Source organism: Schistocerca cancellata, chromosome 3 (genome assembly GCF_023864275.1).
Source record: "Schistocerca cancellata isolate TAMUIC-IGC-003103 chromosome 3, iqSchCanc2.1, whole genome shotgun sequence".
NCBI classification, from domain to species: domain Eukaryota; kingdom Metazoa; phylum Arthropoda; class Insecta; order Orthoptera; family Acrididae; genus Schistocerca; species Schistocerca cancellata.
Window position 1 is genome coordinate 918,014,278 of NC_064628.1, and position 144,179 is coordinate 918,158,456.

General features: G+C 43.0%; 1 protein-coding gene across 1 annotated transcript; it reads left to right on the forward strand.

Annotated features, from left to right (window-relative positions):
* The first annotated feature begins 326 nt into the window (after positions 1-326).
* LOC126176649 (arylsulfatase I-like) lies at positions 327-79,514 on the forward strand. Its single transcript, XM_049923807.1, has 8 exons — positions 327-434; positions 10,879-11,038; positions 15,342-15,565; positions 34,504-34,753; positions 48,096-48,253; positions 55,366-55,501; positions 73,338-73,496; positions 79,051-79,514. The coding sequence occupies exons 1-8, from the start codon at positions 327-329 to the stop codon at positions 79,512-79,514; spliced, it is 1,659 nt and encodes a 552-aa protein (XP_049779764.1).
* The last annotated feature ends 64,665 nt before the right edge of the window (positions 79,515-144,179 follow it).

A 144,179-nucleotide genomic window follows, 5' to 3' on the forward strand; every position in this document is an offset into this window, starting at 1 on the left:
CTGTTTGGCGTTTGTGGAGATTACTGGCGAAAGTTGTCAGGAAACAGCCGGAGGGGGCGTATTCACTATTAGTTATCCGTACACATTTCCCTGCGCAGTTGCATTGTTACAGGGCATTACTTATTGACTTCTGACCACTCAATAGTTTAATCCTAACTTTCTGATAAAATCGACTTTGGTGTCCGTATTTCGTAAGTACTGCAGTGCAAAAATGTGATACAGATACACCAATAAATCTCTGCCGCCTAGGTTGCCGCTGCCAATGCTAAGTCTATTCGAACTCTGCGCTTCGTAATCAATTTGTGTTTGGCTGATTGCAGTAGAAAATGCGCCTGCTGCTCGCTGCCGTGTGGGTTTTGGTCGTTTTGGGATCCAAAGGCGCTGTAGCGGCGTCACAGCAGCCCAACATCATCTTCATCTTCGCTGATGACCTGGTAAGAGTTTCTATGTCTGAAGTTCTGCAAGCGGGCTGTCGTTTCATTCTCGTAACAAATCCCTATCAAGTTCAGTACAGCACAAAACGCTTTATGCAATTTGTTACCGAGTATTCTAGTGTATGTATAAAAATTACGTCACGCCAATTCTTTAATTAATGTAAGTCATTGTTATACAACAACTTCAAACGTCCTATTACTTTACAAATAAGTTAACGTGTGAAATAATTGCGCTCCAATATAAAAGAAGCGAGCTTTTCACGTATCTAAATGTTTGTGACGCCATTTCTCTCAAACTGTGTATCGTACATTGATAAAATTCTGCAGATTCATTCAGTGATATATGTGGTGCCTGTAGTGCATAATGTGGTGTCAACAGATGTAGCAGGAAAGAAGGGATAGCCGCGCAGTCTTAGGTGGTTTGCCACGGTTCGCACGGCCCCTCCCTCGGGTGGTTCGAGTCTTCCCCCGGGCATGGGTGCGTGTGTTAGCGTAAGTTAAGTTGGACAAACTAGTGTGTAGGGATCGATGGACTCAGCAGTTTGGTCCCATATGAACTTACCAGCGCCACAAGAAGAAGGGATCAATTTAATCATAACACCTGATGCTGAATTTTTAGTGAATGAACAGCAGAAATGTACAGAGTGATAAACTTCTTTCCTTTCATTATATTGCGGGGCTTTTCATCGAGAAAGTTTTTAAAGAAGATGTGCACTTATGTGTAAAATCTGTAAGTTGCAAATCACTATGTGCTCTCATTTTGGGTGAAATGCTGCATGGATTTAGTCTGGGTAATTCACACGCTATGAGGTTCACTGCCTCAATAGACATACAGTGTTTCTACCTTTAATACTTGACTTACCACGTTAACATTTCAACGTAAGATTATCTACCTCTTAATGAGTAGATTATGACAGCATTCAAATTTTTTAAATGTGCTCAATAGCTACGCGAAATATTGAGACCCAAATTTTTCTTTCCACTGGAAGTCCTACAGAGGTTGCTTGCAGCTAGAACGGATAATATACACTGACGGAAAAAAGTTCGGGATACCGAAAAATAAATCGAAAGTAATGAAATTTCAGGAATACATTTGTCTGGGAAATACATTTAAGTGATTAACATTGAAAGGCCACAGGTAAATGTAAGCGAGAGATAAACCATTCAAATTAAGAAATGCTGGTACACTAATAACCACTGTAACTGCCAGAATGTTGAATGCAAATGTGCACGCATTTTGTTGTACAGGTGGCTGACGTCAGTTAGTGGTATGAGCTTCCATGTCTGTTACTCTTGGTCGTTCAATTCAGGGGTCGCTAACGCTGTTTGTGGATGAAGTTGCAGTTGGCGTTCGATTATGTCCAACATGTTCTCGATTGGAGCCAGATCCGGTGATCGAGCGGGTCAAGTTAACATGTCGGTAGTCCAGTATTTTGGTTTACACTATTGGTATGTGGGCGAGTGTTACCCTATCCGAAAACGCCCTAACGAATGATGTTCATGAATGGCAGCACAACAGGTCAAATCATGAGACTACCGTACAATTTCTTAGTCAGGATGTGTGGAATAATCACGACAGTGCTGTTGCTATCATGCGGAATCGGACACCAAACCGTAACTCCAGTTGTAGATCCTTTGTGTCTAGCACGCAGGTAGGTTGGTTGCAAGCCGTAAGTAACACACTTTCATCACTGTCATCGAGGGAGAACCAGCTTTCATCAGAAAACATAACAGGCCTCCAACCGGCCCTCCAATAGTCTCTCGCTTGACACCACTGAACTCGCAAATGGCAGTGGTGTGGGGTCAAGAAACGCACGCTACAGGGTGTCTGGTTCGGAGCTGTTCTTGAAATAACAATTGTGTCACTGTGGTGCCAGCTATTGCTAAAATTGCTGCTGCAGATGCATTACGATGCGCTAGAGCCACACACCGAACACCATGGTCTTCGGTTGGCTCACCTGGCAGTCCGGAGTACTGTCTTCTTGGGGCCGTTCATCACCACCGTGCCAGCAGTCATTTACAGTGGCTGCATTCCTGCCAAGTGTTTCTGGAGTGTAGCGGAAGGAAAAGCCTGCTTCTCGTAGCCCTATTATACGATCTCGTCAAAACTCAGTGAGATGTTGATAATTGCGTCCTTGTTGCCTTAAAAGCATTTTTGACTAACGTCATCCCGACACGTTCAACCTTAAACGTAACTCAAGCTCACGATCCTCACATCGTATATTTAAAGCAAACATACTGGCACTACTGACGCTACTCTTATGCGACTGGCGTGAAATTTGAATAGACGTCATCTTTCACATTTGAGAACATGACTACCAACTTTTGTTCATGTCCCACTACTCCTTCTTCATGCTGCAACTTTTTGTTTCTTTCTTCTTTTTTTTACGTCAGTGTACGTTATCCTACTACTGACCAGATTAAAATAGTTATTGGTTTTATTAATTTTATTATTACCATTTGCCTATTTTAACATTCTAATTTACTCATTCTAGCTATTTAACTTTACCATTCTTCTACATGGGAGAACACAGTTGATGCACATTACGAATCAACAAAAATGTGCTGGACGTATGTAACACAGCATCCAATTTCATGCTTCAACAATAAGTAATTGCAAAAATTGGCTCTGAACACTATGGGACTTAACTTCTGAGGTCATCAGTCGCCTAGAACGTAGAACTACTTAAACCTAACTAACCTAAGGACAGAACACACATCCATGCCCGAGGCAGGACTCGAACCTGCAACCGTAGCGGTCGCGCGGTTCCAGACTGTAGCGCCTAGAACCGCTCGGCCACTCCGGCCGGCAAGTAATTGCACGGATAGCTTTTCACCACACACAACGACTCCTTCAAAATCCATTGCAGTCACGAAGGAGATCGTCGAAATCCCTTTGGGACAAAAAGTTTGTCTCATTTTGTTAACGGTGGCCTTGAAACATTGGGACGGCATCTATATCTACAACTTCACTGTCTTCTTCGTGTTCGTGACTTTGTCCGTCTCGCTCTCGGGAGGCACTGGTATCGGCGATTCCTGATTCTGAGATACGGGCGTTGTAGCAAGTCGTAAGGAAGGGTATTGCACAGTTTCTCACGTTCTGGGAACAGCAAAGAGTACGTTTCGTGATATTTTTAACCAGTCTGTCCCACGTGTGGCAGTTCCATGTAAATAACTCGTATTTTTCAGCCATTTAAACGCCTTAATGTTTCCGTTATATATAAATTATGCGACAAAAGAATAACCACTGTACTACGTTTTAAGATATTTCGGTGGATAGAGACTAGTGTGTCTAAAGGCAACTGAGCCCGATTGCCGAAAATTGATTTAATTTTCAAATTCAGCAGCTAAGACTTGACAATCAATTCGTTTACATTGATACTTCCTGGCAGTTTGAAACTGTGTGCCGGACCGAGACTCGAACTCGATCGGGCACACAGTTTTAATCTACCAGGAAGTTTCATATCAGCGCACACTCCGCTGCAGAATGAAAATCTCATTCTGGAATACGTTTACATTTTTTGTGGCTGCATAGTGTGTGTGCGTGTGTGTATTTTCGCTGCGTACGGGCGCTCAACGGCGAGCCCCATCAAAAATATTAAAAAAAAAAAAAAAGGATGGATGAGTGGCTAAATATGTTACTAGATAGTGAGGAGCAAAGGTACAAAATGACATTCAATAGCTCCTACCTCACTCGTGTTGGTGCACACAATCACTATACCTGACACACCTTAAGAAAATGGAGAAAGGGGGAAAGGTGCTATACTTGGGATTGAAACATAACTAAAACGGCAGGGGAGCTGAAAACAACGCCACAGGGAAATACGACTGGCTGACCACTTACAAAATCATGAGTGACCCAGTACCCTGTTGACCCATTAAGAACATCTACCTAAGATCGTAGGAAATAAGTTCGACGTATCACAAAACCCGATAACTCCCACCGCGTTCGTTTGCGCGTCACTATGTCACTATACGCATGTGCCTTTGCAGCCAGCAGAAAACCAAGACACCTCCTCCCTGTGCCTTTAAGATCGGAAGAGAGTGTCCTGGATATTCTGGGCTACATTATCGTCCGCGTGCAAGCGTTGTAGAGAGGAAGGACATTCAGGGAGTCGGAACAGACAAGGAATGTAGCACACGCAACACGTATCATCCGCTCCAGTACCCGCAATATGGCGTATAATTCCGCGTCGAATACAGTGAACTGTTAAGCCAAACGGAACTGGACGACACGATCAGGAAAAACATCAGAGCAGCAAACGGCGTTCTCCTGTTTAGAATCTTCCGTAAATCCAGCGACACAGTTGTGGTGCTCATTTAAAATGTCACAGAACAATGTACGAGGGCAGTTCAATAAGTAATGCAACACATTTTTTTTCTCGGCCAATTTTGGTTGAAAAAACCGGAAATTTCTTGTGGGATATTTTCAAACATTCCCGCTTCGTCTCGTATAGTTTCATTGACTTCCGACAGGTGGCGGCGCTGTACGGAGCTGTTAAAGTGGCGTTTGTAACGGATGTGCGTCGCAAACAACGGGCAGTGATCGAGTTTCTTTTGGCGGAAAACCAGGGCATCTCAGATATTCATAGGCGCTTGCAGAATGTCTACGGTGATCTGGCAGTGGACAAAAGCACGGTGAGTCGTTGGGCAAAGCGTGTGTCATCATCGCCGCAAGGTCAAGCAAGACTGTCTGATCTCCCGCGTGCGGGCCGGCCGTGCACAGCTGTGACTGCTGCAATGGCGGAGCGTGCGAACACACTCGTTCGAGATGATCGACGGATCACCATCAAACAACTCAGTGCTCAACTTGACATCTCTGTTGGTAGTGCTGTCACAATTGTTCACCAGTTGGGATATTCAAAGGTTTGTTCCCGCTGGGTCCCTCGTTGTCTAACCGAACACCATAAAGAGCAAAGGAGAACCATCTGTGCGGAATTGCTTGCTCGTCATGTGGCTGAGGGTGACAATTTCTTGTCAAAGATTGTTACAGGCGATGAAACATGGGTTCATCACTTCGAACCTGAAACAAAACGGCAATCAATGGAGTGGCGCCGCATCCACTCGCCTACCAAGAAAAAGTTTAAAGCCATACCCTCAGCCGGTAAAGTCATGGTTACAGTCTTCTGGGACGCTGAAGGGGTTATTCAGTTCGGTGTCCTTCCCCATGGTCAAACGATCAACTCTGAAGTGTATTGTGCTACTCTTCAGAAATTGAAGAACGACTTCAGCGTGTTCGTAGGCACAAAAATCTGAACGAACTTCTCCTTCTTCATGACAACGCAAGACCTCACACAAGTCTTCGCACCCGAGAGGAGCTCACAAAACTTCAGTGGACTGTTCTTCCTCATGCACCCTACAGCCCCGATCTCGCACCGTCGGATTTCCTTATGTTTGGCCCAATGAAGGACGCAATCCGTGGGAGGCACTACGCGGATGATGAAGAAGTTATTGATGCAGTACGACGTTGGCTCCGACATCGACCAGTGGAATGGTACCGTGCAGGCATACAGGCCCTCATTTCAAGGTGGCGTAAGGCCGTAGCATTGAATGGAGATTACGTTGAAAAATAGTGTTGTGTAGCTAAAAGATTGGGGAATAACCTGGTGTATTTCAATGCTGACTAAAACAACCCCTGTTTCAGAAAAAAATGTGTTGCATTACTTATTGAACTGCCCTCGTATTAGAAACATATCCAGGAGTGCAGACTCTCCTGTACTGCACTAAATCTAAAATTACTCTAGGTCTCTGCAGCAACCACGGTGGCAGGTGGTTAAAACTGTGGCTTGTAGTTGACCAGTGTAGTCATATCCGCGTATGAAGAACATCCACTTTCATGTTGAAATACTATAATAGAGTGCGAATAAAAATATACTGTATACCATGTACAGAATTCCTGTTGCTGGTTGTCTTTTGTATAATTTATATATGCACCTTATCTGGAGGTGAAAGCTTTCCTGTGCATTAGAGACGAAGAACTGCTATTCCCAACTCCCAAGAACCATTTACCTTTCCTTTAGCTGGCTGGCTTGCGTGGCCCAGCGATAAAAAAAGCCGTACCGTAGGTGCAACCAGACAAACGGGTAGCTCCTGAAAATGGGCATCAGCCTTTTCAGTAGCTGCAGGGGCAACAGTGTGGATGAATGACTGCTCTGGCCTTGTAACGTCAACCAAAACGGCCTTCCTGTGCTAGTAATGCTAACGGCTGAAAGCAAGGGGAAACTACAGTCATAATTTTTCCCGAGCACATGTATGTCTACTGTATGGTTAAATGATGATGGCGTCATCTTGGGTAAAATATTCCGGAGGTAAAATAGTCCCCCATTCGGATCTCCGAGCGGGGACTACTCAGGAGGTCGTCATCAGGAGAAACACAACTGATATTCTTCGGATCGAAGCATGGAATGTTGGATCCCTTAATCGGCCATGTAGGTTAGAAAATTTAAAGGGGTAAGTGGGTAGCTTGAAATTAGATACAGTGATAGTAAAGTTCGGTGATAGGAGAAAAACGAGTTCTGGTCAGGTGTAGACAGGCTTATAAATACAAAGACATGCAGGAGTGGATTTAATAATGAATAAGAAACCAGGAATGCGGATAATATATACAGCACATTGTCGTAACCAAGATACACAAAGACGAAGCCTGCCACATTAGCACAAGTTAAAATGCCACCTAGCTCCGCAGATGATGAAGAGATTGAAGAAGTGTTCGATGAGATAAAAGAAATTATTCAGCTGGTTAACGGATACGAAAATATAATTTCGATAGGGTGCTGGAATACGATAGTAGAAAAACGCAGAGAAGGAAAAACAGTAGATGAATAAGAACTGGTGGAAAGGAATGGAAGAGGAAGTCGCCAGGTAGAATTTGACACTGAGCATAATTTAATCGTAGCCGACCCTTAGTTTACGAATCATGAAAGAAGGTAGTAAACGTCAAAGAGACGTCGAGACACCGGAAGGTTTCAGACGGTTCATATGTTAGACAGAGATTTAGGAATCAGATTTTGAATTATAAGACATTTCCAGGGATATATGTGGACGCTGACCACAATTTATTGGTTAATAACTGTAGATTGAAACGGAAGAAACTACAAAAATGTAGGAATTGAAGGAGGTGGGACCTGAATAAACTGAAAGAACCAGAGATTGTAGAGAGTTTCAGAGAGAGCATTAGGGAACGATTGACAAGAACGGTGGAAAGAAATACAGTAGAAGAAGAATGGGTGACTTTGAGAGGTGAAATATTGAAGGCAGCAAAGGATCAAGTAGGTAAAAAGACGAGGTCTAGTAGAAATCCTTGGATGACACAAGAGATACTGAATTTCATTGATGAAAGTGTAAAATTTAAAAATACGGCAAAGGAAGCAGGCGGAAGTGAGTACAATAATTCTAAAAATGAGATTCACACGAAGTGCAAAATGGCTAAGAGGGATTTGTTTTAGGGCAAATGTAAGGATTTAGAAGCATATGTCACTAGGGGAAAGACAGATACCGGCTACTGGATGAATATCAAGAGCTCAGACGGAAAATCAGTCCTAAGCAAAGAAGGGAAAGCTGAAGGTGGAAGGAGTATACTGAGATTCTATACAAGGGATATGAACTTGAAAGCAATATTATAGGAAGGGAAATCGACGTTGATAAAGATGAGATGGGAGACATGAGACTGTGAGACGAATTTGACAGGTCAAAGCCTAAACATACCCTTGGAGTAGACGTTATTCTATCAGATCTACTGACAGCCTTGGGAGGGCCAGCCATGACAAAACTCTTGTATTTGATGTACAAGATGTATGAAACAGACGAAATACACTCTGACTTCAAGAAGAACGTAGTAATTCCAATTCCAAAGAAAGCACTTGCTGAGAGCAGTAAAAGTTAGCGAACTATCAGTTTATTAAATCTTGGTGGCGAAATACCAACACGAATTCTTTATAGAAAAATGGAAAAACAGGTGGAAATCGACATCGCAGAAGATCAGTTTGGACTGAGGAGAAATATGGGAACACCTCGACCTATCACATTCTAAAGGTGGCAGAGGTAAAATACAGGGAGCGAAAGGCTATTTACAATTTGTACAGGAACCTGATGGCAGTTATAAGAGTCGAGGGGCATGAAAGACAAGCAGTGGTTGGGAAGGGAGTGAGACAGAGTTGTAACCTCTCCCCAATGTTATTCAGTCTGTTTATTGAGCAAGCAGTAAAGGAAACAAAAGAAAAATTCGGAGTAGGTATTATAGTCCATGGAGAAGAAGTAAAATCTTTGAGGTTCGCCGATGACATTGTAATTCTGTCAGAGACAGCAAAGGACTTGGAAGGGCAGTTGAAGACAGGTAATGCTGAGGGAATTAGATTAGGAAATGAGACACTTAAAGTAGTAAAGGTGTTTTGCTATTTGGGGAGCAAAATAACTGATGATGGTCGAAGTAGAGAAGATATAAAATGTAGACTGGCAATGGCAAGGAAAGCGTTTCTGAAGAAGAGAAATTTGTTAACATCGAGTATAGATTTAAGTGTCAGGAAGTCGTTTCTGAAAGTATTTGTATGGAGTGTAGCCATGTATGGAAGTGAAACATGGACGGTAAATAGTTTGGACAAGAAGAGAATAGAAGCTTTTGAAATGTGGTGCTACAGAAGAATGCTGAAGATTAGATGGGTAGGTCACATAACTGATGAGGAGGTATTGAATGGAATTGGGGAGAAGAGGAATTTGTGGCACAACTTGACGAGAAGAGGGGACCGGTTGGTAGGACATGTTCTGAGGCATCAAGGGATCACAAATTTAGCATTGGACGGCAGTGTGGAGGGTAAAAATCGTAGAGGGAGACCAAGAGATGAATACACTAAGCAGATTCAGAAGGATGTAGGTTGCAGTAGGTACTGGGAGATGAAGAAACTTGCAGAGGATAGGGTAGCATGGAGAGCTGCATCAAACCAGTCTCAGGACTGAAGACCACAACAACAACAACAACAACAACACTCGACCTATCTTCGAATATAGATTAAGGAAAGGCATACCTAAATTTATAGCATTTGTAAACTTTGGCAATGATGACAGAATACCCCCTTTCAAATTCTGAAGGCTGCAGGGTAAAACAGATGGAGCGAAAGGATATTTAAAACTTATAGAGAAACGAGACAGCTGTTCTAATAGTGGAAAGACATGGAAGGGAAGCAGTGGTTGAGAAGGGTGTGAGACAGGATTGTAGCCAATCCCCGATGTTATTCAATATGTACATTGAACAAACAGTGAAAGAAACAAAGGAAAAATTTGGAGTAGGAGTTAAAGTTCAGGGAGAAGGCATTGTAACTCTGTCAGAGACAGCAAAGAACTTAGAAGAGCAATTAAACGGAATGGGCAATGTCTTGAAAGAAGGATATAAGATGAACATCAACAAAAGCAAAACCGGAGTAACGGAATGTATTTGAATTAATTCAGATAATGGTAAGGAAATGAGATAGGAAACGAGACAAAGTAGTGGCTGAATTTAGCTATTTAGCAGCAAAATAAATGATGATGGCCGAAACAAAGGGGATGTAAAATGTAGTCTGGCACACGCAAGAAAAATATTTCTGAACAAGAGACATTTGTTAAGATTGAATATAGATTTAACTTAATTTAGGAAGTCTTTTCTGAAGGTATTTGTCTGGAGTGTAACCATGTAAGAAAGTGAAATATGGACGATAAACAGTAGAGAAAAAAAGAGAATAGAAACTTTCTAAATGTGGTGTTACAGAAGAGTGTTGAATATTAGATGGGTCGGTCACGTAACTTATGAGAAAGTACTGATAGAATTTGGAGTACAAGAATTCTATGGCACAACTTGACTACAAGAAGGAAGTTGATAGGACATTTTCTGAGCTATCAAGGCGTCACCAGTTTAGTACTGGAGAGAAGTGTGGGGGAAATAATCGTAGAGCGATACCAAGAGATGAATACAGTAATCAAATTCTGAAGGATGTAAGTTGCAGTAGTTATTCGGAGATGAAGACGCTATCACAGAATAGAGTAGCATGGAAAGCTACATCAAAACTGTCTCCGGACTGAAGACCACAACAACAGAAACAAACTGCCATCAGGTGAATTGCAGAAGTAAATTGTCCATCATGAACAACTTTTCAGACAGCGCCGAGTATTCATGAAATGAACTATGTCTCGCTAAACGTGTTATAGCAGCTTCAACTGTTGATGATGTATCGTGTTCGTTGAACATAAAAATTGACCAGATCGTCAGAAATAAGGTTAACTAGTATGACGCTAAATGCAGTAGATGCTAAGGCCTACTTTTGTTTCTATCGGAACATGCTGAAGTACTTTTCAGCCTTATGTATTGAACACGGTTTACTACCTATTCTTGGGCTGTGTATCACGTTTGAAAGCGGTTAGAACGTTGCATTTCTTCTACCTACCTGAACATGTGGATATCAATAGAAATTGGTTGCAGGGATGGAACGACGTGAGCTTCCACGGGTCGGATCAGATCCCGACGCCAAATATCGACGCTCTGGCGTATCACGGTGTGATCCTCAACAGCCACTACGTACAACCAGTGTGTACTCCATCGAGAGCAGCTCTCATGACTGGGAAGTACCCCATTCGCACAGGTAAGAGTACCATACCTTCTTAAGTAGGAATGCCGCCCCCCCCCCCCTCCACATTCCCAGTCCACCACGCTCCCCATCCATATTACCAAGTCTTTAAGGAATGGAACTCTCATTCACAGAGTAAAACGTCAAACTTTATGATTATAGGCTCTATGAACTGCGCTCCCTTTTAAGAAAAGCAAGTTATTTACTCATCTAAATGTTTATGACGTGATATCTCCTGAATATAAGTGGCGTACAATGATAATGTTTTGCATGTACATTCAGTAGTGTATGTAGGTACTGTCTGAAGAATGTGGAGCGAATAAAGAAATAATAAATTGAAACATCTTGCCTGATGCTGAAGTTTTAATGCGTTATCAGCGAAAATATAGACAGCGATAAGACTTTTCCCTCCTCATTATGTTGTATGGGGTGCTAACGAGAAAAACCTTCGAAAACGGTTGAGAAAATATTTGGATTTTGTAGGAACTCACAAAAGGCTCTCATTCTGAAATACTGTGCGTATATAATTTGGGTAATTTGCGCGGCTTGGGTAATGATGCCTCGAGATAGATACGCACCTTCTAACTTTAATACGTCCTTATGGCCTTAAACTAGTAACGTAGCCGGCCGCGGTGGCCGAACGGTTCTAGGCACTTCCGTCCGGAACCGCGCGGCGGCTACGGTCGCAGATTCTAACCCTGCCTCGGGCATGGGTGCGTTTTATGTCCATAGTTTGTTTAAGTAGTTCTAAGTCTAGGGGACTGATGCCCTCAGGTGTTAAGTCCCATAGTGAATATAATTCTTTTGTTGCCCTAGAAGCCGTTAGAAAGACAACCTGCAACCGGAATTGAACGGATGACTATTTCAGTCGTTCATTAGTACAGTACTCTGCATTGATAATAAATGAAGGTTTACGAAAGATCTGTAATAAGACACTTTACAGCAGGACTTTTAATATCTGATGTCTTAGCTAAACCTTGTTGCCGGAAGAGAATGGTTTCTGTAGTGTTAAATGGATTGTGTCTTGTAAATTTCCCAACAAGGAAGTTATTCCAGAATTCTGATGTTTCTTCTACAGCTGTAATTTTAAAGGTTCCGTGCCTTATTCGGTAAAAGCGGAATCCTTATAAAATCACTTTCCTGTCTGTCTGTCTGTTAAAAAACTTTTTTGTCTGGAACGGATAGATGAAATCTGTGCTACATACTACAGTCCCTTGGCGGTGGAAAAATTGAAGCTTTCAAGTCAGTGCAATAAAAATTTACTGTCATTTAGGTGACATACTTCGATACTTGGAAATTCAGCATCAAAATCTCTATGACATTTCCCATTGGCCTGGAGTCATGAAATTTGTCAAGAAGGTTTCAGAGTACAAGGCAAAGAAAAAATTTGAATCTTGTTAATTTATAATTATATAAAACTAAAATGTTTCTTTTATCATTTCTTATCCAACTCCGAAATTAAAACTGCCCTTAAATTTTCGGGTCCGATATGTTGCCAGTATCAATGTCGACAACAGGCAAGGTCATCGACTTCCTTGATTCCCGGGATGGATGAACTGTTTCTAAACACAACTAACCCTAGACCACTCTCCGTCCGTACAGGTCTCGGAAAGCCCAACTGTGCGGACCGACCACCGAGTCATCCCCAGCCGATAAGCGTCAATGGATGCGGATATGGAGGGGATGTGGTCAGCACACCGCCCTCCGACCGTTGTAAGTTTTCGTGACCGGAGCCGGTACTTCTCAATCAAGCCGATCCTCAGTTGACCTCACAAGGGCTGAATGCACCCCGCTTGCCAATAGCGCTCGACAAATCCGGCTGGTGACCCATCCAAGTGCTAGCCAGGCGCAACAGAGCTTAACTTCAGTGGTCTGTCGTGAACCGGTGTTACCAGTGCAGCAAGGACGTTGGCCTAGATTACTAAAGCCTCATAAATTTACGATTGCAGTAAGGTATAAAACAGGACATTTCGTACTTCATTTGGTATGTGACATACGATTGGAGATCCAGTGAGTGGAATTAACTAATGCGTGACCTACATATGACTTCCTTTTAATGAAGTATTTAGTAAAATTTACGAGGGCTTAGCTGCATTTTGAGCTTTTTGTTCCTTTAGTGTTCTAGTGTTATGTTTGTACAGTACCATGAGAGCATGAGTCCTATTCCTACCTTGCAAATTTTTTATTAGAAAATCTATGGTTTAAGACCTAACACTTGTTACCTTCTTCTGATGCTGTTGCTGAAGGCTCGAATGCTTAATCTGAGGTGGCCGAGCGGTTCTAGGTGCTTCAATGGGGGTAATGGGTAATGTTTAACGTCCCGTCGACAACGAGGTCATTAGAGACGGAGCGCAAGCTCGGGTTAGGGAAGGATTGGGAAGGAAATCGACCGTGCCCTTTCAAAGGAACCATCCCGGCATTTGCCTGAAATGATTTAGGGAAATCACGGAAAACCTAAATCAGGATGGCTGGAGACGGGATTGAACCGTCGTCCTCCTGAATGCGAGTCCAGTGTGCTAACCACTGCGCCACCTCGCTCGGTAGGTGCTTCAGTCTGGAACTGCGCGAACGCTACAGTCGCAGGTTCGAATCCTGACTCGGGCATGGATGTGTGTGATGTCCTTAGGTTAGTTAAGTTTAAGTAGTTCTAAGTTCTAGGCGACTGATGACCACAGATGTTAAGTCTCATAGTACTCAGAGCCATTTGATTTTTATTAATTTGAGGACACCCGTAACAGCACCAGATATTCGAATACGATGCAGAAACACTATCTATCACCGTCGCTGTAAATAAATTATAGTAGCATGAAACCTAGGATTTATGTTCGCCGCGAACTATGTTTCTCGACCCGTTTTGATAACATTTTTATCTCTGCGGATTCGAGACTAGTTTCAAGTTAATTACAAAGTGAGCTCGATTCACTAAGAGAAACGGTTAACATACACTGATGAACCAGAACATTATGACCAGCTGCTTAGTAGCCTGTTTCTTCGTCTTCGGAAAGAAATACACCATTGATTTTGCGTCTCAGGAATCTGACAATTTGTGGGAAGGTTTGTGGAGGTACATGGCATTAAATGTCTACGCACAGTTAAATTAATTCGCGTAAATAACAGACTGCTGAATTGTGCACGCGATGATGGTGCCCGATAGCAACAATGATGGATTCAATATGATTTACATCAGGCTAATGTAGTCGCCAACAACGTGAGTTCACCACAATAATCCTCAAACCATTGAAGCAGTCTTCTGGCTCCGAGACACAGACGATTACACTGATGAAACATGATATCGCCGTAGTTGAAGACATCAGGCATGAAGGGATACAGGTAGTTCGTAGCTGTAGTCTTATCTTCCATTACTACCACATGTCCCACGACCGCAGGAGAATGTCTCCCATAGCATAATACCGCTACCACGAGCGTGTGGCCGTGTCGCGGTGCAGGTTTCGAGTGTCTGTTCACACAAATGACGGCGTTTGTGGAGACGACCAGTGACCTAGTGTAGGAAAAAAAAAACGTGATTCATCCGAAGAGCCAACATGTTTCCATTGACTGACGGTCGAATCCCGATGCTCCCGTGTTCATTGTAATCGTAACTGATGATGTCGTTGGGTCAACATGTGAACACATAGGGGTGGTCTGCTGCGGAGCTGCATGTTCAACCGTGTACTTAGGAACGGTGTGTTCCGGAAATACTTGTGTGTGCAGCAGCAGTGTGCTGTTTCGGTCTAGATGCCGTGGGCACCACCTATCCTACTATACAGAGCAGACAAGCCACCGGACCCACGTTCTGTGAAGAGTCGTTGGACGTCCAACCATTTAACGCCTAACGGTAGTTTCACTGTCCTTCTCCGTCTTCCCGTAGATTCTCAGTAGCATGTGAACATTCTACCAGCTTCACAGTTTTCAAGATACTCGTTCAGAGGCACCATAATAATAATCAGCCCTTTGTCAAAATCGCTTATCTCAATGGGTTTCCCATTTGCAGCCCACATCTGCGTTAGGGTGATCTCCTTCCTTGTCTGCTACGCTTACTAAGACAGCATCCAGTGCCGCGGTGGGTTGTGGTGATACCGTTTCGGCTATCACTGTATACTGATGTGATCAGCGTATTAGCAGCAGCATTATCAACGCAAAATTCCCGGCGCCAACCAGTTGTCCGTACTTTCCCTATGTAGGACTTTACGTTCATTTATGTCTGTCGCTCACATGCAACTAAATACGACAAGATGATTTTACAAAATGGAAATAGCACGCAAATATTTTGTGTCACCGCTGCTGTGTTACATGACGAATCTTGTTAACTTGTCGACAGGTATGCAGGCCCACGTGATAGGAGCCACTGACCTGAGCGCCCTGCCACCAGGCAAGATCCTGCCGCAGTACCTGCAGGACTTGGGCTACGTCACCAGGGCTATCGGCAAGTGGCACCTCGGCTACCACGCCAAGAACTACACTCCGGCATACCGCGGGTTCGACACACACTTCGGCTACTGGAACGGCATGGTCGGCTACTACGACTTCGTAATTCAGTCTGGCGTAAGATCCATCTTACTATTACCATTACTATTACAACTCTGCCACGAATGTTTATCATATACAGCTAAAAATCTATCGAGTACCGGTCCCGTCAAGTGGTTTCAGCTCTCGGTCGCTTGTTTTACAACTCTGCCCCATAATCTATTTGCCCATTTAACCCTTCGACTGCTGTTGACGAGATAACTCGTCATGCTGCGTGCCGCTCCCTGAGTGCTAATGACGAGTATAGTCGCGGCCGCCGGTTTTCCCCTGAGCGCTGTTGACGAGTTGAGGCGCACCCGCTTGCCGGCCCCTGGGCGCTGTTGATGAGTTGAGTCGCACCCACTTGCCGGCCCCTGAGCACTGTTGACGAGTTGAGTCGCACCCACTTGCTGGCCACTGAGCGCTGATGACGTGTTGAGTCGCACCCACTTGCCAGCCCCTGAGCGCTGTTGACGAGTTGAGTCGCACCCGCTTGCCGGCCCCTGAGTGCTGATGACGAGTTGAGTCGCACCCGCTTGCCGGCCCCTGAGCGCTGTTGACGAGTTTAGTTGCACCCGCTTGCCAGGCCCTGAGCGCTGATGACGAGTTGAGTCGCACCCACTCGTCGGCCCCTGAGCGCTGGTGACGAGTTGAGTCGCACCCGCTTGCCGGCCCCTGAGCGCTGTGGACGAGTTTAGTTGCACCCGCTTGCCGGCCCCTGAGCGCTGATGACAAGTTGAGTCGCACCCACTCGTCGGCCCCTGAGCGCTGGTGACGAGTTGAGTTGCACCCGCTTGCCGGCCCCTGAGCACTGTTGACGAGTTGAGTCGCACCCGCTTGCTGGCCCCTGAGCGCTGATGACGAGTTGAGTCGCACCCGCTTGCCGGCCCCTGAGCGCTGTTGACGAGTTGAGTCGCACCCGCTTGCCGGCCCCTGAGCACTGATGACGAGTTGAGTCGCACCCGCTTGCCAGCCCCTGAGCGCTGTTGATGAGTTGAGTCGCACCCGCTTGCCGGTCCCTGAGCGCTGTTGACGAGTTTAGTTGCACCCGCTTGCCAGGCCCTGAGCGCTGATGATGAGTTGAGTCGCACCCGCTTGCCGGCCCCTGAGCGCTAATGACGAGTTAAATCGCACCCGCTTACCGGCCCCTGAGCACTGTTGACAAGTTGATTCGCACCTGCTTGCCGGCCCCTGAGTGCTAATGATGAGTTATGTCGCACCCGCTTACCGGCCCCTGAGCACTGTTGACGAGTTGAGTCGCACTCACTTGCCAGGCCCTGAGCGCTGATGACGAGTTTAGTCACACCCACTCGCCGGTCCCTGAGCGCTGATGACGAGTTGAGTTGCACCCGCTTGCCGGCCCCTGAGCGCTGTTGACGAGTTGAGTTGCACCCGCTTGCCAGCCCCTGAGCACTGTTGACGAGTTGAGTCGCACCCGCTTGCTGGCCCCTGAGCGCTGATGATGAGTTGAGTCGCACCCGCTTGCTGGCCCCTGAGTGCTGTTGACGAGTTGAGTCGCACCAGCTTGCCGGCCCCTGAGCACTGATGACAAGTTGAGTCGCACCTGCTTGCCAGCCCCTGAGCGCTGTTGACGAGTTGAGTCGCACCCGCTTGCCGGCCCCTGAGTGCTGATGATGAGTTGAGTCGCACCCGCTTGCTGACCCCTGAGCGCTAATGACGAGTTAAGTCGCACCCGCTTACCGGCCCCTGAGCACTGTTGATGAGTTGAGTCGCACCCACTTGCCAGCCCCTGAGCACTGTTGACGAGTCTAGTCGCACCCGCTTGCCTGCCCCTGAGCGCTGATGACGAGTATAGGCGCGCCTGAGTGCTGATGATGAGATAACTCAGACAGCGGACTTTCCCGTTCCATGTCTCAATAGCCTTTCCCAGTTCTGGCAGCTAGCTTGGTCTGTTGTGAGCCTAGGCTTCGCACTACAGTTCACTGTTCATAGGAATTTTCATCAGTTTTCTTCGCACAGATGTTTCTTGGATTGTAATTCGCTGCCTGTTTTTAAATCATGTCCTGCGGCCGCTGATTGCTTAGGATACCGTCTGTGGTTTGCTGGTTGGTTGATTTGGGGAATGGGACCAAACAGCGAGGTCGCATTGGAGAAGGGAAGCATGGGGAAGGAAGTCGGCCGTGTCCTTGTGAAGGAAGCATCCCGGCATTTGCGTGAATTGATTTAGGGAAATCACTGAAAATGTAAATCAGGAAGTTTGGAACTGTGTTTCAACCTTCGTTCTCCCCAATGAGAGTCGTAGGTGGTAATATCTCCAGTACCCTATACGGCACTGTTGAATTGTGCGTGTAATTTGCTCGGCGTATGAGTCTCCACACCAGTGCGTGATTTTGTATGTACCTGCGTTCTGAGGCCTACGTGATCTTTCACAGGTCTCGTAAGTTCTTGTAGGAGACCTGAAACCGAATCGATTTTACTCCCATTTAGGGGTCGGCTAATCTTTCCGACTATTCACTCACAAACCGTAAACACGAAAGATTTCTTGAAGTCTTTGGTGAAATTGGTGGCGGGATTCACTGTAGGCGTTTTATATCACTCTTCGCAAATGGCTCAATCCTTTGACAGGTTTTCTGGCTCTGAAGTGGCTTCCGCACGATGCACCAAAGGTCTCATAACAGAACGATGCTGTGATGGGCGGTGGTATCCGGTAGCTCGCAATATCAGTCCGCGTGGGTGGCTTTCCAGACGGGCCCATACGGTTGAAAGGCTCTTTTCCGAGTGCACTGCAGAAGTTTTTGGATCCCTGAAGACAGCTAATGGAGGCCGTAAATTTGATTCGGGCGAAGAGATGCAAGCCTGGTTACAATCATGACTCCATAGTCAACCACAAACATTTTTCCGTGAAGACATTGACAGTGTTATTCTGGGATAAATTTATTGGCAGATATGGAAATTACTTTTATTCCGTCTGTCTCCTTTTCAGTTGACTACGCCTTATTTCTTATTATATTGTTTTAGTCCAACGCGTTTCGCAGCTCCAGCTTAATTTTCAAAAACTACATTGACATCACTTTATTTGAAGAGTTAAATACAAATGTGGAAATTTTTTCACCGACATTGATGATAACAACTTCATAGCTAAATGCAGATGATAAAGTGAAGGAGGTGTAACTACCAAAAACCGTCAACGTAATCTTTGTAAATAGAGTTATAGATTCAACTCTCGTTATAAAAAATGAAAAATATACAATATGGCGAGGGAAGATGACGTATAACTGACAAACATATTCCTAACGTAATTATTAATTACTTTTTGTTGGCAATGACATACTTGACCACAGTTTTTTTCTGTATTACACACAGTTTAATGGAATGCGCCCTCATTCTGAAATAGTAACTTAGTGAAGCAATAGAATGAAAAGTAATACAATTATTCAATAAGAATAAATGTTTTATGTCAGTATATACAGGGTGTTTAAAAAATGACCGGTATATTTGAAACGGCAATAAAAACTAAACGAGCAGCGATAGAAATTCACCGTTTGTTGGAATATGCTTGGGACAACAGTACATTTTCAGGCAGAAAACTTTCGAAATTACAGTAGTTACAATATTCAACAACAGATGGCGCTGCGGTCTGGGAAACTCTATAGTACGATATTTTCCACATATCCACCATGCGTAGCAATAATATGGCGTAGTCTCTGAATGAAATTACCCGAAACCTTCGACAACGTGTCTGGCGGAATGGCTTCACATGCAGATGAGATGTACTGCTTCAGCTGTTCAATTGTTTCTGGATTCTGGCGGTACACCTGGTCTTTCAAGTGTCCCCACAGAAAGAAGTCACAGGGGTTCATGTCTGGCGAATAGGGAGGCCAATCCACGCCGCCTCCTGTATGTTTCGGATAGCCCAAAGCAATCACATGATCATCGAAATATTCATTCAGGAAATTAAAGACGTCGGCCGTGCGATGTGGCCGGGCACCATCTTGCATAAACCACAAGGTGTTCGCAGTGTTGTCTAAGGCAGTTTGTACCGCCACAAATTCACGAAGAATGTCCAGATAGCGTGATGCAGTAATCGTTTCGGATTTGAAAAATGGGTCAATGATTCTTTGGAAGAAACGGCGGCCCAGACCAGTACTTTTTGAGGATGCAGGGACGATGGGACTGCAACATGGGGCTTTTCGGTTCCCCATATGCGCCAGTTCTGTTTATTGACGAAGCCGTCAAGGTAAAAATAAGCTTCGTCAGTAAACCAAATTCTGCCCACATGCATATCGCCGTCATCAATCCTGTGCACTATATTGTTAGCAAATGTCTCTCGTGCAGCAATGGTAGCGGCGCTAAGGGGTTGCCGTGTTTGAATTTTGTATGGATAGAGGTGTAAACTCTGGCGCATGAGACGGTACGTGGACGTTGGCGACGTTTGGACCGCAGCTGCAGCAAGGCGAACGGAAACCCGAGGCCGCTGTTGGATCACCTGCTGCACTAGCTGCGCGTTGCCCTCTGTGGTTGCCGTACGCGGTCGCCCTACCTTTCCAGCACGTTCACCCGTCACGTTCCCAGTCCGTTGAAATTTTTCAAACAGATCCTTTATTGTATCGCTTTTCGGTCCTTTGGTTACATTAAACCTCCGTTGAAAACTTCGTCTTGTTGCAACAACACTGTGTTCTAGGCGGTGGAATTCCAATACCAGAAAAATCCTCTGTTCTAAGGAATAAACCATGTTGTCTACAGCACACTTGCACGTTGTGAACAGCACACGCCTACAGCAGAAAGACGACGTACAGAATGGTGCACCCACAGACTGCGTTGTCTTCTATATCTTTCACATCACTTGCAGCGCCATCTGTTGTTGAAAATTGTAACTACTGTAATTTCGAAAGTTTGTCCGCCTGAAAATGTACTGTTGTCCCAAGCATATTGCAACAAACGGTGTATTTCTATCGCAGCTCGTTTAGTTTTTATTGCCGTTTCAAATATACCGGTCATTTTTTAAACACCCTGTACATTTAGATCAACATATCCGGAGACCCCCAGGTAATGCGCGGTTGACTACCGGAGGTCACAATAGATGGTTTCGACAGGAAATAAAACTGGGTGGGGGGGTGTTGCGCTGTTAGCAGAGCAGCAGTAACACGAGAATGTGTCGGTCAGGCCACGTCAGTGACCTCGAACGTGGGTTACTCATTGGAGGTAAGGTGAGTGACAAATCCTTCAGGGTCACTTCACCCTTGTAATAATTCTGGTTTAGTGAGCGATCGTATTAGGCTCCGACAAGCTGTTCCCAGAGCAGTGGAGGAGTATATAGATGACGAAATGTGGTGTGAGGTACCTGTGACAGATGTTAGATTCGACACCATTCCCGTGAGAAAGACCACCTGCATAATGCTACTGATCTGTGATTGGCTGCTGTGTTCGGAGCAAGGGCGCCAAAACGTTAATGTATAGTTATTATTATTAGTTAAACTACTCATTGGATGACTTCAGTTTTTAGTATAAATATCTCTCAATAGCTGACGAATTATTAAAATCAATGTAAGGCAAAAACAAAAGACTTTTATGGTATGGCGCGCGAAGTGTTTCGGGCTGTTCGTCACTCTGGATTAGGCAGTCGAGATGTACAGTCATGTTGTCTGAAGCAGGATGTGTTTGCCAGTATTCAATATTAAAAAATTGACTCCGGTAGTCATGAGGCACAGACACGTGCCGCAAATAGTGTAAAGATACATTTTCGTAAACATTGTATTTGATCGTGTACTTTGCTGTATCAGAAGGTGTTGTATTAAGATCATGTAGTCTTCTCGTGTTCCTATATTAAAATTTTCGAGTGGCATCCCATAGAAGTGATACATTACTTCAGAAGAGCACCTCGCTAGAAGTCAGTTTCAGCCTCAAGATACAGAACCTACGACCTGCGTGCTGTTTTCTGCGCTGGGGACATCAACTTGAAGGCAGCAGGTTAGTGAACTATAACAGAACCTTCGTATTCCACACAGTGCAGTGGAAAAAACTAGGCGCCTCACATGTACTGCATGCACAGAACAAATGTGCTCAGTGACACGTCATCTGCAGTAATGCAGAGGAGGTAAAGGAGGATGATCGTTATTAACACCAACAATCAATTAATTCTTCCTTTCTTGCCGTACCCTTCCTAAAGCTGCTCTGTTCGACTGTTGGCGGTGTGACTGTGAAGCGCAAACGCCAAAGAGCAGTCACAGTCAAACCAACAAGTCCAGGAAGGCTTGATGTACTTCTGGACAGCAACCGTCCATCATTGCGAAAGGAGGTTGCAAAAAGTTAAATCACCAGCGAAAATCACTCGTGAGTTCCAGATCGCCACCAGCAATCCAGCTAGCGCAATGACTGTGATCTGAGAGTTGAAAAGAATGTGGTACAATGGTTGAGTAGTTTATCACGAGGCACGCTTTTCTCCAGCCAGTGCTAAACAAAGCATGAAGTGATATAGAGACACCGCTGCACAGTTAATGACTAGACACGAGTGATCGGGTGATGACTCGCTCTGTACCCTGCAGCAATTCGACGAAGGGGTTTGGTTTTGGCTTTTGTGGATGCGTGAAGGACATTATCTGCCTTCATGTGTAATGTCAATAGTGACGCATGGAGGAAACGATGCTAAACTGCGGATGTGTTACAAGTGGCAGCATTGGTTCTCTTATTGTGCTTAAGTTAAATGAGGAAGGATATGAACAATTTTAGAAGACTGTGTGATGCGTAAAGTATAAGAAAAGTTTGGAGACGATGATCACTTGTATCGGTATCACAACACACTTTGTCATAAAGTTGTGTCTCTGAAACAATGTATTTTAGATAAGGAAGTTACTGAAATAGAATGGCCTGTCCAGAGTCCTGGCGTGAACCTAATCGAAAACATTTGCAGTGAGTTAGAACGCGGCTTCAGTCGAGAGCCCAGCATCCTACAGCACTACTTCCTCTGGCTTCGGCTCCTGAGGAAGGATGAGCTGCTATTGCCCCACAAACGTTCAGACACATAATTGGAAGTGCCCCCAGGATATTTCAAGCCACTATAAAGAGAAAGTGTGGTCACACCATATTAAAATTTGGGCTGCCGTGTGTATCAAATTGCAGGCTATGTGCATCAACTTGATATACACCTCATAGGGCCTATATATAAATCGTATAAACAGCTTGTAAGTAGGCTGTTTAGGTTTTTATGTTGGTAACGCCACGTAGCACTCTGTATGAAAATCACTGGCTGTGCTGTGTGCAGTCTGTGGTTGGTTGACATTGTTGGAATCATCGCTACTGTAGTGTTGGGCAGCTGGACGTGGACAGCGCGTAGCGTTGCGCAGTTGGAGGTGAGCCGCCAGCAGTGGGGAGTGAGATGGGGGAGTTTTGAGATCGGATAATCTGGACGTGTGCCCATCAGACAGAGTAAATTTGTACGACTGGATGTCATGAACTGATACATATATTATGACTTTTGAACACTATTAAGGTAAATACATTGTTTGTTCTGTAGCAAAATCTTTCATTTTCTAACTATGCCTATCAGTAGTTAGTGCCTTCAGTAGTTAGAATCTTTTATTTAGCTGGCAGTATTGGCGCTCGCTGTATTGCAGTAGCTCGAGTAACGAAAATTTTTGTGAGGTAAGTGATTCATGAAAGGTATAGGTTACTGTTAGTCAGGGCCATTCTTTTGTAGGGGTTATTGAAAGGCAGATTGCGTTGCGATAAAAATATTGTGTGTCAGTTTATTGATGATCAGGATAAGTAAAGAGCGAAATGTCTGAGTACGTTCAGTTCTGCTCAGCTGTTTGAAAATCAAATAACGTAAGGGGTATCCAAGCACAGAAATTCATAAATTTTTCTAAGGGGAGGTTTCAAGCTACAATGATCTCAAATGGATACATAGCTGCCCTGATCTCCTGAAGAGGCCGTGTACCTTTGGTTCCGAATTTCGTTGAAGTATAGCCTGACAGTCGACTCATGTAGTTAGCCCCGCAGTGATCTGTTCCTTTGCGTTTACAATCTCTGGGTACACTCACGACAGCTGGAGTGGCAACGTCGCTAGAGGTTATTTATGTTTGAAGTCGTGTTTTCCTGAAAATGTGAGCTCGGTTTCTTGTGAGTTTGTCACAATGTTGAACACGGAGTTAACTACGAGTAGGTTGGATGGGGAAAGCGAATTCGGTGACAGCGTGGCCAGTTTGTTTGCTGATGGTCGTCAGCACTATCTCGAGAGTGCCTATCGTCATTCTGACGATTCCTATCCAGAATAAAAAGAAAGAAGGAACCCTGTCGGGAATCAGCAACTGTTCCTCAAGGACACAAAAATAAATGTTCGCGGCGTCACAGTGCGGCAAAGATATCGTAGGGAGGTATGATTGCATTTACGCTGACAGAAAACTGAAAAACAAAACTATCGTGTACTAAGATGATACTTGTTGTTTCGGACATGTCCGAAAGAACAGATAGCATCTTAATATGTATATAGTTAAGGCTCACCGGCCACTTGACCATCTTCTTCTTCTGTGCGAATGCACAAACAGTGACCGAACTCTTACGGGAATCGGCAACGCCCCGCGAGTAATGAGTATAATGGGCGGGGCACTACGAATGTAGCGCGGGACAATACGTTGAGAATGTGAGGGGTGCCAGAGATCCCAGCAGTCGCAATATCCTCTGTGTCCTCGGTGGCTCAGATGGACGCCGGCACGGTAGCTCAGGTGTTCGGTCAGACAGCTGGTTGGCCTCTGTAATAAAAAAAACTGAGTGGAAGGATCAGCAAACGAACTTTAACGGATGCCACGTGAAGACCACAACAAAAAAAAATCGATAGAGCATCTCCCATGTAAGCAGGAGATCCCGGGTTCGGGTCCCGGTCGGGGCACACATTTTCATCTGTCCCCATTGACGTATGTCAACACCTGTAAGCTGCTAAGGGTTTTCATTTCATTGTAATTAAAAAACTATCAGTTTTATTCTATGTACCTCATTTCTTTTCACCGATCTCGCTGTCTGTCGCACTGTTGAGCTGGTGAGAGAAAGGCGTATATAATTGCGTTGTCTCAGTTTTGTGTTAAGGGAAAGTTATAAAGCCGCAAGTTTTCATTCTGCTAGCCAGCTTAATTTCCTTCTCCCGATGCAACGAGGACTTGAATTTTTAAATGCAGCTTTTCGGAAATGATGCACCCACGAAGAGAGAATAGCCGCCGCAGACACGCCCTCATTGTTGCACATGGTTGGGGAGACCAGGTGCGGCTAAACTTGCATTAGCATAATTACTTCAGACCTGAAATATCCACATTACCTCTCTCCCCAACTACTACACTCGATGTACCTGGAAATACGAATGATTTTGCCACAACCCGTAATAAGGGAAATGCTGATCATGTGAAGACGAAAAAGACTGGAAGATGCGATAAACTGGAGTTTTACCGATTGTTTTTTGATGTCCAGATTTTGTAAATGATTGTCACCGAGACGAATCGTTATGGCGAGCAACGAACTCTTGACAGTTGTCAACGAAAAGTTTACAGAACTTAGTAGACTACAGCAATAGATAGAAGACACGGAGAAATCCTGCGTTTTTTGGATTCGTTCTGTGGAGTGGTTTGCATCAAAAACCTATATTGCAGAGGTATTCGTCAAAGAATATGCTATAGAAAAATGAAGTGAATAAGGCTTTACCCTGTAAGAAGTTTCAAGCACTTTTGAGTATGTTACTTTTTTCGGACATATAATGGTACAAATAATGGCAAATTGTACAAAATTTCACCATTAATTGATCTACTAAACGATAAATTTCACGAATTGTGTGGTCATGGTAAGAAAGTGTGCATTAATGTAGCTATGGTGCCGTTTAGAGGAAGGCTGGGATTTCGCCAGTATATTCCTGGGAAACGTCAGAAATATGGTCGAAGCTATTGACACGTATATGCATGGAGGCTAGACCTGGAATCTTAAATTGATGATTGAAAGGAGATTGTCACACCAGCTCATGACATGTTCGCTAGTGTTGATGGATCCATTGTTGAAAGCCGGCCGCGTCCTGTACGTCGACAATTACTATGCAAGTAAGGGGAATTGTTATGGATGCAGTTATAGGAAAATGGAATGTATCTGACGACGAAAGACGTTCCAGAAATAATAATAACCACGTCAATAAAAGGAAGAACCACAAATACATCCCCAATTTTAGAATATCAACACGCAAAATCCTTCACAGACGGGTCAGATCAAATGGCATCTCATGTCTCCACTTTCCGCAGAGGTGCGAAGTAGTATAGCAGTATTGCATTCGAGCTCAGTCAGGCAGCAGCAGCAGCCGGCCGAGACAGACGCAGCAACAGTGAAGTAACCTATTTTGTGACATATTACAAGTTCTTAATCAGGGGCAAATTATTTAGTAGACAGCTGCAAAAGCTCGTAGGCAATGATGTGGAAAGCGTCTTCGTGGAGGAAAGTTAAAGGTTTTTTAAATTTCGTAACTTATGCACAGGTTGGCACAACTGTCCAAGCAGAGTGTTTTCACATGCAAAGTGACTAAGGCGAGTGATAGTCGGGGCATGTACGTGTAAGTAATTCATGACTTTGGAAACATGGCTTAAGACTTTACATTTATTCGGTATGTGTATGTTCACATAATGTAACGTCAACTTCCGTTGCCGGAAATCTCAGTAAAGTTTCTGCGTGGGCAGCCACTTTGTTGATAACCGGGACCCAGGAAAGACCTGTTCCAGAGCGATGCCGTGCTACAAGCTGTGGAATTGGTAACAACAATCTCAGTTATTTAGCACCCAGCCTGCCTCTCGTGTAAGAAGATGTTGATAGTACATTTACTCGCGACATGACCATCTATTCCTCGAAACCACATTGCGGCTACTTCACGACAAGCTCTTGGTCATATATCGCAGCACCAGTAAATTTTTCGCACCCATGCCTACTCCTTGTATTAACTAGCGATTGTAAATGAAGTCGTACTTAGGGCATTTTATGGTTGTGGTATTGCAATTAGTTGCCGCTCCTGAGTACAGTATTTGAATCACAACTTGTTTAGTAGTGGAGTAATAATTCTAACCATGTTCAGGTCCTCCGGGAAATCATTGCTTGTCGGGGTCTGTATTTATAACGTCATTCATTATCTCTGAGTGTGTTTTACCAGTTTTTTTTTAACAGTGATTAATGTGTATTTAGGTATTGCGTTCGTAGAAGTGTAGCTGTAAAGAATGTAACGGGTGTAAGTGCAGTTGTTTCTATTGGTATCTCAGGACGGTGCACTGAATAACATTACACCACTATTTACCTCATTTGTATACTAACAGTTATAGCCATTACAAGTCGTATGTTTTTAGTTTCCTTAGTATCTCCTAGTATACGTGCAAGAATAAGCAATTAATGCATATTTTCTCTTGGAAGCAGGTTAGGGGTTGAAGTGTGGATGCATGGACACCAAATGGTTAGCATATACTGACGGGTGTAGTCCAGTTGGTGACGCAGTACGACCGTGCAGAAAAAAATCAGTCGTAAAATTTTTCGCGTGTCTGTGGAAAATGCGATGTCGTCCAGCATCGAGAGCTGCGCAAGAATTATCGACCACCCTGGAGATACTGTACAGTAAAGCAGTATGACGAGGTGCCAATGAGGTACCAGGTAGAAGCCGTGCTTCCCGTAGTTCTGAGGGGCCACCGCCACGTCTCTGGCCTGAACAGCGTCCCCAGAGGCCAGGATGGCAGTTCTGTTCGAGATCGGATCCTGCCCACTTCCAGGATGTTCCTGTCGGCGTAACGTCGTTTTGCTGCCGACTTGCCGTAACACAGGTCGTGTCACCCACGTGAAGAGACTTCCGTCTCCTGTGAACTGCACCTACGCCCCAACGCCGTCAGAACAGTGTCAGAAAGCGTCTACGAAAATGAGGTTTCTAGCGCTGGAGTGAAGCCACAGTACCGTCATTCTGAAATTGTATAAATTCGCCGCTCAGTAATCGTGGCTGATTTAGTGTGTCCTAAATCGCAAGTCAACCTTTGCAGTTTCATAGCTACAGCCAAGCCTCGTGAGCAAAGACGCGTTTAACTGTGCTATTATTAACCACCTCAGTGTCCAAGAAGTCATGCATAACAGAAGAACTATTCGTTGCAGTGATCTAAGAACAGACACACTGATGTGTGAACATACTAAGGTAACATATATAAAAATATCTACACATAGACCCCTTACACAATCAGTATATATGCTGCAATTCGAATTCCCACTAACTTAGCTATTTTGGCTTCTATTATGATTGACGGACTGTTCAACGGTTTCTCCAAATCAAGCCAATAATTTTCGACATTTTTCCTACATCGGATTCCCAAGTTTGTAATTACACATGTTTGAAACCTCTGACGCTACACGCGCATCGAGCTGACATATAAATGGATTTTCTTTCAGAGTTCCAGCTGATTTCACCCCTGTGCTAGTCTACAAGATGTAAGACGCACAGAGCACCAACAATTCATTGCGCATAATGACAGTTTCGGCGGAAACGTTTTCTCTTTCAAGGCATAATACTGTCACAGAAAAGTCATATTAAAGTTAAATATTCTCACCAAGCAATATGCTCAATGCGTTCAGATAGTGTCTAGTTCAAGTCAGATTAGTTTCCATCTTTCAGTCATTTTCTTCATATTTTAAGAAGGGGAGGCCTCGACATAATATATATAAAATTTTAATCTTCGCCTTCTTATGTCTGCTGCCAGGTTTGATATAGTTTCTGTGCTTCTTCTTGATTGTATCCGGTATCCTTCTTCTGTTAATTTTGGACCTAAAATCTTTCTCATAATTTTGCGTTCTTCTTTTAGTATTTTTTCTAAGTCACATTTTGTGTGGAGTGTGAGCGTTTCACTAGCATATAGTGCTGCTGGCTTAATTACTGCGCAGTAGTGTCTGATTTTTGTGTTCGAGGAGATGCATTTTTTATTGTATATTTCATGTGTCATACCATATGCTCTCTTCATTTTCTGTTGTCTGATCTTCTGTGCAACTTTCTCTCCTCCGGTTGGCTCCAAAATTTCACCTAGGTATTTAAAATGTTTTACTCTATTTATTTTTCCATATTTTGTGTTCAAACTGTGTATATGGAATCTCGTACAGAAAAATTCTGTCTTTTGAAACGAAATTTGTAAACCTACTTTATCCGCGCATTCCTTAAGGATCTCTATTTGTTTGGTGGCGATTTCTTCATCATCTGCAAGTATGGCCAAGTCGTCCGCGAATGCTAAACAAGATACCTCCACGTTGTCTTTGGTTCTACCAAGATGGATTGGTTTCCAGTAGGATTGATTTTTTAATTCTTTTTCCCATTCCTTAATGACTTTATCCAGGACTATATTAAACAGAAGTGGAGATAGCCCGTCACCTTGACGTACTCCACTTTTTATGAGAAAAGGTTCACAGATTTCTCCCCTGAATTTAACTTTAGATACAGTGTCTGTCAGTGATTCTTTGATAAGCCTTAGTGTTTTGGAGTCAAGTCCAAGTTCCTCTAAAATGTTAAACAAAGATTGCCGGTCAATTGAGTCATAGGCTTTCTTAAAATCTACAAATGTACAAATTATGGGGGCATTTCTAATTGCTTTGTGTTTTAATATTGTCTTTAAATTAAATATTTGTTCTATGCATGAGCGACCGGGGCGGAAGCCTGCTTGATAATCACCAATTTGGCTTTCCAGCTGCTCTTGTGTTCTTTTCAGCAGGCATGTTGAGAGAATTTTGTAGGTGACTTGTAAAAGTGAGATTCCCCTGTAGTTATTGACATTTGTTCTGTCTCCTTTTTTATGTAACGGGTGAATAAGGGCACATTTCCAATCCTCTGGTAATTTTTCTGTTTCCCATATTTTTGTTATTATTTTTGTGAGCTCTTGCAACGTCTTTGGTCCTAGGTTTTTTAATAGCTCTGCAACAATGCCATCTTCGCCAGATGTTCTATTATTTTTTAAGTTTTTAATGTGACATTTGATTTCTTCCTGTGTTGGTGGTAATGAATCCGGTTGAGCGTTGGCACTGATTTCTTTGGGAAACCTTAAACTAGGTTCTGGGCAATTTAGTAGGTTAGAAAAATATTGAGCCAATACTTGACAGTTTTCCTGGTTTGTTAGGGCTAATTTACCATCTGGTTTTCTGAAACATAAATTTTGAGGGATATATCCTCGTATTTTATCTGCGAAAGTTCTGTAGAAGTCTCTTGTACTATAGTTTTGGAAATTTTCTTCTATGGCGTCCAGTTGTGCCTTTTTGCTTGCCTAATAGATTTTGAAACCTGTTTTCCAACCTCGTTAAATAAATGTAGACTTTCTTGTGATTTTTTACTGTTATATTCTTGAAATGCCTTTTTTCTCCTTTCCAATGCATTTTCACAGTCTGAATCCCACCAAGGCTGTTTGAATATCTTTTTCAAGGGAATAGTTTCCTTAGCTATTCGCGTGATTTTAGAATGAAATTCTTCCCATGTGTTTGCCTTTTCCTTCTCCCATTCTTCTTTTACTTTAGATTCTTTAATCTATCTATCTATCTATCTATCTATCTATATATATATATATATATATATATATATATATATATATATCATCCGATTTGACACCTACATATTTCTGAAATTAATAAACATACACAACAAATATTGTTTTTTTGATGAACGAGAAACTCAAAATTTTTTTTCATACCTTTTCATATGTGTTCAATATGCCCCCCTGAGATACAGGGCGTATGTCAACGCGGTATTCAAATTATTCCCACACTGCAGCGAGTATGTCTTGAGTTACAGCTTCCACAGCTGCTGTTATTTGATGTCTCGGTTCATTAATTGTTTTTGGTAGCGGAGGAACATAAACAGAGTATTTCATAAACCCGCACAAGAAATAATCACATACAGTCAGGTGCAGTGACCTTGGAGGCCACTAATGTAAGGCTGAATCATTTGGTGCGGGTCGACCGATCCATCGTTCAGTAATCCTTTGGTATAAAAATTCCGGCACTTCCAGATGCCAGTGTGGTGGTTCCCCAGCCAGATGGTAAATAAAATCGTTCGAATCAGTCTCCACGTGTGGGAAAAGAAAGTTCTCAAGCATATCGAGTTATGTGCTGCCTGTAACAGTGTTCTCAAATGGTTCAAATGGCTCTGAACACTATGGAACTTAACTTCTGTGGTCATCAGTCCCCTAGAACTTAGAACTACTTAAACCTAACTAACCTAAGGACATCACACACATCCATGCCCGAGGCAGGATTCGAACCTGCGACCGTAGCGGTCGCACGGTTCCAGACTGAAGTGTCTAAAACCGCTAGGCCACACTGGTCGGCTAACAGTGATCTCCCTAAAGAAAACTGGACCGTACCCTTTTCCCGTGAAGCTGCACAAACCACATTCAATTTTGGAGAGTACCTCTCATGTTGCTCAACTTCAGGTGGGGTGTTCTCACGTTATGACGGTTCAACTTTCAGTTGAAATCGAATGTTGCCTCGTCACCAAAGATTAACCGTGGACGTAAATGGTCATCCTTCGTCTTGCCAAGAACGAAATTACATAACTCCACATGTTGTTGTTTGTCACCTTCTCGAAGAGCTTGCAGTAACTGAATTTTGTATTGTTTCATGTATAAGCGTCGACGCAACACACGCCAGACGGAAATCAGGCGCATGTTGAGCTGTCGAGCTGAACGGCGAGGGCATTTCTGCGGACTCCTTGTGACACCACGGCGGATGCGTTCGACGTCTGTCAGACAGTCGGGGACGGCCCGGCGATTCGACTTTACACAAACAACCTGCTTCTAGAAATTGTTCATGCCATCGTCTAATGCTCTGTGCTGTAGGAGGATCCACATCATAGCTAGTACGAAAGTCACGCTGAACAGTTATTACTGATCCGCACTGCGCAAAACGCAGAACGCCAAACGCTTTCTGTTGTCGCGACACCGTTTTTACTAGAACTAAACTGTGTACACACTGCTGATACCGAACAGGAACCTTGTAAGACTCGAGAGTTTGCTCTTTGCAACTGTACGTTGTTCACGCACATATCTCAAATAGCATAATAGTCATGATTTCTTTAAATCGGATGATTCCTTTTCATAAACCCTGATTACTTATTGTGAATAACATCATTCATATCATTATTTGACGAGGTTTAACTTGGACTTTCTAAGCTTGTCCTTGAAAATTTAATTACAAATAGTAAATAGTCAAACAACCTCTGACATTCAGTAGAAGTTGTAAGTAGGCTGTTTATGTTTTCTTTATGTAAGTAGGCTGTTTATGTTTTCTTTGTGTAAGTAAGCTGTTTATGTTTTCTTATTGGCAACGTTACGTAGCGCTCTACATGAAAATCACTGGCTGTGCTGTGTGCAGTCGGTGGCTAGTTTGCATTGTTGTCTGGCATTGTAGTGTTGGGCAGCTGGATGTGAACAGCGCGTAGCGTTGCGCAGTTAGAGGTGAGCCGCCAGCAGTGGTGGATGTGGGGAGAGAGATGGCGGAGTTTTGAAATTTGTCATGAACTGCTATATATATTATGACTATTAAGGTAAATACATTGTTTGTTCACTATTAAAATCTTTCATTTGCTAACTATGCCAACTAGTTGTTAGTGCCTTCCGTAGTTTGAATCTTTTATTTAGCTGGCAGTAGTGGCGCTCGCTGTATTGCAGTAGTTCGAGTAATGAAGATTTTTGTGAGGTAAGTGATTTGTGAAAGGTATAGGTTAATGTTAGTCAGGGCCATTCTTTTGTAGGGATTTTTGAAAGTCAGATTGCGTTGCGCTAAAAATATTGTGTGTCACTTTAGTGAATGTTTGAGTACGTTCAGCTTTGCTCAGCTGTTTGAAAAGCAAATAGTGTAAGAGGTTTATCAGCACAGTCGTGTATAATAGTTCTAAGGGGACGTTTCATAAAGTTCCTGAAACTGCACGTGGGGTTTTTGTCGTTATACACTCCTGGAAATTGAAATAAGAACACCGTGAATTCATTGTCCCAGGAAGGGGAAACTTTATTGACACATTCCTGGGGTCAGATACATCACATGATCACACTGACAGAACCACAGGCACATAGACACAGGCAACAGAGCATGCACAATGTCGGCACTAGTACAGTGTATATCCACCTTTCGCAGCAATGCAGGCTGCTATTCTCCCATGGAGACGATCGTAGAGATGCTGGATGTAGTCCTGTGGAACGGCTTGCCATGCCATTTCCACCTGGCGCCTCAGTTGGACCAGCGTTCGTGCTGGACGTGCAGACCGCGTGAGACGACGTTTCATCCAGTCCCAAACATGCTCAATGGGGGACAGATCCGGAGATCTTGCTGGCCAGGGTAGTTGACTTACACCTTCTAGAGCACGTTGGGTGGCACGGGATACATGCGGACGTGCATTGTCCTGTTGGAACAGCAAGTTCCCTTGCCGGTCTAGGAATGGTAGAACGATGGGTTCGATGACGGTTTGGATGTACCGTGCACTATTCAGTGTCCCCTCGACGATCACCAGTGGTGTACGGCCAGTGTAGGAGATCGCTCCCCACACCATGATGCCGGGTGTTGGCCCTGTGTGCCTCGGTCGTATGCAGTCCTGATTGTGGCGCTCACCTGCACGGCGCCAAACACGCATACGACCATCATTGGCACCAAGGCAGAAGCGACTCTCATCGCTGAAGACGACACGTCTCCATTCGTCCCTCCATTCACGCCTGTCGCGACACCACTGGAGGCGGGCTGCACGATGTTGGGGCGTGAGCGGAAGACGGCCTAACGGTGTGCGGGACCGTAGCCCAGCTTCATGGAGACGGCTGAGAATGGTCCTCGCCGATACCCCAGGAGCAACAGTGTCCCTAATTTGCTGGGAAGTGGCGGTGCGGTCCCCTACGGCACTGCGTAGGATCCTACGGTCTTGGCGTGCATCCGTGCGTCGCTGCGGTCCGGTCCCAGGTCGACGGGCACGTGCACCTTCCGCCGACCACTGGCGACAACATCGATGTACTGTGGAGACCTCACGCCCCACGTGTTGAGCAATTCGGTGCTACGTCCACCCGGCCTCCCGCATGCCCACTATACGCCCTCGCTCAAAGTCCGTCAACTGCACATACGGTTCACGTCCACGCTGTCACGGCATGCTACCAGTGTTAAAGACTGCGATTTAGCTCCGTATGCCACGGCAAACTGGCTGACACTGACGGCGGCGGTGCACAAATGCTGCGCAGCTAGCGCCATTCGACGGCCAACACCGCGGTTCCTGGTGTGTCCGCTGTGCCGTGCGTGTGATCATTGCTTGTACAGCCCTTTCGCAGTGTCCGGAGCAAGTATGGTGGGTGTGACACACCGGTGTCAATGTGTTCTTTTTTCCATTTCCAGGAGTGTATTATCTCTCAAATATCATATAAATTACACAATATGATTAGTGATGAAAGGAACATAGATTATAAACTAAGGATTGGCGGATCGCGAGCCAAATGTGTGTGAAATCTTATGGGACTTAACTGCTAAGGTCATCAGTACCTAAGCTTACACACTATTTAACCTAAAGTGTCCCAAGGACAAACACACACCCGCCGGCACCAGCCGCACAGGCCATGACTGCAGCGCCTTAGGCCGCTCGGTCCTTGAAACTGCCGGCACCTTTGCACAAATACATCAGGTAGATGAGAGACGCGTAGAACTTTTCTTGCTATTTTCTCGGAATTAACAGAGTAGTACAGCTTACTTCTTGCACATTAACTTTTTTTTATTGGCCCACCACAGGGGTAGAAAGTTCGAAGTAAATACGCGATCCCAGCGTAGTGGCCTCCCCTTGTACTCGTAAGTTAAAACTCTAGTAAGTCACGTTCACTTGTTTAAATTCACGATATGAGAACTGCAAGTCAGTTCCACGTGAAAATAATACCCTTTTTTTTTATTAAAGAAACTGTGTTCCCGTTGTTGCTGAGTGTGGCGGTGTAGGATTACTTGATGTGTTGGCCTTGCTTTTAGCTGTATGTTTTACTTACCACGTTAATTGGGACGTGCAGGACATGAACGGCTACGACATGCGCGACAACATGACGACCGCGTGGGAGTACTCCGGTCGCTACGTGACGGACGTGTTCACGGAGGAGGCGGAGAGGCTGATAGCTGACCACGACACTGGGCGGCCGCTCTTCCTCTACTTCGCCCACCTCGCCTGCCACAGTGGGAACGAAGCCAAATTGCTGGACGCTCCTCAGGAAGTCGTCAACAGATTCAGTTACATCTCCGACCCGAACCGCCGCCTCCTAGCAGGTACATTGTGCTGCAATTACCTCTAAAACACGTTACTTCTCTCTTCATAAAAGTCATTTCGTACAGTCACTATTCTCCAACTTTTAGCAATGCTTGCAATTAAAGTACTCCAGCAGTAACAGCTAAAACGGGATGATACTGATTTTAACATATGCAGATGTACATGAAGAGTAGAAATATCAAACGTTCTAAGGGTCAAATCTCACACAAAATTTTATCTTGGAAATCTTCCAAGACTGGCTGGGAGAGATTAAGATTTGTGAACACAAAATAAGCAGTCTCGCATATGCAGACGACTTAGTTGTGATGGCAGATTCGATTGAAAGTTTGCAAAGTAATATTTCAGAGCTAGATCAGAAATGTAAGGACCATGGTATGAAGATTATCATCTCCAAAACGAAAGCAATGTCAGTGGGAAAGAGATATAAACGGACTGAGTGCCAAATAGGAGGAACAAAGTTAGAACAGGTGGACGGTTTCAAGTACTGAGGATGCATATTCTCACAGGATGACATCATAGTGAGAGAACTGGAAGTGAGGTGTAGCAAAGCTAATGCAGTGAGCGCTCAGTTACGATCTTCCCTCCTCTGCATGAAGGAAGTCAGTACCAGGACTAAGTTATCTGTGCACCGTTCAATCTTTCGACCGACTTTGTTGTATGGAAGCGAAAGCTGGGTGGATTCAGGTTACCTTATCAATAAGGTTGAGGTTACGGTTATGAAGGTAGCTAGGATGATCGCAGGTTCTAGTAGATGGGAACAATGGCAGGAGGGTGCCCACAATGAGGAAATCAAAGAAAAACTGGGAATGAACTCTATAGATGTAGCAGTCAGGGCGAACAGGCTTAGATGGTGGGGTCATGTTACACGGATGGAAGGAAGCAAGGTTACATAAGAGACTAATGGGTAGGAGGAGTCGGGGTAGACCAAGGAGAAGGTACCTGGATTCGGTTAAGAATGATTTTGAACTAATAGGCTTAACATCAGAAGAGGCACCAATGTTAACACTGAATAAGGGAGGAATTTTATAAGGGGGGCTATGCCCCTGACTGAACGCTGAAAGGCATGTTGTTGTTGTTGTGGTCTTCAGTCCTGAGACTGGTTTGATGCAGCTCTTCATGCTACTCTATCCTGTGCAAGCTTCTAGATCTCCCAGCACGTACTGCAGCCTACATCTTTTTGCATCTGCTTAGTGTATTCATCCCTCTACGATTTTTACCCTCCACTCTGCCCTCCAATACTAAATTGGTCATCCCTTGATGCCTCAGAACATGTCCTACCAACCGATTCCTTCTTCTAGTCAAGTTGTGCCACAAACTCCTCTTCTCCCCAATCCTATTTAGTACCTCCTCATTAGTTATGTGATCTACCCATCTAATCTACAGCATTCTTCTGTAGCACCACATTTCGAAAGATTCTATTCTTTCTTGTCCAAACTATTTATTGTCCATGTTCCACTTCCATACATGGCTACACTCCATAAAAATACTTTCAGAAACGACTTCCTGACACTTAAATCTATACTCGATGTTAACAAATTTCTCTTCTTCAGAAACGCTTTCCTTGCCATTGCCAGTATACATTTTATATCCTTTCTACTTCGACCATCATCGGTTATTTTGCTCCCTAAATAGCAAAACTCCTTTACTACTTTAAGTGTCTCATTTCCTAATCTAATTCCCTCAGCATCACCCGACTTAATTCGACTACATTTCATTATCCTCGTTTTGCTTTTGTTGATGTTCATCTTATTCCCTCCTTTTAAGACACTGTCCATTCCGTTCAACTGCTCTTCCAAGTCCTTTGCTGTCTCTGACAGAATTACAATGTCATCGGTGGACCTTAAAGTTTTTATTTCTTCTCCATGGATTTTAATACCTATTCCGAATTTTTCTTTTGTTTCTTTCACTGCTTGCTCAATATACAGATTGAACAACGTCGGGGAGAGGCTACAACCCTGTCTCACTCCCTTCCCAATCACTGCTACCCTTTCATGCCCCTCGACTCTTATAACTGCCATCTGGTTTCTCTACAAATTGTAAATAGCCTTTCGCTCCCTGTATTTTACGCCTGCCACCTTCAGAATTTGAAAGAGAGCATTCCAGTCCTGAAAGGCATAATCAGTCTTAAATGATGATGATGATGATGATGATGATGATGATGATGACTCTTCCATTTGGTGCGTCTTTTTATGCAAAACAACAGTATGGGAATTGTGAGTCCGCCTGAATGCAAAACACTTTTTGTTATTAATTTGTTATGTATTGATTTTTTTTCTCTCTTTTTTAAATATTATTATCTGTGTATACTTTCACACTATCTCATATATAATGCGTTAGAGCATGGTTTTAAGATGAAATAAAATGAAATGTCGTTTGGCTAGGGTCTCCCGGCGGGTAGACCTGATCGCTTGGTGCAAGTATTTTGAGGTGACGCCACTTCGGCGATATGCACGCCGATGAGGATGAAATGATGATCATGAAGACGACACAAACTGCCAGTCCCTGAGCGGAGAAAACTCTGCAACCCAGCCGGGAATCGAACCCGGGTCTTCCTGCATGACGCGCTGTCCACTCAGCGAACATGGTTTTAAGGAGGAGGAGGAGGAGATTGGTGTTTAACGTCCCGTCAACACCGAGGTCATTAGAGACGGAGCGCAAGCTCGGGTGAGGGAAGGATGGGGAAGGAAATCGGCCGTGCCCGTTCAAAGGAACCATCCCGGCATTTGCCTGAAGCGATTTAGGGAAATCACGGAAAACCTAAATCAGGATGGCCGGAGACGGGATTGAACCGTCGTCCTACCGAATGCGAGTCCAGTGTGCTAACCACTGCGCCACCTCAATCGGTAACATGGTTTTAAGATTATTGTCACTGTTTGCCGCATATTTTCTGTAATTCTCTGTTGCCGTTTTTCTTGGCGTACATCATGTCATCTGCAACTATGTGTGTGGCTGTTAGTAAACCAATACCAAAACATGAACTTACGTATGTAAGTGTTATACAGTTGCATTGCGATAGTGTTGTGGATATTGTTTTGGTGTGTACTATGCTGTTACTTAGTTTGTCGCGTACAGGACGGCTTGCAGTTAATTTATACACAGAAAAACAAAACTTTCCCACTTCGTTCATAATCCAAAACATTACGCCATCTTGCTGTTCGTCTGTGTCGCGAGAAATGTATCGCATATTGCGAGAAGGCGATGAAGATTTTAGCGGGAGTTCTGTCGACTTCTCTTTTTTATTTATGTCTCTGTGCATGATCGAGGAGTGGTTCTTTTGCGTGTGTGTGGTTTCTGTTCTGTGTCCTGGGTCAGTTCTCTCAAAGCGGTAAAGTATGTGTTGCTGCAAAGTGTTGTGTTTTCGTCTATTACACTATAGCATTTTGTATGTAGTAGTTTTCTTCTGTTGTTAGTTGTCGGTGTAAACAGTAGCTGTGGTTCAGGATATGTATATCACGAAACCACTGATGATGGGGGTATTTGTCGCTGGAACTAGCCTGGGTAATAGATCAATAAATAAACCACAAAAACTGTTTTGTATCAAAGCGGACTCACAATACTCACATTGTTTCCAGATCTGAAATTTGTTACAGAAATTAAAGAAAAATGTACGTCTTTCTGTATATGGCTTATTTGTATCCCAAAAATGGGGAAGGTGTTCTGATACCACAGAATTGCGCTACTCGCCTCTTCACTGTAATAAATAATTGCACAAGGTATAATATAAATTATTTATTAGAAACGTTCTATGTGGCATACCAGAGAACTGAAATTTCCAATTGGACGGTTTTTGTTTTTGAAATGAACACTAAACCATTACTTTTTATTTGTGACAACACAGGTACAGGCATATAGAAGTAATGTTTTAGTTAGTACAACTGCAGTCAATAACTTTTGTTTCTCTTTTCTCCCGCAACGGATAAACTTGTCTGGTGTTTCAGATTTAGTATGTTGTGGCATACATTGACCATATTCTTTCCTTTTTTGAAGATGTCAATTTCTTTCCCATTTTTCTGTTGCAGAATAAGAATTCTTAACAACTATTTCGGATGGATAAGCATACTACAGTTGGCGTCATTATAAACTTGCGATGGGAATAATGTTACAGCAAAATTTTTAAAAAACAAGAGGTATAGTTTATTAGTTAGAATTACACATAATGGGTTCATATCTTTACCTGACTCAACAGTCTTGTGTAAACCTTGCGGAACAATGGCTCGCTTACCTTTCTTCTGCCATGCGCCATTTAACTGTGGACGTTTGAAACATATTCTTCATAATGTGACACTTGGAACAAATCTATCGATATGCAATAGAGTAGCGAGAACACAACAGCACTACGTTTAGTGATAAAATGACACTTGAAACGTTAGGAATTTCCGCTCTTCATTTGTGTTATCAAACATCAAAACCATTTACCTTAAGAATCGTGAGCTTACACCAGCTCTTCTCAAGAAAATTTTGAAAGCCATGAACGAAAAATAAAATCTCAGAATGAAAGTCTTTTCTCAATTTTTCGAGAAAAAAATGTTGACTATTACAGAGGACATCGATGAACACACCTATTAAGAAGTAGTTGTTGGAATGTACGCTCTCAAAACTTCAACCATAAACCTCTCCATGAAAGACAACGTTTCTCTTGCAGTGTCTCTACATGGACTTTATTGCGCATCTCTGTAACTCTCTCCACCCGAGTTGAGTAAACGATCCTGCGACGAAACGCGTCGCTCTTCTTTGGCCTTCTTTACCTCTTTTATTAATCTTTCAGGGCGATGTTTCAAGACTGTTGACCCATACTCAAGAATAGGTTGAATAAGTGTTTTATAAGTCACTTCTTTCGGGGATTAATTTAATTTCCTCAAGTTTTTCCACTAGCTCTGACACTTGCACCTACTTTTCCTTCTATTTGTTTTACGCCTTCATTCCACTATAGGTTGCTCTTTATCATCACTCTTAGGTATTTTACGGTAGTCACTATTTCCAGCGAATTGTTGCCAGTAATGTATTCTGACAGTAGTGGACCTCTTCAGTCATTCGTGCGCAACACATTACATGGAACACAGAGAGAAAGAAAGGCTCCCCACGAAGGAATTATCCGAATTAGACGGAAATTGGTAGATGTGATTTACATGTATGATTACAATTAAAAGAATGAATGACTTATTCAACAGAAAGAGAGTCACAAATGGAACAAGCCAGTAACGCGTTGGTCCATGTCTGGTCCTTATTCGGCTTGACATTGATGAACATAGTTGTTTCATGTTCCACCGAAGGATGTGACAAACCCTGTCCAAATGGCTCATTCGATCGTCAAAATCCCTGACTGGTTGCAGGGCCTTGGCCTTAATACTCCAAACGTTTTCTGTTGGGGAGAGATGCGGCGACTTTACTGACAAAAATTGAGTTTGACAACCACGAAGACAAGAGGTAGAAACTCTTTCCGCAGCTGGCATTATCTTCCTGAAATAAAAGCACAGGCTTGCTTGCCATGAAGGCACCAAAAAGGGGCGTAGAACATCGTCAACGTACCGCTGTGCTGTACGGGTGCCGCGGATGACTACCAAAGGGGTCCTGAAATGAAAAGTAATGACATCTCAGGCCATCACTCCTGGTTGTCGAGCCATTAAGGCAACAAAACGGGGCGTAGACTATAGCCCACACACCGCTCTGCTATGAGGGAGCAGCAGATAAGGATTAAAGGGTCCTGCTGTGGAAAGAAACGACACCCCAGTCCATCATTCTAAGTTGTCAGGCCATACGCTGGGCAACAGTCAGGTTTGTATCCTACTGCTGTCCGAGGCATCTCCAGACACGTCTATGGCCTAGAATCGCATTGAATGAACAATAATTGTCTTCAGTGATGAGTTCTGCTTCTCACTGAATCCCGATGACCAGCTGAAACGGTCTGAAAGAGCTCCTTGAAAGACCAACGACTGTCATATTGAATCTTCCAACAATCTAAGATCCCTTTCTTCACGCTCTAGTTGCCAGCGGTCAAGGATCTCAAAGTGGTCAATCAAATATATCTGTCAAAGAATTTGAAGCGGAGCTCCACACCACTTGCTTTCCCAAAGTTGCTGTTCATCAATTTAGGGCCGGCCGGAGTGGCCGAGCGGTTCTAGGCACTACGGTCTGGAAACGCGTGACCGCTACGGTCGCAGGTTCGAATCCTGCCTCGGGCATGGATGTGTGTGATGTCCTTAGGTTAGTTAGGTTTAAGCAGTTCTAAGTTCTAGGGGACTGATGACCACAGCAGTGAAGTCCCATAGTGCTCAGAGCCATTTGAACCATCAATTTAGGTCTAGAGAGGACAAAACTAACAACCTTCAAGTATAGTCTGTCTACTATGCCACCCTCCCTGCATGTCCAAATAGCGATTCCATCCACAACGTACATCACATAATGGATACAAGAATTGAAGTTGAAATCTCCCATGCAAAGGAGGGACCTCACAGTGTAGACGCTGTTCGAGATTGTTCCACACCGCGCTGCCTACAGCTCTACTTTACTCATCAGTTGTCTCAGATGTGGGGACATTCAGCATTCCAAAAACTGTCAACCACCACGCACTGAGAAATCGATGTGTGCAAACAGTGAAAGTGATCACCTAGCTACATGGTGCGGCTGCACCGCGTTTCAGGAACTCCTGAAGACCTACATGACACAAGGACAAGCAATCGGTGAACGAAAACAGCAAACCACGAAAGTTGCAGCACAATCAAAGATCCTCCTAAGGATTTTACAACGCAGCCAGTTCGCCAGGTTCGGACCACGTCGTCAATTAACTCAACCACCTCACTGACGGGATGGCCAAAGCCGAACACTTCAAATAATGGACAATCATCATTCTACTTCTCGGAACTTCAGGGTGATGTGTTGGCAAATGTGCCAACACCTTGTACATAGAGGAGGCCGAAATGCACGCTATAATCTAACGCAGACGGGCGTGAGGTCTGGAACAGGATACGTATTGAATGCTATAAAGAAAAGTACGTAGCTGCTGAAATACTTAACTTTTAATCCATCATTTGTATACAGCATTCTTGATGATACAAGTGAGACTCTCTGTAGAAATGGTTAATGGCGCCTTGCTAGGTCGTAGCCATGGACTTAGCTGAACGCTATTCTAACTGTCTCTCAGCAAATGAGAGAAAGGCTTCGTCAGTGTAGTCGCTAGCAAAGTCGTCGTACAACTGGGGCGAGTGCTAGTACGTCACTCTAGACCTGCCGTGTGGTGGCGCTTGGTCTGCAGTTACTGACAGTGGCGACACGCGGGTCCGACATGTACTAATGGACCGCGGCCGATTTAAAGCTACCACCTAGCAAGTGTGGTGTCTGGCGGTGACACCACATAGGGAATATTTAGCAGCCTCAAGAACTTCAGCATGTCACTGAAGAATGGAAACATCTTCATCATCGTCAAAGATACATTTCGCAAATTTCAGGCTGCACCTAACACCCTTATGAAATTAACGGTCTTTTGTGATGGGGTCGTGTCACACTTTATCCCCAGCAGTGGCCAATAGATCTTGAAGAACCACCGACTACTCACTTTGCGTATTGAATGCAAACGGCCTTATGCACAAGAAACTGGATTTGGAACATTTCATTGTTCAGCACCATATGATATTCTTCTCGTCATCGTGCTTACCTCCACCCTACCCAATCGTTTAACCTGAAGGACGTGACAGTACACAGCGAGCTCCATATCGATTTCTTATGGAATAATCACAATGATTGTGGCATACGCCAGTGCACAGCGGCTGTTTTAGGAGGGTGATTTGCAAGCACTCTTCAACCATTATCTTAACGCTAAACACAACATGTGGAACTCGATGCGAACAACCCACGGGGGGTTCACCCTTACCAATTGGAGCAATAACGTTTGGCCCAGACGACTCCATCCACTTTCTGTAGAATCCAGCACAGAGGACAGATATTTTGTATTTAAAGAAATTGAGGCTGGATCTCTGTTTACGAACATTAAAGGATTTGACATCTGACAACCATCTTGTGGTTGGTGTGATATCAGAGGTTCGCTTCCACCTGCCTACCCCATCGTCAACTACAACCCACAAGGAACAATTTGAGGGGTTGCTTAATGCTAGTGTTAACGCTATCGCAAATGTCTCTATAACTGAACGGAAAGATCATGTCATCCCTACTCTCTCTAGGAAAATACGTTGCGCTTCCCAATGGACCTGTGTTACAGTGGATCGACAAACACCACGCCACGACACCTATTCAAAAAAAAAAAAAAAAGGTTCAAATGGTTCTGAGCACTATGGGACTTAACTTCGGAGGTCATCAGTCCCCTACAACATAAAACTAGTTAAACCTAACTAACACCACACACATCCATGCCCGAGGCAGGATTCGAACCTGCGACCATAGCGGTCGCGCGGTTCCAGACTGCAGCGCCTAGAACCGCTCGGCCACTCTGGCCGGCTGACACCTATTCGCCTCTGTTGCAAGAGTTGAGAACCCTCAAGAATAGAGATGCTGGCAACGGTTCCAAATGAGGCTGATCAGAGAGATACGAAGTGATTCTCAAGGGAACTGCACTGATAGGCAGTGGAACACAGATAATAACTATGGGAAGGTAACATGGCTGTCCTTGAGCTTCATACAAGCTATCGCTGGAGCTAGTTACTCAATATCCGAAACCCTAAACCACCTTCGAGAGGCCTCAAGGTCCAACAGCCTTTTGTCTGTTGGTAAAAGTAGAAATTTTTGCTTCCGTGGTTGAGGCTAAAAACGGGCTACACGACTTTAGAAACGATGCGGATCCTGAACGGGTTAGTCAGAGAGCTCAAGCCATTAGGGAAGCGGACCAGCGAATTGACCCTGACGTTACAACGCCTGCAGAAGCCTGTACAGGCCGGCCAGGGTGGTCGAGCGGTTCTAGGCGCTTCAGTCCAATAACCGCGTGACTGCTACGGTCGCAGGTTCGAATCCTGCCTCGGGCATGGATGTGTGTGATGTCCTTAGGTTAGTTAGGTTTAAGTAGTTCTACGTTCTAGGGGACTGATGCTCTCAGATGTTAAGTCCCATACTGCTCAGAGCCATTTGAACCATTTTCGAGGCCTGTAAGCTCATCAGACTCTTGGGATCTCATTCCGCTCCCGGGCCAGGCGGAATTACACTGTCACTTTAAGCACATCCCACGGAAACCTCTTGTGCTCATCACGAGGCTCTATAACTGTTGTATGAGAATTGGCTACTGCCTGGACCCTTGGAAGGTGGCCCGTGTAGTTCTGCTGCCTGTAATAGGGAAAGACCAAGCTAACCCGCCAGTTACAGGCCGATTAGCCTCTTACCAACTATAAAATATTTTAGAACGACTCGTCTTGATCTGCTTACGACCTCTCGTCATGGACCATGATTATCAGAACGGATGAAATTGGTTTTCAACCTTCTGTGACGGCGGAACTCAAGCTCTTACAAGTCGCACAATACACCGCACACAAAATCGACGTCTGCAGCTATCCGGCTGCCCTGTTCCTGTAAATTGAGAATGCTTCTGACAGAACCTGGCAGGAGGGATAAACTTCTCCAAAAACATCATGATTTACTTGTGCTACCTCACATTATCTTGGCCCAGTTGGCGGACGACACCACTCTGTTAACTAGCAGCAGACGGATCACTGTAGCAATCGGTCGAATGCAGCGACAACTAGTGCTAACGGAACAATGGGACACAGCGAACCACATTTGTAGTGACAGGGCCACGACAGTCCTCTTTACCCGCCGAAGGCCTACTGCGAGGTGCATTCAAGTTCTAAGGCCTCCGATTTTTTTTCTCCGGACTGCAAAGAGATAGAAACAAGCGCAAGGTTTTAAAATGAGGCCGTGTTCATTGTCAATACGTCCCAGAGATGGCAGCACCGTACGGCAGATGGAATTTTACCGCCGGCGGCGAGAATGAGAACTGTTTTAAATACTTAAAATGGCGACGTTTTCCTTACTTGAACAGTGTGCAATCATTCGTTTTCTGAATTTGCGTGGTGTGAAACCAATTGGAATTCATAGACAGTTGAACGAGACATGTGGTGATGGAGTTATGGATGTGTCGAAAGTGCGTTCGTGGGTGCGACAGTTTAATGAAGGCAGAACATCGTGTGACAACAAACCGAAACAACCTCGGGCCCACACAAGCCGGTCTGGCGACATGATCGAGAAAGTGGAGAGAATTGTTTTCGGGGATCGCCGAATGACTGTTGAACAGATCGCCTTCAGAGTTGGCATTTCTGTGGGTTCTGTGCACACAATCCTGCATGACGACCTGAAAATGCGAAAAGTGTCATCCAGGTGGGTGCCACGAATGTTGACGGTACGACCAAATGGCTGCCCGTGTGGCCTGTGGCCAAGCAATGTTGACGCGCAACGACAGCATGAATGGGACTTTCTTTTCGTCGGATGTGACAATGGATGAGACGTGGATGCCATCTTTCAATCCAGAAACAAAGCGCCAGTCAGCTAAATGGAAGCATACAGATTCACCGCCACCAAAAATATTTCGGGTAACCGCCAGAGCTGAAAAAATGATGGTGTCCATGTTGTGGGACAGCGAGGGCGTAATCCTTACCCATTGCGTTCCAAAGGGCATTACGGTAACAGGTGCATCCTACGAAAATGTTTTGAAGAACAAATTCCTTCCTGCACTGCAACATAAATGTCAGGGATGGGCTGCGCGTGTGCTGTTTCACCAAGTCAACGCACCCGCACATCGAGCTAACGTTACGCAACAGTTTCTTCGTGATAACAACTTTGAAGTGATTCCTCATGCTCCCTACTCACCTGACCTGGCTCCTAGTGACTTTTGGCTTTTTCCAACAATGAAAGACACTCTCCGTGGCCGCACATTCACCAGCCGTGCTGCTATTGCCTCAGCGATTTTCCAGTGGTCAAAACAGACTCCTAAAGGAGCCTTCGCCGCTGCCATGGAATCATGACGTCAGCGTTGTGAAAAATGTGTACGTCTGCAGGGCGATTAGGTCGAGAAGTAACGGCAGTTTCATCGATTTCGGGTGAGTAGTGAATTAGAAAAAAAATCGGAGGCCTTAGAACTTGAATGCACCTCGTAACTTGCGGAACACGCTTCTACTTTAGAACAACGAATTCTGATGGTCCACCAGAGTAATGTAGTCGATCATAAGTTACTCTTTAAACCACACATCCAGGCCAAGAGTGTTATTCATGTATGATCGACAAAACTCTAGCTTTAGAAAGTAATCATCCTACCTGCAATGTTGTGCGGTTGCTCAATGTTTGGTATTACCAGAGACCCTCAGATGTGAGGCCCTTACGAAGTACAGTATCCAGACGCGGATCAGGTTCGATTCTAAGTAAGTTTCTGTTACGGTCAATAAAATCAGTGTTTATGTTTTGTCTTGTGTGCTCCTCGATGGGCCGAGATTGGACTTACATGTTGAAGTTCAACTGCTGATGATCAGAGAACAAATCATGTAGAGGAAGTGGAAACTATTGGTAAAATTCGATGCGCGACGCCGTACAACTCACCACCTCGACTACACTGGCTCGGTAGTCCCTGTAGCCGGCCGGAGTGGCCGAGCGGTTCTAGGCGCTGCAGTCTGGAGCCGAGCGACCGCTACGGCCGCAGCTTCGAATCCTGCCTCGGGCATGCATGTGTGTAATGTCCTTAGGTTAGTTAGGTTTAATTAGTTCTAAGTTCTAGGCGACTGATGACCTCAGAAGGTAAGTCGCAGAGTGCTCAGAGTCCCCCTTTTGGTAGTCCCTGTACACTGGCATCGCATAAAGATACCTCGTGCGATTCAGAGGCACCCCAGTGACTACCAAACTGTTGTAACCACCACCTCAGCAGGGCTCAAGGGTTGAGAGCCCTAGTTCCTACCTACGATTAAATAAAATTCACCTAAAACCACCAGAATTCCAGCGTCAAGGAAGGTGGCACTATAGAAACACTAATCAAACATTTAAAAATCCCTATAGCATTCCCTGGGATTACTCAAGAAGTTAACTTTACACTTATCACGTTTCATCCGCTAAGAACGGAGTGTTGCGTTCAATTTGAACGAAGTACAGTATCCAGACGCGAATCAGGTTCGATACTAAGTAAGTTTCTGTTACGGTCAATAAACGACAGTGCGGACCTGTATTTCTCAAGTCATTAGTGACGTAAAGATGTAAAATGAACTAGTTTCTTAAGATTAAACCACCCATAGTAGCAGTCACGCACTCTGAAAATATAGTTGATTGCGTTGCTTTATTAATGCTAGGGCCGGCCGGAGTGGCCGTGCGGTTCTAGGCGCTACAATCGGGAGCCGAGCGACCGCTACGGTCGCAGGTTCGAATCCTGCCTTGGGCATGGATGTGTGCTATGTCCTTAGGCTAGTTAGGTTTTATTAGTTCTAAGTTCTAGGCGACTGATGACCTCAGAAGTTAAGTCGCATAGTGCTCAGAGCTATTTGAACCCTTTTTTTTATTAATGCTAGGCAGTAAGTTCCCCATTTAAGGTTGTGATCAGAGTGTTGTCAGAAAACCTAAACAGTTTCTACTTCTTGTATTTTAGTATTAGTTACCGCTGTGGTGCTGCATGGGAAACACTGACTGCATGTATTGCGGCTTCCCATCATTCAATGGTACATCAGTGAACAACTTCATGATGTTTTCGAATATTTCACCAATTGCTTGTAAGCGAGGTAACTAATATTACATTATATGTCTATACTTATATCATCTGCAAAAAGCAATAGGTGAACTAATAGCATCTTGTGGCTCAAATTCTGAGTAGTTATTGGTATGTGGAAGACAGAGATCTGGTACACTGTGCTTATAATCGTTAAGGTATAATAAAAACATGAATCTGCCGTGCCTACGATTCCATAGTACCTTAAATTTTACATTAGGGTGTCTTGGAACAAATATTGACTGTACATAAACACAGGCTAGTGCAGAGAAGGTATCATGATAGGTGATAAAATACCCATATGTTAAAATCATTATTATTCAGTTTTAGACGTTCTCTTCTTGGCCTAACTTTTGAATATAAGCCTTCATCATTCCTACTTGCCTAGGGTTCGTTGTGGTATACTACCTTTGGACAATATTTTCTTCTTTCAAATGCAGTTCGATTAAAAATTTAGTTCGTCAGTCGATCGTCGAATTTGGTCTATCAGATACCTTATCCTTACAAAAATGGAAAATGGAATAACATTAATCTATAATACAAAGATATTGGAAATGTGTTCTATGGCTTAAAAGAGAAAATTATTTCTTGATTCCAGCACATACACGTATCTTGTTATCAGTGTATGAGCTGCAGTTCGAAACTAGACAGTGCACAATTTTTCCTTCTGACAGCCGTCGTGTCGAAGATGGATGAATCTGTGGGACGAGTTGTGGCCGCCCTGGAAAAACGTGACATGCTGAACAACTCCATCATAGTGTTCGCGGCCGACAACGGCGCTCCTACGAGTGGAATCCTTCCGAACTGGGGTTCCAACTACCCTCTCAGAGGGGTGAGTAGTCAGACATTGCATTGTAGCACCTATATGTTTTCTTGTTCCTCCTTCATTGTGAGTCTCATTTTGAGAGACCATGAATAAGCGCATCGCAAGGTTACATAACGGCGTAAGCGTTCGATGATGTAAGAAATATGAAGTTATTAACCACTTTCCCACGAATATTAACTTACGTTCTCAAAAAGAATAATCATGGATTCCATATACACAAAAGCTAGTCCCATTTGATATGAGGTCATAAACAGCAATACAAGCTGCTGACATAAAAAGTGTGACGACTATACCAGCTAGTCCCCACTGTTTATTTATCAGATTCCATCCATAATCTCTCAGATATTTCTAAGGCAAGGTGATGATGGTGTTCGATTCTGTTTCTCAGTTTCAGTCACTTGTTAAGCACATTTTCAATTTCTTCTTCGCTTTTTCCTTCCTTTTCCCAATAGGTCAACTAAATTTATAACACTTTTTAAGCTGTGAAGGCAACGATTTTCCATCAGCAGTCTGATAGTGGTTGAAAACATGGCCCATCTGCCTTTCTGCACATACAGCGCTTTCAAACAGTTAATTCATTTATTTGTTCAATTTATTTGGAAAATAAATCCATTCACGCTCCTCAGCAAAATATTTCAAAATGATTAGTAGGAGAATATTATGGATTAATTACAAGAGCTTACCTCATGTGTCACTGCGCTTAGAGATAATATTGTGGAGCAACAAAAATATGCGCATATCAACAATAATAGGTAATAATTTTAACTCAACATGGTTCATTACTTGTCTTAATATCCAGTTTCTTCCTAGTTTGGAGGAAGTGCTCAGTGTTCTTGCAACATGCTGTCATAATGAAATTCAATTGGAATAAATTATGAGTTCCTTTTTCAGCTCATAGGATTTCTTACTTTCTCTGTTAGGCTAAGCTTCTATTTTTGTCAAAGTGTTGTCAGACTGGCCATTTCTACTTCTTGACACACACACACACACACACACACACACACACACACACACACATATATATATATATATATATACATATATATATATATATATGTGTGTGTGTGTGTGTGTGTGTGTGTGTGTGTGTGTGTGTGTGTGTGTGTGTGTGAGAGAGAGAGAGAGAGAGAGAGCTTAAAAATATTGCCCATCCGATATATATATATATATATATATATACACTCCTGGAAATGGAAAAAGGAACACATTGACACCGGTGTGTCAGACCCACCATACTTGCTCCGGACACTGCGAGAGGCCGTCTTCCGCTCACGCCCCAACATCGTGCAGCCCGCCTCCAGTGGTGTCGCGACAGGCGTGAATGGAGGGACGAATGGAGACGTGTCGTCTTCAGCGATGAGAGTCGCTTCTGCCTTGGTGCCAATGATGGTCGTATGCGTGTTTGGCGCCGTGCAGGTGAGCGCCACAATCAGGACTGCATACGACCGAGGCACACAGGGCCAACACCCGGCATCATGGTGTGGGGAGCGATCTCCTACACTGGCCGTACACCACTGGTGATCGTCGAGGGGACACTGAATAGTGCACGGTACATCCAAACCGTCATCGAACCCATCGTTCTACCATTCCTAGACCGGCAAGGGAACTTGCTGTTCCAACAGGACAATGCACGTCCGCATGTATCCCGTGCCACCCAACGTGCTCTACAAGGTGTAAGTCAACTACCCTGGCCAGCAAGATCTCCGGATCTGTCCCCCTTTGAGCATGTTTGGGACTGGATATATATATATATATACTCCTGGAAATTGAAATAAGAACACCGTGAATTCATTGTCCCAGGAAGGGGAAACTTTATTGACACATTCCTGGGGTCAGATACATCACATGATCACACTGACAGAACCACAGGCACATAGACACAGGCAACAGACCATGCACAATGTCGGCACTAGTACAGTGTATATCCACCTTTCGCAGCAATGCAGGCTGCTATTCTCCCATGGAGACGATCGTAGAGATGCTGGATGTAGTCCTGTGGAACGGCTTGCCATGCCATTTCCACCTGGCACCTCAGTTAGACTAGCGTTCGTGCTGGACGTGCAGACCGCGTGAGACGACGCTTCATCCAGTCCCAAACATGCTCAATAGGGGACAGATCCGGAGATCTTGCTGGCCAGGGTAGTTGACTTACACCTTCTAGAGCACGTTGGGTGGCACGGGATACATGCGGACGTGCATTGTCCTGTTGGAACAGCAAGTTATTTTGCCGGTCTAGGAATGGTAGAACGATGGGTTCGATGACGGTTTGGATGTACCGTGCACTATTCAGTGTCCCCTCGACGATCACCAGTGGTGTACGGCCAGTGTAGGAGATCGCTCCCCACACCATGATGCCGGGTGTTGGCCCTGTGTGCCTCGGTCGTATGCAGTCCTGATTGTGGCGCTCACCTGCACGGCGCCAAACACGCATACGACCATCATTGGCACCAAGGCAGAAATGACTCTCATCGCTGAAGACGACACGTCTCCATTCGTCCCTCCATTCACGCCTGTCGCGACACCACTGGAGGCGGGCTGCACGATGTTGGGGCGTGAGCGGAAGACAGCCTAACGGTGTGCGGGACCGTAGCCCAGCTTCATGGAGACGGTTGCGAATGGTCCTCGCCGATACCCCAGGAGCAACAGTGTCCCTAATTTGCTGGGAAGTGGCGGTGCGGTCCCCTACGGCACTGCGTAGGATCCTACGGTCTTGGCGTGCATTCGTGCGTCGCTGCGGTCCGGTCCCAGGGCGACGGGCACGTGCACCTTCCACCGACCACTGGCGACAACATCGATGTACTGTGGAGACCTCACGCCCCACGTGTTGAGCAATTCGGCGGTACGTCCACCCGGCCTCCCGCATGCCCACTATGCGCCCTCGCTCAAAGTCCGTCAACTGCACATACGGTTCACGTCCACGCTGTCGCGGCATGCTACCAGTGTTAAAGACTGCGATGGAGCTCCGTATGCCACGGCAAACTGGCTGACACTGACGGCGGCGGTGCACAAATGCTGCGCAGCTAGCGCCATTCGACGGCCAACACCGCGGTTCCTGGTGTGTCCGCTGTGCCGTGCGTGTGATCATTGCTTGTACAGCCCTCTCGCAGTGTCCGGAGCAAGTATGGTGGGTCTGACACACCGGTGTCAATGTGTTCTTTTTTCCATTTCCAGGAGTGTATATATGGCATCCCACTTGTCTTGACCACCCTAAATAACTGTTGTCCAGATGTAAATTACGAATTGTTTCAAGCAAATGCTCTTTAGCTGTCAGGGAGACATCAGTCAGCACGATTGCCTTCTTCGTAGCTTTGTTTTTTACAGAGATATGACCAGCGGAATGACTTTTTTAAATGGCACCCAGTACTTTCTATTTAGTAAATCATTTAGTCTCCTAAAGATCTATTTAAAAATGTAACACAATGTACCATTCACTGCAACACAACCTTATTTATTACACAACACAACATTGACGTTGACGCTCCGAGCGCTTAGTGAAGGTATTGAGGGCAATGGAAATCATCCTCGTGATGACAGATGTAAATATAAGTAGAATGCACATCCGTCGTTCTGTCAACCATCAAGCGAAGATTTGTGTGAGTAGAATGTACATCAATGAAGAGAAGGTATAAGTGCTACTCATCTATGGGGAAAGTAAGTTACCCGAACAGTAATTGTAATACTATTTTCTTATATGTACGGGTACATTCAGTACAGTAATTTAGTCCTTTTAAATACTGATGTCTAGAGTAGGCATACAGTAAAGGCTGTCCTTCCTACAAACTTAATCGACGTAACTTTTCTTTTATTGTTGTTGTTCAAGATAGGCCAAATGCTACGCTGGCAGAGGAGCTGTGCAGAGTGCGATATCCTGACAAGAATCCACCTTCGCGACGGATGTTTCCTCGTCATGTTGCGACGCTTCAGGAAACGGGAAGTTTCAATCCGCGACAACGCAATCGTCTTAGCACTCGCACAGACGAACCTGCCGAAGTTACTGTTCTCGCTTCCGTTGCTATGAATCTACATGTCAGCACACGTTAGCTTGAACACAAGATTAGCACTCCTAAAACCAGTCTACATCGTATTCTTATACGTCACCGATTCCATCCTTGCCATGTACACCTACATCAAGAATTACGTGGGATCGTTTCCAGGATCGTGTACAGTTCTGTCAATGGGCACAGCAGCAATTCCTCGTCAACCCGAACTTCTTCTCCAATGTCCTATTCACCGATGAATGTTCCTTCTCAAACTAAGGACAGGTCAATACCAGGAACATGCATTATTGGTCCAGCGACAACCCACGATGGCTTAGACAGGTGGAACATCAGCGTCAATGGAGGTTTAACATCTGGTGTAGGATTCTTGGTATTACGATTATTTGCCATTATTTCATCAATGGTATTCTTAACGGCACAGCGTATGCCAACTTCCTCAGACGAATTCTTCCTCCCCTTCTGGATGAAGTGCCGCTAAGAACCAGAATGCTTATTTGGTATAAACACGGCGAATGTGCAGCACATAATGCCCTGCGTGCACGTCGCGTTCTGAGCCGAAAGTATCCTGCCAGATGGATCGGTCGAGGAGGAACAGCTACGTGGCCTATTAGGTCTCCTGATTTAAATCCTCTGTCTATCGCGATATTCGAACAACTCCAGAGGACATGCAGGTACGTATTGTGCTTGCATGTAATCCTCTTCAGCAGGCAACACTGGAAGCAGTAATTTTTCATTCAATGAGTGCACCAGTTTATCGGTGTCCAGGGTCACCACTTTGAGTACCTTTGAATATTCCACTCCTGGGCTATCGTACACTCCTGGGCTATTTACTTGGTTTTCTTTTGTTTTCTAACAACTCCAGCAGCTGGACGAGTTTGTGATCACAGGCTCAATGTTGTGTTATGTAATTAATAACGCTGTGTTTCAGTGGATGGTACACTGTGACACATTTTTGAACAGGTCTTTAGGAGAGGAAATGAGTTACCGAATAAAAAATACAGGGTGCGATTGAAAAAGTCCTACCCCTGCTTCCAGTGTTGCCTGCTGAAGAGAATTACAAGCAAGCACAATACGTTCCTGCATGTCCTCTGGAGTTGTTGGAATATCGCGATAGACATCGTATTTAATGCATCCCGAAATAAAAACGTGCAGATGGTTTAAATCAGGAGACCTAGCAGGCCAAGTAACTGTTCCTCCTCGACCAATCCATCTGGCAGGATACCTTCGGTTCAGAACACGATGTGCAGGCAAGGCATTATGTGCTGGACATCCATCGTGTTGATACCATAAGCATTCTGGTTACTGGCGGCACTTCATCCAGAAGAGGAGGAAGAATATGTCTGAGGAAGTTGACATACGCTGTGCCGCTTAGACTACCATTGATGAAATAAGGGCGAATAACTGTAGTACCATGCATCCCACACCAGACGTTAACTCTCCATTGACGCTGATGTCTAAGCCATCGTGGGTTGTCGTTGGACCAGTAATGCATGTTGCTTGTATGTACCTGTCCCTATCGCTGTCCAAGCTACAACGAAGGCAATCATGCTGATTGATGTCCCGCTGACGGCTAAAGAATATTTGCTTGAAACATTTTGTATTTTGCATCTGGACAAAGAGTTATTTAGGGTTGTCAAGATAAATGGGACACCCTGTATATATATAGGGTGAAGAAAAATTCGTGTGCACAAATCTCAAATCGTTAATGTGATGTTACTGGTAAGTTAGGCAGAGAGAACTAAAAATATTTGATACGTAATTCACTTACAACGTTTGACATGTAGACAACACGAAGAACATAGAATACGATAAGCAGAGCAGTCTTGCTCGCAGAATAATTGAAACGGAAGAAATTCTCTTTTCGCATTGCTTTCCATTATAGTGTACGTGAAACACGGAATTTTAGCCAACCTAAAATCTGAAATTACAGAAAGGAACATTTTGGACCACCTTTTAACGTACCACGAATGTAGAACACACAGCACACGTTTTATTAAATCTATAACTTAGTCGAATTAAGTCGGGTGATGATGAGGGAATTAGATTAGGAAATGAGACACTTAAAGTAGTAAAGGAGGTTTGCTATTTAGGGAGCAAAATAACTGATGATGGTCGAAGTAGAGAAGATATAAAATGTAGACTAGCGAAGCAAGGAAAGCGTTTCTGAAGAATTTAAGTGTCAGGAAGTCGTTTCTGAAAGTATTTGTATGGAGTGCAGCCTTGTATGGAAGTGAAACATGGATGATAAATAGTTTGGACAATAAGACAATAGAAGCTTTCTAAATGTAGTGCTACAGAAGAATGCTGAAGATTAGATGGGTAGATCACTAACGAGGAGGTATTGAATAGAATTGGGGAGAAGAGGAGTTTGTGGCACAACTTGACAAGAAGAAGGGACCGATTGGTAGGAAATGTTCTGAGGCATCGAGGGGTCACAAATTTAGCATTGGAGGGCAGCGTGGGGAGTAAAAATGGTAGAGGGAGACCAAGAGATGAATACACTAAGCAGATTCAGAAGGATGTAGGTTGCAGTAAGTACTGGTAGATGAAGAAGCTTCCACAGGATAGGGTAGCATGGAGAGCTGCATCAAACCAGTCTCAGGACTGAAGACCACAACAAAAATATAGCTTAGGTACGAATACTATGATGCCTTCATGGATTAGCGAACATACACTAGTTTGAACAATTGTGTATCATTTTTAACTAGGAAGCTTTGGGACGTTGTGGAAAACTGACGATCATCTTTCTAAGATAATATTCGATATGCTATAAATTATACAGGGTGATACATAGATGTGGAACCACCACAGAAAATCAAAAGCAGGTAGATAAACAGAAAGTTAAAGTCAATTAGTATGAGGTAGGCGAGTGAGGACAAAGTTACGAACATGGTGACCCTTTTCCATTTATACATCCCTTTAGAAGATGGTTCAGTACCTAGCGACTCCTTCTGTTGTAAAGAGAAAGTGATACTAATCGTCAACCACACAGACACTGCTGAGAAACTAGCTGACAGCTCTCCGTAGTGCTAGTAATATTTCAAGGTTCAAGGTACGTCGATGACACTACTTCCGGATACAGCTCCCAGACACCTGTACGAGGGAGATTGTGTGTTCCAGATGAAGGGCACCCTCTGGGAGGGCGGCGTGCGGGGCGTGGCCGCTGTTTGGAGCCCGCTGCTGCAGAACACGCCCAGGGTGTCCAACCAGCTGATGCACGTCACCGACTGGCTGCCCACCCTGTACGCCGCTGCAGGTACGTGACAGCTAGCAGCGAGTACGGGGTGTAAGAAGATATCGGGGAACCAACACATTGCTAGTGAAGATAACGACCAAGGGAAGAATAACAGCCGGCCGGGGTGGCCGAGGGGTTCTAGGCGCTACAGTCTGGAACCGCGCGACCACTACGGTCGCAGGTTCGAATCCTGCCTCGGACATGGATGTGTGTGGTGTCCTTAGTTTAGTTAGGTTTAAGTAGTTCTAGGGGACTGATGGCCTCAGATGTTATGTCCCATAGTGCTCAGAGCCATTTGAACCATTTTTTTTTTTTGAAGAATAACAAGTTGATGACTGGGCAGCTACAGAACAGCTAAAATCTTACACTCTATGGAAATTCCGTCAAGTTATGTTTTTGTTTAACAGTTCTGAAACACAATCTACCTGACTCAGCTAATTAGTTTAACATCTGACTTACACCTCTGTGGGGTACCAAAAAAATGGAATTATTTTTTACAAAACAACCTTATCCCCTGCAAAATACTCTCCATTAAACTAACACATTTGTCCGACCGGTACTTCCACTGTTCGAAACACTTTTTATAGTCATCTTTATGAATGACTGATGGCTCCTCAGTCGGTTTCTTCTTCATCTTTGTTCTCGTCTCTGTGTTCTTTTATGTCCCTTTTCATGAGTGGAAATAGGAAAAAGTCGCACGGAGCAAAGACAGGCGAGAAATGTGCATGGGACAGCGAAACCATGCCGTTTTTAGCCAAATACTGTCTAAGAGGGATGGCTGTGTGTTCAGATGGTTGTAACGGTGAAAGAATCAATGCCCCGTCAGCCTAAATCTTCCGTTAAAGTTCCCTGGTCGCTGATCCAGGATAACCCACTAATCTATGAAAGCTCATCAATTGTCTGTCGACCGAGCACAAACTCTCGAACTTAATATTTTCTTTGCCGACTGGGGCAGTTGATAGACGTCCAGAACGGGGATTGCATCAATCGAGGCGCAGCCATTTTTAAATCGAGCAAACCATTCGAACATTTGAGTTTTTCCCATTGCGTCATCTTGGTAGGACGTTTTCAACATGAAAACAGTTTCAGCGCCATTTTTATCGAGTAGAAAACAAAATTTGGCAGCTGTACGTTGTTCCGTTAAACTTTCCACCATAAAAAACGAAAAGAGAACAAAACAGAGATAGCACTGCAGATGAAAGAAAGAAGCCAAGTCGAGAACACAGGCGTCACTGAGCTGACAATAATGGGAAAACACGATCACTGTTAGAAGTATTGTGACGTACCTTAGTACAACAAATCCTGGTCAAAATCCTTTTACCAGTCGTTGGGCTACCGCAGGACTAACACCTAGACGGTTCACACCGTGCTTGCAATCCACAGGACTCAGACCAATTCTCTCGCTTTACACTTGCAGGGAAAGTTGCAGCTCCTAACACGACGCTACTGGGCTGCTGCTAGCTAGGGAGAGCTGTGGTTGGGCGTCGTCTTGAACAAGAGATCTGTGACGCCAGTGGCGCCTCAGCTCACGGCGCGCCGCTCTGGTTCACCCCGCGTGTATGTGGGAGGAGGAGGGGGTGGGAGGGGGGTGGTGGTCGCTGCTGTCGTTCAGACAGCAGTGGAACTTCTAGTGCCAAACCCTGTACCCAGAACCATTGCCCCCTGTGTCCTATCTACAGGCTTCGATGACACAATTTGTGTATCATGTATATAATATACCAGAAGTGACCTCGTATATACCAGTAGTCTTGGTTTTTAGCGAAGAATCCGTCCCACTACTAGACGCAAAGACTACTCTAACACTGCGGCAACATCATTCTGGTGGGTGCGTCACACAATGAGATGCTATGTGAATGAAGCGCTTTCTTTCACAGAATCAAGAGTTAACGTCAATATGGCCATTGAGTCATATGTACTACTATACCAAAAGGTATCCGAACGACCTAAATTGCGTTTCGCCTGATTTGCACGTAGCCCACGTAACATAAGTGTATTGCAAGTCCTCTAATCTCTTCACAGTCCAGTCGTTTGAGTATACATAATGGAAACCACACTCTTCTTTAAGGTAATCAGTCCAGATGTAAATCAACTCAACAACATTGCAAATACTAGAGAACGTGTCATTAGAGCTGAGACAGTACTTAATGTAATTTAAGTTAGCTAACTCTGTCACATAAGTCCTTCCAGAATTTGTAGTACCAACTGGCTATTTTCGTGAACAAGAGATTTTGAGACACTGTCCGAAATTCTCAAGTTCTGTCACAGTTTAAAGTATTTACGCTCTTAAAAAGATATTCCCACACATGTGTAACGTCGTTCCTGATAAGTGTGATTGGTCATAAACTCGACGTTGAACTATCCAGTTAGAGGCAGCCTGATTAACAGCTCTAAGAAAAGTTCTGGCAGAGCACTTGCCCACGAAAGGCAAAGGTCCCGAGTTCGAGTCTCGGTCGGGCACACAGTTTTAATCTGCCAGGAAGTTTCATATCAGCGCACACTCCGCTGCAGAGTGAAAATCTCATTCTGGAAGCTCTAAGAAAGCTTCAAAATTAACATTCTATCACCAATAATTTCCCTGTACTCATGACTGAGAAATTATTTGTTCATATTTTTTAACTTTAAAGGATATGCTGATATTTTGTTTTCGATGTGGATTGAAACCTAGCACCTATAGTCATTGGAACTAAGCAAAGCTTTCGTGCCTGACGGAGATCACAGATACGTTCTTCACTGGTGAATGGGCGTAAAAAGTCGTGAAATATCGAAGTTTCCATGTAAACTTGAAAATAATGGCGTTGCCCTTGGAATCCTGTCAACACCCTAATCGCCCTGTTAACTAACCATGAAAAACGTTTCATATAATTTCAAGTAACGAAATTTGCACTTGGTGAATTCTTCTCGAGTTATCAGCCGAGTGGTGGCGTCGTCTTGTCTTCTGGCGAAGATAATGTGTACGAAACTCATCGGAACGTTGCGACAAGACGACGCCATCACTCGGCTGATAACTTCGCCAGAAGATGATGGGTACGAAACTCGTCGGAACGTTGCGACAAGACGACGCCACCACTCGGCTGATAACCCGAGAAGAATTCATCAGTGGAATACGCGGAGAAAGGCTGCAATCGCAAGTTTGCACATGTTTAAAACTAAGTGCCATGATATACAATGTTTTGAGGCAGACTCCAACCCAGCACGTAATCAGATTATTAATTAATTAAACTCATATAATAAATATCGAATTTTTCACGAGCAGAGAGGTCTTTGAATTTGTAATGAACATACAGTTTATTTATTTATTTATTTATTTTTTTACGTGACCAAGTATCGAACTTGGGAGCTATCACCTTTAATTATTATCCAAGGAGTGTTTGCTCACCAGTAGTGGGTGTTTAACTAGAAATGACGAAACGTATTGTTAATGTTGACGACAGATAAAGATACATTAGAAATGAAAATTATTTATCTCTAGTAGGGCTCACGTCAGGGCTTAAAATAAAGCCATGTATATATGCTAGGTCTTGTAATGAAGTCATGGATATTTTTGCGCTGGATTACGTTTAAAAACCAACATATGTGCCTTTCGTGGAGACGTAGAGGAGTTTGCAGTCCTGGGGAAAACGACGAAATGATAGAACTGAATCGTGTCTTGTGGGTCAGATACCGCGAAAGAAGAGGTCCGAATTCGTATCCTAGCGCAGCACCTAATTTGTCAATGACTCAAGTTCAAACAAAATAAGATCCCTGTGACCCTAGATGACATTGACTCGTTAAATAAAATAAAGTTTCTAGTGTAAGGAAGCTCATTGGCGACAGTCTCTCTGTATGCCGCGACTTCCGCCTCTGCTGTGGCACAACCTAAGCTGGCTGTACTCTTGTTGGTAAAGGACGAATATGACATTTATAATGCGGATACTGAACTGCAATAGAACCTGACGTTCTCCACTTAGTATTTTTCGAGGTGAATGAGATTGGTTCCTGTCCGTTGAAAATACAACCTGGAAGTGGGAATCAAACCCATCCCTCGTCACTAAGATATTGCAGTCAATCCAGCATCCACCGAATCCCACATATGCTACGTTCATGACTGACGTATGACGCGCTTATGTTACAAATTACACACGGTGAAAAAATTCAGTTCTCCCTTAACTAGACAATTATCAGCAACGTTCTGGAACGGAAATTATGCTACTCTCATGCCAGCAGGATGTAAAGAAGCTTTTAGCCATCACAGCCTCGGTTTGAAGCCATTTAGGAATTTTCACTATTACAAATAATTTCTTAGATCCATAAATACCATCCTAGAGTATTAAGTTAAGAACTATTTAGATTATTACTGCCATCATCGCTATTACCTTTGCATTCTGCTGCGTGCTTGGAGGACGCATTTAATGATTCTTGGTAATTTTAGAGGCAGTTGTCCAAAAACTGGTAAGTATGTATCCGCAGCTAATAGTTGCGGCGTTCTGTGGCAAATGATCCGCAATACGCACTTATTTAGCTCTTCCCATGTCTAGGGAATACTTTTCAAGTTAATATCGGGCACTTCTTCTAATTATTTGTAGATTACATTAAAACTAAATCAACTGACTAATATGTTATTTCATAACTGAAATTGAGTTGCATTACTTCATTTACCTGCGCTTAGCAAAGACGCTTGCAAAATGGTAAAACTGACGGTAAACATCACTTTCAAAGCCAGAGGATGCTAATGTCTTCTGTGAAATGTTACAGTCGTTCTCTTCAGATGATTTAGTCGACGTCACCTATTTCAAGTAGAACAAGAAAGAAAAAACTGCAGAAGATCAGCTGCTTTCCGTTGCAATAAATTCGTTCTGCGTTGTTCAAGTTTACATTTTCGCGGAATTACTCCAGGTGTAGTATTCCATTCAGAAATACAGAAAAATATTCCAACTTTACGAAACTCACTTAAGATGCCTTACACTTAGCTGTCAATCAGAACTTCTAACTCGGTGGAACACCAGTTACAAGTAACTGATATGGAGAACATTGTCTACCACTGCTCATTCTCACCGGAAAATACCAAACTGACTTATTCGGTTCTATATTCCACAATAGTAATTACATGAGGAAGCAATGCATACGAAGTACTGAATTTAATACTGCCGTGACTTCCAGTTCTGCTTATTTCTGACCTAAACTAGCTGTGCATAATTTCGGGCCCCATGTCCTGCAATGTTACAATGATACCAACATTGTGCTCTGACTGCCAACTCGATTTCCTAACCACTGAAAGAAAAGTCACATAACCTCCCAATATGAGAGTTTTCCAATCGTTCCTCCTTTCCTTCTGGGTAATTAGTTTTTTCGTCAATAAGCTCTTTCACTTCTAAGGAGCGAAATGCGGCAAAAATGCGGCAAATAATCACTTCACAAACCGCTATTCAGTCCTCTGAAGAAAGTTGTCGTGGGCGAAGGAATCTTAAAACATCTTAAGCAGCAACGTTCACAAATTTACCGAATAATTCCTTCTTGTTCATGTAAAAAAGGCTTAAAAACAAAGTCTGCACAGTTTGGGTCTGGTCGATTTTTTCGTCTGATATCACTGTATTATAGTTTTCCTGAGAGTTCCTGTTGTGTTGTGTTCCTGTTGCTGCAGAAATCATTGTTTGAAAACGATTTTAACATCTAAGGGTATGGTACTGCAAAACGTACAAAATGATTAACACCCCAAAGGTTGAGTTTATCCTCCAGCTGAGATCTGTTCACAACAGGGAAACCAGGGGAGACGGCTCGTCCTTCCCTTCCTCCAAAGAGTACTGAATGCCATATACACAAATGTTTACGACACTGTAAGTACTTTGGACGTCACAGTTAGCGTTACCCTCCTAAACTAACAATTCTTTGTTTACAACGAACTAGATTTTGTAGAAGCTGCAGGATTCGAACTCGATAGCACAGGAGTGCAAACTCATCACTTTCCCTACTCTGCTATCGTATCAATTACATGAAGCGCCGTTACAGACTTCTGTGGTGTGATATGTGGGGTAACACAGGTGACGAATACTATGGCAGGATAGAATCCCCAGCGTCACAAAGTGAATCTAAGGGCCTCATTATTATTGCTACGTGTAATATTTTGAGGCAAAATACCCACAGGGAACTAATTTGTTAAATCAGTTTCCTAACCGTCTAATAGGGAAAGAATTTGACTTCAGAGGCGAAAGACGTGCTCTCCACCTCATTTCGCACTTCGTTTCCTTCTGCCTTGTCAGTAGGATCTCACATGCGAAATGTCACAGCTCAAGGAATTTGATAAAGGTCGCATTCCTGCGCTTTATGAGGGTGGATACTGTATCAGCGCCGTGCCCTAGGATAGACAAATTTGCGGTACGTCTCTGTGTGATTAGGATGGCGAAGGAAGATCATGTCAACCGTCGATGTCGCCCTGGACTTCCACAGACTACCAGTAATGACCAAGACAATAGTATACTGCACTGCAGTGACGAAAACCATTTCAGGACTAACATAGTAATTAGAAACTTCCTCCAGCTGAAGGTGAGCAGGTCTACCCTTCGTAGACGTCAAAACGGGAAAAGAAGGTATGCATGAAAATCAGCGGTTAAGGAAACGTTGAAGGAACAACATAAGGCTGCCAGATTATATTTCGCACTGGCGCACAGAAGGGAACCACTTTAGTACGGGAGTCAAGTTATATCTACAGCCAAGCAGATGTTTTCTACTGGACCAAATTCTTCACTGCAGGTATATCGACCAAGTGGAGCGAGATTCAGCAGGAAATATGTCCATCAGAGTCAAAGGTGTGGCTGAACTGCTGTCATAGTTTGGGGATGGATGTCAGCAAATGGTTGCGGCGTTCTGCAGCAACTGGACCGCTCGTTTCGTAGTCATTAATGCTTCCTTCTGAACGTCAGAGATTTTCAGTAGGCTGAATAATTCTCCAACATGACCGTTCCACTGTCCACACAGAGAACTGTGTAAAACACTGGTTTCAAATGAACGGTGACGTTGAGCTGTGGGACTGGCCTCCCATGGCACCCACCACATGTGGGCAGAGATGGAGAAGACTATGAGGTGTAGATGACCAGCACCGACAACCAAGCCATCGGTGTCCGAAACTAGTCATACTGAAACGTCCCCTTAGAACAATTTATACTAGACTGTGCTTAAACTGACACACAATATTTGAAGAGCAAAAATAGGGGAACACATTAACATAGCACTGAAAATAATATCTAGTTAATTGCAAGCGTAGTTGCGAAATACTTGGTGCAAATCTACATGCCACAACTGTTTTACTGTACAGCAATGAAAGGCTGCAACTACAAAGGAGATTCTCTCTACAATTACACGCTAGCAATAAACAAAATCTACACTAATTACACAAACTACAAGAAAAAATCGGAAGATTCCAGTGACGTATCCTGGCAGGGTCGCCATATGAAACATCCACTTAGAACAATTTATACAAGACTGTGCTTAAATTGACACACAATATTTTTTAGCGCAACGCAATCTGACTTTCAGAAATCCCTACAAAGGAATGGCCCTAACTAACATTAACCTGTACCTTTCACAAATCACTTACCTCACCAAAAATCTTCGTTACTTGAACTACTGCAATACAGCGAGCGCCACTACTGCCAGCTAAATAAAAGATTCAAACTACGGAAGTCACTAACTACTGATAGGGATAGTTAGCAAAGGAAAGATTTTAATAGAGAACAAACAATGTATTTACCTTAATAGTCATAATATATATAGCAGTTCATAATATCCAGTATAACAAATTTCAAAACTCCGCCATCTCTCTCCCCACATCCACCACTGCTGGCGGCTCACCTCCAACTGCGCAACGCTACGCGCTGTTCACATCCAGCTGCCGCTGCCAAACACTACCATGGCAGACAACAATGCAAACTAGCCACAGACTGCACACAGCACAGCCAGTGATTTTCATATAGAGCGCTACGTAACGTTGCCAATAAGAAAACATAAACAGCCTACTTACATAAAGAAAACATAAACGGCCTACTTACAATACCCAAGGGGAGAATTGCCACAGAATAACAGATTCATTCTTTTCCGCGACGGATTAATGCAGTTGTAGGGGAGGACGGAGACTGGACACGGCACTGAGTTTTGTTGTTGTTAGAATGAAAAAGAGGAGCAGGCTATACACAAAAAATAGGCTGCCTGTTTCAGTCTTTTCAGTCGTTCGATAGGCTCCTGATGTTGAATTATTTTACAACCACTGATCAAAACGTGCTCAGGCAAACATACAATTTGTTTTACACAGGAGCACGACTTCAATGCTGATGAAGGCATCAAAGATAAAGTATTACTTTTTCACTTCAAGAAAAAAGCATCATATTAATTTGTGATCTCTTTATATATATGCAAAAGGCAACGGCCTTGCCGCATTGGTTACACCGGTTCCCGTGAGATCACCGAAGTTAAGCGGTGCGGGCGTGGTCGGCACTTGGATGGGTGACCATCCAGGCCGCCATGCGCTGTTGCCATTTTTCGGGGTGCACTCAGCCGCGTGATGCCAATTGAGGAGCTACTCGACCGAATAGTAGAGCCTTCGGTCAAGAATGCCATCATAACTACCAGGAGAGCGGTGTGCCGACCCCACGCCCCTGCTATCCGCATCTTCCTCTGAGGATGACACGGCGGTCGGATGGTCCCGGTAGGCCACTCGTGGCCTGAAGACAAAGTGCTTTGTTTTTATACACACGCAAACAAGACACCAAATAACGACGAAAGCACAAAGCAAATACAATGCAGAAATCATGATACATAAAGAGAAAAAGTGGAGCAATACTGGTGATGTAGACGTGAAGTCGAATCCAATCCCTCTAACTGCAGACTACAAACTGGTCACCTCAACCAATGTGCCATTCTACCAGTCGCGCAAAGTACACTTGCGAAACGGTATGATGTGGTCTGTGTTGTCACACCTTTCCTGTGAAAAAGAAACGATATACCGAGTAAAAGCGGCGTATTGTGTCTTTGACGGAAATGCGTAGCGTCCATGTGACTTTCATTTCCATGAAAGGAGCTATGAACGACATAAGCGCACTGGAAGAGACACAGTAGGTATTCTGTTAGGTTATACCAGATCCATTTGATTTGATTATAGCGTATGTCGAATAGTTTAGAAATTAATAGCTGCTAACGCAAGTGTGACAGAATTTCGAGATACTGTTGGCAACGGTTCGTGTGAGGCATCTCATGTGACAATCGCTCGTTCACAAAGCCACTTTGCATGTTTTGTAACTTCGACCAAAAATTCTAGTACAGATGAGTGTATACAGTATATAACGTATGACTACCATAATCTGAAAAAGATTCCGAAATACAAAGCTTTGGTTCATAATTTTTTATTTCACACTTTACCGTAAAGTAGAGATAATTTTTGGTTTGCCTACTTCAGTTAAGAGTGTTGCTACGAAGTGGGCACCGTTATAATTAATTTGGCACAAAAATTTGTGTTTTTTAGAAGTCATGGTGCCTCAGGAGAACTCACGTTTCGGCAGAAGCTACAATACGGAAGAATAAATACAATGAACAAAAAATCTTTTCCAAGAAGTGTTTTATTTATTTGTCTAGTGGATATGGGATTCTTTATCAAGAAGATTTATTTATTTATGTATTTATTTTCAGTTTCAAGACTGTACATAATTCAACAAAACAAAAAACAAAAATACAACGGGCAGTGTTTACCGCTGCACTTGTCGCAAGTCACTGCTTATGTGCAATATATTATAGAAGTAATGCAACCTTAAAGAATTCAATTAGCGTCATATAAAGGAAATAGGTTGAGTAAAAACTAATTTCAAAACTGGCTGTTGCTTTAACTTTCATGATAAGCGCTGCTATAAATCAACGCTTGACTGTTATCCGTATTAAAGTGTATCACGCAGTACCGGTATCGCACCACAGAAAAAGGCCGCCAAACTATCGGTTTCTGATATAGGTTCTGATGTCAGTCGCTACGAGACAAAGCTCCACGTCATCAGAGGGCACAACTGAACGTTGATTTCTAGCCAGCCAAAATATTCCAACAGCCACTCCAGCAGCGAGCGAAACTCTTATGTTAAGTCAAATTAAGATAATTTAGAGAAAAGTTTTTTGTATACATAAGCCCCTGGTGATGAGCAAAGCAGGCCTGAAATGCGTTTGCACTATGTTAAACTAAACATAAAATAACTATTTAAATTGATTCTCTCTGTCTTAGAATGTACTACACTTTCGAGAGAATGAAAGCATTATTGATTCCTCAGTAACTGAGTGCTACTAAACCTGCAGCCATGGGCTCAAATCCCACTGGAGCAGTATATTTAAAGTCAGAGAGCAAAGAATTTAAGTAACAGATTACTATGAAACCCTCAAGTTTGTACTGGAGTACTAGCTAAGCCAGAAAAGAGTTTGCCATAATCGTCAGATCACTGATGGGGTATGCCCAATTTCACTGATTATTATATGTTAATTTATAGGTGCTCCTCTGTCGCTTATTTTCACAATTTTTCGTTAAAGGACCTGGAATAATTGAAATATTGGAGTATCAGCACACAGAATATTCGTATTTATCCTAAGTATGTCTCTTCAGAGCAAGGGCAGAATTCCCAGAATGTGGTTTTACTCAGTTAACAAACGGATTACTTGCTTGTTTTGAGTGTGCGTCACAATTCTTTACATCATGGCACATCGTTTTAAACGTGTGCAATCGCTGTTAGTTAACGAGGAAATAAGGGTGTTGACTGTATTCGAGGGAGTGCACGAAGTTTTAAAGTTCATATTTGTTGAATGATATTGGTGAAAACTTTGATATTTCACTACTCTTTATGGTCGGTCACCGATGACGAACGTTGCTGTGTTCGAAACTCGGCCAGGCACGAAAGCTTTGCGTAGTTTCAGTGGCTATACGTGCTTCGTTCCAATTCAGATACAGAACAAAATAGTCCGTCATGTCGTTTTAAGTTCTAAAATATGTATAAATAATTCCTCATTCATTACTACAGAGAAATTCATCGTGATACGATGTTAATTTTGAGTTTTGCTTAGAGCACTTTTACTGTTAATCTCATTTCTTTTAACAGTTTAGTTCAGCATCCAGTTTATGGCCACATACTTGTATCAGAAACGATATTTTACAGGTGTGGGAAAACCTTATAAACAGTAAAAATACTTGGAAATGTCATAGAATTTTAGGAGTCCAGATACTGTCTCGAAATCTCTTGATCATATAAGTATTTAATTTTGCCTAAAGTTAGCTGGAAGCATTACGTGACGGAGTTGGTTAAATTTTAATGAGTGTTGTTGTGATTTTGATATGTGACTTACTGTAACAAGATTGAGTATACGAACTTTATGGGCTATCTCATCTGTAATGAAGCATTTCTTACTATTTGCGACATTGTGATGCTGATTTACATCTGGTCTGATTACCTTAAAGAGCAGTGTTTTAGTCAAACGACTGTACCGCAAAGAGATTAGAGGACTCGCAATACAGTTATGGGGGCTCAATGAAAGTCAAGTGGAACGTAATTCAGGTCGTTTGGATACTCTTGGGTCTGATAGTACATCTTGGTTATTTTTGTTTCTTGTGCACGATGCCGTGGCACGAGGCATGTTTATCTGCCTAATGTTTCGGCTTCCAATAATGATTCCATCGTCAGTGTCAAAAAACTCAACAACCAGAATTGTTTACAGGTGTCCATGCAATGATCGATTCGTGTCGTCATCGGATCCCTGCGTATATCGCAGTCACACGGACATATGTTATGGAGCTTATAGTGGGGAAGATTTAGCGGCGTTTGCTTGATGTAACACTAAGGCCTAGTTTTTCTTTTCTGTTAGGGCTGTTCTTGTGCTTTTGAATTTCTGTGGCCTCTCAGCACATCCTGGCGTAATAATTATTAAATCTTGCCGGAACAATAGCATCGGGGAAGTAAATTTGGTGGATCTCTGATGCCAATGTCACTGCCGATTTTCACTGTTTCCCAGACGACAATTTCTCTTGCGTTCCTTGAAAGGAGTGTCGTTTTCTGTCGTTCGCACGTGCACGCGACAGCATGTTGCCCGCACAAAAGGGAGAAACCGGGTGTAGCAGATTACGGTCGGACACCGGGGAACCGTTCAAAAGTGGTTCAGATGGCTCTGAGCACTACGGGACTTAACATCTGAGGTCATCAGTCCCCTATAGAACTACTTAAACCTAAATAACCTAAGGACATCACACACAGCCATGCCCGAGGCAGTATTCCAACCTGCGACAGTAGCAGCAGCGCGGTTCCAGACTGAAGTGACTAGAACCGCTCGGCCACTACATCCGGCGGGGAACCTTCAATTTCGTTTCACCGTTACTTTGATTTTAGCCACATCTAATCATTACTACGCTGGGATGTACACATAGGCAACAGAAATCCAAACACATACGAATAACTTTAATACGGAAAGAGGAGAACTGAAATTAGGCAAGCTGCGTGCCTTAGAATTTAATCAAGTAAACAGCGCCATCTCTTCCGCATTACGAGCTCCGTAAAACATGTCGGGGTGACTCCACAATTTCAGGAGACAAGAAGCGACTCTTGTGTGGATGCATATAGACGCTTCGGCTTCCTGGTCTTGTTTGAGATTATAACCGCTTTCTAAGATGTTATGGCCTCTGATGACGTCTCCAGCTGTGGAAAATGAAACGTTAGGCAGAGAAATTGGCCTTTTACCACATCCCAATGACCACAAAATGAAAATAGTGAAGGACCCAAAACAGGTCGTGAAATTCTGCGTTATGTTAATCTTATTTTTATTATTTTCGTCGCTTTCAGAAGAAACGCAGTTCGATGTAGCAAGAGTTTCTACCCAGGTAGTTACTATTTAATGAATGGGTTCCATTACAGTCATTTTAAAATAGTAATATGATGTGGGAGGAAGTGCTCTCTCGAAATTTCCATAGTAAACCTCTTCCTGGTGCACGGTGCCTTCCTTGCAACGTCTGCATCTTGGTAACATTCTCTGGCCAACTAAACGATCCTGTGACGAAATGCGCCACTCTTCATTGGATTTTCTCTATCTCTTCTATCGGTGCTACTGAGTAAGGATCCCAAACGGATGAACAATATTCAAGAATCGATCGAATAAACGACTTGTGGGTCTCTCCCTTTGTGGGTGAGTTACGTTTCCTTAATGGGGATAGGACGTCAAACGGGTCGACTTGGAGCAGGAGAGACAACACAGGACATGTTAATTTCCACTGTCTATACTTTCGCAAATAAATTCATAAAACTGGGTCAGCATAACTAGGTAGGATTCAGAATTCACACTCATAGCAGTGGATGTAAAAAACATACCAAAATAAATTGTTTTTGCATGTGAGATTTCACCATGTTTTCACTTACTATTGGCTACATTTCTTGTTATAGGTACACTTTTCTCCATAAGTAAGAGAGATCCTTCGATGAATTTTGCACAGCATACAAACATTACTTACAGATATATGAAAATCTAGAATTTACTTAGTTTATGAAAAAATGAATGAGATATTACATTTTAAACTACATGTTTAGAAAAAACTCAGATTTTATTGTTAGTTATATAAGTTTCGGGCAAAGTTCTTAATGCGTTTCAAAAATGATAGGGTTTTACATTAAGGGGTTTGTGTTTAATAAGCATGCCAAGTTTGAAACTAATAGGACACTTATTTTTGGTGTTACATGTGCCTTAGTACATACAGTAAGTATTTGGCATTCTTTTGGGACTGTCCAGCACCATTAGCAGGTGCTTTTTCATTTTCTAAATAAGTTTTCTTCCTTTTCACATTCCTGTGATGCACTCTTCTTCATTTTATCACCTCCAAAAGTGATTTGTCTGCTTTCACTACACGCTCTCTTTCTATTGCATACAAAGCTTTGATGCATTTCACCAAAATGCCTCATAAACACCACTAACAAGTGTATTTCTTCCAACAAAAATGGTTTTTGGCAATCTTTCCCATACACATGGGTTCAAACTTTCATCTGGGTTTTGGGTACCGCCTTGAAGACATTTCTTCAATAAATTTTCATACGCGAGGTCCCTTAATATATGTTTGATGGCTTCCATTACAGCAGTTGGTAGAGAATACCTGTGATGATATTCTTCACCACTAGCAATTGACATTTGATAGCCACATGATGATTCACTTCCTTTTGGGCACAAGTTGGGGGGAGCGTCTGTGGACATTTTGTGGAAGTATAAGGACCAAACTGCTTGCTTCATACTTTTCAAATCCCCTGTGTTCCCTCTTATAGCCAAGCCATAATATGTCTGTTGCCTGTCCATTTCTGCATACGTCAGTCACCCTCTACCATTTATTCCCTTCTTCCCTTCCCATCATACAGTTTAACTCCTGACGAACATTGTCTCAGCCTTCTAGGTCTAGCACCAAGTCTTTTCTGTACCTGTCCCACACATTCTAACTTCTGCACAATAGTCTCAGCTCCACATGGAGCACGTTTTTGAACTTCAAGGAAAGCTTTTTATCACCAACACCAGCATCTTCGTACACTTAAGACCAAATAACATACCTTATAATCTCACAAATATAAATGTTTTATCCATCAAACTATTCAGGAAGATGTGTGCTACAAACTAGGGACGTTGTTGTTGTTCACTCCAGAGACCGGTTTGATGCAGCTTTCCATGCTACTCTATCCTGTGTAAGCTTCTTCATCTCCGAGTAACTACTGCATCCAGCTGAATCTGCTTAGTGCAACTGTCCATTCCCTCCAGTTGCTCTTCCAGGTCCTTTTCTGACATAATTACAATGTCATCAGTAAACCTCAAGGCTTTTTATTTCTTCTCCATGGATTTTAGTTCCTACTCCAAATTATTCTATTGTTTCCTTTACTCAGTACACAGATTGAATAACATCTAGGATAGGTTGCAACCCTGTCTTAGTCTCTTCCCAACCACTGCTTCCCTTTCGTGCCCCTCGACTCTTATAACTGCCGTCTGATTTCTGTACAAATTGTAAATTTGAAAGAGCGTATTCCATTCAACATTGTCAAAAGCTTTCTCTAAGTCTACAAATGCTAGAAACATAGGTTTGCCTTTTCTTAATCTATCTTCCAAGATAAGTCTTAGAGTCAGTATTGCCTCACGTGTGCCAACATTTCTACGGATCCAAACTGCTCTTCCCCGAGATCGGCTACTACCAGTTTTTCCATACGTCGGTAAAGAATATGTGTCAGTATTTTGCAACTGTGACTTATTAAACTGATAGTTCGGTAATTTTCACACCTGTCAACACCTGCTTTCTTTTGAATTTGTATTATTATGTTATTCTTGAAGTCTGAGGGTATTTCGCCTGACTCGTACATCTTGCTCACGAGATGGAAGAGTTTTGTCATGGCTGGCTCTCCCAAGGGTTTCAGCAGTTCTAATGGAATGTTTTCTACTCCCGGGACGTTTTTTTGACTTAGGTCTTTCAGTGCTCTATCAATTTCTTCACGCAGTATCGTATCTCCCATCTCATCTTCATCTACGTCCTCTTCCAGTTCCGTAATACTGTCCTCAGATACATCGCACTTGTGTAGCCCCTCTATACACTCCTTCCACCTTTCTGTTTTCCCTTCTTTGTTTAGGACTGGTTTTCCATCTGAACTCTTGATATTCATACACGTGGTTCTCTCTTCTCCAAGGGTTTAATTTTCCTCTAGGCGGTATCTATCTTACCCCTAGTGATATGTGCCGCTACATTCTTATATTTGTCCTCCAGCCATCCCTGCTTAGTCATTTTGCACTTCCTGTCGATCTCATTTTTGAGACGTTTGTATTTCTTTTCGCTTGCTTTATTAACTGTATTTTTATATTTTCTTCTTTCATCAATTAAAGTCAAATCTCCTCTTTTACCCAAGGATTCCTACTAGTTCGTCTTTTTGGTTACCCGATCCTCTGCTGTCTTCACTATTCCATCTCTCAAAGCTACGCATTCTTCTTCCACTGTATTTCTTTCCCCTGTTCTTGTTAATCGTTCCCTAATTCTCTCTCTGAAACTCTCTGCGACCTCTGGTTCTTTCAATTCATCCAGGTCCCATCTCGCTAAATTCCTACCTTTTTGTAGTTTCTTCAGTTTTAATTTACAGTTTGTAACTAATAAATTGTGGACAGAGTCCACATCTGCCCCTGGAAAGTCTTCAATTTAAAACTTGGTTCCTAAATCTCTGTCTTACCATTATATAATGCATCTGAAATCTTCCAATGTCTCCAGGCCTCTTTCACGTTTACAACCTTCATTCAAATGTTAGCTGTGATTAAGTTATGCTCTGAGCAGAATTCTACCAGGTGGCTCCCTCTGTCATTCCTTACCCCCAGTCCTCATTCACCTAATACTCTTCCTTCTCTTCGTTTTCCTACTATCGGATTCCGGTCCCCCATGACTATTAAATTTTTGTCTCCCTTAACTATCTGCATAATTTCTTTTATCACATCGTACGTTTCTTCAATCTCTTCATCGTCTGCGGAGCTAGTTGGCATATAAACTTGTACTGCTGTGGTAGGAGTGGCCTTGGTGTCTATCTTGGCTACAATAAAGCGTTCACTATGCTGTTTGTAGTAGCTTACCCGCATTCCTATTTTTACTTCATTATTAAACCTACTTCTGCATTGTCATATTTTTGAAAAGTCGTTTATTTTATTTTTTATCGTCCTACCCCTCACCCCCTTAAGATTCTTCGTACTCTGGAATGCTACTCCTAGATATTTTACGGTTGATAGTGTTTCCAGCGTTTTACCGTCAATAGTTTAATTGTACAATAGTGGATTTCTTTTCCTATGTGTGTACAGCGTGTTACATTTGTTTACATTCAGGGTCAACTGCCAGAGCCTGCACCATTCATTAATACTCTGTAGATTGCTCTTCAAATTGATACTGCCTTCTAACGTAAGTGCTTTCTTATAGGCAACCATATCATCTGCGAACAGTCTTAAGGAATTTCCGACGCTTTCTGCTAGATCACCTCTATTGTATTAACGGCGCTGTTCGTTACATTACTCTCATACATCATACTACGTTCTTAATGTTATTGTTTTAACAATATAATTATAAAGGGGAAATACTAGTATGAGAATAGCTTCTGGCAAGTTCAGCTTGTCATTTCAATATGTTTATTATTAATTACCATGACTTTACTGCCGGCCGGGGTGCTCAGAGCCATTTGGACCATGATTTTACTTTGCCCTAATTGTCGTGTACTGGTATGTTTTTTAAATTAATTTTTCATTTCACTGTTTTAATCTCGACTAGACTGACGCATTCTCACCCATTGCTGTCCGTTGTGCCTGACCATACGTCTTGCTGGAACAAGAAAGCGAAGGTATGTCAGTATATGTGACTTCGGGCTAAAATAAAATGAAGGCATAGTGGCGAAACGCCACAACGTTGCTGAAGCAGAAGAATCGTAAGTCATAGGTCGTGACATCTGTAACATTGTATTTTGTAGATGCGGCGTTTTAAAAGGCAAATTCAGCTCAGGAAGATGGAAAAACTGAAGCAGGAATGTATGGTGTTGATCTGTTGTATGTCAAAAACAGCACCTACAGACGGACAATCTTTGGGGAATACATTGTAACCTTTATAATTTGAGTGAATGCATCTTCATTATAATTTATTATCAGAATACATATGCCCTGACGATATACTATAAATTGTTACAAATGGTTCAAATGGCTCTGAGCACTATGGGACTTAACAGCTATGGTCATCAGTCCCCTAGAACTTAGAACTACTTAAACCTAACTAACCTAAGGACAGCACACAACACCCAGTCATCACGAGGCATAAATTGTTACACCGCGTGGGACGAGGAATACTGAAATTTCCTTGTATTCGCAGGAGGAAACTCATCTTCCCTCCCAGAAGACCTGGACGGCGTCAACGTGTGGCCAGAGCTGGTGGCCGACGAACTACACCCACGCACCGAGCTGCTCGTCAACATCGACGAAAAGGCCGGCAACGCAGCCGTGCGGGTCGGCGATTGGAAGCTCATCAGAGGTAAAAGCGAGAGACACATACACGGAGGAGTGTTGTAGGCTGGCTGACCAAAGGGGCGTCTCTTAGCACAAATCCCTGAAAATAAAGTTTGCATTGCAACTTCTGTCTTAGCATACACAAGAAATGATCCTTACTGAAGCAGCCGCTTAGTTTTTGTACCTTATTACTATTGTTACACTACACACACGGTGTCCAAGAGCCGCGTTATCTTATCAAAAACATCATAACTATTAACTTAGCCGGCCAAATGGTGGTTTTCCCGTGACAAAATCACGCAAGTTTTATTCTGAGGGCTTCCATGGGTTTCATGCGGTGCTGAATACGAATTTCATGTCTGCTGCCTTGTGAGAGCTGGACGAAAAACGTAAAAAACAACAAAATTTTTACGGCTTCTTCATTTTCTTGCCTATATACCGGAGGCTATGGGTATTTCGAAGGTAATTACTCTATGCAAAGTAGACAAAATTTCATGAAAATTTCGCTATGCAGTTTTGATTTTCTGACGAATAATGTTGACACTACACTGCGCAGAGAAGGATCTATTTTAGGGCCTTCTGCGTGAACATCAAGGGAGAAAAAGAAACACTTCCACCCTCAAAAAACTAAGAATATACATGTTATCTTCAAAAACACCTATACCACTTGGAAACACATTAAATTTCGTACAAAAGACGTCAGTACACTTCAATTTTCTCATAACGGGTGAGTGAGCGAAGCGAAAATCAAGAAAAATGCATTCTGCGTCCTAAAATCAAAAAAACCTTCCACATATTACTATCTCATCGGATCATGTGTATAGAACGCATTCAAAGACATTTTTTCGCCCATCGCGTCTTCCTGTTCCTTTTCGTTTCGCAGCACATTGCGAATGCAGTCTCAATACTGTACATGCGAGTTCTAGAACCTCGAGTGTCAACATATTCGCCACGAAGGCAGAGTTCTAACTTACACGTTCCGCAGTAATACTGTGCCTCTCATGGCCTCGCACTTCAGCGCAGTGTATTGGCGCGATGTTCTAGTGCAAAAGATATTGAACTGGAGAGGGCTCGATAAGGAACAGAAGTACAATAATAGAGATGTATTTCAGTGGCGGTCGCCATAGGCTGAGAACTGTAAGTCATTCGAGGATGAGTGGCAGTCAAGGTCCACCGAGAGGGCGGTCCTTGACAGTTGGTGATGGTGAGCAGCGAGACGGCAGTCATAGACCGTCAGAGAGAGGGTCCAGTGAGACAGCAGCTCTGAACTGTCACAGATGGCGTCCTGTGGGACACAAGTCTCGTACAGTCGTATAGAACGTCCAGCAAAATGAGGGGCAGGACGGTCAGTGGCGAGCTAGAGGACAGACTGGTGGCAGATTTCAGCGAGCACCATGCAGGAAGCACTCGCTGTTAGCCTGTTGATTAGAATATGGTGGTGGTTACAGCTGGAACATAATACCATGGATGATGTGTCGGCGATGACAGTGCTGCATATCGTGACAAACACAGCAACAGCCGATGCAATGATGGTGTCGTGAACATCCATCAAAAGAAACCTGGGGTATTTATGTTACATTCAGCCTGTTTGTCTATGATATTCGGATGAAGTGTTGCCAATGGCTTGTAGGTGCAGCAACCCACGGTCCATGTCTGTACGGTTGGTTGTAGCATAGATGACTCCCTGGAATGTATACCAATCCATCCTTAAGAAGAGATGGTTTAGTCAGGCAACGCAGTATCTGAAGAGAGGAGGCACTGCCTTCATGCGACGGGCCATGGTGGGAGGGTCTTCATGGCCGGGTCCAAACATGGATGGCGACCTGACACACGACAGGACATATGGGGCATCTGCGGCGAATGGGAGACTGGGCTCAACCTTCAGCGGCTGCTGGAGATCCGACTGCGGCATTGGGTCGTCTGCGGCTGGTGGGAGGAGAACTTTACCAACGACAGCCACGGATGATGCCAAAGAAAAACAGATACAATATGACAGAATAGTGAAGAATTAACACGCCACGTAATATATATAATTTCACATAATGGCCATGTGATTAGTAAAACTGAACTTTTAAAATATCTAGGTCTTCAGACAAATAGTAAACTGCCATAGAAAGCCCACGTTCAGGATCTTGTTATATTCAGGATACAGTAATAGCTCAGTACAGAAACGTTTAAAGGAGGAGGATGATTCTGACATATATCAAAGATCTGGAATGCACTGTGTAAGAGTTGTGATACTCCATACTTAGACTAGACTAACAGAACACTTGAAATAAGGTGTAAAGAACATAAAAGAGCATGAAAATACAGAAACAGTCATTCAACATTTGCGGAACCCCTCCGACAAGAAAACTACCGCCCTACCTCAAAAGAAACATTCACTAAGAAGAAGCATTTCCTACCCGTACAAGAAAACTTCTAAATCCAAAAACAGAAATAGTAAAGAATACATTATAAATTACCAAAATTAGCAACCAAACGTTTTTTGAACTAAGAAAACAAGTACTAGATAAATAACGACCCATTTGGACACTACAAACGTACTACCACATAATGTATGCAATGTATCCACCATAGAGTACCCACCACTGTATCATAGTGAAATAATAATTTATACACACAAAATATAGGACAAACTAGCTTCCCCAGTACACACTCTCACACTTCCACACGCACCCACACACGCTACCACACACACACACACACGCACATACACACACGCACATACACATACGTGCGCACACACACACACACACACACACACACACACACACACTAATTGGCGTTTCAACATTAGAATTACACCAACAAAGTTTGAGTAGATGTGGAATGTGTCTTGAAGAACAAAATTAGGATACAAACCCACGTCTAGAGCCCGCATCTCGTGGTCGTGCGGTAGCGTTCTCGCTTCCCACGCCCGGGTTCCCGGGTTCGATTCCCGGCGGGGTCAGGGATTTTCTCTGCCTCGTGATGGCTGGGTGTTGTGTGCTGTCCTTAGGTTAGTTAGGTTTAAGTAGTTCTAAGTTCTAGGGGACTTATGACCACAGCAGTTGAGTCCCATAGTGCTCAGAGCCATTTGACCCAACCCACGTCTAGAGATATTATCCAGTGACGTTGTGGAGCGTCGAAGTTTCAGGCTCCGGCGACTGATGGTAGGCCCTACCTCTAGTAGCAGGCACGACTTCGTACGCTAATGCATACATGCAGAACACCTCGCATTGCGCCAGACAGCAATGTGGACCTCGGATGGCACTGAATGCGGCCACGCCTGTCACACCATCACTGTAGAGACCGCTAACAGCGGTAGCTGCAGAGGTCAGCCTTACTCTGTCATGTGCTGGCACACTGCATCAAGGAAACGTTCACCTGGGCCTCTTTCATCAAGAGCAGACGGCTTGGAAATATCGCATCTGCTACCGAGTGGGCTAACTGGCTAATGAGACTGTGGATTACTTACGTTCAGTTAAAGTTTGGACAGCAACGAGTATTTGATAGCTTTGAGATTATACAGAACAGTCATCCTAACCTCACAGGATTAGACATTGACTACGCCTTCACTCCAGCGTGCTCATGCTAGCCAAAGTTATGAATGCATTTGATATTTACTTGTGTTCTTGAATCTATAAAATGTGCTAAAGTTACATGCAGTAGCCGGCCAGGGTGGCCGAGCGGTTCTAGGCGCTTCAGTCTGGAACCGCGTGACCGCTACGGTCGCAGGTTCGAATCCTGCCTCGGGCATGGATGTGTGTGTCATCCTTAGGTTAGCTAGGTTTAAGTAGTTCTAAGTTCTAGGTGACTGATGACCTCAGATGTTAAGTCCCATAGTGCTCAGAGCAATTTTTACATGCAGTACCGAAGTGCTTTACCTCTCCTGCTCCTACTAGCTTCCTTCACTCTCTGCCTATATTACAGAAGCAGTTCTCTGGAGAAGACCCACGCACCGCCTATCCAGGCGTGATATAAAAGCCTTACAGCCTGTTCTCGATCAGGTGGCGAGAGAGTCACGTTCATGTTGATCTGCTGTCCCATGAATGCGCAGGAAGCTCGGCTAGAGATTCCGTTACTTCGTAGAAACTTTGTGAAAACACTTTCTGGCCGGCTACTAGCGAGGCGTGGGAATGACTTGTGTTCCCAGGCAGTCTTGGCGGGCAAATGCCCGCGTTTTCTGCAAAATCGTAACTGTGATTGGCTTGCTCAGGGCATAGTTCCGTGACGTGGCAAAATCGGCGCAGAAATTGACTCCAAGAATCTCCATTGGTGGACTAGTAGTGCTTCGGCAATAGAGTGGAATTTTCCGCCGGTTTTCGAGTTGCTGATTGGAACGTTTAACCACGGCCACTGTCGTGGGGGCGGGAATGTTCTGTGTTCGGCTTGTACGGGTGCTCTTGAGAGAGTCGGCTCTCGCCTTTCGGTCTGAGTAGGTTACAAGACTGAGCTCTCGCTGCTCTGAACAGCCTGCCTTCCGTTGGCTGTCTAATATACTTTTATTTAATTGTAACTGTTTGACGAAGTTGCTGAAGTTTCGACTTCAACTTAACTTTCAGAGTACAGTTGGCAATTGAGCGTTCTGCGTACAAGCGGCCTATGTCTTGAGCAGTTTTGGCTAAATTTGACTGTATCAGAGTTACTCTGTCACTTCGCTTGTTAAAATCAATCACTGTACCGTCAGTGATTGTGTGGCGAGCCTTCTTCGTCTCCCTCAGAGGCACATTTGTATTGCTAAGAAGTCTTTAGTCTGGAACAACAAGACAAGGATAATTTGGTTCGGGCTATACTCGCGACATTATCATCATCACGACGGGACGTCGAAGCAATCAGCCATTGCCTCCGGTACGCCAGATTGTGTTCTTGCAGTTAAGAAGACAGCTTGGTAATGTATGTCCGCAGCACCGGTAGATTAGGGATTTTCCTAGGTGATAATCAGAGCTCAGCAGAGCGCGGCTGTTCGTCTTTTTCTAACTTTGTTCTGTCTTGCGTGGTCATTGTCTGAGTTCTCACTACTGTAGCAGCATTTAATGTTGGGTTGGCTGTGTGTTTCTCTTAAGATTTGAGTTGCAAGGAATTGGCTCCACATACCACTTCGTCATAAATGTCACAATCTGGTTTAGGGACAACTTCACCTTCACAGCATTTGAGTATCCAATTTGAGGCTATTTGATGTATTGTAAATGTTTCATGTGTTTTGTTTATTATTTTGAGTTTAGTCATAATAAATAATATTGTTACTTTGGACAGAACTGTCATTCTGTTCATTGGTAGAGCAACCCTTTCATTTCTCACTATCTTAATGAAACTTTCCTTTATTTAACTTATTTATCAAATTAAATTATTGCAGGTGACAAACTCTTTTATACTCCACTTGCAGGGTCGATTAGTCAGTTCGCATTTCTTTTTAATCCAAGTATCCATGTGCAATAGCAAAAGCCGTGGTTAGAATGGGGGGGGGGCGCTTAGAGCATAATTTATATATGAAGATTCTAGAAGAATTTTGTGTTAAATACACTGCTAGCCCTGGCACCTCGCAGTTTTCATAAGAAGAACTGATGCCCACATTTAAATATCTACCTGCCTAACAGGAACGCAGAAGGCAGAGGTGTACGAAGGAGCGAGCGGCTCGGAAGACGCGGCGTACACGCCCCCTTATGATGCCGAGCAGGTGTTGTCCAGCCCGGCGGGCCAGGCCCTCTCCAGCGCGCTCGGCAGCCCCACTCCAGCCGGGGACGTGCTGAGGCTGCGCGCGGAGGCAACCGTCTCCTGTCCAGACCGGCCCTTGGAGCCGCTGTGCTCCCTCCAGAACAACACCGACTTCTGCGTCTTCAACATCCTGGAGGATCCCTGCGAATCCGGCGACGGTGTACCTCCTGAAGACGTCCTCGCCACGCTGCTGGACCGCCTGGAGGCTCTCTCGCAACCGCTGGAGCCCCAACAGGAGGGCGAGACGGAGCCCGATCTGGCTGACCCCAGGCGCTGGAACGGCACCTGGGTGCCCTGGACAGACTGCCTCGCCGACGAGACGGACGAGGCTTGCAATGTCGTCTGAAGGGCGCTGGAAAAATTCACCAGTTGCTGTACTTAAGTTTAGACTATAAGGTGGTGTTCTTCCTATTTAAAATATTTATGCGATGTTTTGGGTAATGTCACCAACTTCAGTGACCATACAGGGCGTCCTAGGAGGAATGGCCAATATTCAAGGATATGGCACGAACGATCATTCGAAGCAAAAAAGTCTAGTAAACAAAGGCACTAAAATGCATACCTTAAGTGCTCTAGGCGGTTATTCATACTCGACGTTGTGAAACTAATCTGTTCTATCATAAGCTCTACGGTTTTCATATTTTGAGGGGGTGTACTACGGATCAGAACAAGAAAAAAATTCCAGGAATAAATACAGTAAAAGCTATGAGAGCTTGTTTATCTTCAGTATTGTGAAACACGTATCTTATACTAAACAGCTGCTCGTTACTTTTGAGGTATACATTTTAAAGCCTATATTTATTAAACAACTTTTCTTGGTTTGGTTGCTAGCTCCTCCCAAAATATGGAAAGCCAGGAGCTTACAGTAGAGGGGATTCGTTGTACATTATTGAAGATGAAGAAGCCCTCTGTTTTGCCTCGAATGATCTTTTCTGTCATATCCTTGAATACTGACCATTCCTTCTGGGATACCCTGTATATCCGATTCAAAGTTGCTATGTTTCCGCTGAAGATGTTGTCCTATAATATTGCTTAAGAGACCTTTATTCGTCACCATTACGGGCACAGAACCTGTATCTTAAACTAAACCCTAAAAGGTCACAGGTTATTCTCGTATCACATCGAAAGTTGACCTACCCTGATTTCTGTGAAACAGTCTTTCCTCTTCATCTCCTTCTTCTACTGCCTTTCCGTTTCGGATTTTGGTAAACATCATATCTACACTATTTTTGCTTATTTCAAAAAGTTTCTTGCTCGGGTGTGGAGTCTATGTACTAAAGTTCCCAAGCCATGATCTTTTGTTTTCTCATCGTCTTTTACCGAATATTTTTCCTTGAAGAATGTCCTGTGGTGGCTTACAAGTGTTTCATTCCCCATTACATAGTTGAGATACTCCAGTTTTCTACATTTACCGTGGTAACAACGACATTTTCTCATTTTATTTTGACAAGAATGTCATTATTTGTACTGTTATCTGTCCGTGATTCAGCATCCCCCTCTACAGCTCTCCTATACATCTCAAATGCCTCAAGCCATTTTTCCGTTGTCTCGGTCACGGTCCAGTTGTCGGCTCCATACAAAAGGGTAGGAAAAATGTTGCAAGGTAGCAATCTTAATTTTGTAGATAGTCTTCACGGGTTTGCCGCCGGATCACGTTGTGCAAATTCCACTATATTTCCTCAGAGCAACTGGTACCTAGCCACCAGTAAGGTTGAACCACCTGATGATGTCGAACAGTTGCTCCGAGGAAATATTGTGGAATTTGCAGAGCGTGATCCGGCGGCAAACTCGTGAAGACTATTTACAACACATCCGCCGGGAAAGCTTGAAGAATCAAATCTTAATTATGTTTCGATTCAGAAGTAATGGTTGTTGAACACATTAATCATTTTGTAAAACATGGCTTTCGGTCTCTCGGTACCGACTTAAGTTTCTTGCGGTTTATCTCACTGAGTGTCAACGTTAGTTCCTCGATATGTGCATTTGTTTACTTGTTCAGTTAGTTCAGCATTAATATTTGGATAAAAATTCGTGAGAGCATCTTTATTCCGTCGTTATAACTGCAATGAAAAAGGTTTTTTTCTCAGCACACGTTTTTCACTTTATTGAGGTAAAGCATCATCAGTGGCCTCTAATTAAAGATATTTACAATTTGAATTGGTTCTAAGATCGAAAAACAGTTCGTTAATAATTTGTTGGTTTTCACGTACGATAATATCTCCTTGGTTTCTCGCCTACATAAACATCAGGCAAAGCCTTAGGCTAGAACGTCTTCCGTTTCTTTCTTCATTTGCAGGCTAATTTTCCGTCTGCTTTGCAGAACTACGCATTTTTTTACTTTTTACACAGCACACATTTTAGTACACCATTGTTTACTCTTTATCTGTATATTTATAAATATGTATTGTGTTTTGTAGTGTTGCCAACATTGCCACGAGTTTGTCTTTGACGTATACATTTTTGTAATAAAATATATATGTGTTATTCTATTTCATTATGTTGTTGCATAGTTGTATCGTGCGTACGAATAGTGATAGGATACTAATGTAGTGGGTTTTTGTGGTGAACAGGCGTGGGAGATAGAAGCACAATGGGCTAAAGTCGATAGTAGTGTGATGGACAGTGTGCTGGAGGAGATGGTGAGGAGCAAGACATCAAAAGAAACTGGGGGGGGGGGGGGGAGAGGGAGAATGGATAGGAGATGGTGAAGAATGGAAATGGCTCTTTTCAATTATTTTGCATGGTGTCTGGTTATCAGTATTTGTTTGGCTACTGAGAAATTGCTTATTCTGTGTTCATGCTTTGCGTATACGGAAATTATCTTGGAAAGGAAGGACGTGTCTGTCTTTATTGATTCTTGTGATATTCATGTCGTTTCTAATATTGCTTGGTTGTAACGACAGAACAAAGATACCCCCATGAATTTAAAGCAGCTACAGAGAATATGGCCAACCAAATGAACAATTTTGTTAAGAGTGTTGTATGTCACTCTGATAACCATGAAATTTGCTTCACTCGCGTTGGCTTCTAGGCCATAACGCTAATTATTTTCATTGAGTAGGGATAAAAGATGTAGACTATTTAAACTGACAGGAAACACTGTAGTATCATCAACATAGCGTATATTGTTGAATCTCTCTCCATTGACGATTCTTTCGCTGTTTCAAAGGATTCTTTTAAGATATATCCTGAGTAAAGATTAAATACAAATAGCAACAAAATAAAAGTCTGTCTTACTCACTGACCTATCTATAATGTGCCAGATTTCCTATCTTTTACTGTCACTACCTAATAGCATCCAATTAATATATTTAAAAAACAAAGAAACTGTAAAAGTCCTCAGCAAAATATTGGATCAGCACGTTAATTGGGAAAAACTATCAAATCCAGCATGTGGGAAACCTCTCTCCTCTCAATTTGGGATCCAGAAGTTTAGAAGAACATGTGAAATTCAAATTAAACAAAAATGAGGCCATGCTTTGGTCTTGCGTAATAGTAATAATTCTGGCCGACAATATGTAGCTATGAATGCTTAAGTAAGTTATTCATGCAACACTCCCTATACTCAGTTATTCTGTTGCTTGAAAAGATACATAATAGACGTTTTCCAGTTCAAGTTCTAAATAATATGTACACCCAAAAATTTGGAGTATTCCACCATTTAGTGTCTCCTGTCTGTGTCCTACGTCAATTGTTTTTATAAGTGTAATTGTTTAACACAACTGAATATGACGTGTTTTCCAAAAATTTAAGTATAGTCCATTTACAGAGAACCACTTCATAATTCCTAATCGTTAAGTATCTCTTCTGTGGCTTTCTGTGTATGCATTACAACAGTAGTATCGCCTGTAAATGTACCATTCTGCTTGCCGAAACTTAAACAAAATTTCATTCACATATATAAGGAATAGAACTGGACCTAAAATTGAAACCTGTGAGACTCCCTTTTCATTCTAGTTGTTCAGAATGATTTTTCTAGAGCATAACAAGAGGTACACAATCAAACAAAGACCACAAAAAATTCCAACACTGATATTTTGTTATTTAAAGCTTGTAACATTTGATGAGTGAATGTGTAAAGAGCATTCTTAGTTAGCAGTCTCTCTGGAATCGAAAGTGTGATACATTAACTAAATTGTATGTACTTAAATGTGAGAAAACCCTTTATAATATTTTACAAATAGATGTCACTAAGCAAACTGGACAACAATATTTTTTGGTTTTCTTGTCATTTGTTTTAAATGTTTAACAGTTGCATGTTTTAATCATCGCAGTACCAATGTAGTGCTTGGGGGTATTCACACACCCTTTTCAAAAACATTGTAATCTAGTCATGTGATTAATATTACAATTTTAACGATATTTAGTGTTGTTAATGATTTCCTATACTAGATTCCAAGTTTGTTTTAAATTTTTCAGTTCAACTTAACCTAATAATTTATATCTTAGTAGTGAACTTGACTTTTCAAAACAAATGTCATATCCACATTTTCTGGTTCAGGACCTGTCTTACACATCTATATACCTTTAACCAACCACAGTCAACGGAAGTTGCAATTCTTCAATTTTTTTGTGGTGGTCACAAAGCAATTCTCCCCACAATGTAAACAATTCACAAAATGCGTTGGTTTAGCTAAAATTGTCTAAAGGATACTATGAGGTTGTAAACACAACTTATACATCAGTAGCTCTTCAAAAAACATGTAATTAATAAAAGTTAACAAGAATTAATGAAATTTGTCTTTTATCTTTGTTTTTAGTTGTGGGCACAAATTGCCTCTTCACTAATTACCCCTCCCATTCCCTCCCTTCTTGGTAATACCCATTAGGGAAAATATGCTGCTATTCATAGGGTTATCTTCCTAGGAAACTGCGGACAACCTTGTAGTTAGGGCACCCACAGCTAAGAGAAGCCATCTAGGGTATTAATAACTAACTCAGCTGTATTTAATCCTTTATTATTTGACCACTACCACTCTTGTGGCACTGAAAGCCACATTTTCAGGTGAACGTCTGTATAAGAATCAAGTCTAGAAGGAATAGCAACACTGAGATATACACCAGTATGCTAAATTACTAAGATATTAAAATTTTAAAAAAGTATTAAATTTTTTACGTGAGAATATCAACGTGACAGAGCACACTGCTGCGTCCCCTGGACACGATTCCATATAGGTTGGAGAAGCGGTAAGCGATTTTTGGGTTCTACTTTTCCTAAATAGCTATTTGCTTGACGATTTTGTACTAGAACATCTCTCCATTTTGTGGCAACCACTTGTTGGGTTTTCATTCTAGCACAAAATTAGGAATTAATAGTTTTCATTTATTTTATTCCTACTAATGTATCACTATGGTACCATTTGTTTGGAATCCAACCACTATACTGCAATCTGGCAATTTTATACTATGACATACCGTCTATTAGCGGTGCTTCGTTGTGATGAACAACGAACGAAGGGTAGCGATGTTCCGAGCTTTTCCACTCTAATGTTTTAGTCATGTCACTACTAACATTTTGATAAAATCATGCAAAAATTTTTCACATATTTTTTTAATTTTTAAAATTTTAATAATCTATCATATCAGTGTATATCTCAGGGATGTTATTCCTCCTGGATTTATTGTTATACAGATGTTCACCTGAACATGTGGTTTATAGTGCCAAGAAGCCGGTAGTGGTGGAATAATAAAGGACTAAATACAGCTGAAGCAGTTTTTAATACCCAATCTACCTAGGTAAGTTCCCTATGCCAGTGAGGCATTACATATATTACTGAGGACATTAATTATTAAGTGCTAACATCTTTTCAGAATATTGTTTGAAATTCCACAGACCAAATTTGAGCTTTCGGTTTTAAGTTTTTTATAATACTGTTAATTTAAGTGCAGTATGTTGGTACTACTTCTACTTACTTAATGTTTTGAGGAAGAATTTTTAATATATATTCTTGCTTCTTCCACTGAACATGTAATCCTATTTTTGCAGCTATATTTGGAAATTTATTGTTAAAAGTACTCACATTATATGAATTAGCAGTCACAACATTTATACTTAGTTTAATTCTTATGGCATCTTGTTCACTGGCTAGCTGTCCTTCCTCCCATATGACAATGTCACACAAAATTCTAGGCTTATCATCTCCATTATTAATTTGTGTCAGAATGTACATACTTCTTGACATTTTAATGATTTTTCTCAAATTATTACGAGATTTTTCGTGGTCTGCAAGTAATGTTGGATATTGACTTACTCTGGCCTTTGTACAATTTTCCCTTTCCCTCTTACATCAGATTTTAATTCGCGCAGTTATCCATGGTGTACTTGTTCTTTAACGGATGTTTCTGTGTAAGTTTTAAAAAAGCCACTTGTAACATATTCACAGAAATTTGCTACCTTATAAAAAAATTTGATTTTAGCATCATGATCTATGTATGCTTTATCCCATCCACTTCTTTTAACTTACTCTTAAAGAAATGTATCCTGGTCTCATCAAGAACCCCCATACCTTCGTATGAACTTGCCTGAAGTCTGTAAGATATTATACTGCTTATTTCTATAAATTGTGCATCATGATCCGATAGCCTGTTAACAACTGGGTACACATTGATTGTTTCTGCTTGATCACTGTCTATAAAAATGCTATCTGTCGGTGTCTTACTATCATACATTGTATTTACTTCGTCAGTCTCTTGGTCACTGACGTTCTGAGTACCTCTCCTCATACTTGAGATACGTATCATTACTCCACAATTACAACAAATCCATCTGCATAACATTAAATCTTTCTCCAACTCCTTCACGATATCAGTCGGATGGCTGTGGAACACTGTAATCTGAGTCCAATGTGTTATTAAAAATCATTCAACAGGAGGTTAAAACTTTTGCTTAGGGGGAACATCGCTCTAGACGTATTCCAAATCTTTTCCTTCTATTCAGCACGGAAAAAGCATCTTAGTTCAGTTGTAAACTATCCAAGTTTTCTTGATAACTTTCTGTTTTCGCCCTTCTATCTCATCTACTAATTTTATCCTACTGTTTCTCGCTCTTCCTTTAACCAGTTAACTTCTTCCCCCCCGTTGATTTCTTCTGTACTGTTTTCGCACATGTCTGTTAGATGCCATAAATTACATGTGACGAGTAACGTAATGAAAATTGCTTAACGCAATAATATTTCTTTAATTACACATATTCATTATTAGTCATATTGTCAATATTTTTTCTATTATGTACTGTCCATGTACTGTATAAATTGTAGTTGATACTCAATACGGATGTCTGGTTAGATGTAAAAGGGGCCCAAACTAGGGTTCATAAAAGAAAATGCAATTCTGAAGAACCACGCTGATTGTGCAGTTCACATTATTCGTGAGGAACAGTTGCTATGATAAAGCGGAAGGAGTGCATAAATTAATAAATATTTTATACTGTCGAAGACATTCGAACGTAATTAATAATCCACATGTAAGAACGGGGCAGTAGTGAAAAATTAAGAATTTGTATAAGAACGCCTCCTGGCTGAAACATGGCTTCTTTCACTGTTTTTTCGTTGGTTTCGTAGCTTTTGAACATCAGCTGTATTACACCCATAAAATTCACACAAATACGTCTTGAGTAAGATACTAACACAATTGTAGAGTGGAAGTCAATAATGGGCTAAGCGGTAAAGAGTCTTTTTTGCGTTACACTAGAAAAACCAAGCTAAGTGCCGTAGTCAGTAACGTGAAAAGTCAGTACAGCCATTAGAATGTTTTTTTATTTGCAGTGTTACATTTACACGATCATGATTTCGGCTTTAAAGTGCCATTATCAAGTGTTTTAATGTCATACGGTGCCTAAAATGGCATAGTGTCATATTTAAAATATTTAAAATACGGCAGTATGCCATCTTAGGCACTATGTAACATTAAAACACTTGAGAATTGCACTTTGAAGGCGAAATCATGATTGTGTAAATGTAACACTGCAAATAAAGAACAGTCTAATGGCGGTACTGACTTAAAAGAAATATATTATGACTGTGGCCCCACGATATGACAAAATTATCAAATTTCTAATGGTGCTTATAAGGTCCAAGAGGTAGCATCGGTGGTATGTGTTGGCCAAATGATGAGGCTAAAATGAGATAAATACCACAAAGCTTTGTAATTACTTGCAGCGTGTGACAGAGATTTTGTCCAGATTGAAAAACGTGAGAGGATGGAAGAATGTCAGAGTGTCAAGTACCTAAGGAATTTGTAAAACGTATGGGGAATGCGACTCATAGTAGTCGATTTGTGGTTCAAAAAATGCTTGAAATGGCTCTGAGCACTATGGGACTTAACATCTGAGATCATCAGTCCACTAGAACTTGGAACTACTTAAACCTAACTAACTTAAGGACATCACACACATCCATGCCCGAGGCAGGATTCGAACCTGCGACCGTAGCAGTAGCGCGGTTCCGGACTGAAGCGCCTAGAACCACTCGGCCACCGCGGCCTGCTCGATTTGTGGTCACTATGCTTCAGCCTAAGGACTTTTTTGGTTTCTAAAAAGGAGCCTGTGCTCGTATTAACACAACAAATAAATATATCTAAATGTAGAAGGGCTCAAGTGAAAAGATTGTACCTGGTGTCGTCAAGAGGATAACAATTTTTAAGGAATTTAAAGATTGGAACGCCTACAAAATTGTTGAGAAAGTGATTACCATTTCGGTAATGTAGAACTTCCTTTACTGACACAACAATGTAAAAACAACTTGTCACGTTAAAAGAGAAAGGTCCTGAATGAGATGCTGCCGTATTTGAAAGTAGCTAACCGAGCATCTTTCGAACAGGTACTCAATTAAAATTGCTCTGTGCTTTATGAAATTAAAAGAGGGATTAAAAATAACTTAATTACAGGACAGCTATCTGTAAAATGTGTTAGTAAAATTTTCATTATAAACAAAACTAATAAATGCTTGAAATTTCTTTCATTGGCACTTAGCATGTTCAGCGTTTTTCATAATAAAATATTTTTTTCGTTGATAAAGGGAAGGGAAATTAAAAAAAAATTGCAGTAGTTTTGTGTCTCTTACTCTCTCTACAATTAAACAATATTTTTAGGATTTTTCATTACAATATTTTTGTCACAAACAAAACTGAATATCTCTTAATCAGTCATTTGGAACTTGGGCCGTTGTTGATCTCCAGATTTCCTCAGTACGATTGTTGTTTCTGTTATCGTACGATCTATGTTCTCGGAATACATGAAAATATTTTTCTCCCTTTCTGGATTATACTGCACTGTCAAGATATAGTTTGTTTGTATACAAACAGCAAGTTTATTACAAAAATCGAAACAACCATATTGACTACTGCTCTTCATGCCTTCCCTTACAATGACGCCCGTGGTCAATATTTTTCCCACTCCATTCGCTTACTACACACTTATTAGAGAGACAACGGCTTAGCGTCGCATTGATGGCGAGGTCGCTAGAGACGCAGCATGAGATGAGACAGAGCAGAGGTGGGGAACGAAATCAGTTGTGTCCCTTTCAGCGGAAACGTTCAATTTTTCACCTTCATCGGTGCAGAGAAATCACGAAAATCTTGATTCTAATTGGCCAGATGAAACTTTCAGGTCCAGATCTTCCACACACGAAACAACTATAGTAACCACTTCACCATCTTGCTTTTTTAATCACTTCAGTCTGATCAGCTTGTTGTAATCAGAGTAGCTGCCGCTTATAGTGCTAAGTGTATTACGATGCTTGTCCATTACATAATGTTCCAGAGGACGAGTTCCTGTCTTCGTTACAAAAGGTGGAGTACGCTACTCGATCAGATTCTCGTAAAATTTGAGAGGCTTCCGCTTTAGATCGAGCTCCTTTCGTATATTGCAGAATTACGCGACAAACTGGCGTAACGTACTTATTAATGATCACAGACACTCTGTCAATAATCGATTTTGCTGCACGAGCGAGGTATCTTTGCCGGAACGAGAGAGTGCGAGCGTATCTTACTGCGAGTTGAAAGCTTTTTCCAGCTCCAAGCAATAGAACAACTGTAGCTCCGAGTGCCACACCGCCTTTTCGCCAGTTTAACGAAAAAGAGGAGGAATGGTTTGATTGGTTGTAACAGTAGGAAGGCCACGTCATTGCTCACAAGGTATCAGTCCCTAACACCAATCCAAGTGAAGTTTCCTATGATCAGGTTGTAGATTCTGTAACTAAATGTTATGACCAACAAGTGAATTTGGTACCAGCTAGATACCAGTTCTTTCGTTGCAAGAAAAGGTAAGAACAAACTTATCGCTAGTGGGTAACACATTTGCAGGGTATGACGAGGAAATGCTAATTCAAATGTGCTTGTGGTGCTTTATATTCAGATGTTATGTTGCTTGATGCGATCGTGTACCATGCAACTGTCGATAAACTTAGAGACCTGATTTTGTAACAGCCAGATCGAACATTTCAACACGTTTTGGGAAATAACGACATTGTGTCAATGGAGTGAGTGACTGATTATTTTATAAAATTTTTTTTGTTTATTTATAGACGAAATCACATTCTTATGACACAGTCATAACCAGTTTCAGCCATACAATGACCATCTTCAGATTCTATAACAATACAAAGGAAAATTTTAACCTAAAAGTAAGTGCAATATTTCAGCAGGCTTATTAGTAATCTACTGAATTTATGCGAAATACATATATGTCATATTTTATGCTTTTGAGAAATAAAGACCATCTTATAGTGACGCGCGCATCTAGCACAAAGAGAGGGAACAAAACCTAAAAATTTTTTATATCTATATAAGAACGGGGTTTTACATTTTATAGCTAGTTTGACAACACATGAACCTATGTTCAATGTATGCCGCCCTTAGGTATGAACTTTATGTATTTCGCATAAATTCAGTAGATTGCTAATAAACCTGGTTTAATATTGCACTTACTTTTAGGTTTTAATATAAATTTTCTTTTGTATTGTTATAGAATCTGAAGATGGTCATTGTGTGGCCGAAATTGGCTATGACTGTGTCATAAGAATGTGATTGCGTCTATAAATAAACAAAAAAATTACAAAATTTCAACACGTAGCGCAAATTCTAGATCAGCATGATTCAGGTGCCGCAGCTGCCGATAAATCTGAGCATTCACCAATATGTCAGGTTGAGTTGTCCCTTGCTCACGACCAGGCCAGTAGGCAGCAACAACATGCACGCACCATGCCTCAAAAATACAGTAGTTCTCTAAAAAGGCGAACAGAATTAAGTCATGCTCTCTGTGATATTCATGGCACAAACGCCAAGACTGCCGGTCCAGAAGGGCACAGTTTTATGCTTATAGCAAGAAAGGTCACATACAGTCCATAGTCTGCAACGGAACAAAGGTAAGAATTCTGACCAGTCACAAAATTTAGTCACAAGGCCCGAGTAAAAAATGCCTGCTGAAGGCATTAGCAATTATAGCAAACGAACAGTTTTTCTTGATCTGGATATCTGTGGAAAACGTGTAAAATTTCAGTTGCACACGGGTGCTTCTGATACAGACATTGTTTTGCTATCTACAACATATTGCTATCCTAAACTAGAAAAATCATCGACGTCGTCAGTTCCTCCACGAACGCCATGACATCCTCAGAGGACCTTCCAGAAAAGGGATTGACTAGGCTTGTGGCAGACGGATCTGCTACAAGGTTTGGTGCCTGGAGCAGCGATGTTTCCTCATTCTTATTCACAAACTTGTTCTGCAAATCCGTATTATTTGCTCTCCGTTGCGCTGCTTGGATAACAAACACTTGCACTGCCTCTCCGAGTCTCTAATTCTACCATTGCAACATGTCTCCTCTTCATTCACACAAAATATAAATATGTATCAATTAATAAACTGAAAAATGAATAGCGAATTTACATCTGATCATCATTTATCTAGATCCCTACATTGATTTGCAGCATGACCTAAATGGTTGCACATAAGACAAGTTACACATACTGATTCAGCACATGGCACAGAATGCCCAAAGCAGGTTGTACTGCGAACATCTAACAGGTTCAAAATGCTATCTCTTGACGTTGCCCTGAAACACAGAAGTAGCATCCAGTTCGTCTGTCATAAACAAAGTAACACTCAAGTGACAATGACACTCTCTCCTTCACTCAATGTCTGCCACACATACCAATGGTAACCAAAAGATTTTGCTCTCACCGCACTGTGTTGGCACTGCAAGTTGCTGTCGAGACGTCGCGCTGCATGGACGAAGCAGCTTCTTCTGCCTACTATAGACGACGCCACCAGTTCTGACTCCGATTGATTACAGATTCTAGGAGTGATAGGTTGGCTGCCTTTGTCAGGATGTAGAATGGCTGAGAGTTGCTGGTTGATGGAGTCTCAGAGAAAACCGGCTGTGCAATTCAGTATTTTACAATTTACTTGTATAGCAACACTGCGTCGATATGGGGAGATTACCGTAGCGCCACCCCACAGAAATGAGGGCTGCTATCGACCTGACAGCTGTCTCTAACACATGCTCACTGCCTACTTTGCTGATACCTGCACCTGGTGCCTACATTATGAGCCAAATCCCCAGCATTAGCTTCACGTGGAGATGGACAGGAATCTTGCAGTGGTAACCAACTCCGTGATGAATGGCTGAATCTGGGCGGCCAAAGCGTGCAGTGGGTGGGCACCCCAGTCGTATTGTGAGAAGGCGGCTGTTCTGCCTGGCGTGCGACCCACTGCCACTGGGCATGAGATTGGCTGCTGCTGGAGTGAGCCGAGCAGGCCCGCCACACAATGGTCTGAATGTAGTGCACAAGGCAAATTACTGCAACAGAGACTCGAACCCGTGGCTCCTGCTGGCAGCTCCGTATCATCTCGTCTGGTGTAGCGCCTTCATCTCAGGAGACAGTTGAGGTTCGAATGAATCTGTCACATAATCGACAGCGGTTTCTTCCAGATATCAGTGCACCTTTTATGTCAGTGCTCCGCATCTGGTCACGTACTGGGCAACTCCACCGAAACCACGATGATGGAGACATCCCCCTGCCTGTGCCACGCATTGCAGAGGAGCAGGCAGATTACACGAAATCAACATCGATGTCGACTTAGCCAAAATGATGACATGCGATATTCAATTACCTTCTCACAGATTTGACCTTGAAATGGTGAAACAGTGATGTGAAGTGGAAAGAAGAAGCAAAAGCCACAGAGAAACCGAGTCCAGGAAGACATCTGGTCCTGACAGAGAGGGACATCGAGCATGGTCAGGATCGTTGAAAAAATCGCATGAAGTCAGGGGAAGGAATTACTTGTGGGTTCTCAAATGCTACCAGCAGTCCAGCTAACAGGATGACTGCGTGACGGGAGTTAAATAGAATCGGTACAATGGTCGATTAGATCCTCATAAGCCCCATATTTCTGTAGTCGGTGCTTAGTGAATTTTAAGGTCGTGTAAAGAGCGGAACCACTGGACACTGGATGAGTGGAAATGACTGGTTCCAGTGGAAAGGTTTGGTTCTGTTTAATACTTGGAGGACGTTACCTGTCATGTGTAGTGTCAACAGTGAAGTACAGTGGAGATGGTATTAAGATATGGAGATGTTTCCAGTGGTTGGGGTTTAGCCGCTTACTGAGGCGATGATTGTTTACATCCGCACGACAAGCACCATCTCAACAAGCAGCATCTGTGAGGCATGGGCTGTGGACAAAGATATTCCTGGAAAGGTCTAACCTCTCCATAGTCCCGACCTTAACCCAACGGAAGACGTTTGGGATGAGGTAGAATGTCTAATTCGCTCCAGATCCCCACTAAATTTCTAGTTTCGAATCTTGAGGAAGAATGGGCTGCCTTCCCTTCACAAACAGTCAGACACCTCATTGAAAGTCTTCCCAGAAAAGTTGGAACGGTTATCAGTGCCATGGGTGGAATCATTTCATAACAAAATTAACCAACAAATACCTGCATAGTTTCCTGTCTGATATTCCAGACGATATTGAGATTACAATAGCAAACGGTAACTTTTCGAAATGGTTGCTTATTGTCGACATCCCGCACCACCAAAATATATATCTGAATAGTTCCAATGTTCCTGTTGTGCCTGACATCAGCGTTTGTTCCATAGCATTATTTGAAGCGAAAGAACAGTGCCAGATGACGTAACACACATGCAATCAGGCAAGAGGTCCACCTGTGACCGGCACACTCCGCCATTACTCCATGACACTCTGCCACCATTTATTCCACCTTAAGTTGAGGTAGCCTGTGTCGTTATGGTGGCTTGTGACGCCATTGTTATGGCGTCTACCGTAGCACACGTCGAAACGTAGGAGAGATGCAGTGCGGCAAAGTAAATAGCGTGTACTCTAACAGATTGCCAGTTCTGTTCAGATGCATTCATTATATGCTGTCTAGAGCAGAGAGAGGTAGGTACAGAGGAGCTAACAATGCAGAAAATAAATAAATAAATAAAAACGACCTTAAAAATGCCAAAATAAAAATTGTACAGAATGTTGTGGTTAAATTTAGCAAATGATTCCATTTGAATTCTTCTTCTTCGTCATCTTCTTAAGTGGTGGTCATCATAGAGTTATGGGACAGCTTTTCCAAAACTGATCCATGACCTTTTTAATAAATCATTATTCAGATAATGAAACCAAATCGATTTAAATCAATAATGCTACATAACAGTATATACACAATTTAATCTAATGCCAATGACTGCAAAACTAAGTGCTTCTGTTCCTTTTTATTCTATGTAGTGACGGAACCTTGCAGTGTTTTTCTGGTGGCTGACCAGGTATTAGAACGAATATTAGCTCAGAGGGGAACTGTGTGCAGCCCATAAACATGTTTCTGCTAAAATCCAGGTTTCCACTGATGTATGTGCTGCGAACTGAACATTGTCAATGCAAATCCCCAGGTGATCGTCATGGGACTGGCAGACCGAGAGCTCCCAGCACACATAGTGAAAGGAATTTCTGTCTTGTGCCCTACTCACAGCAGTTTTAGGAGAAGGGAAATTCTTCCAGTTGTTACCAAATTTTCATAGGTGAGAACTCGAATAGTATACTTCTATGGCCTCCCGAGATTCCGGTGCTGGCGGAATCGGTTGGATTTTGTGGAGTAGAGAAACAAGGAACTTCGTCTCAGGACACGATAGAACACAGACTTCATCTCAGATCTCCACAGGAAGAAGAATTCGTCTTGGTACTACAGAAGGAGGACTCTTCAGTACTGCAAAGGGGGAAGTCTTCGCTTTAGATCTCATCACCGAAGCTGGACTAAACTCAGAATTCTCAGCCACTAGTGCAGGCATCCTATGGACCTGCATATCACCAGAGAGGTTACGATGGACCGCATTTGCGCATGTCGCGTCGAGGGCACCACAAAGTTTCATTCTTCTGAAGTAATCGATAAGCCAGCTAGTTGAACTCAGTATGCATTTAGATGAGGGAACTGGTATTTGCACGTACCTTTCTCGGCCTTTTCTTTAACCTATCAGCTTATTCAACAATCATAAGGTTTTGTATTATTTAATTTCAAATTCATCCACATGTGCCAAGCCCTTGCATACATGTTTTTACACCCTCACCCTCGTACCCTGTATTGTTTATTCAGCAAACAGAATCCCATTAATGCATCTAGCAACATATCAGTTTGTTACAGTGACCTTTAGTTTCATGTAGTAGCTTGATGGAAAGTCTTAACATTATATCTATGGTATCCATATTTCATGTTTAATTGGGCCACCTATATTTGATGCACATATATAGTTAATTATCTATTTAGTGACTATGCTTGTTCGTTTCACATGGTTCATGAGGAGCGATCTGTTCATTGTACAGATCACTAGGTACAGTTCTTTTAGGGTGTCAGGGCTGTGCTATATGCTCAACAGACACCTTACAATAGCTACATCACACTTGCTTATACTAAAAAGTCCCTGGCTTGTTTGTGACGTCCGTGATGGTAGTCTTTTTCCTCGTCGTCCTTTACCAAGTACATTTTCTTGAAGAATGTTCTGCAGCAGTTTACACTTGTTTCCGTTCCTCAATACATGGTCGAGATATTGTAGTTTTCTAGGTTTCAGTCTTTTCTTTTTCATTCTTCGTTTAGTTGAGAATGTCGATGTAAGTAGCTTTATTTGTCCATTCCGGTTTAGCATTATCCTGTACACCCACATTTCAAATGCCTGACGACGTTTGCTCTCCGTATTGGTGAACGACCAAGTCTCAGCTCCATAGAAAAGGGTGGAAAGTATATAAGAAAGAAAAATTTTTCACTTTGTTTCGATCGACTGGTTGTAGCTCTTGAGCGCGTTAGACATAATACAAAAGAGGTCTCTGGCTTCTTCAGTAGGGTCTTTAATTACCTTCGAGTAAACCTATTGCATGCTACTATTATTTTCCAGATATTTCCCTTTGCTTACTTGTTCAACAAGTATACTGTTATGTTCAAATGGCAGTTTGGTAGGTCTTTCTTGCCGATAACCATTCTTTTTTCTTACTAATATCGATTTCTAGGCCATAAGGCCCACTACTTCTGTTGGTTCGGGTTACAAGATGTTGTAGACTATTCAAGCTGTCAGCAGATATTACAGTCTTCGTCAGCGTGGCGGATATTGTTCGCCTTGTCCCCATTCGAGACGTCTTTAGATTTTCCAAGTCGATGTGGTTTTAAAGTTATCGATGTATTTCGATGGATTCTTAGTTACTAGTGATTAAAACATCGTCTTTTAGCTGAAAATAATTATCCGAAATAATGTATTTGGGCCTTGTGCTTCGACTGATCTTTGTCTCAATGACTGCAAAATGCTTTTTAAAGATAGTTTTAAAAAAGGCAGCAATAAGTACGCTCGTACTAGGTTTGGTGGAACTACGAGCTCAGGGGAGTTAATTCACCACATGACACTGTCTATCACTGCCTTTACGAAATCGTTCTGACTTTCAATAGATATTGATAATAATTGGCAAAATTTCTAAAGCAAAAGCTCAAATTAAATGATCAGACCTGATAGGGTAAAGCTTGTGTGAAACAGATGGGTTAATTCTAAACAACGCTGTAGATTCCCTGGAGGAGTGAAAACTCATTCCGGAAGCAATTTTGTCTCCAAGTTGAAAGTGTCTTTCGTATTGTACACAGTTTTTATTACCTGAATGTTCAGACTGATGAAGTCAGGAAAAACTGATCAGATGTACAGCGGTAGTCTGTAGTTGGTTCTACAAAAATAGCGCAGTTTTGAACAGAATAACATCATAGCGCATCGCAGGGGAGGTACATACACTCCTGGAAATGGAAAAAAGAACTCATTGACACCGGTGTGTCAGACCCACCATACTTGATCCGGACACTGCGAGAGGGCTGTACAAGCAATGATCACACGCACGGCACAGCGGACACACCAGGAACCGCGGTGTTGGCCGTCGAATGGCGCTAGCTGCGCAGCATTTGTGCACCGCCGCCGTCAGTGTCAGCCAGTTTGCCGTGGCATACGGAGCTCCATCGCAGTCTTTAACACTGGTAGCATGCCGCGACAGCGTGGACGTGAACCATATGTGCAGTTGACGGACTTTGAGCGAGGGCGTATAGTGGGCATGCGGGAGGCCGGGTGGACGTACCGCCGAATTGCTCAACACGTGGGGCGTGAGGTCTCCACAGTACATCGATGTTGTCGCCAGTGGTCGGCGGAAGGTGCACGTGCCCGTAGACCTGGGACCGGACCGCAGCGACGCACGGATGCACGCCAAGACCGTAGGATCCTACGCAGTGCCGTAGGGGACCGCACCGCCACTTCCCAGCAAATTAGGGACACTGTTGCTCCTGGGGTATCGGCGAGGACCATTCGCAACCGTCTCCATGAAGCTGGGCTACGGTCCCGCACACCGTTAGGCCGTCTTCCGCTCACGCCCCAACATCGTGCAGCCCGCCTCCAGTGGTGTCGCGACAGGCGTGAATGGAGGGACGAATGGAGACGTGTCGTCTTCAGCGATGAGAGTCGCTTCTGCCTTGGTGCCAATGATGGTCGTATGCGTGTTTGGCGCCGTGCAGGTGAGCGCCACAATCAGGACTGCATACGACCGAGGCACACAGGGCCAACACCCGGCATCATGGTGTGGGGAGCGATCTCCTACACTGGCCGTACACCACTGGTGATCGTCGAGGGGACACTGAATAGTGCACGGTACATCCAAACCGTCATCGAACCCATCGTTCTACCATTCCTAGACCGGCAAGGGAACTTGCTGTTCCAACAGGACAATGCACGTCCGCATGTATCCCGTGCCACACAATGTGCTCTAGAAGGTGTAAGTCAACTACCCCGGCCACCAAGATCTCCGGATCTGTCCCCCATTGAGCATGTTTGGGACTGGATGAAGCGTCGTCTCACGCGGTCTGCACGTCCAGCACGAACGCTGGTCCAACTGAGGCGCCAGGTGGAAATGGCATGGCAAGCCGTTCCACAGGACTACATCCAGCATCTCTACGATCGTCTCCATGGGAGAATAGCAGCCTGCATTGCTGCGAAAGGTGGATATACACTGTACTAGTGCCGACATTGTGCATGCTCTGTTGCCTGTGTCTATGTGCCTGTGGTTCTGTCAGTGTGATAATGTGATGTATCTGACCCCAGGAATGTGTCAATAAAGTTTCCCCTTCCTGGGACAATGAATTCACGGTGTTCTTATTTCAATTTCCAGGAGTGTATATTCGAATATTGTTTAAGCGCACTCAGATGATTGGTTAACACGAAATACTTGTGCGTAAGGGTAGTGAGGACTAGAAACAGGTGTTATCGTCGAATCTGTCCTTATGGTTGTTGGGTTAGATCAATTGACCATCCGTTCGTCACGTGTGACACAGATTCTGATCTTAGCAAATGTGTGACAGACAATGTTTCACAGTACACCGGAATAAGGTCGGTTATGTAAGTACTTATTACCTCCTGTATGGATACAATCTCTCCATCTCAAGTGGTTGCAGATAACATTTATCACAGAATGCTGTCGGGGCGTCGGCGTCTCCGCGATAAGCTACCTGAATTTAACTGAAGTGTCACTTACCGTGATCTGTGATATCTTGATGTTTTGGAGCTTGTTCCTAATTGACTGTGTCGACTGTCTTACTTTATAAAGACCTGATGAGATGAAAATAAATTACATAAGCTCCCCATGAAGAATGTGACGTTACGTAATCATATCGTTTCAGCTTTGTGTTCTGTAATCAACGACAACATAAAATCTGGAGAACAGCAGGAAATAGCCAGATTCTCTCTGAAATGTTATACAGTTACTGCGTGATTACTACAAGCCTCCGAAAGAAAATAACAATAGAAAACTTAACACAGCTGCAATGGTAAAACTTCAATGTTCGAGGTTATTATAAGACAGTCGTTAATTGGTGGATATAATAAAATTCCATGAAATTATCGTCTGGTTCGATTCTTTAACCCTGCACAATTCCGTCCATTACCCATCCTTTTCTCTTTGTTTGGTACTAACTTGTCATCTGAGTTCTTCATGTTTGCGCCGCAGCTTCTCTTTCTCAAAAGATTTCTACGATTTTCCTGTGTACGATTCATATTTTTCCCAATAGTTATGCATATATCTACACGTTTGTATTTTTCCTCCGGCTGTATCCACATGGCACGGTAAAATTAATCTTTCAAGTGATTCTAACGCCTTCTGATTGCTACATCTCAGCTTGTTATATTCTCTGCTTTCATCAATAAACTTAATCTCTATGTGTTTTCAAGGATTTATGATGAACCTTGTCCGTTTACCTAGTTTTCTCTCCTGCTGCCTTCAGCTATGACACCTCACGAAACTACCAACATATGATTTATTGTACTTCCTTCCCCTATTTGAATTAGTCATTGTTGAAAGTTTCCACTGAATTTCTCAACAATTTCTGTTTAAACTTATCGCGTTGTCGTCCCATTAATTACAGAGTGATAAGTATGTTAGCAGTTACAAGGAGAGACAGAGAGACCTGTTGGGGACGAAGACGTGGCTGTGGGAAAATGATAATGAGAGCAGGAAATGTCGCTAAACGCTTGTTAGGTCCGAGGAATGAACTCATGTGTAATATCAGATGACCTCGATGGGTTATCGTGTACGAGATTAGATTATTGTGAACAGTTAAGTAGTACTTCTGTTGGCTCTTATTTACCATGAACTTGTGGTATTTCTGCACCTGAAGGAGCGGAACCTACAGAGTTGCTTAGGAGTCTAATACGCGTGAATAAGTCACTCGGGACTTTCTCTCTCATTATCCATGAACGGTCGCAAAAACTTCGAGCGTTCGCGGCTATAAGCTCACAATTGAAGGCTCTTGTAAGCAGAGGTCGTTATTTATTTACTTACCTACTGGAACCGATCTGCATTCACGTGAAAGAGCTTGCGGGGGCCCAGTTCTACTCCTTTCTTTTACATATTGGTGCATAGTGTTTCCTTCGATGTATGTTCATCGTGACTAAGGAAGAGTTAGAATTGAAACTACAAATAAGTAAGAGCAAATAATCCCTCGTATTGAATTCCTAAAATACTCTTTACAGGAAGGGAAAGAAGCATTACCGGAAGTTCTGAATATACGTTAGAAGACGCCCAAACAGCCCTACGAATAGAAAAAAAGCTGTAAATCAACCGACTTCCCACAAAAAAGACCGTGATAATTTCAACAGCTACAGAGGTGCAAGCCTTCTCAGTGGCCCAGCAAAACTTGTGCTAAAATACTAACAAAACATATAAACAAGTATTGCCGAACGGAGTCTTTAAAGAGAAAACAAGCAGTACAAAAGCGAAGAGAGTACCGCCTACAGATATGTTTTGTTTATTGACTTTGTTTAGGAGTTACTTTCTATATACATATTTGATTTGGCGGAAAGGGTGGTCAGCAGTTTGTGGTTGTTTGCTGGCGATGGTGTGGCGTACGAGAAGTTGTCTAAGTTGAGTGACTGTAGGAGGATACAAGATGAATTAGACAAAATTTGTAGTTGGTATAACGAATGGCAGCTAGCTCTAATCGTAGAAAAAACTAAAGTTAATCAGGATGACTAAGAAAAACAAACCCGTAATGTTCAGATACAGTATTAGTAGTGTCCTGTTTGACTCACGTACGGCCGGCCGTGGTGGCCAAGCGGTTAAAGGCGCTACAGTCTGGAACCGCGCGGCCGCTACGGTCGCAGGTTCGAATCCTGCCTCGGGCATGGATGTGTGTGATGTCCTTAGGTTAGTTAGGTTTAAGTAGTTCTGTTCTAGGGGACTGATGACCTTAGAAGTTAAGTCCCATAGTGCTCAGAGCCAATTGAATTGAACTCACGTACGTCGTTTAAATGTCAGGGCATAACATTGTGTGGTGAGCGTACTGTAAGACCTTCGGTACACACACCATCAGATTATTTGAGTTGTCACTCTAACGAAGTAGGCGAGTGTCAGCAATATGTCTCGTGGTCTTATCGTGGCGTGTTTATCTTCTGCCGTTAGGTCAGACGATAGAAACGTCACTTGCACGCATAGAGTAGCAGAACTTGATTAATTTTCACACACATTTATTGAAATAGTAAAAAGCATAGAAATTACTTAACTTGATTCTGGATGCTGTTTACAATTGACAATCTGAAGTTCCTTTGGTCTTCGTGCGTTAATCCTATTCTCACATATCTCTGATACTTGACAAAGTGTCTATACATTTCTCTTCATCGCTATGTACAGGAATATGATAATCGTATTAGGTGCAGACTGAAACTTGACTATTGACTAATGCAGACTAATGCAGACTCGTACAGATTAATGCAGACTGATGCAGACTAACGCAGACTGACTAATCGGAGGTCTGTACACTCGTTATAATGCCTCGCGCGTTCAGGTATCACTGCACAAGTGTGATGCGCGAGAAGAAAAGGTTCTATGTTAGCAGCAATCTCATTGGCTGCATTACATATTAATACGCGGATCGGCGGAAGCAGAATTTGGTCCGTCTCTAAGGCAGCGCCATCTCGTAGAGCGGAGACGGACGAGCGCTGCGCCAGCGCTGTTGTGCTTAGTGGGGCGCGCTCTAGTGGGAAAGTTGTGTACGCGCTGACTACGCGAAACTATGTACACAACACATTCCAAAGACATATGAAATGGATTGAGCATGTGAGAATTGTCGTAGGGAAGGCGAATGGACGACTTCACTTTTTGGGAGAATTTTAGGCAAGTGTGGTTCAACTCTGAAGGAAACCGCATATAGGACGCTGGTGCGACCTATTCTTCAGTACTGTTCGAGTGTTTGGGGTCCGTAAGAGGTCGGATTGAAGGAGGACATCGACGGAATTCAGATACGGGCTGCTATATTTATTACCAGTAGGTTCGAAAAACACGTGTTACAGAGATGTTTTTAGAACTCTAATAGGATTCCATGGAGAGAAGGCGACGTTATTTTAGAGCAACACGACTGAGAAAATATATAGACTGCCATCTGAAACTGTCTGCAGAATGATACTACTGTTGCTAATAGACATTCTGCGTAAGGACCACAAAGATAAGATACAAGAAATAGGGACTCATGTGGACGCATACAGACAGTTGTTTTTCCCTCACTACATTTGTGACTGGAAAAGGGAAGGAATTGACATGTAGTGGCACAAGGTACCCTCCGCTACGCACCGTACATTGGCTTGTGGAGAAGCTAGGTAAAAGTATCTGCAGGCGAGTTCGACAGTGCACAAATACACTAGGGAAAAAATTGAAAGACAAGGATGACCTAACAACAATGAAAAAATTTTGAAAGAACAACAATATATACTGATATGATCTACTAAGATAAAGAATGCTATGACGGTTAGAGAAGTATGCGTTATCTTGCGTCTACAGCGACGTGATAGTTTGCGAAATAGTTTAGTGAAGACCAAGTAATCTTCGCAGAAAACCTTCCTAATTTTCACACACAACAACGCAAAACTACAGTTTAAAATTAGTAATTTTAAAATTTAAAGACGTGTTTTTCAGAGGAAAATATTCAGTCACATCAAAGACAAAGAATAAGTAATACGATAATGTAATAAGATTTTGGGATGCATAATTAGTTAAGACGAGGTGGGTCATCAATAATACATATTACGCATGTTTCAGCAGATATTTGGGTGGTATTTATAGAGTTATTAAGAGAAAATGACAGAAAACAGACTACAGTTAAATTACGCAGATTTCTAGATGTCCGTTTTCTCTTGTACGAAAGTGAAAGCTGGGCATTCAACGCATGAAAACGAAAAATTACTCAGCAGAGATAAAATATTTAAAGTGTACCACAGGATACAGCTTGACACATGATATTAGCAAACATAAGGTAACAACGGGGAAACAGTACTCAGAAGAAGGGAAAATATTTGGGAAAAATTGTTGGGTAGAAATACGACTAATGGGTGCTTCTTGAGCAAACAAACAATTTAGAGCCGTAGGACGTCCAAAAACTCTATGGGAAGATAATAATAGTTCACACAGTCAAGAAAGAAGGAGAACAGACGTTCTATTTTTTTGAGTTGTCTTATTACCGTCAAATGTCAGAGGCGTTTCCTATGATTTAATTGAGACAGCTGCTAAATGTTCATAGAAATCATCTTTCCTTCACATAAGGTTCTTGCATTATCAAATTTTAGCCACTCTTCTAAAGTATATTGCCCTATAAGAACAGAACATAGCAATTTACATGCATGACACAGGTTTTATGACAGGTCACATGGGAAGCTGCAGGAGCAGTCCAGCTGGACACTTGTAAATAATTTGTTGTGATTACTCTAATGTAAGTCGTTTTCCGTTACTTCCAATCTGTGTAGGAGCGCTGTACTGTCTTTGTACAGATGGAGTCAGTTTAGCTGTTAGACTTGGGTAGCGGTTAGCATTTTTTCCACTACTATTCTTTGTTGGTCGGCGCTCTACACACATTCACGATAAAATTTATCTCCGCCATAGCAGGCCCAGTAAGCCCAACGATACCGACCGGCCGCCGTGTCATCCTGACTCTACAGGCGTCACCGGATGTGGGTATGGAGGGACACGTGGTCATTACAACGCTCCCCCCCCCCCCCTCTCCACCGTATGTCAATTTACGAGGCCGGAGCCGCTACTTTTGAGTCAAGTAGCTCCACAGTTTGCCTCACAAGGGCTGAGTGCACTCCGCTTTGCCAGCAGCCCTCGGCAGACCGGATAGTCGAATTCAAATCTAATGTTTGGGCCTGCACATAGGTGTGTCCTCTTCACGGCGCTTTACTGTGTCAAACTATAAAAAAATAATGAAACAAAATTGTTGTGTTTAGACAAGACAGCCTATACAAAATGAGAGATAGCCGAAAGGCACGCGCTTAAACTCACGCAGGCTGGCGTGAGGTCTGAAACAGGATACGTAATGAATGCTATAAAGAAAAGTACGTAGCTTCTGGAATACTTAACTTTAATCCACATTTGTAGAACATCGCTCTTGATGATACATTAATAGAATCTCAATATCAATTGAATACGGCGCCTTGCTAGGTCGTAGCAAATGTAGCTGAAGGCTATGCTAACTATCGTCTCGGCAAATGAGAGCGTAGTTGTCAGTGAACCGTGGCTTGCAACGTCGGCTGTACAACTGGGGCGACTGCTAGTCAGTGTCTCTAGACCTGCCGTGTGGCGGCGCTCGGTCTGCCATCACTTACAGTGGCGACACGCGGGTCCGTCGTATACTAGCGGACCGCGGCCGATTTAAAAGCTACCACCTAGCAAGTGTGGTGTCTGGCGGTGACACCACAAAAATGGTAACCAAATCGTTAAATATCAGTAATGAAAAAAACTGATAGAACAACTACATGATCTGCACACTGGACTCGCATTCGGGAGGACGACGGTTCAATCCCGTCTCCGGCCATCCTGATTTAGGTTTTCCGTGATTTCCCTAAATCGTTTCCGGCAAATGCCGGGATGGTTCCTTTGAAAGGGCACGGCCGATTTCCTTCCCCATCCTTCCCTAACCCGAGCTTGCGCTCCGTCTCTAATGACCTCGTTGTCGACGGGACGTTAAACACCACTAACCTAACCTAACTACATGATCTACTATTAAAAGTAATATTGTAAATGTTAGAAAAGATTGCCAGACTGCTCTTGTCCACGAGATATGTTCTCAAAAATTTCAGGTTTTCCTTGGGTGTCTCAACACGCAACGTGGACTACTGAACTTCCCTTGCTAGTGGAAAGGTTCTTCACATAAATTTCTTTCATCACTCCCTTAACATGCTAACTATCCTGTCAGCCTATTTATTCTGTTAAATAATACTTTATTGCCGGCCGGAGTGGCTGTGCGGTTCTAGGGGCTACAGTCTGGAGCTGAGCGACCGCTACGGTCGCAGGTTCGAATCCTGCCTCGGGCATGGATGTGTGTGATCTCCTTAGTTAGGTTTAAGTAGTTCTAAGTTCTAGGGGACTGATGACCTCAGAAGGTAAGTCGCATAGTGCTCAGAGCCATTTGAACCATTTGAACCAATACTTTAGTAACAGTGATTTGAAAACTTTTTTTCGACATTGTATATTACCTTCTTTAAAATTCTGTATTCCGGACGTAAATTTTCAACAGTTTGTTCTGTAATTTCTGCAGCACGGCTACCTCAGCGGGGTAGCCGCGCAGTCTGAGGCGCCTTGTCACGATCCGAAGCGCTTGTCGCGGTCGATGCGGCTCTCCCCGTCGGAGGTTCCAGTCCTCAATGGGTCAGGGGTGTGTGTTGTCCTTAGCGTAAGTTCGTTTAAGTTAGATTAAGTAGAGCGTAAGCTTAGGAAGCGATGACCTTAGCAGTCTGGCCCCATAAGACGTTACCACAAATTTCCAAATTCCCACTATGAGAGCCACAGTTTTGGTGTTTGGCAAATCATTAAAGTGTTAATCTCCATATTAACACTTTTCATCATTCTCGTCTCTTGTGGCCTGAGCCCGAGGCAGACCATCACAAGCAACGAGTGATATGAGGGGCAAGCAGTGATACAGCTCTACAGCCAGGCGCTGTAGCATCCTGCAGTGTGGTGTTCTACTGCCGATGGTGGAATGTGTTGCCAAAATATTGATTCACAAGGCGGCTTTTCCTCAGCTGGGTACGTGACGGGAGTCCACCTGCTGTCACTACGCACCCTTTCACACAATGTACAAATGCTCGCGGCTCAGCCAGTGTCATCAATCCTCCGGCGCCGTGCATTTGACACGAGCAGTCCCCGTGCAAGGCATCGGTCGGATATGCAGCGTAGCTACTCCAGCCTCATCAAGTGACTTTACCAGCTAGGCGCAGCCGCTGATTCACAAGGCGGATTTTCCTCAGCTGGGTACGTGACAGGAGCCCACCTACTGTCACTATGCACTCTTTCACACAATGTACAAATGCTCGCGGCTCAGCCAGTGTCATCAATCCTCCGGCGCTGTGCATTTGACAGGAGCAGTCCCCGTGGAAGGCATCGGTCGGATATGCAGCGTAGCTACTCTGGCCTCATCGAGTGACTTTATCAGCTAGGCGCAGCCCCTGATTCACAAGGCGGCTTTTCCTCAGCTGGGTACGTGACAGAAGCCCGCCTGCTGTCACTATGCACTCTTTCACACAATGTACAAATGCTCGCGGCTAAGCCAGTGTCATCAATCCTCCAGCGCCGTGCATTTGACACGAGCAGTTCCCGCGCAAGGCATTGGTCGGATATGCAGCGTAGCTATTCCGGCCTCATCGAGTGACTTTACCAGCTAGGCACAGCCACTGATTCACAAGGCGGCTTTTCCTCAGCTGGGTACGTGACAGGAGCCCACCTGCTGTCACTACGCACTCTTTCACAGAATGTACAAATGCTCGCGGCTCAGCCGGTGTCATCAATCCTCCGGCGCCGGGCATTTGACAGGAGCAGTCCCCGCGGAAGGCATTGGTCGGATATGCAGCGTAGCTACTCCAGCCTCAACGAGTGACTTTACCAGCTAGGCGCAGCCACTGATTCACAAGGCAGCTTTTCCTCAGCTGGGTACGTGACGGGAGCCCACCTGCTGTCACTACGCACTCTTTCACACAATGTACAAATGCTTGTGGCTCAGCCAGTGTCATCAATCCTCAGCGCCGTGCATTTGACACGAGTAGTCCCCGCGCAAGGCATCGGTCGGATATGCAGCGTAGCTACTCCGGCCTCATCAAGTGACTTTACCAGCTAGGCACAGCCGCTGGTTCACAAGGCGGCTTTTCCTCAGCTGCTGCTGACTGGCACAGCCTAACTGATTATGAAGAAATGTAACCATCGAAACTGCAATAGCGTCATTCAAATCTAAGCAGCTCTGCCATGTACTTTATGTTACGTATTTGATTATAATTTTGGTCTCTGTCAGCTTTGAACTCACGAGCTCCCCATGTAGGGAAATATTGCTACGTGTTATCAAAATACACTACTGGCCATTAAAATTGCGACACCAAGAAGAAATGCAGATGATAAACGGGTATTCATTGGACAAATATATTATACTAGACCTGACATGTGATTACAGTTTCACGCAGTTTGGGTGCGTGACGGGAGCACACCTACTGCCACTACGCACCCTTTCACAGAATGTACAAATACTCGCTGCTCAGCCAGTGTCATAACTCTTCCGGCGCCGTGCATTTGACACGAGCAGTCCCCGCGGAAGGCATTGGTCGGATATGCAGTTTAGCTACTTCGGCCTCATCGAGTGACTTTACCAGCTAGGCGCAGCCGCTGATGCTCGAGCTGTCAGCTAGCCATGATAGTCTGTCATGAAATTGGATCTGCCTAGTCACTCACAAGCTGCCATCGCTCGGCGCTCCTGCCAGAGTCTCAGAGCGCCGTCGGTTTCGAACCATGGCCTGAACTGGCCGTAAGTCATAAAGCTGACAAGGCGACTTGCATTGGTAGGGTCACTGCCACATGCCGGACACCGATGTCTCAGCACACTGCCGATGGATAACACTTGCAGCTCATCCGGCGCTGAGGTGAAGCAATAGATGTTGCCCATAGTGAATCTCACAGAAGCTTTCTTGCTATACCCAATGACTTTTACCTAAGAAAACACCCTTATGTTCGCACTTGAATAAGCAAGTCTACAAACTAGGCATATCAAGTGAACAATGATCGAGTATTACACACGTTGCTATGAATCCTTAAAGATGCTTCTAAAAGCCCAATCGTTGTGAAACTATATTAAAGAAGTTAGTTAACAATAATATAAATTATGGCCATTTATCTAAAGTAGCTTTTGAAATATAAAAAATTATTAACAATACACAATTTACGACTTTCTCCGAGAGATAATTTCCTGTCATATTAATATGTTATGTGCACGAGTCAGTGAACGATGTTAGCTAAATAAATTCCAATAATGGAGTAAACAACATTTTGATGAAACCCCTAAAAGCTTACCTAATTATTTCAATACCAGGTTGCTGTTAATACTTCTACTGGACAGCATATTTTCATTTGTTCTGTTGTCTGAGTGAATGAGGGAATGAATGCAGCGTGTATCTGAACCATAAGTCGTTCATATTGTAAATGGTAAGTGTGATTGAGACTGGAAATCAGGCTGTTCAATTATGATGTGAGTCGTATATATGAGGGAAAACGATAATTGTGAACTAGCCGGTTCCCGGTAGAGTAGAAATGTAAAATATACTTCAGTTCCCTCTCAGGATTAATGATAAGGGTAATTTGTTTCGATTTGCTAATTGCATTCGCTTTTTGGGAATGTGTTCCTTCACGGTTTCAACTTAACTCGTTTCTGATTATTGATCAGTCCAAGGAGGCGAAATACCAGACATAGTGAATGAAAATATGAAAATGACTGGATACCGCGCTATTGTGGCAATCAACAAAGAAATGTTTCACCTACTTTTCTTACTGGGATAGGAATTTTGTGTCGAGATGGGTTCATGATTAGCCCTTGTGACGTGGGGTAATGTAGGCCGGAGCTCTAGAAATGTTCAGATGTGTGTGAAATCTTATGGGACTTAACTACTAAGGTCATCAGTCCCTAAGCTTACACACTACTTAACCTAAATTATCCTAAGGACAAACACACACACCCATGCCCGAGGGAGGACTCGAAGGGGCTCTAGAGATTATGGTTAAAATTTATTAATGTACTCCAGAGGGCCGAGGCGTTTCCATATGGCTTTGTTAACATGAGCTTGTTAATCTTGGGATTTCAACTTTTATTAGTCTCACTTGCTCCACATAACATCTACGCAAGCTTTCTACAGGTCCGCCGCGCGGAGTGGCCATGCGGTATAGGGCGCCATGTCACGGATTGCGCTGTCCCTCCCGCCGGAGGTTCGAGTCCTCCTTCTGGCATGGGTGTGTGTGCTGTTATTAGCAAAGGTTAATGTAAGTTACTTTAACTATGGTGTTAGAATAGGGACCGATGACCTCAGCAGTTTGGTCCCTTATGAATTCACATTCATTTGAACATCTACAGGTCCACAATGTTCGGGAAGTTATACATACATCTGATTATTAGTTCAACTGCTAAGGTACTCACTTTGTACCCCAGACTTTTCTGATGTCATGTTTGGGTAGCAGCTTCTAGTATATATTTTAATACAGTCTGTGTATTACTGGAGGGGTCTGTTTGGAAGTTGGTACTTCACACTGACTGTCAAATATTGTTCTTATTTTGCCACATCCAATTCGGCTATCACTCAAACTCTAACAACATCACTGGGTTACAGTTTATTATGCGTAATTCCCTTCCTGTAATCCCGCAATGGAGAGGCAGACATGCGCTTCCTTTAGAGGTCGGAAGATGTTTTTTTTTATATTGTGTTCACAACAAAATGTAGTCGTTAAACCATTATTCACATTTCTGGCACTGACGTTGGTTACTATAGTGTCATACGGTAGACTTACAGAATGTGCAGGACGATCTTAATTCGTCTCGTTTGCATTAGTTATTATTACTGCTTTGTTTGAAGGACCTGTTGGTTGTAACGTCACAGCCAGTGGCGATTGTTTCTGGAAGGAAATCTAGGTCTGATCGCAAGCTCTTACTGTCACTCATGCGGAATACACAAAAAGGCAATGATAGCTGGGGCTTGCTTTTGACTGGCTGGTGGTTCGAGACAACATTTAAATACCTGTTTATGATGGTAGGCTTCGTGGAGGCGCTGCCCTCTAGAGTGCTGTCGCATTTTTTGTAGATACACACATCTCAAAGTGGGAGCCGGACTTAATTTTCCATCCCCATGGTAAAGAAGTTTATCTTATGAATGATGTATGTCAACAAACGTGACTCAGCTACCTTTGGTGACAAAGGTGAACTCGTACCAAACCTTGATAAATTCTCCGTTGTATTTAAAGTAACTCTACCACAAGCATGATTTGAGCAGGTCAGACACATTTGGAGCAATTTTATCGCCAGTAATCTCTATACTACATGTTATTGGCATGTTGGTAAATAAAGATTTGACGTTGACTAATATATTAGTTGCGGATATCTTTAAGGTGTGTTGCATTTCTATAAAATTTTATGAATCTTTCACAACAGTGTCCATTTTCCTGAAAAGATGATTCAGTTTCCTTCATAACTGACAAGCTGAAAAGCACGTTGGAGGGTCAATCCCATTCACTATGGGTCTCAGTGACATCCTTCTTCGTGAATATTCAGTATATTCGTATATTCGAAGCGACGAAGGTAAATATAGGACCGGACTAATTGTAATAGAGCTATCGATTTTGTAATTTAATAACAGATTTTCACTTTTCTTACATTCTTGTTCAGCAGATCACACAGTACGAGGTATTACCGTAACAGGCTTTTGTACTAGTACCTCTTAACACTCTTGGAATGAAAAAGCATATAATTAGCCATACATTTAACATTTTACGGTCGTTCACAAATATCAAGTGTAGAAGGACTAAACTAAAATCAAATAAGGTCTAGCTTGCAATATCGTGTTGTTTGATTTTCTGTATCACACCGACTGTGGTGCCTTGTGACCCTAGCTGGGTAAACCATACATGGCTGAGTGTGGTTGGTGCACAATGGAGATTGCCACTGCTTACAGTTTATGAATGACTCTCAAAGGTGAGGCGTTACTCCTTACCAGGACTTGCTAACCAGAATTTATTCTGTAACGCACCAGAATACCCGAAGGCATGCATAGAGAATGGTTTTCAGAGCAGGCATAATGATTAGTAAACTAATTACGAGAAATCAAGTGTTACACGTCAAGATTCTTGACTGAAAATTGTTCACTAAATATTGTAGGATCGTATGGAAGAATACTAATAAATAACAATCTGTCAAATCTGTAGCCAAAGACTATTATCGAAGACTGCAACATGCAGCGTACAAACTGTACAGGAAGTATATTTTTAGCATAGAAAACGTATGCAATCCAATTAACTTCGTATCTACAGTACAGGCAATGAACTATACAGTGCAGTACAGCAGCATTTAAGATTTTTTTACACATCGTCTCATTCACACGTCAGGCCTCCTACAACCATGATGGTCTTTTCCAAGTGCCCCAATTGCCAAGTCAGAAATCATGAAATGAACTGTACAACCTCAATTACTAAGATCTTATTTGTTCAAAAATAGCCCCAAGCAGTATGGGACTTAACGTCTGAGGTCATCAGTCCCCTAGACGTAGAACTACTAAAACCTAAGGACATCACACACATCCATGACCGAGGCAGGATTCGAACCTGCGACCGTAGCAACAGCGAGGTTCCAGACTGAAACACCTAGAAACGTTCGGCTACATCTTATTTGTTGTTACAATGTCACTCATGTATGGATGACTGAAAGAACAGAAGTTCTAATAATAATAAGTATTACAATTTATTGAAAAAATGATAACACTAACGTTCACTAAGTTCGTCTCATTGATCTTGTTGAGGGAATCCTGATGAGCTGCAAGCAATGGGGACGTGGAAACTGTGGAATATGTAGGTTTGGATCAGTCCTCATAGCATGCACACAAAGCCAAAATGGTGAAGGTGACCGCTCGCGATAAGCAGGAAATCCCGGTTCGAGTCCTGGTCTGGCATAATTTTAATGTGTCACCAACAGGTATGATTAACACGCCTAATACAGCTGATGTCCAAAATATTTACAATTGCGACAAAATTTCACAAGATCATATTTGTTGTCATGCTGTTTAGTGCTGTGCGTTGTCTGATCTTCAGTCGAGAAGTACTCAACAGTTGCTGAAACTTCCGCATGAGGATGTGGTTTCAACAAGATAATGCATGTAGCTACACGGATAACAACAACATAGACCAACGTCTTAAGGCTGGAAGCGCTTGTGCTGCCCCACGGCAAACACGGTTGCCATATCTCACATGCTATGTAGTTACATTGGACCCCAGTAATGTCTTAAGATGAACTGACCGGCAGTATCCCAGATAAATGTACAAGAGGCACCAGGATTGTTTGGAAGGGTACTGTAAAATCTTGTACGTCTGCGTATGGCATGAACTGAGAATGTCGGCCACCACTTGCTATGACCTTAAGCTTTTACTTAATTTGGATGTGAATAAGGAGTAGAATATTAATTTCCAGTCATTAGCAAGTAACCTCAATATACTATCTTAAGGACACTATGCATCATATTCCTGACATTTTGGGGGTTGCAACAGAGACCAACAATATCAGAAAAAAGTATTTTTTTACTCCTTACGCTGACTTTTGTTTTGCGTCCTTGCTACCGGTTTTGGTGCCAAGTACCATCATCACGTCATACTATAATAAAAAAAAATCACGCTCCATCGTTTAAAAAATTCTATAACTCAGATTACGAAATATTTTTCCTCTGTGATAGGAAACGCACGGTATACAGCGCAGCATGAAAACATAGGTAGGCCCTTTTCCCTACTGTGCAGTAGTCAAGCTCCCTTCCCATCTAGGGGTAGCGTATCCTGAAAGCAAAGGTCAGTGATATGCTGTATGTAGATGTAAACTACAGCCAGAAGTTATAAGAGTAGCCTAGACCCTAGACGACTTGAAAACTATGGACTGGTCTGATTAATCCCGATTTCACTTGATAACAGCTCAAATTCAAATTAAAATGTGTGTGGAATTTAATGGGACTTAACTGCTAAGTTCATCAGTCCCTAAGCTTACACACTACTTAACCTAAACACACACACACACACACACCCATGCCCGAGGGAGTACTCGAACCTCCGGCGGGGCCAGCCGCACAGTCCAAGACTGCAGCGCCTTAGACCACTCGGCTAATACCGCGAGCTTGGTAAGAGTGGATGGTAGAGTTCTAGTGTGGCGCAGATCCCACGAAGCCATGGACTCACGTCGTCAACGAGATACTTTGCTGGCCGGTTGTGGTTCGATAGTGATGGGCGCCTGTGTTTACGTGGAATGGGCCCTTCCCTAGTCGAAGTGAACCTATCTTTGGCTAGCAATGGCTGTGTTTGGCTGCAGCCATTTCAGTACTTGATGTTCTCAAGCAACGATGGAATCATTGAATTTTTATGGATGACAATCGGCCATGTCACCGCTGATCTCAAGCTACCGTGCCGGCAACCACTAGCTGCGAAACTGCAATAACTTTTATCGCTGCATTTTATACACAGCCGCTATAACTTCAGTACAGATGCACAAGGGGGTCAGAGCATCTTGCGGGAATACGGGACGCACTGCGAGATAGTAGATGAACGAATAGTCGGCGCCACCAGTGAGTGCAAAAGTAAGAATTAGGGTCGGACAGAAGCATGTTCATATGGCAGAGGCGGTTAAGGCAACCGCTAACGTTGAACTTGAGATCTGGGTTAGAGTTCCAGTCGGCCACAAATGTTCAACTTTCGAATTATTTCGACGGTCTATTACAGCTGCACTTGGTCTCTTCTTGGAAATGTGTTATTTACTGCACTGTATCAAAAAAAAAAAAAAAAAAAAAAAAACAGTCTGATGTCTGTTCTGTCGGTCATGTGCAACAGGGCAGCCATTACAAACATTTAAAATACGCAGTGTAGTTGCGATATGTGCTAAGAACCGAAATTATTCATGCAGAAATGACGTCCAACTTCCAAAAGGAATAGCGGCATAGTGTGGCTATTTACTACTCTTCAACTATCAGTTGACGAGTTTTGGTCGTATTTCCAGTTTCATGTTTAATCCAGCAATGTCCATGTGTACAATGTTTATCTAGGTGGCACCACATCGCAGTTCCTACATCACAGCCTTACCACAGCCTTGATAAACACCGTTCACATGTAACGTGATTCGTCAGAGGCTGCATTGATAAGCTTTAGAGTAAGGAGAAGGCCACAGCGCTTCCTCATAAAAGCATGTCGAGATGTGAACGATATCCTCTTGTGGCGTTTAAATCCAGTACCTACGTCAAAATCCTGGTGTGCTGTGTGACTGTAGCTAGTGAGAACACTCTACATCCATAGATCCCCTGTCCATCTGAAACCTAAAACAGTAAGTGAAATGAATTACAACCATTCTGGTGGTCAGACTCCTTTCATCTTAAACTCAATCATAACGTCAGTCATTTGAAAAGCAGTATACAGTGGGCTAAGTTACAATAAGTAATATACATTTGAATAACGTAATATTGTGTACGTTATGTCATGAAGGAGGAAGAAAGTGAAGGGGAGAGGGAGACAGGAAGGTGCAAAGAAGCTTAGGGGCGACAGATACTCAAAGATAAAAATTTGGGGGGGGGGGGGTGGGGGGAAGATTACTAACAACTACAATAAATTACAGATGAAAGAGGCTGTGGTAATCGACATTCTTATATCCATTATGTAAACAATTATAGGAAGTGCTCATCCACAACCTCAGTTTGATCATGATAATATCTCAGAAGAAGTGGAAATCTATTCACATGGAACGAAGAGCGCACAAGTTATTGAGTGTAGAAATAGAATATAGGGATAAGAAATTCCTAGAACTGTTTACAAAATAGCGAACTGGCCTAACCCCCCACCGCCCAGTGAATAGTAAAGTTTTTAAGACTACCTTGAAACTAAGCTGTGTGGCTCTGTTAATTGAGCATTATGCTTTAGAAAACTAAAACACATCATCAGGGTAATAATGAACACAAGAGGAACGGGAGGTTACATTCAAACTTGGGAGTGCTAGAGACATGTCACAGAGGCAACAAAATTTAAAATTCACAACACTTTCTTACAAAGGCATTAGATTAACTGAATAGCTGTATCTGGGAGTATCATTAATTACAAGACTGTTCAACCGTCTCTTAAAAGAGAGGGAACAACAAGCACGTTGGCACTACATTATGCCGATAGCCGCCGCCTGCAGTAACATGAACAGTATGCTTACAGTGTGGTACATATAATGTCGGTATAATTTCATAGTGAAGTCTTCCTTTATTCGTCCTCACACAACTTCCTCCCACCAGGCAAAACGCCTTCCAGAGTGAAGCTAAGGAAAGGTTTGTGGCTTCCACAGTACGCCACATTTTGGGAGAAAACACTGCGCCGTCGCACAGTGCAGTTACAACGGCCCATTGAACTCGATGCAAAGTGGGACGACGTATCCCATCAGAAGCCCATGCAGGACGGGTAAATAACACACGACACTGAGGAAAGTACTCTTCCGCTGGTATTCATTCCGGACATCATACTGACAACGCAGCTGTCGTTACAATGCATCAATACACATTTTGCTTGACCCAGATTCCTGTCTGCTACAATCATTAGGTCACGCTTGTGCGCCGCATTGTCTATTTTGTGCTTTCGGGGCTCAAACCTCCGCCACCTAGCGGTGAACGAAACATCCCGCTAGAGAAGCAAAACAGCCTCTGGAATCGACTATAGACCGTCTCAAAAAAAAAAAAAAAAAAAAAAAAGAAATGGTTCAAATGACTCTGAGCACTATGCGACTTAACTTCTGAGGTCATCAGTCGCCTAGAACTTAGAACTAATTAAACCTAACTAACCTAAGGACATCACACACATTCATGACCGAGGCAGGATTCGAACCTGCGACCGTAGCGGTCACGCGGTTCCAGACTGAAGCGCCTTTAACCGCACGGCCACACAGGCCGGCTAGACCGTCTGAAATGGATGCAATGATGCGCCGACACAGACTGGGCGAAGAACGATGCGGCGTCGACAAGAACTCCATCGAACACGTGGACATTGCTGGGTTGCACAGGAAACTTAAAATGGGGCAAAAATCGTTTACTGACAGTTTCAGAGAGATACCCACCCACACTGTTGCACTATCCGCTCTGACTACTGAATAACTTTGCTGTATAAATAATTTTGGTTTTTAACATATAACATTATTATTATAATCAACACACGAGTGATTAGATGATTCGTGGTCATATTGCTGCTTTATAGTAGCATTTACCACACACAAACAGTGAATGGAAACAAATCAACCTGATTAATTGTGGCCTTACCTGCTACGTTTGGGAATCGTGACTGTATGGAATAATTATTTATTTGCATTTGCTGCTACCAGTCGCTTTTATTTGTTTTACTTCTAATCTAACCTTACGCAACGCGTTTCGAACATGTTCTGCCCATCTGTAGGCGTTTGTGCAGACAGATAATTGTTACTTAAAAATAAATTGTCTTAAACTGGATCAACAAACAATTTTTTGCTGGTTGTTTGCTGACAGAGGTGCTGTAGGGTTATTTGGAGCGAGAAGCGAGCACTGGATGGTCAGAAATGGATTTCAAAAACTCAAAATTCTTCAGTATTGTTAATCCATTTCTAATGCAATAGATTTAAGGTGTGTCTATGCAAACAAGCCGCGACCAGACAGTCAATACCGTGAATATCGCAGTAAAATCCGATTACCCATTATCACACAGGACTGTCGTAATGTATTAAGTTTACGGTGTTAACATGTATGTAGAAATAATTTGTGCAGTAAAGTGAGTCAAAAATGAATGACAAAATAAACAGTAACTGTGGTGTCACCGCCAGACACCACACTTGCTAGGTGGTAGCCTTTAAATCGGCCGCGGTCCGCTAGTATATGTCGGACCCGCATGTCGCCACTATCAGTGATTGCAGACCGAGTGCCGCCACACGGCAGGTCTAGAGAGTCTTCCTAGCACTCGCCCAGTTGTACAGCCGACTTTGCTAGCGATGGTTCACTGACAAATTACGCTCTCATTTGCCGAGACGATAGTTAGCATAGCCTTCAGCTACGTCATTTGCTACGACCTATCAAGGCGCCATTATCATTTGCTATTTATCTTGTGATGCATGTACCGTCAGTCCGATGTTCACCAATTATGGTTTAAAGTTAAGTATTCCAGTACTTACGTACGTTCTGTCTTACTATAACGTCCTTGTCCAGTTCCAGGCCTCACGCCAGCCTGCGTGAGCTTAAACGCGTGCCTTTCGGCTTCCTCAGAGTGGCTTGGTTGTCTTGCCATGTCACAACAGTAACTAGTGTAATGTTACTCAACTTCTAGGCGCTTCAGAACCTGCTACGGTCGTAGGTTCGAATCCTGCCTCGGGCATGGATGTGTGTGATGTCCTTAGGTTAGTTAGGTTTAAGTAGTTCGAAGTTCTAGAGGACTGATGACCTCAGATGTTATGTCCCATAGTGCTCAGAACCATTTGAACCATTCTGTTACTCAACAGCTCCGCCATTGTTCCAAGGATGAAAAACGAAGCTTTGATACGCAAAAACCATAAGCGACTGTCGTATAGAAAGTGTATCACACGATATTCGCAATATAATAACTGCAGCAAAACTGTCTGCATCGCACACAGGGTGTGGTGTGAGTGATAATGAACAACGAGACACAGCTCCACACCAACGGAAGACACCACTGGACATCTATGTTTGGCCATCCACTACTGCCCTCCACAACAGCCCCTCTAGTAGCGAACAGTGAATACAGAGTTATACCAGGTTACCCTCCATTCAGAAGGCTGTTGCACGCAACGACTCTTATATTCACTTGTAAATAATAGATTTCAGCTATCAGTCGTCCTTTTGAAATTTTATTGACAGATCTAGATTTCAGCTAGAAACTAGCCATTCTCAATGCACTATCATTTATGATCAATGCATTTAATGCATGTTGGTCGGGCTTCATCCACAGTTCTTTGAATATTCAATGAGTATACAATGAAACCACAGTTCATTGTATACTCATTGAATATTCAAAGAACTGTGGATGAAGCCCGACCAACAGGCATTACATGAATTGATTAAAAATGGTAGTGCATTGAGAATGGGTAGTTTCTAGCTGAAATATAGATATGCCAAAAAAAAAAATTTCAAAAGGACGACTGATAGCTGAAATCTATTATTTACGAAGTTATACGTTAATCTAGTTCAAAATCATTCATTTTTAAGTAACAATTTTTCACTTGCATAAAAGCGTATGGGCAGAACATGCTCCATTTGGTTTATGTCAAATTATACATAAAAGAAATAAAAGAGGGTGGTAGCTGGAAATACGAATAAATAGTCACATCAGTCTAGATTTGGTATTTTGTACTGAACCTTTTATTACAGCGGAACCTGTTTTATTTTTTGTTTTGATATTTATCTTATTATATTTTATATTCTACTGTGTTTCTGTTTTTAGATATCTTTTACACTGTTACTCTCTTTTAAGGATTTCAAGTAGAAATAGAAAACGCAGTGCATACGGGACACTGTTGTCACCTTATGCCGCAATCCGCATCTGTTTATAACTGGCCTTCATTATTAGTATATGGCGCATCTACTTCGGAATCGAGTTTGAGGACTGCTCAGCAATGGTAAGGGGTGCCTATATTTTAAGGTTGCGCTCTGTACCGTGCATATTCTGTGGTGGAGTGAAAATACTCTGTAAATGTTATTTAAAAGGTTTTTTAATCTTGTGCTGTATTTTTTTTTATCGTAACGTGGCTTGATGATGATACTTGGTACCGAAACTGGTAGGCAATAAGAAAAATAAAAATGCTACTAAAGACTAATACAGTTTTTTCCATCCACCACAATGTATGTCGTTTTCAACCTATACCTTTGGGACAATCTACTTGTAAAATCTCATACTACAAGAAGCTGAAGATGAGTGGCTATCCCCAAAAAATTTGTTACGTTTTGCGTTGTGTGTAAGTGGCATCAAAACAGAGTATGAGATCAACCTTCTGATATATTTGATGCGGTCCGCCAGGAGTGTTTCGCCTTATCTCAGAATACCACTACACCTTCTCAGCCATTCGTGGGATAATTTCAAAACTCTCTCCCTCCCTATCGTTCTTACCCTCTACCGCTCCCGCTACTGCCATGGAAGTTGCTGCCTGATGTAGTTACATACTTCCTATCTTTCTCTCCTTCTTATCAGTAGTTTCCACATAATAGTTTCCTCTCCGATTCTCCGGAGAAACTCCTCTTCTATTTTTCAACATAATTCTCTAACACCACATTTCAAAGGTATCGACTCGTTCCCTACTTACTTTCCCACAGCCCACTGATCAATTCAATACAAAATTTTGCACCGAACGTAGATTCTCAGAAATTTCTTCCTTAAATTAACGATGTTTTATAATAGCAGCCTTCTTTTGATAAGGAATGCCCTCTTTGTCAGCGCCAGTCTGATCTTTACACCATCGTAGTTTGATATGCTTTATTTTGCTTCCAAGATAGCATACATAATTCGCTTAGATTCGTGGTCCCCAGATTGTGATGTTAAGTTTATCGCTACTCTTATTTCAACTATTCTACATACGTTTCCTATTCCTTCAGTTTTATTTCCATCCATACTCTATATTCATTATGCTATTTATTCTACTCAACGAATATTGTAATTCTTTCTTCTTTCACTGAAGATAGTATTAAGGACATTGTTGCCTGGAATGACATAAAGCCCGCGTTGTGTATAATAATCAAAGGAGAGGTCTATCTACGTTGTGCCGGCAGTAATCCAGATACTGTATTGATGGCACTCTGCCGGCCTTCCAGCAAATCTGATGAACGAGAGCCTTCGTGCAGTCAAAGCCGTTATATCTCTCCTCTCTAGGAACGTAATTTTCGGCCTCCTGCTATAATTCCTTTTAGGTACAAAACCTGGGAGGTATTATCGGTTCCCGTGTTAATTCAGGTCGTTCAGGGACGCTTCTTGTGAACGAACGATCCGATCCATTGACAAGGTCATTACAGGGATGAGTCGGAGTATTAAAGAGGCTTTAGATGCCCGCAGAGAACATCTTTACCTGCCGGTCACGCTGCGTTTTGCCACAAACGTTCCACCGAGAAGGGAATAATTCCTTGTGATCGCTACTCACTAGAAAGAATCACAGAAAATCGGTAAGACCCTTCTAATTGTAGACTCTTACAGTGAAGACCAATACAAGTAATGTTTTTATGGATTTACTCCCAACATGCAAGCAGTAAAGGACACAAAAGAAAAATTCTGAGTGGGAATTAAAATCCATGGAGAAGAAATAAAATATTTGAGGTTCGCCGATGACATTGTAATTCTGTCAGAGACGGCAAAGGACCTGGAAGAGCAGCTGACCGGAATGGACAGTGTCTTGAAAGGAGGATATAAGATGAACATCAACAAAAGCAAAACGAAGACATGGGAATGTAATCGAATTAAATCGGGTGATGCTGAGGGAATTACGAGGTGCATTCAAGTTCTATGGCCTCAGATTTTTTTTCTCCGGACTGGAAAGAGATAGAAACATGCGCATTGATTTTAAATGAGGCCGCGTTCATTGTCAATACGTCCCAGAGATGGCAGCACCGTATGGCAGATGAAATTTAAGCACCAGCGGCGAGAATGAGAACTGTTTTAAATACTTAAAATGGCTACGTTTTCCTTACTTGAACAGCATGCAATCTTTCGTTTTCTGAATTTGCGTGGTGTGAAACCAATTGAAATTCATCGACAGTTGAAGGAGATATGTGGTGATGGAGTTATGGATGTGTCGAAAGTGCGTTCGTGGGTGCGACAGTTTAATGAAGGCAGAACATCGTGCGACAACAAACCGAAACAACCTCGGGCTCGCACAAGCCGGTCTGACGACACGATCGACAAAGTGGAGAGAATTGTTTTGGGGGATCGCCGAATGACTGTTGAACAGATCGCCTCCAGAGTTGGCATTTCTGAGGGTTCTGTGCACACAATCCTGCATGACGACCTGAAAATGCGAAAAGTGTCATCCAGGTGGGTGCCACGAATGCTGACGGACGACCACACGGCTGCCCGTGTGGCATGTTGCCAAGCAATGTTGACGCGCAACGACAGCACGAATGGGACACGTTGGATGAAACGTGGATGCCATTTTTCAATCCAGAAACAAAGCGCCCGTCAGCTCAATGGAAGCACACAGATTCACTGCCACCAAAAAGATTTCGGGTAACCGCCAGTGCTGAAAAAATGATGGTGTCCATGTTCTGGGACAGCTATGGCGTAATCCTTACCCATTGCGTTCCAAAGGGTACTACGGTAACAGGTGCATCCAACGAAAATGTTTTAAAGAACAAATTCCTTCCTGCACTGCAACAAAAACGTCCGGGAAGGGCTGCGCGTGTGCTGTTTCACCAAGAGAACGCACCCGCACATCGAGCTAACGTTACGCAACAGTTTCTTCGTGATAACAACTTTGAAGTGATTCCTCATGCTCCCTACTCACCTGACCTGCCTCCTAGTAACTTCTGGCTTTTCCAACAATGAAAGACACTCTCCGTGGCCGCACATTCACCAGCCGTGCTGCTATTGCCTCAGCGATTTTCCAGTGGTCAAAACAGACTCCTAAAGAAGCCTTCGCCGCTGCCATGGAATCATGGCGTCAGCGCTGTGAAAAATGTGTACGTATGCAGGGCGATTACGTCGAGAAGTAACGCCAGTTTCATCGGTTTCGTTAATCAGGAAAAAAATCGGAGGCCTTAGAACTTGAATGCACCTCGTTGGTAAGGAAATGAGACGCTTAAAGTAGTAAATGGGTTTTGGTATTTGGGGAGCAAAATAACTGATGATGGTCGAAGTAGAGAGTATATAAAATGTAGACTGGCAATGGCAAGGAAACCGTTTCTGAAGAAGAGAAATTTGTTAACATCGAGTATAGATTTAAGTGTCAGGAAGTCGTTTCTGAAAGTATTTGTATGGAGTGTAGCCATGTAGGGAATTGAAACGTGGTCGATAAATAGTTTAGACAAGAAGATAATAGAACCTTTCGAAACGTGGTGCTATAGAAGAATGCTGAACATTAGATGGGTAGACCACATAACTAATGAGGAGGTACTGAACAGAATTGGGGAGAAGAGAAATTTGTGGCGCAACTTGAATAGAAGAAGAGATCGCTTGGTAGGACATATTCTGAGGCATCAAGGGATCACCAATTTAGTATTGGAGGGCAGCGTGGAGCGTAAAAATCGTAGAGGGAGACGAATATACTAAATAGATTCAGAAGGATGTAGGTTGCAGTAGGTACTGGGAGATGAAGAAGGTTGCAAACGATAGAGAAGCATGGAGAGCTGCATGAAACCAATCTCTGGACTGATGAGCACAACAACAACAACAACTCCCAACATATAACATTGTCAATGGAGGATGACATTATCTGAAGACAGCGTTGCTTTTGTTGTAAAAAAAAATGGCTCTGAGCACTATTGGACTCATAAGTCCCCTTCAACTTAGAACTACTTAAACCTAACTAACCTAAGGACATCACACACACCCATGCCCGAGGCAGGATTCGAACCTGCGACCGTAGCAGTCCCGCGGTTGCGGACTGCAGCGCCAGAACCGGTAGACCACCGCACTTTTGTTGTAGTTTTCATAAAACGAGTTACGTACATTACGAAGAGAATTGCTATTAGAAGGTAAATGATAACATAATTCATTATTTATGGTTGAATAACCTCACTCAAGAATCTGTATTCGTTGTGGTTTGCTAGCTTGGAACTGACAAAGAGAAAGTGGTGACGGTGCCTATAATGTACCGCTGTAACTTTCCGATACCGTAAGTTTCAGATACAGTACAATGTACAGACACTTGCTCGTATAATGAACTTTAAGATATGCGTTTAGCATTGTTTGAGCAGCACAATGTTTATAAATGATGTGGTGAATTAGCTAATGCGTTCTTTATGCTTTATGTGTGTTACAGTATGGCAAAAGAAAGGTGTTATGGGAAGCGGAGAACAGATGAACCGTATTTAATAGTAACAGTTTATCTAAACGTGAATCATGAAATAAATCAATGATCGTGTCTAAAAACAGTTTGCCTAAGTTAACAACTCAGGGGCACACTGAAAATAAAACCGAAACCGCAAACGGGCATTAAAAAGTATTTGGTAGGAGTGAAGTGTTTTCCAGTGAAGCTGAAAACGATTTACAAGAGTGTGCCTTACGTCTGCAGAGAAGATGTTCGGTTTAAGGTCAGGCGTAAGAACATATCCGTATGACATTGCAGAAAGGAATTGATTCCCCTGTTATTTCAGTGCATAAGAAACCTCGTCAGGCGAAATGTGGCCTAAGGATGTCCGACCAGAAAGTGTCGCCGAATCCAAGGGAACGAACGGAAATGATGAAAGCTCCAAGCAAAATCCAAGGCCTATATAAGGACCCTGCAAACTGAGGATCAGAGGAGTATCCTACGACAGTAAATTAATGGCACTAATAATAATAAAGTTAACAAAAGTAAAGGAGAAGAAATCTAGAGCTACAGCTTCACATGTTACAAACAAATGAATTTGAGACTGCGGGTAAGCCACTGCAGAAACTCATTCGTAAAGAAGAGGAATCGTATTGCAAACTGTGAGAGAATGATCGAATGGGAAAACGATTAGATGCAACACTGAAAAATGTGAATTCGTGGAAACTGTGCAGGGATGGGGAAAGGAGTCTTCTGACTAGTTTCACGCGGTACAATTTCCTCTCCCGTGCCACCCTCTTCATCTCGGAGTAGCAATTATCTGCTGGGTGTATTTAAATCTCTGCTTTCCTCTACAGTTCTTACCTTCTGCACCTCCCTACCGTTTCATGGAAGGTATTCCGTGATGGCTTAACAGATGTATTATCATACTGTCCACCATTCTTCTTGTTAGTGTTTCCCATATATTCCTTTCCTTGCCGATTCGCCGGAGACGCTCATCCGACCTTATCTTATCAATCCACGTAATTTTCAACATTCTTCCGTAAAACTAGATCTCAAATTCTTTGATTCTCTTTTTTTCAGGTATTTCCACAGTCCACGATTCAGTACCGTACAATGGTGTGCTCTAAACGTACATTTTCAGAAATTTCTCCCTCGAAATCACGCCTGCATTTGATACTAGTAGATTTCTCTTGGCCAAGAATGCCTTTTTTACCAGTGCTAGTCTACTTTTCATCTTCCTTGCTCCGTTCGTCACGGGTTGTTTTGCGGCCTTGGTAGCAGTATTCTGATGTTAGGTACCTCGTTGTTCTCATTTCTGCTCCTCCCCGTTACTTTCGTCTTTCTTCGATTTACTCTTAGTCCATATTCTGCACTCATTATATTGCTCATTCCATTCAACATATCCTGTAATATTTTTCATTTTCACCAATATCACTGAGCATATAGATGTTATTGTGGTTGTTGTTGTGGTCTTTAGTCCTGAGACTGGTTTGATGCAGCTCTCCATGCTACTCTATCCTGTGCAAGCTTCTCCATCTTCCAGTACCTACTGCAGCCTACATCCTTTTGAATCTGCTTAGTGTATTCTTGTCTTGGTCTCCCTCTACGGTTTTTACCCTCCACGCTGCCCTCCAAAGCTAAATTGGTGATCCCTCGATGTCTCAGAACATGTCCTACCAACCGATCCCTTCTTCTAGTCGAATTGTGCCACAAGCTCCTCTTCTCCCCGATGCTATTCAATACCTCCTCATTAGTTATGTGATCTACCCATCTGACCTTCAGCATTCATCTGTAGCACCACATTTCGAAAGGTTCTATTCTCTTCTTGTCTAAACTATTTATCGTCCACGTTTCACTTCCATACATGGCTACACACCATATAAATACTTTCAGAAACGACTTCCCGACATTTACATCTATACTCGATGTTAACAAATTTCCTTGGCATTGCCATTGCCAGTCTACATTTTATATCTTCTCAACTTCGACCATCATCAGTTATTTTGCTCCCCAAATAGCAAAACTCCTTTACTATAAATGTCTCATTTCCTAATCTACTTCCCTCAGCATCACCCGAGTTAATTCGACTACATTCCATTATCCTCGTTTTGCTTTTGTTGATGTTCATCTTATACCCTCCTTTCAAGACACTGTCCAATCCGTTCAGCTGCTTTTCCAAGTCCTTTGCTGTCTCTGACAGAATTACAATGTCATCGGCGAACCTCAAAGTTTTTATTTCTTGCTCATGGATTTCAATACCTACTCCGGACTTTCCTTTTGTTTCCTTTATTGCTTGCTCAATATACAGATTGGGGATAGGCTACAACCTTGTCTCACACCCTTCCCAACCACTGCTTCCCTTTCATACCCCTTGATTCTTATAACTGCCATCTGGTTTCTGTACAAATTGTAAATAGCCTTTCGCTCCCTGTATTATACCCCTGCCACCTTCAGCATTTGAAAGAGAGTATTCCAATCAACATTGTCAAAAGCCTTCTCTATGTCTACAAATGCTAGAAACATATGTGTGCCTTTCCTTAATCTTTCTTCTAAGATAAGTCGTAGGGTCAGTATTGCCTCACGTGTTCCAAAATTTCTACGGAATCCAAACTGATCATCCCCGAGGTCGACATCTGTCAGATTTTCCATTCGTCTGTAAGGAATTCGCGTTAGTAATTTGCAGCTGTGACTTATTAAACTGTTAGTTCGGTAATTTCCTCATCTGTCAACACCTGCTTTCCTTGGGATTGGAATTATTATACTCTTCTTGAGGTCTGTGGGTATTTCGCGTGTCTCATACATCTTGCTCACCAGATGGTTGAAGTTTTGTCAGGACTGGCTCTCCCAGGGCTGTCAGTAGTTCTAATGGAATGTTGCCTACTCCGGGGGCCTTGTTTCGACTCAGGTCTTTCAGTGCTCTGTTAAACTTCACGCAGTATCATATCTCCCATTTCATCTTCATCTACATCCTCTTCCATTTCCATAATATTGTCCTCAAGTACATCGCCCTTGTATAGACCCTCTATATATTCCTTCCTCCTTTCTGCTTTCCCTTCTTTGCTTAGAGCTGGGTTTCCATCAAAGCTCTTGATATTCATGAAAGTGGTTCTCCTTTCTCCAAAGATCTATTTAATTTTCCTGTACGCAGTATCTACCTTCTCTGTTTAGAACTGAGTTTCCATCAAAGCTCTTGATATTCATGCAAGTGGTTCTCCTTCCTCCAAAGGTCTCTTTAATTTTCCTGTAGGCAGTATCTATCTAACCCTAGTGTGATAAGCCTCTACATCCTTACATTTGTTCTCTAGCCATCCCTGCTTAGCTATTTTGCACTTCCTGTCGATATCTTTTTTGAGACGTTTGTATTCGTTTTTGACTGCTTCATTTACTGCATTTTTATATTTTCTCCTTTCATCAATTAAATTCTATATTTATTCTGTTACCCAAAGGTTTCTAGTAGCCTTCGTCTTTTTACCTATTTGATCCTCTGCTGCCTTCACTATTTCATGCCTCAAAGTTGCCCATTCTTCTTGTACTGTATTTCTTTCCCCCATTCCTGTGAATTGTTCCCTTATGCTCTCCCTGAAACTCTGTACAACCTCTGGTTCTTTCAGTTTATCCAGGTCCCATCTCCTTATATTCCCACCTTTTTGCAGTTTCTTCAGTTTTAATCTACAGTTCATAACCAATACAATGTGGTCAGAGTGCACATTTGCCCCTGGATTGTGGTCAGAATCTACATCTGCCCCAGGAAATGTCTTACAATTTAAAACCTGGTTCCTAAATCTCCGTCTTACCATTGTATAATCTATCTGATACCTTTTAGTATCTCAAGGGTTCTTCCATGTATACAACCTTCTTTCATGATTAAGTTATGCTCTGCACAAAATTCTACCAGGCGGCTTCCTCTTTCATTTCTTAGCCCCAATCCATATTCACCTACTATGTTTCCTTCTCTCTTTTTTCCTACTCTCGAACTCCAGTCACCCATGACTATTAAATTTTCATCTCCCATCACTACATGAATAATTTCTTTTATCTCATCATACATTTCATCAATTTCTTCGTTATCTATCGAGCTAGTCGGCATATAAACTTGTGCTACTGTAGTAGGCGTGGCCTTCGTGTCTATCTTGGCCACAATAATGCGTTCACTATGCTGTTTGTAGTAGCTTACCCGTAATCCTATTTTTTATTCATTATTAAACCTACTCCTGCTTTACCCCTATTTGATTTTGTATTTATAGCCCTGTATTCACCTGACCAAACGTCTTGTTCCTTCTGCCACCGAACTTCAATAATTCCCACTATATCTAACTTTAACCTATCCATTTCCCTTTTTAAATTTTCTAACCTACCTGCCCGATTAAGGGATCAGACATTCCACGCTCCGATCCGTAGAACGCCACTTTTCTTTCTCCTAATAACGACGTCCTCTTGAGTAGTCCCCGCCGGATATCCGTATGTGGGACTATTTTACCTCCGGAATATTTTAACCAAGAGGACGAACTTTAATCTATCCATTTCCCTTTTTAAATTTTCTAACCTACCTGCCCGATTAAGGGATCTGACATTCCACGCTCCGATCCGTAGAACGCCACTTTTCTTTCTCCTAATAACGACGTCCTCTTGAGTAGTCCCCGCCGGATATCCGTATGTGGGACTATTTTACCTCCGGAATATTTTAACCAAGAGGACGCCATCATCATTTAATCATACAGTAAAGCTGCATGCCCTCGGGAAAAATGTTTTCAGAAAATATATCATTGATATCCTACGGTCTTGGCGTGCATCCGTGCGTCGCTGCGGTCCGGTCCCAGGTCGACGGGCACGTGCACCTTCCGCCGACCACTGGCGACAACATCGATGTACTGTGGAGACCTCACGCCCCACGTGTTGAGAAATTCGGCGGTACGTCCACCCGGCCTCCTGCATGCCCACTATACGCCCTCGCTCAAAGTCTGTCAACTGCACATACGGTTCACGTCCACGCTGTCGCGGCATGCTACCAGTGTTAAAGACTGCGATGGAGCTCCGTATGCCACGGCAAACTGGCTGACACTGACGGCGGCGGTGCACATATGCTGCGCAGCTAGCGCCATTCGACGGCCAACACCGCGGTTCCTGGTGTGTCCGCTCTGCCGTGCGTGTGATCATTGCTTGTACAGCCCTCTCGCAGTGTCCGGAGCAAGTATGGTGGGTCTGACACACCGGTGTCAATGTGTTCTTTTTTCCATTTCCAGGAGTGTAAAATAATTTCAAGCATTACCTCTCACCACAGGCAACGCGGTGGCCGACGGCCTTCACTTAACGCCGGCCGCTGCGGCCTAGCGGTTCTAGGCGCTTCAGTCCGGAACCGCGCTGCTGGTACAGTCGCAGGTTCTAATCCTGCCTCGGACATGGATGTGTGTGATGTCCTTAGGATAGTTAGGTTTAAGTAGTTCTCACTTCTAGGGGCTGATGACCTCAGATGTTAAGTCCCATAATTCCTAGAGCCATTTGAACCATTTGATCGTACACCTAACGACTGAGGGCGGAGTAGAGTTGCAAGTGCAAACAGACAAAGATTTTTACGTGAAATAACCACAGAAATCAATTTGAGACTTCCGACGAAGTTATCGGCTATGACAGTGTCTCAAAATTTTGAGTTAATAGGTGTAAAAGCAGACGGCCGACGAGACTGCCTTTGCTAAGAGCGCGACATCGACTATAGTGTCTTCCTTTGACTCGTGACCATATAGGTTGGACCCCTGAAGATGGAAAACCGTGGACTGGTCATATTAGTCCCGACTTCAGGTAGTAAGAGCCGTTGATATGGTACAAGTGTGGCGCTTACCCAACGAAGCCATGGACCCGAGATGTCAACAAGGCACAGCTCAAGCTGGTGGTGGATTCATAAGGGTGTATGCTGTGTTTGCATGGAACTCGCTGGGTCTCATGGTCCAGCCGACCCACCCATTGACTATAAATGGTTATGTTCGGCTACTTGGAGACCATTTTCCACCGTTCATGGGCTTCATATTCCAAAACAACTAGGCGCCACGTCCTTGGGACACACGTGTTCACGATTGGTTTGGATAACATTTTGCACATTCAAGCCAATAGTTGAGCCAGCCATATCGCCTGACATGATCCCATCGAAGATTTGTGCGACGTATTCGACACATGAGTTCATGCCCTGAATCCTGCACCGGAAACACATTCGCAATTATAGACGTTTCCACACGCAGCATGACTGACTATTTCTGTAGGGGAATTCCAACGACTTCTTCATGTCACCTCGATTTGCTGGGGTAAGCAGGGCAAATGGAGGTCCGCTACGATATTAGGAGGTATTCCGTGACTTTTGTCACCTCTTTGTACCGTAGTGCTTGCAAATAGTGATGTAAGAACCAAACATACTCTTAAAAATCTGCTAGGGCATACCTTTCAGCTCAAGGCTATAGCATTCAGGGTTGGGAAAATTTATACACCCACTGGTACAAATTACGAAACCAGATTCCTAATTAGTACCACCTGCAAGTGCTTACAAAATTCAGTGCAGGATCTTAATTTTTCTCAGAATTTCCATTCTTTAAACTAGATGCCGCAAATAACATCCTATATTTGGCATGGCATCCTTAAAATAATTTTGTAACTTTGTGTTTATGCCATTAAATAAAATCTCAAAAGTTCTAAAATGAGGCTGTTCTTCCCTATGTAATAATTTTTCAAGAAATCCATAGAAACTTGCGAATATGTAAATCAAGGGAAAATGAAATCAAAACTACAATTCTAGTATGTAGATCTTAGTTTAAATGACTTACAGGTACATCATAGTATTTCAGGAATTACATACGAAGTGATGTGAGGTCAACAAATTTTCAATTGGAACGAGTTTGCCATAATCCAATAAATGTTCCAGAGATTTTGATATGTGAGACACAGCTTATATTATGTTAACGTCCAAATGCAAATATGAGTATTTCGTCCAAAACTGGACTCCAAACGTCATATGTAAAAACTCAGTAATGGAAGGAACTCCCGGTACTGATTAACTACTCAGTTAACTAAAATATCTCACGTACCTACATCAGGATAGGTGGTGAATAGTCGATTCCTAAGAGGGTCGGAAATGTTATCCACTTGGAGGACTTGGTATTGTGTTGTCATCATCATTTCATCATGCCACATCATCATCCCATTAAACCTGCTAGGATAATCAACAAATCAAAGATGAAAATTAAACACAGAAGTACAGGAAAGAAAGTGTTGAGGATGAACAACTAATAAAACCTAGCTGATAAAGAATATTCTTAAAAGAAGTAACAAATATAGGAGTTTTCGTTTTACTGTATAGTTTAACTGGTATCAACTATAAAGACTACACAAGACATGAAAAAAGTACTTTGGCTACTTTTTTTTAGGTTAGCTTAGTGATGTGACCTTTTTGGAGCTGCATTCATATGTGGCTTCTCATTTTTTTTCTGTCACGTTCAATTCTGTGACAAAGTGGCTGCATTATAAACAAAACAAAAAACATCAAAAATCGTATAAATGGAATTAATACTATTTCAGTTACTGAATATGGTGTTTTGTTGAGATATAAACATGGAAACCTACCTCCCTCAAGGATAATGCTTTGTTGTATCTATTGTTATTCAGAATGGTCTGTAGACTCACTCTGAACAAGGGCTCATTCTGAAGGAGGGCTCATTCTGATAATAGCTTCAAAGTTATCCACAAATAAGTCAGCTGCTAACGGGGATAAGGCAGAAACCATCGCTACACCGTCTGTCTCCTCGTAGTATTTTCCTTGATATCTGAAGTATGTCGAAGACAAACATAGCTCAACAAGGTCGCACGTATCCGGTGGGACATGGTCCTGTATGTTGCGAACAGTTTCGACTACTGACACGTTTCTTCGTATTCTACAAGAGCGTGTCCCGCCAGACATATCCGAGCTTGCTGAGCTACATTTGTTTGGACATACTTCAAATGGGAAGGAAAACACCGCGAGCTGATAGGCGGTGCAGACAAAGAGTCTGCGCTTCCGTTGGTAGCAGCCATGTCGGCTTGAAAGCAACTGCACTTTGCTCCGCAGACCACGATGCTGGGACAGGCAGGTGGACGATACTTGGATATATGGCCTCAAGGTGAAATGGAGATTTCACGAATATCTCACTATAATGCACTAGAAGATATAGTTCACTCTTGAGGTAGAAAAGAATGGCGCGGTTTCATTCCTAGACGTGGAAGTATGTAGGATAGGTAATGGAGGGCACACTAGGATACAGTACACACCGGAATCTTATATATACGGTCATGTATCTGCAAGTCCAATCCAACCATCAACCAGTGCATAAGAACTCCGTTGTCCATTCTTTGGCTATCCGTGCGCAGCGCCTAAACAATGCCCAAAACATAACACATGACGTCAAAAGGCTGCGTACATCGTTCGTGGCCAATGGCTACAGCCATAAATAGATCCAAACATCAATGACAACGAACAAAAGGAAGCAAGATTGTCATGAAACTGACAAACTGCAACCAGTAGCGTGCCTACCGCATGTGAGAGGCGTCTTAGGCAAGACTGGTAAACACCTTCGCCAGGTTGATGTACAGATCACCTTAAGCAGAAGCCGCTATATTGAGGATGTGCTACCCTGCACGAAGGACAGGAGTGGATGGTTCCTATACCGCTGGTGTGTACAAGGGAGAATGTCATTGTGGAGTGGTATACATCAGTAAGATCGGTAGGCCAATAATAAAGACGCATACGGGAACAGGAGTGCTACTGAAACGTCCCCTTTGAACAATTTATGCAAGACTGTGCTTAAACTGACACACAATATTTTTAGCGCAACGCAATCTGCCTTTCAAAAATCCCTACAAAGGAATGGCCCTGACTAACATTAACCTGTACCTTTCACAAATCACTTACCTCACCAAAAATCTTCGTTACTCGAACTATTGCAATACAGTGAGCGCCACTACTGCCAGCTAAATAAAAGATTCAAACTACTGAAGGCACTAACTAATGATAAGCATAGTAAGCAAATGAAAGATTTTAATATGGAACAAACAATGTATTTACCTTAATATCATCAAAAGTCATAATATATGTAATTTCAAAACTCCGCCATTTCCTTCCACACATCCACCACTGCTGGCGGCTCACCTCCAACTGCGCAACGCTACGCGCTGATCACTTCCAGCTCAGCTGCCCAACACTACAATGGCAGACAACAATGCAAACTAGCCACAGACTGCACACAGCACAGCCAGTGATTTTCATACAGAGCGCTACGTAACGTTGCCAATAAGAAAACATAAACAGCCTACTTACACTACATTCAACTAGGGCAACGCAGCAAGTCTGCCGTGGCCGAACACCAGCAAGACTGCATCCAGGGAACAAAATTTAACGAAACCCACATACTTGCCAGGCAGTCGCATTTAATAAAGTGGAGAACAGAGAAGCCATCAAAATACTAAAACACCCTAAAAACATGAAAAGAGAGGATGCGTCAAGTCTTGCCCCATTCTGGCTCTCAGCCCTGAAGGGTTCTACAGGCGACACCAACAGCACGTGATGCAAGCGCTACCGGCGAGTAATAAAAAAATACAACTAACTTAAACTGCTAAAACACACCAGTGCACCCAGAAGTAGGCCATTGTAACCGTGGCCGCAACATTGGTTTCTCCAGTATATTTATATTTTTGTACATCGTGTCTTGAAGAACTGTTTCTACACCTCGTTTTGTATTTTGAAAACAGCAATACATGATTTAACGGCTAGGTCAACAATGTTTATCGCGTTCATATAATATGTAAAAATAATACTAAAGAAACGAGATGCTTAAAGCATTATTCTACGTAAAACACGCGAGATAAAATCGGAAGTAAGCTGTGATGAGTTGCGTTGTTTATAGTAATTAATAATTTCATGAAGAATTGCAGCTACGACGTGTAAATCATCATTTGACTCAACTAAAAAATAGGTAAGTATTTCAGTTACACAGGACAAGTTTCATTTCATTTTATACCAGTTTTCTGTTGTAAAGGTGTCATCGAAATTTATTTGCACATTCTCAGAAACTGGTACACCGCACTCTGTATCGTTAAAGAGGTGATATGCATATCCTTAATCATTCACCTTTCAGCCTGTAGGAACAGTAATTCTCCTCGTTACACCCAATTGTACGAGTATATATCCAGAAAATAGGCGATGGCAAAAACGTGTTAAACCAGTTCACCAGAAGCGATACATAGCTCTGGGCTATACATAGAAACTACACTCCTGGAAATGGAAAAAAGAACACACTGACACCGGTGTGTCAGACCCACCATACTTGCTCCGGACACTGCGAGAGGGCTGTACAAACAATGATCACACGCACGGCACAGCGGACACACCAGGAACCGCGGTGTTGGCCGTCGAATGGCGCTAGCTGCGCAGCATTTGTGCACCGCCGCTGTCAGTGTCAGCCAGTTTGCCGTGGCATACGGAGCTCCATCGCAGTCATTAACACTGGTAGCATGCCGCGACAGCGTGGACGTGAACCGTATGTGCAGTTGACGGACTTTGAGCGAGGGCGTATAGTGGGCATGCGGGAGGCCGGGTGGACGTACCGCCGAATTGCTCAACACGTGGGGCGTGAGGTCTCCACAGTACATCGATGTTGTCGCCAGTGGTCGGCGGAAGGTGCACGTGCCCGTCGACCTGGGACCGGACAGCAGCGACGCACGGATGCACGCCAAGACCGTAGGATCCTACGCAGTGCCGTAGGGGACCGCACCGCCACTTCCCAGCAAATTAGGGACACTGTTGCTCCTGGGGTATCGGCGAGGACCATTCGCAACCGTCTCCATGAAGCTGGGCTACGGTCCCGCACACCGTTAGGCCGTCTTCCGCTCACGCCCCAACATCGTGCAGCCCGCCTCCAGTGGTGTCGCGACAGGCGTGAATGGAGGGACGAATGGAGACGTGTCGTCTTCAGCGATGAGAGTCGCTTCTGCCTTGGTGCCAATGATGGTCGTATGCGTGTTTGGCGCCGTGCAGGTGAGCGCCACAATCAGGACTGCATACGACCGAGGCACACAGGGCCAACACCCGGCATCATGGTGTGGGGAGCGATCTCCTACACTGGCCGTACACCACTGGCGATCGTCGACGGGACACTGAATAGTGCACGGTACATCCAAACCGTCATCGAACCCATCGTTCTACCGTTCCTAGACCGGCAAGGGAACTTGCTGTTCCAACAGGACAATGCACGTCCGCATGTATCCCGTGCCACCCAACGTGCTCTAGAAGGTGTAAGTCAACTACACTGGCCAGCAAGATCTCCGGATCTGTCCCCCAATGAGCATGTTTGGGACTGGATGAAGCGTCGTCTCACGTGGTCTGCACGTCCAGCACGAACGCTGGTCCAACTGAGGCGCCAGGTGGAAATGGCATGGCAAGCCGTTCCACAGGACTACATCCAGCATCTCTACGATCGTCTCCATGGGATAATATTAGCCTGCATTGCTGCGAAAGGTGGATATACATTGTACTAGTGCCGACATTGTGCATGCTCTGTTGCCTGTGTCTATGTGCCTGTTTTTCTGTCAGTGTGATCATGTGATGTATCTGACCCCAGGAATGTGTCAATAAAGTTTCCCCTTCCTGGGACAATGAATTCACGGTGTTCTTATTTCAATTTCCAGGAGTGTATTACACTAATGGCCATTAAAATTGCTACACCAAGACGAAATGCAGATGATAAACGGGTATTCATTGGACAAATATATTATGTGATTACATTTTAACGCAATTTGGGTGCATAGCTCCTGAGAAATGAGTACCCAGAACAACCACCTCAGGCCGTAATAACGGCCTTGATACGCCTGGGCATTGAGTCAAACAGAGCTTGGATGGCGTGTACAGGTACAGCTGCCCATGCAGCTTCAACACGATACCACAGTTCAGGAATAGTGACTGGCGTATTGTGACGAGCCAGTTTCCCGGCCATCACTGACCAGACTTTTTCAATTGGTAAGAGATCTGGAGAATGTGCTGGCCAGGTCAGCAGTAGAACATTTTCTGTATCCAGAAAGGCCCGTACAGGACCTACAACATGCAGTCGTAAATTATCCTGCTGAATTGTAGGGTTTCGCAGGGATCGAATGAAGGGTAGACCCACGGGTCGTAACACATCTGAAATGTAACGTCCACTGTTCAAAGTGCCGTTAATGCGAACAAGAGGTGACCGATTCGTGTAACCAATGGCACGCATACCATCACGCCGGGTGATACGCCAGTATGTCAATGACGAATACACTCTTCCAATGTGCGTTCACCGCGATGTCGCCAAACACGGATGCGACCAACATGATTCTGTAAACAGAACCTCGATTCATCCGAAAAAATTACATTTTGCCATTCGTGCACCCAGGTTCGTCGCTGAGTACACCATCACAGGCGCTCCTGTCTGTGATACAGCGTCAAGGGTAGCCGCAGCCATGGTATCCGAGCTGATATTCCATGTTGCTGCAAACATCGTCGAACTGTTCGTGCAGATGGTTGCTGTCTTGCAAATGTCCGCATTTGTTGACCCCAGGATCGAGACGTGGCTGCACGATCCGTTACAGCCATGAGTGGAAGATGCCTGTCATCTCGACTGCTAGTGATACGAGGCTGTTGGGATCCAGCACGGCGTTCCGTATTACTCTCCTGAACCCACCGATTCCATATTGTGCTAACAGTCATTGGATCTCGACCAACGCGAGCAGCAATGTCGCGATACCATAAAGCGCAATCGCGATAGGCTACAATCCGACCTTTATCAAATTTGGAAACGGTACCCCTTTCTCCCCCTTACACGAGGCATCTCAACAATGTTTCACTAGGCAAAGCCGGTCTACTGCTGTTTGTGTATGAGAAATCGGTTGGAAACTATCCTAATGTCAGCACGTTGTAGGGGTTGCCACCGGCGCCAACCTTGTGTGAATGCTCTAAAAAGCTAATCATTTGCATATCCTGTCGGTTAAATTTCGCGTCTGTACACGTCATCTTCGTTGCGTAGCAATTTTAATGGCCAGTAGTGCATTAAGTACCTTTGAAGCGTCCAGTTTTTCATTTAACATGTTTGAGTCCCTCTCTTTAGTAATAAATGGCCTTCTACGTAAACGGTGCGTTACACCAAAACATATCTGTTGTGTGCTGGATCCATTTATTCTGTGTCAGCCAAGTTCGTTTTAGCGACATGGCTCACCCATGGGTTGGCTTATCTCATTAACTGATATGGTAGAACAGGAGATAAAATCTGAGATACAGAACCAAACTGGTAACTCTTGTTAGCACCAGCGCTGGGCCACTGTGTTCAGCATCTGACAAGTCTTTGGTCATTGCAGTGGTCATGCATGAGTCGATGGGTGATTTTCTTTGGTTATCAGTGTGACTGCCTGAAGAAGTGTTGGTGTAACGCTGTTCCATACCGACCGAAAAAGGGCGGCTACCGTCGCCACTGGTAGAGGCAGCTGCACTTTGGCAGAGAGAGGTGGAACTGGCCAGCGAAGGTAGAAGCAGCCAGAAAGTGTGAGATCGAGAGTGGGTGTCTGGAGACAAAGCTGAAAGTATGGAGAGCAGCAAGGTAGTTGGTCTGAGGGCTGGTTCCTGGTTTATGCGTTTTCATGCATGTGTTCTAACTGGGTTGTATTTGGTTAAGTCTATGCCTGTACAACCCCCAGCATCTTTCACTCCCATGGTATTCCTGCACCACAACTGGTAGCAGAGTGTCGTTCTTCGTTGTGTTGGCACACTGCTAGTGCCTGTATTAAGACAGTGGTACTTTGGTTATGTGCCCTCTTTTGTAGTGTTTCAGATGTGGTCGAAGATCTGCTGGCTGAGAGTGGTTGAGATGGCATACCAAGTGGCTACTCATGGGCAGGACAACGCAGCGAAATTTGGAAATTTGGCGTTAAATGGCCAATGGCAGCAGACGACCCACGCGAGTGCCTTTTCTATCAGAACGACATCGCCTGCAGCGCCTCTCCTGGATTCGTGACCATATCGTTGGATCCAGAGACAACTGGAAAACCGTGGCCTTGTCAGACGAGTCCAAATTTCGGTTGGTAAGAGTCCAACTGTGGCACATACTCCACGAAGCCATGGACCAAAGTTGTCAAGTTGTCAACATGGTATTGTACAAGCTGTTGGTGGCTCCATAATGATGTGGACTGTCTTTGCATGGAATCGACTGAGCCCTCTGGTCAAACTGCTAGTTGGAGACTGCTTGTAGCCATTCACGAACTTCATATTCACAAACAACGATGTAATTTTTATGGCCGACAGAGTGCTCTGTCACCGGACCACAACTGTTCGAAGTTGGCATGAAGAAAGTTCTGGACAATTCGATGGAATGATTTGCCGTCCAGATCGCCCGATTTATGGGACATAATCATGAAATTAGTACGTGTACAAAATCTTGCACCAAAAACACTTCTGTAATTATGGACACCTACAGAGGCAACATGTCTCAATATTTCTGCATGGGACTTGGATCGACTTGTTGAGTCTATGACATGTCAAGTTGTATAAGTAGGCTGTTTAGATTTTTATATTGGTAATGCCACGTAGCGCTCTGTATGGGAGTCACTGGCTGTGCTGTGTGCGGTATGTGGCTGGTTTGCATTGTTGTGTGCCATTGTAGTGCCGGGCAGCGGCAGCTGGATGTGAACAGCGCGTATCGTTGCGCAGTTGGAGGTGAGCCGCCAGCAGTGGTGGATGTGGGAAATGAGATGGCGGATTTTTGAGTACAGAATGGATATTATGAACTGCTATGTATATTATGCTTTTTAAACACTATTAAGGTAAATACATTGTTTGTTCTCTATTAAAATCTTTCATTTGCTAACTATCCCTATAAGTAGTTAGTGCCTTCAGTAGTTTGAATCTTTTATGTAGCTGGCAGTAGTGGCGCTCGCTGTATTGCAGTAGTTCCAGTAATGAAGATTTTCGTGAGGTAAGTTATTTGTGTTTAATGTTACTCAGGGCCATTCCTTTGCAGGGATCTTTGATAGTCAGATTGCGTTGCGCTAAAAACATATTGTGTGTCAGTTTAAGCACAGCCTTGTATAAATTGTTCTAAAGGGGACGTTTCATATGGCGACCCTGCCAGGATTCGAACCTGGAATCTTCTGATTTTTTTCTTGTAGTTTGTGTAATTAGTGTAGATTTTGTTTATTGCTAGCGCGTAATTGTAGAGAGAATCTCCTTTGTAGTTGCAGCCTTTCATTGTTGTACAGTAAAACAGTTGTGGCATGCATGTAGATTTCCACCAAGTATTTCGCAGCTGCAACTAACTAGATATTATTTTCAGTACTATGTTAATGTGTTCTCTTATTTTTGCTCTTCAAATTGTGCTTTTCTGTGTTATCGTGTGAAATATTGTGACAATAATGACGTGTGAAAAACGTAACACTAGGCTTCAAAGTAAACTGAGAATTAATAGTGACGACGAGCGTAGCTTATCAGAACCACTGGGTAGTGAATTAACAGACATTCGAAGTAGTAATTTGGTAATTGTGCATAGGGAGATGGAGCGGGCGGCAAATAATGGTGTAGACAGTCAAACAGGTAGTGAACAGGGAAGCATTATCGATCGATCGGTCGGCAACAGCTCGCCTCAGGAATCCGAAATGATAGGACACAATTTTGCAAATACTGTAGGTTCAGGTTTTGCGTCCTCACCGTTTTCTCAAATGAGTCAAGACACATTTTCTGCTTGTCAAAATGTGAATGTTGCCGGTGAAAATGCACTGCCAAAAAGCATAGAGAAACAGATTCCAGACACTAACACATTATTATTGCAATTAATGCAACAAATGGAACAAAATCAGAGACAAATGGGACAGAATCTTCTAAAGTTAGACACAATGGAACAACACCAGAGACAAACACAGCAACAGTTACACACAATGGAACAAAATCTTCAAAAGTTACACACAATGGAACAAAATCAGAGACAAACACAGGAAAAGCTTCAAAAGTTAGACTCATTGGAAAAAACTCTCGAACAAACACGTGAAGATTTAACTGCTGAGTTACATAACATTGAATCGAAATGTCAGAAAGTGTGTAATGACGTAAAAACACAAATTTGTGAGCATTTTCAACCTATTTTTTCGCGTCATGAAAATGCATTACAGAATCACGAAGCAGCCGTAAAAGAACTTCAAACCATTGTTCATGAAAATCATGAGACCTTGTGGGCTAAAATTGACTCAGTTGCATCTACCGATTCGGTTACGCAACTTGCAAAAACTCAGGAAAACTTAAAGGACACAGTAGATTCGATTTCAACACAAATGGACACTCTGAAGCTTGGTTCAGAAAAACACACTGAGGAAATGTGTTCATTATCAGAGAAAGTAGTTGAACTTTCGGATCAGCTAAATAATTTATCTACGAAGGTAGATGATAATCTGAATGACGCAAAAACGGTAGTCTTTAATGATACAGAAGAGAGTGAAAAAATTAGGAAACTGAAACAAAATCTGAATCAAATTGATACGCAACATCAAAGAGAAATCCGGGAAGTACAAGATCAGCTGACACAGATAATACAAGAATTACGTATTTCAGAGGACACTCGCGCTCCAATACGGGAAGAGGGACATAGAAATACGGAACAGCCACAAATTAATAACACAAGGCACTTCGGAAATTATGAAAGAAATTGACAAGGTACACCGAATTTTGAGATGGAACCGCCGAAACGATGTAACAATGACCGACTTGCGACTCGCCAACATGATGATTTTCATTATAAGCTGTTCATTACTACACGTAAATTCAAAACGTTTAAGAACTCTGCCAACGACATTCATCCACAAGCGTGGCTCCATCAATTCTCTCATTGTTTTCCTCCCAACTGGTCATTGGAGCACAGATTAGAATTTATGTGTGGCTACTTGGAGAATGAACCAGCTGTAAGAATGCGATCGGTCATTCACGATTCTCACAGTGAAGGAGAATTTTATCATGCCTTCCTCTCAGCGTATTGGTCTCAAGCTACACAAGACCGAGTAAAACATAGCATCATAATGATGAAATGTTTCGAACAATCTGAATTTTCCAGTCTTATGAAATATTTTGAAGACATGTTGCATAAGAATCAGTATCTTTCAAACCCATACAGCCCCTCAGAACTCATCCGCATTTGCTTGATCAAATTACCTGAACATTTACGGCATATTATTTTGGCAGGACGTTGCAAAGACGACATTGAAGCTTTTCAGGGACTCTTACAAGAATTAGAAATTGACACAGACAGTCGCGGGATGCGAAAACGGGAAAACAATCACTACAGGGCACATCCGTCACAATTCCGTGACGACAGAAACAATAACTGGACACGACAAGTCTATTCTTACAACGCAAATCGTGACCAAAACAGGCACCACCCGTATGACAACCGTTGGCAGAGTAGTAATAATTACAGGGAAAGATCACCTCTCCGCAGTAATGACTATCACAGAGACAATCAGAGAAACAGACAATATGGGAACGAAAACAATTATTATCAAGGGAGACAGAATAACTTTAGACGCAACAGTCCAGCACGCAGTTACGATTCAGGGAGAAATTCTCCACCACGTGACCGACAAGAAAGAAACTATCGAATCTACCGACATGACGACAGACGATATGATCGTAACAACAGACCTGAAGTGCATCAGAACTGGCGAGATTTAAACAGAGCAGAGCACTCCCGTCACGATGAATTTGTAGAAGTTAGGTCTCCAAATCCCAATAACGACGCACGCCAACAAAGAGACAATAGGCAATGACTCGCACCGCAGGCAGCCACTTGCGCCCGCTGGCTCAGGGAAAAATAACATTGACGCTAACCTTGAGAAAAATTCCAGTATTCTTTACCAACGTATACCACATGATAATTGCGTTAAAGTTGAAACTCAGCGTACTAGGAAGAGCAAAGGGCTACACCACATTTCACATGTGAAACAATTTATTGAAAGATAATCTGCTTTTTAACTTTGTCTTTTCCATAAAACGTTTCACTTCACGTTACTAGTATGCTTGAGAAACTGTTACCATGCAACAATGTTTAAAGTTAAATATCCAGTCAAGAACCAAGAGAACTTATTTAAACAGAAATTACGAATGCATTGTTACTGTGAACAGACGACACAGTGTTATTGTGTGTGTACATTCTTGCTTGTTAGTTGCACAATTACGTAACGACTATAAGGCTCACATACTTAGAACATTTACCAGTACTGCTAATGAGATTTTAATGCAACATTTTGGTGTACTTGAAAATACATTCTGAATTAAAGTACTTTCTGTGAGATACCAGATGACACAGTGATTAGTTTATGTAACAGCTACACGATTTTATCACGACGTTACTAATGAGTGACAATTTACAATGCTGCTTTTGCGGTGTTTCTGTTTTATGTCTCCACAATTTTATGTATTACTCACGAAAGTAAAACATGTTTTATTAGTAACTTTTGTGGTATAGCTACAAGGAGGCAGCCTTTTCCGTAGCACAACAATACGTTACAGCACAGTACTTTCTTCATCACAACAATAAGCGTAATAACTACGATATCTATACGCAAAGCATTTCACTTTTGTTTGTCATGAGCTAAGTACATTGACTTCTGCAAAACTTAGCTTTCGGAGGAAAATAACTACGACACTTCCACAGAGATTATCTTACAACAAGATGCACATTTAGCGCTACAGGACACGCATTTCAGTGATTAATTTTGTACTTAAAACATTTACTTTTAAAGATTTTTGAATTAAAAAGAAAGTTTTCCGTGATACATTTCATTCCATTGCTGTAATCTGTAACACCTGAGGGTACAATTGCATTAATCCTCAGGGGGGTACACGCTTACTTTGTGTACCATGTGTTTGGCAAGCACAAGGAACCCTAGCTAATATGGTATTTGCTTATACAACTTTACACATCGGTACCATATTTCTCTAAAACATAAATTACACAGCTATCTGATCATTTAACTGAGAGATAAACATGTTTTTTACTACGTCAGTGACAGATGTTTACGTGATTACACCGTTGGATAACTTCACACTTACGAAATTGTATTTTGTCTGTACTTTGTGGCCGGCTGAAGTGGCCGTGCGGTTAAAGGCGCTGCAGTCTGGAACTGCAAGACCGCTACGGTCGCAGGTTCGAATCCTGCCTCGGGCATGGATGTTTGTGATGTCCTTAGGTTAGTTAGGTTTAACTAGTTCTAAGTTCTAGGGGACTAATGACCTCAGCAGTTGAGTCCCATAGTGCTCAGAGCCATTTGAACCATTTTTTTGTACTTTGTGAACTGTTCATATTTTTTCAGACCCATTGTGATATTATGAGAGCTTTGAATGATGTATTTGGTAAGGGAGCATGATTTTAAAGTACGTTTGAGGCAGATGACACTTTTGAAATGAGCAGAGAATTTTTTTAGGTTTTGAAATTATTGGAGGAAGCTACGACTTTTTTGAGATTTGACTGAGGTGCTATGATGTTATTTTACGACGACGATGTGTATTATGCTGTTGAGGTATGTTTATGTCAATAAGATGATGCTACCATATATGAGGAATGTGATTACGTGTTTATATGTATATGAATAATGAATAGAAGTCAGGGACTCTTGACTTGTGAAAAAGGATGTTGGAAACCAAGAATCGTACTTTAAGAGTTACTTTAGAGAAACAATTAAAATCGCTCAAAAGAGGAAAGGCCTCTGGACCTGATGGGATACCAGTTCAATTTTACACAGAGTACGCGAAGGAACTTGCCCCCCTTCTTGCAGCGGTGTACCGTAGGTCTCTAGAAGAGCGTAGCGTTCCAAAGGATTGGAAAAGGGCACAGGTCATCCCCGTTTTCAAGAAGGGAAATCGAACAAATGTGCAGAACTATAGACCTATATCTCTAACGTCGATCAGTTGTAGAATTTTGGAACACGTATTGTGTTCGAGTATAATGACTTTTCTGGAGACTAGAAATCTACTCTGTAGGAATCAGCATGCGTTTCGAAAAAGACGGTCATGTGAAACCCAGCTCGCGCTATTCGTCCACGAGACTCAGAGGGCCATAGACACGGGTTCACAGGTAGATGCCGTGTTTCTTGACTTCCGCAAGGCGTTCGATTCAGTTCCCCACAGTCGTTTATTAAACAAAGTAAGAGCATATGGACTATCAGACCAATTGTGTGATTGGATTGAGGAGTTCCTAGATAGCAGGACGCAGCATGTTATTCTCAATGGAGAGAAGTCTTCCGAAGTAAGAGTAATTTCAGGTGTGCCGCAGGGGAGTGTCATAGGACCGTTGCTGTTCACAATATACATAAATGACCTGGTGGATGACATCGGAAGTTCACTGAGGCTTTTTGCAGATGATGCTGTGGTGTATCGAGAGGTTGTAACAATGGAAAATTGTACTGAAATGCAGGAGGATCTGCAGCGAATTGACGCATGGTGCAGGGAATGGCAACTAAATCTCAATGTAGACAAGTGTAATGTGCTGCGGATACACAGAAAGATAGATCCTTTATCATTTAGCTACAAAATAGCAGGTCAGCAACTGGAAGCAGTTAATACCATAAATTATCTGGGAGTACGCATTAGGAGTGATTTAAAATGGAATGATCATATAATGTTGATCGTCGGTAAAGCAGATGCCAGACTGAGATTCATTGGAAGAATCCTAAGGAAATGCAATCCGAAAACAAAGGAAGTAGGTTACAGTACGCTTGTTCGCCCACTGCTTGAATACTGCTCAGCAGTGTGGGATCCGTACCAGATAGGGTTGATACAAGACATAGAGAAGATCCAACGGAGAGCAGCGCGCTTCGTTACAGGATCATTTAGTAATCGCGAAAGCGTTACGGAGATGATAGATAAACTCCAGTGGAAGACTCTGCAGGAGAGACGCTCAGTAGCTCGGTACGGGCTTTTGTCAAAGTTTCGAGAACATATCTTCACCGAAGAGTCAAGCAGTATATTGCTCCCTCCTACGTATATCTCGCGAAGAGACCATGAGGATAAAATCAGAGAGATTAGAGCCCACACAGAGGCATACCGACAATCCTTCTTTCCACGAACAATACGAGACTGGAATAGAAGGGAGAACCGATAGAGGTACTGAAGGTACCCTCCGCCACACACCGTCAGGTGGCTTGCGGAGTATGGATGTAGATGTAGATGTAGATGTAGATGAAATGTGTGTAAATGCGTGAATGTATCACAATGCCGGCGAAAATTTCTTTGGACACTGTTATATTCATAGGATTTTGTTTCTACACATTTGCAACGTGAATTCTCGATCTGTGAAAATTTTATATGAGACTGTCACTGTAGCGGAAACTGCTGTCATAAATATTTCTGTAAGAAAGTTAAGTGACCACCTGCACGTGCGTCGTGGGCACCCAGGTGTGTCAGACACCTGGAGAACAAGCCATTAGAGTGCGTGCCTTTCCAGAGGCACAGGTAGAAAAAAAAGGGAGGCCATTAACCTCGCTGTTGACATTCCTTTGTAGAGGGCATCGCTAATGCGACACGCTCGTTACTTGAAAACATATGATTACTCATACTTTGTGCTAATTACGGAAATGCTTATGAATTGATGGGAAATATTCGTACATCTGCACACCTGATTATGACAAGTGTCTTTCTACGAGAGTTGAGAGAATTTCTACTAACTTATGAAATGTCACATGACTATTGAATGATATTTTTATGCTTTGGTTTGCGTAATTGCTTATTTCATTTGATATCTGGTTTCCAGCTGTGTTGCAGCATTGCTTTGATAAAATAAAATGCATTTGCTAATGTGAACACTTTCTGTCAACAGATCTATTAAATAATAATTTTGTAATCCACATTCTTTAAAAAAGGAGCACTTGGAAAGGAAAGAACAATAAGAAGGGACTAGTAACAGTAACTGGACACATAATATTCTTTTCAAGTATATGGTAATTTTTTTTTTACA

Excerpts from the sequence above, each read along its gene's own strand:
- LOC126176649 (XM_049923807.1), top strand. The coding sequence starts at position 327 with ATGCGCCTGCTGCTCGCTGCCGTGTGGGTTTTGGTCGTTTTGGGATCC. Across the intron at positions 435-10,878 it reads TCATCTTCGCTGATGACCTG|GGATGGAACGACGTGAGCTT; the intron begins GTAAGAGTTTCT and ends AATTGGTTGCAG. Across the intron at positions 11,039-15,341 it reads GAAGTACCCCATTCGCACAG|GTATGCAGGCCCACGTGATA; the intron begins GTAAGAGTACCA and ends ACTTGTCGACAG.